Source organism: Episyrphus balteatus, chromosome 3 (genome assembly GCF_945859705.1).
Source record: "Episyrphus balteatus chromosome 3, idEpiBalt1.1, whole genome shotgun sequence".
In the NCBI taxonomy this organism is placed as follows: domain Eukaryota; kingdom Metazoa; phylum Arthropoda; class Insecta; order Diptera; family Syrphidae; genus Episyrphus; species Episyrphus balteatus.
In genome coordinates this window covers 107,696,551-107,802,931 of record NC_079136.1, presented here as the reverse complement: position 1 = coordinate 107,802,931, position 106,381 = coordinate 107,696,551, and the positions used below count along the sequence as shown (strand labels likewise).

Below are 106,381 nucleotides of genomic sequence, written 5' to 3'. Positions count from 1 at the left end.
TTTTTTTTTTTTTTGATTTAGCCACTATAATTTTATACAGATTTAACAAGAAAAACAAAAAAAAAGTTTAGTTTATAGCTCAAAGCTATTACGATATTTTAAGGCATGATCGTAGTATCTAAAAAGGACCCCCATCCATATTTACCATTCAAAATATCTTTAGATTCGGTGCGAGAGAAAAAACTCTTTGAGAAATATAATCTACGTAATTCTTGTCAAATAGGACACACAGCTAAAAAGTGGTAGATATCTTCATTTTCATTCCTATTACATAGGGTACAGGTAGATGAAAGAACTTGCCTGTGTGGCATGTAATTCAGGCCCAAAATTTCAACTCTCGCCTTGAATACTAAACCGATTTGATGAGGTGGAAACACATTGTTAAAGTAATTATTGGCACCCAAGGTGTGGTTCAGTTCTCTATATGTAAGTCTACTAGAAGACATCTGAGCACTATGAATACACTGCAGATGAAATGATTCATCAACTTTAGCAATACATTTATAAAATTCTTCGCGCCAGTTTACGATCGAATGAATCGATAGATCCAACACCCTGTGGATCGTCGCAATACCAAACCATTCCTTAAATGGCGTTAGACTATAAAGACGTGCATATTTCATTAGTTGCTGTTGTAAGTTGTCCGCTGATCTACCCATCACCCTTATAATATAATCAGCATTTGCTTTCAAATTTTTAAGATATATTTGTGAGATACCCGATTCTACATGCAAAGCATATGTGGGTGTTGATACTGGCAATCTAAAAATCCGTTTGAAAAAGAAACGTTGAACTACTTCGAAATTTTCGATAAACTGGTGGCAAGCTCTGGAAAAATCCACGAACTTGAAGACCCTAACCAAAATACAAAGAACAGCATGCATTAGCACTACGGGGGTGATGAGGTCCACTCCAACCGCAGGTTTGGAAGCAATCCTTAATCTCACTCTCTTAGATCTGTTTGTACAAGAATTAGCAGCAAACCAACATTTGGAAAACTAGTCAAAACGGCCATACTACGATCCTTTCTAACTACGTTGGCAAAAACGTAAGAACAGATTACATGACCCCTTACTTAGACTTCAACAAGTCTTTTAATGTCACTTTCCCTAACAGACAAGATTGGGAAAACAGTGAACCTTTCTCAAATGAGTCGACTATCGCCATTTTTACTGATGGCTCGAAAATGAACACTGGGGTTGGTGCAGGTTTCTACTCAGAAAACCTCAACCTTGCCAGTTCTTTCAGGCTCCCCGATCACAGCAGTGTCTTCCAAGCCGAGATATACTTATTTTTTATTTGTTTCAACAAAAATAATGTGCACCAAATCGATGGAAAATGTTGTAACGAACAATTAATAGCTTTATTTTTTGCCGTAGGACACTCTGAAGCCGAGTTATTCCCAAAAAACGATATTGGGTGTTTTCTCACCGGTTTTGAATGCATTCATTTATCAATTGCTCGGCCATCTTTAGTGATAAAGATGGCCTATTCATGTCCTGCTGTAAAATGCAGGACATGAATAGGGCTAAAAAATAGATTAGAAAAATGTCAATCATGACATTAGCTTTTTTCGAAATAATGACAAAAATGTGTTTTTTAACAACAAGAATTTGACTTTAAATGGCTGCCATTTGGTATTTACTCACTCAAATACAATGAAATTACATACAACAATAGAAAATATTATAAGGAAGAGAATGTATGTTTATTTTTTGGTCTACGATAGAGCTGTAGCAAATCGTATGTATTCGTTACTAAAATGCGGGTATTTGCTTCAGTAACGAGTAACGAAACTTTACTTTCTAAACAGTATCGTTACTGGGTACTGAAGTAACGAAACATACGAGATACTAAACATATGTAAGAGTAACGACCGCATTCCACTGCAAAATTTTCAACTAAAAATAAAGCAGAGAAAACGAGGTTTGAAAATCAGTCTCAATAGAAAAAAAAATGAAAAATTGTTCGACATGGTTGTGTTGAAGTGTTAATATTCCGAGATCTACGAGATGTACTTTTGAAATAAAGGTCTCTAAAGAATTATGATAAGATTACTGAACGAATATAAACAAAAAATTACCAAAGTTTTGTTGCAAAATTAGGAAAAAAAAATAAAATAAGTTTCCACGTTTGATTAAAAAAAATCGAAAAAAAAATCAGTATAGCTACCTTCAAACTCCTATAACATGAGAACGCCGCAACTTAAATTAATGTTTATGACCTTAAAATGTACATTAGATTACACAAATTGTTTTTGGTTTATTAAAAAAAAAATTTTTACACCCTCATACCAAAGATTATAGAATACTATAATCTTTGCTCATACCTACCAACGTACGAAAAATACTTAAAATACCTACCAAAGACACGAAACGTATCAAATACATAAAATATACGAAATGTACGAAACATACGAAGCATGCGAAACACACGAACCATACGAAATATACGAGATATACGAAAAATGCGAAACATACGAAAGGAACGAGTAACGATATTATTTATGCGGGTACTAGTATCAAAAGTAACGTATACAAGCGGGTACTCATTTTGTCGTTACTTTTACAGCCCTAGTCTACGACAATCTGGAGCAAAGATATTAGCTTAGAAGTAAAATATCCCAAAAAATGCATTTTTGCGAATAACTCCGCTAATGAGAATGATCAGGTGGTGAGAAATTGGGTTTAAGCAAAGATCATATAACTAGTAAAGATGTCGCACGTAGAACAAACTTCTGTGCTTGAAATTTTCTACCATCAGATTTTACCCATAGGTCCAAAACATGTATCCAAGAATTAAATTGTTGAGAAACATTTTAAAAGTTTTCGATGACTGCGTAGAAAAGAGAGGGTTGATTTTTATAGATGAATTTATTTAATGGGAGGAAGCGAGATAGTAGTTAAATGTTGATACGAATAAGTAGATGACTTCAGAGCCAGACATCGTGGGTTCGAACCCAACGGTCGGCTCAGAAGTTTTTTCTAAATCGCCAGCTTAACTGAAGCCACCTGTGCGATAACATGAGACAATTGTCAACGATGTCTCCCCCTCTGTGCCACGTAGTTATGTGTTATATGTGTTTCTGTTGTTCTTTCTTTCTTTGTCTTCCTCTCTGTTGTATTAATGTCTTGTGCTGTATCAGCAAAATGGACTAAGTTTCCGAAGCTGTAGTGTGTGTCTAGTCCGTAGATTTATCTTCGGATTAGATTAATATGTAATGTAATGTAATGATACGAATAAGGAAAAGAAAAAAAAATACATTTGTCTGCGAGAATGTACCTATGAAATAATTTTTTTTTGTTAAATTATTCAGGAAACTGATATTAACACATGATTCAAAATAATAATTTAAATAAGAATAATTTTAGATATATATATGACAAGAGTGTATGAGCAAAATTGTGTGAAAATGAATTTCAACCCTCAAATTGTCAATAGGTCCAAATCATTATAATGCAGAAATCCTTCGCAACATTAAAAAAAAGTTCTTATCATGAGTGGGAAAGAGAGAGCTATTTTTAATAGATTTCTTAAATGCGAAGGACCGAGATGTAAGTTGAATAGGAACAAATGAAAACAAAAAGGATCGTTTTGCCGTGCGGGTATATATTTTTTTTCACAACTGGATTGCTTCGCACAAGCATGGCGAAGACGAGATGGCTGGTTTTAAAGATTGATGAAAAAAAGAAGCAAAAACAACTTTTGCAAGTGACTGGTGTGCTTGAGGTGGGTAGGTATAGGTAGGTATACGTGTAAGCAGAAGAAGGTTGATAAGTTTTTTTCGATAGTAGTTAGATATTTAGATATTTTTTTAAGTGGAGGGTGGTTTTCTATTTCTATATTTTTGTTTCCTTTTTGAATAATCGCAAAGGCACAGGCGCATTGCTTTTAGGTGTAAGTACACCCGTAATATGTAGGTAGGATTTTTTTTCCTTTGCGACAGCAATCGTCCTTGAAAAATGTAGTTCATTGTATTTTGGTTGGAAAAAGAAATTCAAACAAGTGGTAGGTAGGAAGTGATAAAATGATCATTCTTGGTTTGTTGCTATTTTCTTTAGTGAGGTAGGTTATGTAGGTATCTATTGATATTGAAAGATTTATTTAGTGTGGATCAGGGCTGTAAAAATTCTATTTAAAAATGCATTTGAAATTAAAAAAAAATGATTGCAACCAAAAATATTTTGCATAAAAAAATGTTATTGCATTTGAAGAATACCTATTTGGATTGAAAATTAAATTTTTATTGCAACTGAAAATATTTTGCACACAAAAAAAATTAAAAATGTTGCATTAAATATTTGTTCATGATCTAAGGCGATTATCTTTGCATTTATGTTATTTTGCAATTATTAAAAATATACTATTGGAGATACAAAAATCTTCTATAACTTATTTGAAAGGTAATAATGTAAAGGTGAATAGTACCACAAAAGGATTCTTAAACATTCAATCATTAAATAGGGTAAATAGGGGTAAAACGAAATTGCAATAAAGTGACTATTTTCTAAAAGCAACGTTGTAGAAAACTGATTTTTTTTTTTAAATTGGTAGATACATTTATTGGAAGGCTAACGAAGGTATTGAAAGATTCTAGAAAATTTCAAAACTAAGTTATAAACGATTTTCTTAAACTAAAACATGAAGTAGACCTTTGACATAGTTGTAGGTAGGGGACATTTTTTTGACAATTTGAAAAATGCCATTTGAAAGATAATGAAAAAAAAAATTAAGGGTCTCTGCGTTTCAAAATATGAATTTTTGAAAAACTAAAAATTTAATTTTCAATCCAAATAGGTATTCTTCAAATGCAATAACATTTTTTTATGCAAAATATTTTTGGTTGCAATCATTTTTTTTTAATTTCAAATGCATTTTTAAATAGAATTTTTACAGCCCTGATCCACACTAAATAAATCTTTCAATATCAATAGATACCTACATAACCTACCTCACTAAAGAAAATAGCAACAAACCAAGAATGATCATTTTATCACTTCCTACCTACCACTTGTTTGAATTTCTTTTTCCAACCAAAATACAATGAACTACATTTTTCAAGGACGATTGCTGTCGCAAAGGAAAAAAAATCCTACCTACATATTACGGGTGTACTTACACCTAAAAGCAATGCGCCTGTGCCTTTGCGATTATTCAAAAAGGAAACAAAAATATAGAAATAGAAAACCACCCTCCACTTAAAAAAATATCTAAATATCTAACTACTATCGAAAAAAACTTATCAACCTTCTTCTGCTTACACGTATACCTACCTATACCTACCCACCTCAAGCACACCAGTCACTTGCAAAAGTTGTTTTTGCTTCTTTTTTTCATCAATCTCTAAAACCAGCCATCTCGTCTTCGCCATGCTTGTGCGAAGCAATCCAGTTGTGAAAAAAAATATATACCCGCACTGCAAAACGATCCTTTTTGTTTTCATTTGTTCCTATTCAACTTACATCTCGGTCCTTCGCATTTAAGAAATCTATTAAAAATAACTCTCTCTTTCCCACTCATGATAAGAACTTTTTTTTAATGTTGCGAAGGATTTCTGCATTATAATGATTTGGACCTATTGACAATTTGAGGGTTGAAATTCATTTTCACACAATTTTGCTCATACACTCTTGTCATATATATATCTAAAATTATTCTTATTTAAATTATTATTTTGAATCATGTGTTAATATCAGTTTTCTGAATAATTTAACAAAAAAAAATTATTTCATAGGTACATTCTCGCAGACAAATGTATTTTTTTTTTCTTTTCCTTATTCGTATCAACATTTAACTACTATCTCGCTTCCTCCCATTAAATAAATTCATCTATAAAAATCAACCCTCTCTTTTCTACGCAGTCATCGAAAAATTTTAAAATGTTTCTCAACAATTTAATTCTTGGATACATGTTTTGGACCTATGGGTAAAATCTGATGGTAGAAAATTTCAAGCACAGAAGTTTGTTCTACGTGCGACATCTTTACTAGTTATATGATCTTTGGTTTAAGCCTTTTAAATATACCCCTATCGATCCATGAAATAAAAACTGACAGTGCCTCTCTGCGCAAGGTCAAAGACGCTTTGACTGGAGTAATACAACCTAACCTAACCTAACCGCATGCCAAAGATTAGTAAAATATGTACATATGTATATTAGGGTGTGTAAAAATGCTTAAGTATCTATGGAATTTTCAAATGTAAAAGCTTTTAAAAGTTGCATTACTTATCAAAAATAAATTCTGCGTTTACAGTTTTCATTTTAATCAATATCTTTGGTTAGCTCAAAATATAGGAAGAAATTTGAATTTTTAGAGATTTTTTAAATATATGTTTTTTTTTTAATTGCGCCGTTTGAATATAAAAACAAATATATTAAATATATATATCTTTATAAGAACAAACCTTTAAGCTTATAGGTATTTGTTGGAATTGAACACTTAGTAAAGAAGCTGCGAAATAATATGCGAAGAAAAAAATCATTTCTTCATATAAAATCGTTATTTTTCCTAACAACTTCAACCGATTTGAGCGAGCCAAAGACGAAAGATATTATAATTTTTTTTACATATTATTAAACCTTAGACCCTGATAAAACTTTTGATCACTATTACATTGCAAAATTAGGGTACTTTTTTTCGTCCATACAAAAGTGACACACCCTAATGTACATATCACTGAAATCATGACCACCTTTAGATAATATGTCTTAATTGAACAAGGGTGTCAAAATATAAATTTTTGAACATGGAACATTGAAGGGTAAACTATCCCTCTTTGTGTCTTTGTAGTGTTATTGTTTTTGTTTTCGCTGTTCATTTTTTGTTGGGATTTTCTAGAGCTCATCATTCTTGAATTAAATAAGGGACATGAGTGTGCATTAAATGATGTTCGCTCTTCATCTAAACGCGGTGCAGCTGTATAAACAGAAACTCGAGAATTTATAGTAAAGTTGTTGATTGATAAACGATGTAGTTAGTACATAGACAATATAAATGAGATTTCTGATTGGAATTATTAGGTATAGCTTCAATAATATAAACCTACACTGAACCAAATCCTTATGTAAAATGTAAATGCAACGAAAAAATTCGTTGAGCCAACGAAAATTTAATTAATTTTCAGCCGATGAAAAATTTAATTGGCTTAACGTAATTGCTTTCATACGTTAATGAAGAACTTCATCAATCAACGAAAACTGTAGAATTTTAATGAAATTTTTCATAAAATTTTTTGATCGAGAACAACGGCACACAAAATAAAAAAAGTGTCATGTACCAGGAACCAGACGTATCTTTCTATATGTTTTTGGGCACGCTGAATCCCAATTTCAAGTCCGTTTGGCCCTGTCACCCTCCAGTATTTTTTGATTAATTTATGAAAGGAACTTTCGTTAGCTAATGAATTTTTTCGTAAATTGTATGAATATTTTAATTAAATTACGAAAAAGTATTCTTTAGCTTACGAAACTTTTCATTGTATTATTTTTTTTTGGTAAATTATACTTACATTCTTTTCGTAGAATTACGAATTTTTTCGTTAACCTACGAAATTTTTCATTCATTTCAAATAAAAAAAAACCTGTAATTCAGAAAATCCGCTGAAAATTTTTAACCATAAAAAAAAACATACCTTGAATTTTTTAATAAATTGGCGTTTCGTCCCGGTGGTGGAGCTCACTTGGACTCATCAGTTGACTTATCGTGAGACACCTTATCTATACGCAAATATTTTCTATATTCAGCTCAACTTACATAGATTTTTAAACAAAAACCTAATGTGAACTATATCCAGCAAGATTAAATTTTTAATCAAATTTTAATCATTAAAAAATTTTTTCATAAGCCGATGTAATATTTCATTAGTATATGAAGAATTTCCATAAGTTTATGAAGATTTTCGTTAGTTAATGTTGAATTTCATAAGTTAATGAATTTTTTCGTTACTTAATTAAAACTTTGATAAAGTAAGGAAAAAATTCTTATTTTTATTCTTTAAAATGAGTATGAAAAAGTGTATGAAACGTTTTCATTAATTGATGAAGGTTTTCATATTATGAAAAATTACATAAATTTTCGTTGGGCCAACGAAAATGTAGTGTATGAAACGATTTCGTAATTTTACGAAATTTATTATTTTCAGTGTATAGAAATGCCACTGTCTTCCCAAGTTCAACGTGCTGTCTTCCCAAGTTGCCTTAAAATTGCTGAGGCCCTTCCTCTTTACAAAAAGTCTAACCATTTGATTATTATTTTTTAGGAAGTTAGTTTTAGATTTAAATAAATTTAGGTTTGTTAAATTTTTCACTTCATTCGGGAGTCCGATAAAAAGTTCAAGCCCTTTGTATAGTAGCTGGTGTTGAGTTTGTGCTCGCCTGTACAGAGGTAAACGAAAATCTCCAGCATTTCTTAATGCATATCGCTGATTTGTGATGTATTATACATACATTATACAAAAAAAAGTTGTAATGGCGGCCGAAAGGTGAATTTCACGAGTGCGAAAAATCAGGGTAATGATATTCAGCCAATGCTCTATCGAATGAGCAAACAAAATTTGGGGGTGGTACAAACTGCTGGGTCGCCCATATATGAACATCATAAATGCACTGGACTATATCGCGTTTTAAAATAATTCTCATTCCTCTATTTTGTAGGACTTGCAGCTTTGTTTGGTTTTCATTGTACTTATATATATTATAGAAGAGCAGTGATTAAAATGAGGCAGTACGGTTGTATTGTAAATTGTTACCGCACAACTCATTGGAACACATTTTCTGATTTTTCTAAGAAAACCTAACTTTTTTGATTTGTTTGGACATAGTTTATTTAAATGGGAGTCAAACTTTATTTTATTGTCAATGTAGACACCAAGATATTTTATTTTCTCTCGCTACACATAACCAGTAAGTTGGTTGCAAACAATCACTGTGCAAGTTTTTTTCAAAAATATTTTTGAGACAAGTGCGCTGTTGACTGTTTCTCCTTATCTCGGACCTTAGAAATCGATTGGCATCATTAGTTTTTCGATTTATCGGTACGACTTCGAACAAAATTTTTTTCAGAAGTTTTTTCAATAATTTTAAGCATTTTGTCCGGTTTAAAGTCATTTTTCTTGTTTATATTGCTATTTATTCGACTCAAACGTAATTAACTACCATAATAAAACAAATAAACAATTTTATGCAATTTATTTAACAATTTAGCAAGTTTTTGTTGAAAAAATAAAAAAAAATTGGATTTTTTTTGCATTGTTATCGTTTTATTATGTTTTAGTGGAGTAACTTAAGCAAATTACAGATCCAATTTTTATGATTTCTGTTGTAAAACGCCGGTAATGAAAAATGCTTTAAAATATATGTGTTAAGAATTGCCGGTGTTTTTTTTTTTTTCAAAATTTTTTTTTTTAATTTCATAAATAAAATGATGTATAAGCATTATTTAGATTATTTTCAGAAAAAAATTATATGAGAGTGAAGGATAAGATTAAATCGTTTAGGCGGTAGAAGCAATTTTCTTACAAATCGGTTATCGGTTTCAAATGTAAAAAAATCATGTGTTCAATTCACACGCGGTTGAAGTGAAACCTTAAAAATCATTTTTCTTGCAATAAAAAAATCGAAAAAATATAATTTTTTTTTATTCCATCACTTTTTTATATGACAACCTATAATAAATTTTATATCATTATTATTTCACCTCTTATATGACGCTTCAATCATATTTCTACAATGCCTACAAAAAAAGTAAGATTTCTTTAAATCCAACCATGTCAATATTTCAAACTGAGATAACGGTACTTCCTACACTGTTGGCTGGTTATCGGCAACAGATCTCCACAGGTGTTTTGAGGTATTTTTCAATTTAAGATTGTGTAACTTGTGGAACATGTACCGTTATGTGTGATATATCAAATAAAAGATTATGTTATCTGCATGCGTATTAAAGTTAAATCAAATTTGTATGTGCTCTAGATCAAAAGTTGTAACGTGTATAGAAAAAGAACATATTTTTACCGTTATCTCAGAATTCTGAATATGATATTAATTGAAATTTTGTACAGTTATAGTTTATTTAATTACCTATCTACAGTACAAATTTCATTCATCTATCTACTAAAACAAAAAAGTTATAACAAGTTGAATGTTCGTGTCGCGTTTTCGTTTCATCTTGTTTCAAATCAGTACGATACTAAAGAAGTTTTCACTTCAAAAATGTATTAAAACACAACGGCAACAATTCGTCACTAAGACATACATTTTCACAAAGCCAGTAGTTTATGCTGGTAGCAAATAAAGTTTGAGCAGAAAAAAAGCAATATAAACAAGAAAAATGACTTTAAACCGAACAAAATGCTTAAAATTATTGAAAAAACTTCTGAAAAAAATTTTGTTCGAAGTCGTACCGATAAATCGAAAAACTAATGATGCCAATCGATTTCTAAGGTCCGAGATAAGGAGAAACAGTCAACAGCGCACTTGTGAAAGATTTCGACTTGCACAGTGTATTTTTTCATGTGTTGGCAGCATATTGATGGGTCTCCATTGTTCTGCGTTTTTGGCGTTTCTAACTTTCTCTACTGATATAACATCAGAAATTTTCCAGCTGTCAGGAAAAACACCTTCAGTTAAGGATAGGTTTATAATTTTAAGCAAAGGAGGTAAAATTATATCCTTACAGTCAAGTAATATTTTACAATTTAATTCGTAACAGTAATTTTTCTTATTAATTGATTTTATTGTTTCTTCTAACAATTCCATATCAATCAACTGAAAATTAAACTCTGTTTGATTTATTTGTATGTTGTCAGAATATGGAAGAATGGGATTGCTTCTATTTATAACCTGCACACTTTCAATGAAAAAATTGTTAAACTCATTCGCAATCTCTAAGTCAGATCTGACTTCAATGCCATTTATAATTTAAGCATTGCTAAAATCACTCTTTTCTACCTTCATAACTTGGTTTTTTAAAGTCTTCCAGAGACTTTTTAAAGTCACCAGCCTTTTCATTTATTTTGGCTTCAATAAAGCTATTTTTAGTTTTAGTGCATTCATTTTTGTATAAGTTCCTACTCGTTTTGTATTTGTCCCAGTCGCCTATAGTATTCGTAAAGGTAGCTCTGTTTTAATAAGTCTAAATTTTCATTATACCACTCTGCACATTTTTCATTTATAAAAATAGTTTTTTTTTAGGCCGGAAAGTGAATTTTGTAAAGCATTTTTATAACAGTTGGCATAGTAATGAGTGTTTTCATTCAAAGGTGATATTTGAATCATGTTTTCGTTAAAACCACTAACAAATCGGTTTTTATCGTACTTTACGTAATTTATTTTCTTAGGTTTATGAGAGGTAACTTGTTCTGTAAACAATTTTATAAATATTGTCTCATGATCTGAAATTTTCATGTCCCGTCTGAATTTCACTTCAGCACGTGAGGTGTTATCAGCAAGTACATAATCAATAATGCCGACTTTTCACGAGTCGATTTTAGCCGCACGATATATCGGTCGACTAGGATTTTTCTATGGGAATTGTCACTTTAGTCGCCTGTGACTTACGTTCACACGAGTCGAAAAGCTTCGCCGCACGGCAAAAATCGACTCGTGAAAAGTCCCCATAAGTGTATCTACTTAATTCTCTTGTTATCCGAGTTGGTTCTGTGACTAATTGTTTAAGACCAATATTGCAAAGAAATAAATTCACATGAGTAAGTTCATAATTATTTGAGTTCATAAAATCTATATTGAAATCACCTGCTATTATTACATTTTCTTCAATATTTTCAGAGACCCAATCATTCAAAAAATTCAATAACCCTTAAAACACTTGATCTGTACACAAAAATTATGTTCCATTTTTCCCATTTATGGGTAATTTGAACCGATGAAATCCAAATCTGTAGTCCACGCACAAAAAAACTTTTCAGAGAAGATTTAAAGCATTTTTTTAACGTATATTAAAATACCACCTGTATGTCTGGAGGTAGATAAACATTCATCATATTTTTTGTAACCGTATAAATTTGTTTCACAGTCTTTTATTTGATCAGTGTGATTGGTCTCTGTGAGCAACAAAAAATCTAAATTATTATTAGATACAATGTCTTCAATCAATGCAAAGTTGCATGTTATACCTTGAACATTTAAATATATACCTGGCAAGTAATTAAATGGTTTTTGATTGGACTGTTCTTTTACTTTTAGTTGCTAATAAGAGATGCGGCTCCTCTTAGCATCTAACTTTTTCAAATAAACAGGGCAGTTGTAATCCATTGTATTATGGTTGGTATCGAACATTAGCCGAAATTTTTGATTAGATATAATCAAGGGGCACGGTCGGTAGTGCCCAGCCAAGTTCTCTAGCAACTTTGGCACTACACCCTTATTTACAGGAAACAACTCAGGCCATTTTCGACCCCCCTCTAACTTCCACAACATAGATGCTAGAAATTTCAAACTCACTTTGTTGAGATGGTCAAAACCAAACACCTCACAAAATTTCAGCCTCCTACGAGGAGTAGGAGTATAGGGCTTCAAAAATCGCAAAAACCGTAACTGACTCACTGATTCACTGACAGATCATCAAAATTATGGAGAACTTCCCGATTTCGTAGAAACTTGAAATTTTACACGGCGATAGGACATGCGGTGTATACAAAGGAAAAAATCGAAAATTTGAGATTTTCAATTCAGGGGGCGTGGCATCCGCCCATTTCCGCTGAATTTTCATCAAATATTATAGAGCACTTCTGATTATCGTAGAATCTTGAAATTTGGTAGAATGGTAGAGCTGGTAGTTTATACAAAGGAAAAAATTTAATATTTGAGAATTTCAGCCAGGGGGCGTGGCAATCACCCATTTCTGCTGAATTTTCATCAAATATTATAGAGCACTTCTGATTATCGTAGAATCTTGAAATTTGGTAGAATGGTAGAGATGGTAGTTTATACAAAGGAAAAAATTCGTGTTTGAATCCCAAACATTTATAGCATCGCTTTACACGTACACTCCTTTTCATCAGAATAGGTATACACAACTTTTCAAATGTTCAGTATTCGTTTTCTCCTCACATAATTGTTTGATGTCAAGTCATTGTTTAAGATGTTAGCAGAATCAGCAAAAAATAAGAATTCCAAACCTGTGGTTATTTTTCTTGTTTTTCTATGGCAAAGCATTTCACATCTAAAAACTGAGTAATTTTTTTGTTTCACCAGAATCACATAGAGAATTATGTGAAGGTGGTCCATGAAATGAATTTAAACCAAGTTCTTCTTAAAAATGTATTTTACTTATTTTATTTTTTGTAGGTATAGTGGCGTTTTTATACATAAAAAAATAACAAAACTGTCCAGGAATTGCATTGTTAAATCTCTTAATGCAATCTATCTTAATCTCTTCCCTAAATTGTTAAATGGTGGGTTAGGAAATATTTTTGTCTTAAAATCGAATATCACAAATTTTATCAGTACGGGCTAGCCATTTCCAAACATTTTCAACAAGGTTCAGGGTTGTTTTCTATGGTAGATACTCAAGTACTTTCATAATTTGCACTTCCTCCCAATATTTTACAGACCATTTTTTGTGGTAGGAGGCGTGGTCCTGTTAAAAAATTCAGAATACTGGTTCACAAATACTAGAGAATTAAGGAAAAGTTTTTTTAACCCCAGAATGTTTGTATCTGAAGTCTGGATAGAGCATATTCACAATTCGTAATTTTTTTTAATCATATCAGTACCGGTGGATCCTTCATTGTTTGTTTTTTTTCCTTAAGGTGTTTTCGCCAAAATTTAGCGATTTTAATCCACCCATGTTTTTCAAAATGGTAGTATGATTATTAAATTACACTTAGGAAAGTCCAGTTATTTGTTTTAATGGTAAATTTGCTCGAAATCCACAAAAACAACAAATAGTCCAAAAGCTAGTGGCACATTTGACTAAGGTAGCTCTTGCAAGGCTAAAAATTCTTACAAATTTTTATAGAATTTAGTTTACCCATCGAGAAGATCAAAAACAAAAAATTACCAGACTTTTTTGAGGTGCACAAGTGCCTGCCAGACTAACTTAAAGGTGTGCAGTTTACATGCATTAAACGAAACTTTATTCTGTAAAGTCGAAATTTATATAGGTATGTGTTTGTCTAAGCGATTTTAAGAGGAACTGCGCATTTACAGTCGGTTCTGACCAGTATAAGTCCTAGTTTTAAAAAATATTTAAAAACAACTTTAACACTTACAGTTATAAGTGATACTTTTTTTAAAAGCTTAAATTGTACACTTAATTTTAAATTTTAAATCAAAATATTTAAATTAATCGTTTTAGAAATATCCAATTTTAAAATTAAAATTAGGAAAAAAAAATTAAAAAAAAAACACATTGAATAATAATATTGTCAAGACTGTGAATTAAGAGCGAAACTGAGTGATTGTATACTAGGCTTAAAACAAAATAGAATTGTAAAAAATGTTTCTTTATTTATTTTTTTCGTTTATTTTTTATAAATATTTGAAGCTTCGACGAATTTTATTTCATGTCTTTGGTATTATATGTAAATAATAAGCTATCGGTTTACATATACACTGCCGGTCAATAGAATAGGTTCACCCTATAAACGATAAAGAATTGAATATTGCACTTACAAAAACCAAAGGAAACCCCTTTTTTCAGCATGCGGCCACATGCCGATGATAATTTTCACAAATTTTTGACGCTTAAAATTAATTTTATTTTATTTTTTCTGTACAGTTACTACAACGCTATGATGAGTGTCACGTCCATTGTAAGTAAGAAAAATTAAAGAATAAACAGGCTTGGTAATTTTCCGGGGATGAATACCACAAATAATGCTCTTATGGGGATTCTTAGCGAAATGCTGCAGAAAACCTCATACTAACTGGTGGAAAAGCTTAGTGGTGAGTGAATCATTAAAAGCAACGAACAACAACTTATTCAGTTAAAAAAAGAGTTCCCGAAAGAATTAAGGCATTTTGCAACAAAACGAAAACATACGAAATATTGAAAAAATCGTCATCAATTTTTTGACTTTGCATCTTTAAAAAAAATTCGTAGTGGCATAATGTTTTATACAATCGTAATAATACTGTACTGTACAGGAAAAAAAAAACTAAATAAAATAAGTTTTTAGCGTTCTAGTTAAAGAATTAGTGCCAATTTAAAATTTTCATCGGTCATAATCATGTGGCCACCTACTGTAATGATTTATATTCAAGGATATCTCTTTTTCTGACTTAGTTAGTTATAAAAAAAAGCTGACTCAAAACTATTAGAACAATAATTTAATACAATTTATTGCAATGCTCCAAAAAAAGACCTTTTTTCATCGGTATGGAAAAGGTTCACCTGTCTTAATTGGAAAAATGAGATGAAAACGATTAAATTATTAATGTAAATTAGTTTCTATGGATAGGATTGATTTTATTTCACTGCGTTTTTATTGACAAAAAAAAAAAAATTATAATTAACAACTATCTCAAAAACTCGATTAGGTTTCGGATAGTAAAACTTTTTCATGTAATTTAAGTTTACTTTTCAGGCTTCTTTAGTTGGATATTTTGATCATACCTATTTATTCGAAAATTATTATTTACAGATTTACACTCATATAATTCACTAAAAGGACATTTCCGACCTTTTCCAACAATTTAAAGGCCTGAAGAGTAGAAAGACTCTTACAATAGGGCGAGCTTTTACTCGTTTTTCTACAGTAAAACTATTCTGAATTCTGACGGTGTGAAATGTAATTACCTCTCTTTCTACAGTTCAAAGACTAAGGGCGATTTTATTCAGTCGAAGTTGAATATAACTTTAGGATTTTTAGTTTCAACTTGAGAATTTGGTTTTATTCACTGAAAGTTGAAGTTATCAAATTTCAAATACTAAGGGCGGTTTTATTCACTATTGATCAACTTGAAGGAAACTATTAAGTTTGCTAACTCTAGAGTAGACTTCAAATAAGCGGTTGAAACGCAAGTTGAGATTTTGTTTTATTCACTTACTTGTTACCTAAGTCCTCAGTTTTAAATCTAGAGCTAGCCTACTTTCTGTTTGAAAAATATCCCAAGGATATTTGTGACAATAATCATCATATCATCATATAATAAAACGGCGAACATGGTTTTTGTGGTACAAAATACCGGGCCCACAAAAACCGAAGGGGCATAAATTATATACCGAATTAAAGCGAATGACTTCTAGAAGTGCACAATCAATTTTTTTTTTTTACTTTTTTTCAATCGAAATACTGAAATTTGTTTAATTTAAAATTCGATATAATAAAAAACAAAACATAGAAATGGGTAGTTCCGGAGCCAAATAGTTCCTGGAACTACTTCCTCACTCGGAACTAGTTCCACTCGTTCCACAAAATTAATTTAATCAGTTCCATCGTTCCGACACAGCCACACACAAAAGAAAGAAAGAAGAAGAGGAACAACAAACAAAACGAAAGCGAACATGTCTCTGTCTCTGTTTTAAATACACCCCTTCAAGCAAGAAAACGGAGTCCAGAAAAGACAGTCCGACCTCCGACCGAGAAAAGCGGGGTTGCACTCACACACTTCCAACTTTTTGTGTATGAACACAAAGTCTAAGAGAATCGTGGTGAAAACTGAGAAAAAGAAAAAAAAGTAGACAGACATAGCCAACAAGAGCAAAAGCGTCATTTTGTTATTTTTTGTTGAAGTGTTTAGTCGCGTCGTGTCTCGTGTCGTTGTTAATAAAATATAAGTATAATTATAAACAATTATATCAAACTATTAACAATATGGAAACAAAAAAAGGTATGTTGTATATATCGCTCAAAGTGTTTGGATTAAAGGGATATGTTTGTGTTGTAGATGTAATCTCTAATGATGAAGAAAAAGGCAGAAGGTGAAACACGCGATTGGGCATCTAAAGAAACACCAACAACAGCAGCAACAACAAATAAAATAAAATGAAAAAAATGTATTGTATTTTATATTGTATATATTGTGGAAATTTCGTTTGCCAAAATTAAATAAAAAAAAAACAGTTTCAGTGAAAAAAAAAAAAATCTTGTTCTTTTTTGGTCGCAAATGCGAAACGTCATCCCTTTTTTGTTCCTCTTTCTAGTAGGTTTTCGCTGCTCCGACTCGGGTTCGACTTCGGCTCCGTTTTCTCGGAATGGAGATTTTCACCACACCAATACATATGCAATCGACTTCGCGGTGATTATAATTTCCATACTAATTTGAGCCGCTTTCGGACCAGTTTCTGATCCGTATTCGGACTCAGCTCCGCCGCAGGCGAAGCGGATCCGGACCGAGGTCGGACTTGTTTGCTTGAAGGGACAATACACACACGCATGTCATAGAATTCTCATCCAAAGCCAACACACATAGATGCGAACGAGTTGAGCGCCAAAAATTCACAAACCAAAACCGCAACTACACTCTTATGAATCATGCTCATGGACATGGAACTACATTAATAGTTCCATTTTCATGTCTTCCATACAAAAAAATTCTTGATAGTTCCGCGGAACTAGTTCCAGGAACTAGAAGGAAAAAATATTCAATATCATACTATTTCTTTTTTTGGTGCATTTTCCTTAAAAAAAAAACTCAAATTTTAGAACCAAATATTCTATTTCGAACGAAGTACTAAATCATTTTAACTGTTCAAAACCAAAATTTTCAATTTTTTTTTTTTATTTTTCTCTCATAAAGCGGGAACATTTTTTCTGATAAAATGATTATTTATTTTTAAAAAGGCTATTTATTTAGCTTAAAGATTATTTTGGTTTTAAACTTCTACTATTTTTTTCAGACTGCAAAGTCAGCCATCAAACCAAAAACCATACTCTTGACTTTGACTATCAATGGTCCATATGCATTAAAAATAGTAAATACTAGCAATAGGAAATTAATAATAAGTATAAACTAGATTTATATCCACAAAATGTGGATAAAAAAGTTCATACTTTACAATTTTTCAAGTAAAAGCATTTGCTATTTTTTATGTATATCACCCAATGTCTTAACAACGGATCCTTTCACTACAGAAAATTTAAGGATATATTTAAAAACTTCATCTTATTCTCTATAACTCAGTTTACTTTGTTAAAAAAAAAAGTTTTCTTACATTTGAGATCAATTAAGAAAAGCTATTCCCAATCATTTCCCAATGTGGCCAATTGAATTGATATAAGCTGTTTATGCGATTATGTTTTAGAGACTTTACGTTAAATTTTTGTTTGTTTACTTGAATTGCAAAGCCCGATATGGTTTAAAAAAAAAGCATTTATCTTGAGTTCTACTAACCGCATCGCGGAGATTGAGGTGTCCAGATTTAGAAAAAATGATAGAGCATCAGCTTTTAATATATTTTTTATTTTGTTTTGAACACATAGGCAAATTATTAAAAAATAAATAGAGTTTTTTTTAATATTAAAGGATGTAATACAACTACGAAATATAAATATTACAGTTCAGCAAAACAAAATAAAAAATATAATCAAATCCACATCTTTTTCACCTCATGATCAATTTCATTGCAACTTAGTGATAATTTTTCTACATATACTGATTCATTGGTATGGTATCTTTCAAAAATAATCTAGCAAAATATCCACAACAAAAAGCACGTCTTGTATTTCTGCTTAAATGTCGTCGTTGGGATTTTACACCTAGTCAAATTATCTATTAAAAAATAAATGGCGTTTTTGTTTGAATATTAAAGCAATACAACTACAAAATATAAATATATCAGCTTCTATATTTATAATTTGAAACAGTATAAAAGAACACTAACTTCAAAACTTACGGTATTTAACCGCCCGAAAACCGTGTTTAGGTATACAAAATAAGAGTTGTCAGACCTTTGAATTCGATATTAAGACGCGTATTGCTGTAAAACTGCGTACTTATATTTTGGTTATACCTTTACTCCCGAAATTTTTTCGACCTAATAGCAAAAAATTTACATAGAAAATTTCGGAGTTAGATTACTTCTAAAATATGATGGTTACAACTTATAATAACGATTTTAGGTACTATAATTAAGTTTTGAAGAATTACCGAAACAAATCGTTGGCAGATATATGAAAAAATGTCATTTTGCCCCATCCTTGCGAGGCAAACCCGCACTTTGACCAACTATAAAATTTTATTTAATCAACTCACGGAATTGTTTTGTATATCATTTTCTTAGCTGATTTTATTGTTAATAAGTCTTACCTTTGTCATTTTTTGTTAAAATAAATAAGAATGGAGCTATTCAATAAAAACGATACCAATCTCTTTTCCAAGAAGGCGGCTGCTCCAGACCTCCAATCATCCCAACAAATTGACTTTTATGATAAGGACAACCACCAGAACACATTTAGTTCAGTCAATGGGGAAAAATCCGAAAAAAGTTGTGACGTCAGCTAAGCTTGGATGCAGTATTGAAGAGGGATTTATCCTGAGTATAAATCTCAGTTTGCGTATTGATTGGCCTTGTGGGGCGTCCGCCATTTTGAAAAACGCATTAGTCTCAATATCTCGAGAACGACTGGTTGGGCAGAAAATTTGCAAGGAAATATAATTATCTTTCATTCTTTAGTACATCATTTTTCTCTAAGAGTTATACTTTCAGAGTAAGAGAACCGCAAAGTATCTCATTTTCAGTTATTTCCCACTTAACTCTAAGGGTTGTTTAAAATTTTTAAAATATCAAAAAATGCACCTCTGAAAGTCTGTAATTCCTTATTTTCACTCTTTTTTTTATAATTCCCATCCCTCTTCCCCCCCCCCCCCGATACCGCACCCGCTGGAGTCCATTTTCACCGAGTACGAAGTCATTTGCGGATGATTATTTGGAGGTAAAAACAAATTCAAAAGAATTAAATAATAGCCCAGTCGGGATGTACAAAAAATTAAGCTGAAATGGAAATAATTAGATCGTGCAATTTTTTTTCATAGGATGATAGAGGGGATTACTGGGAGCTTAAAACCAGTTTTTCGGGAAAATCGACCTTGTGCTTAAGCCGCCATCTTGGATTAAAGGTAAAACACGTTTGAGTGAATAACTCGGCCATTTTTGACAAAAATTATACAAATAAATTATAAACTTGTAGAAAATTTTATTTTCTATAACTTTTGTCTTCATAAATTTTTCTATATGACCTATATTTTTCGAGTTAATTTGAAAAAAACTATACCCCTACTCAGCTCAAACTGTATACCCGCTTTGATTATAGATTTTAAGATCAACGCAATATGGGAGTGTTTTTATATGTTTTTGGGGATGATAAATCTAGCTGCAATGTTAGTTTTTGCAAATTCATGAAATTTTATAAACAAAAGGAACTATCTCAAAATCGGTAAGTGTTGTTTTAAACTAAAATAGTAAATATTATAATTGATGTTTAGCAAGACAAGCAAGTTTTTGAATTTTTCAAATCGGTTCATTAATGCCTGAGATATGACCAATTGTTTATAACTCACTCTCTCTTTTAAGCTTTTATTATAAACAATTGGTCTTATCTCAGGCATTAATGAACCGATTTGAAAAATTCAAAAACTTGCTTGTCTTGCTAAACATCAATTATAATATTTACTATTTTAGTTTAAAACGACACTTACCGATTTTGAGATAGTTCCTTTTGTTTATAAAATTTCATGAATTTGCAAAAACTAACATTGCAGCTAGATTTATCATCCCCAAAAACATATAAAAACACTCCCATATTGCGTTGATCTTAAAATCTATAATCAAAGCGGGTATAAAGTTTGAGCTGAGTAGGGGTATAGTTTTTTCAAATTTACTCGAAAAATATAGGTCATATAGAAAAATTTATTAAGACAAAAGTTATAGTATATACTTATACTACAAGTTTTACATATATAATTTTTGTCAAAAATCAAAAATGGCCGAGTTATTCACTAAAACGTGTTTTACCTTTAATCCAAGATGGCGGCTTAAGCACAAGGTCGATTTTCCCGAAAAACTGGTTTTAAGCTCCCAGTAATTCCCTCTATCATCCTATGAAAAAAAATTGCACGATCTAATTTTTTCCATTTGAAATGTTTAATTCTACTGGGCTATAAGTAAAGTGAATGGTAATACGAATATCAAAGGAAGGTCAAGATTGGGACTGCTTAGTGCTTAGTACAAGCATTTATTATATCTATGCAAAATAAAAAAAATTTAAAGTGAACAAAAAAAAAAAAATAAAATGTATGCCTGAATTTCAATATTGCGAGACGACGAGAGACCAGTGGCGTATCCAGAAAAAATATGGAGGGGGCTGGAAAATTTTTCAAACATTTTTTAGAGGGTAAATGTAGAGTCGTTTGTGGTAAGTGTGCGCACTTTTGACTTTGAATAAGTATTACAAGCATAATATGGGATGTACATAAAAAAAGTAAATTGATTACACGGTGTTACAAAAATGAGGTTTTTGAGTTTTTGTTTTTGAGAAAATTGAAAAATTATTTTATCAGATTTTTCTTTTTTCAAAATATTGTTTGTTTTTATTTGTTTTTATTTTTCAATTTTCTCATAAACTAGAAGACATAGAAACATATAGTTTTCACGGTTCGATAAGGAATCAATTGAGGCAGTTTTCTGTATGAGTAATTTTTTTGCTAAAATTCACAGTCTGGACAAAAATAGTATAAAATGAGTTTTAAACATTTTTTTTTCGCCTATTTTTAACTTTGAAATCGATTATTTCAAAAACTATTGGTTATATTTTATTGATTTAAAAATTAGAATCAAATGTACAATTTTGCCTTTCGGAAATGGTATCATTTATTACTGTAAGTGTTGCCGTTGTTTTTTAATAATTTTTTTTATTTTCATAATTTTTTTTTAGAAAAATGCCCCTCCCACCTAAACGGGGAGAGATAGACCCCCCTCCTAAAGAAAAAAATGTTTGTATTGAGCTCCTCTACAAAAACCCATTATCAAATCCTGGCGCCCAGGTTATCCTACCACGTGCCGATACAACATTTTTGTTCTATACTATTTCTATTTCTGTATCTGGGTTGAAATCGAAAATTTTTTCTTTCTTAGCCAATTTTGAAGTGATTTTCATAAAAAATACCTCGATTAATTGGGAAATAGATATAATTTTAGAATGTATTTTTTAAATAGCATGTTGTTTTGAAAACATATACTTTAAATTGATGCCGAAGTTGGGCAAATGAAAAAAAAAATTGAATTTTTGAACTTTGACAGCTTATAAATTCTAAGTGGTTTAACCGAGTTACATTTTTTATACATTGTTAAAAAGATATATTTATCTTCTATCAGAAACTGTAAAAAAATCGAAAATGGGTAAAAAATTGTCGAAGCTAAAATTTTTTCAATGGGTGAAGGTCCAAAAAACCGTTTTTTGCCCGTAACTCCAGATTTTGGGGGTGTTAGGGGATTTTCAAATACTAGCTCTACAAAACCTGATAGGTCTCCGCCCGCGTATATTTTGAGTGTAACACCGTGTTATTACAGATACATGTTTTGACTTCTTAAATTCAATTAAAATATAACTAATATTTATAAAAAAATTTCTAAGAAAACCAAAACAGGTCATATTGCGCACACTTAGCCCTTCGAAGGGGTAAGTGTGCGCAGGGTGTACGGTAAGTGTGCGCAGGTACTTTTGCTTAGTAATCTGAATGAATATCTATTGTTCTTTTTTTCAATTTTTAAAGATATATAAAAACCAAACGAGGGGTCTAAGACTCCCGCTCCAATACGATTTTCTTATTATTTTGATCCATTCTGTACACTGTGAAATTTTGATGCATTTTGAAGCATTTTATGCAAATATATATATTTTCAGTGGAATCCCATGCATTTGCATGCGCACACTTGCCCCCAAATTTTTGCGTACACTTACCCCAAATGCAGTTTTTTATTGTTTTTGATAAAATATTAATAATCCAGTCAAATAAGGGTTTAACCTCGGAATGAATGTTAGTAGAAATTTTTTTTGCTCAATATCTTCCTTTTGCCATTCTATAACATATCTCAAAAGTCTAGAAAAATCTCATGTCCGCTTGTCGCGGTTTCAAGGTCAAATCGCGAAATGGAGATTTTCAAAATTAGCAAAAATAGGCTATGGTATTATATACACATATGATACATGATTTCAAGGTATTTTTTAATGCTGATTCCAAAAAATCTAAAATCAAGACAATCTGACGTCTCTGGAAAAAGTTATACCTGTTTTTCATCTGTCAACTCATATTATTATAACAGTTGCAAACTTACTGCCGAAAAACCCTTAAAAGTTATGGTAGATGAACCAAATTTTGCATGAAGATTTTAGAATCCATCATTATTAAAAATCAAAACAATCCATTACAAAAAATATATATACCTACGAAATAATGGTATTTTTTGAAGGAGGGGCAAATTTTAGGATATGCACTAAAGAAGCTTCTTGTTCATCTTAGGGATAAGTGGTAATAGGCTAATTTTTTCTTTTTAATCTTTGTTTGGATATTCTTTAACTACCCTCAAAAATCTAAAAAAATCTCATGTCCGCAAGTCCTAATTTTGGAGGTTAAACTAAGTTAGGTGCAGACTTAAAAAAATTAGCAAGAAAAGTTTAAATTTGTATATGTATACCAACATAAGCGACATGATTTAAGGGTATTTTTTAACACTTATTCCAAAAAAACTCACAATAAGTCAACCTGAACATCCCTGAAAAGTAATGCACCTTATTCATGTTGATCTGACACAAATATCTGAAGTGTTGTTTTTCAATTTTTTAAAATCTGCACCTTATCTTCAAACCAGGAAAATTAGGACTTGCGGACATGAGATTTTTTTATATTTTTGAGGGTAGTTAAAGAATATCCAAACAAAGATTAAAATGAAAAAATTAGCCTATTACCACTTATCCCAAAGATGAACAAGAAGCTTCTTTAGTGCATATCCTAAAATTTGCCCCTCCTTCAAAAAATACCATTATTTCGTAGGTATATATATTTTTTGTAATGGATTGTTTTGATTTTTAATAATGATGGATTCTAAAATCTTCATGCAAAATTTGGTTCATCTACCATAACTTTTAAGGGGTTTTCGGCAGTAAGTTTGCAACTGTTATAATAATATGAGTTGACAGATGAAAAACAGGTATAACTTTTTCCAGAGACGTCAGATTGTCTTGATTTTAGATTTTTTGGAATCAGCATTAAAAAATACCTTGAAATCATGTATCATATGTGTATATAATACCATAGCCTATTTTTGCTAATTTTGAAAATCTCCATTTCGCGATTTGACCTTGAAATCGCGACAAGCGGACATGAGATTTTTCTAGACTTTTGAGATATGTTAAAGAATGGCAAAAGGAAGATATTGAGCAAAAAAAATTTCTACTCACATTCATTCCGAGATTTACCCCTTTTTTCTCCTTATTTGACTGTATTATAATAAATAAATATTAAAAACAATAACATTTTTATTGGAACATAAAGTTTAAATAGTAAGCTCAATAAAAAAAAATCAATTGACTTCACTTTAAGTCAAAGATAGGTCACTGTCAGAGTTTGAAAATTTTGAAAAATTTTAAGGAAAGTTAGCTTTTTTTTCTTTTGCTTTTTCTCGAAACATTAAAAACAACAGAAGCATAAATATAACGGACTTCGACGAAGATCAGATATCTAATTAATTGTGCATCAGCAGAAATTTAAATTTTTACACTAGTTTCGAGAAAATAGCAATGCGCACACTTACCGGCTGCGCACACTTACCACGAACGACTCTACGGAAAATTTTTCTCTCTAATTTATTCATCTTTGATCGAGAGTGAAGCACTGTCCTGCTTTATTTTGTTCGAACTTTGTCATGTGCTGAATTCAAAACTTTTTACAGATTTATTCTGTCACGTGTAGTTTTTTAGCTTTATTTTATATAAACGCCCATGTTCCGCAATTCAATCGAAATCACTTTTCAATTTCACGTGAGTGAAAAATGCAGAACACCTAATTTCACTTTCGCAAAAAATCCGCAAAAAATGAAATGCAGAAAGTGAAAGTCTAATTTTCAATTAAATTATTTTTAATGTTTAAAGCCTAGTACGTAGATCGCACTAAACTTTAGATCCCATATAAATTATCGAAAAATTTTAGCCGAGCTAAATTGTATCCCATACAAATTATTATCGATAACTTGTATGGGAATTTTATCTCGGCTAAAATTTAGCTCGATCTGCGTACCAGGCTTAATCCGAAATATATATTTTTTCGTAATATGTTTTCGAAATATATTACATACTTTTGAAAAAAAAAGTGTTTGATATTGCATAAGAAGTTTTGCAAAATTAAACGGTGATGTTATTCGACGTACGTATTATACTTAAAAAAATGATCTGAAGAATTCAGAATATAAAATAAAAATACCCCAACCCTCAACGTCATGGCTATGCTCAAACAAACACAAACAAACACAAAAAGCCGTTTCAGAATTTGGAGGGAGCTCGAGCATCTGAGCTGCCTCTACATATATAAGTTTTGCGAACAAGTTTCAGTCAATCATATACATTATGATGAAATTAGGGGGGCTTGATCCCGAGAGCGAGACGAGATTTTTTCTTGGTCATTCGTAAGCCATTCGGTAATTTACGATTTTTTTTTATTGTTTATTTTTGACAGGATACAGAAGAATGTGTGTGAAAAGAAGAAAATTATTTGGCCAAACATCGAACACTGGATATCAATTTTACTCTCGCAACGCTCTCATCTCGTCGTCTCGCAATATTGTGAATCTGGCATTAATATTTTATGTTTAATTTTCAGGAAGTGTCAAAATCTTAAAACAAAAATGTTTTAATAGTCAAGAGTGTTGAGAAAAAATAATTCAACAAACATAATAAAATTAGGTATAAAGACATTAAATGAGAAAAAATTCAGTAAACATTAAACATAAATATAAAAAAAATTTATGAGCGTAGCGTGGTACACTGGTTTTTAGTATTTTTTTCACACTAGTTTTATTAATATTAAAATCAAACAGATTAGTATTCAAGTTTACAAGCTTACACATGCGTGTTAAGGGCACATGCATACCATAGTTAGTACGGTGTTCGGGTAATTTTATTGAATCTAAGCTACGAAAGTTATAAGCACCTCTCCGGTAGTTAAAATTAATAGATTTAAGCAGATCAGGCCCTTCAATTACACCCGTTATAAGTTGGTGAATATCGAGATTGGAATTAAAGTTAACCCTAAGGTCTTTAAAGCTATGCACACGGAGTAAAGTGTGATGATGATGAGATATCTTATCATACAGACTAGGAGTTCTTTTCTTTGAAAAGGTCATTTTCTGACATTTAGTCGGGTTGAGATTCGCAGATTTTCCTTATGTCCCAAAAAAAAAATCATCCTTTCACCTGAAATATTTTTATAGACTACTTAGATTCTTAGTTTCTGTTATAAACGAAACATTTCTACCAATTTCCATTGGTGTAGCAATTTTGTCCCAGTTTTTGTGGTACCAATTCCGAAATTCATCATTTCTTAAAAAAATCACCCTTTCACTCAATATAATTTTTTTTACATCTTATACACTCCTGCTCAAAATTAACGCACACTTTTTTTTTCTTTAGTTATACCCCTGCATCTTGTTTGAAATGGCTTTAAAATTATTTGTTGTATTTTTTTGTGTTTGCTTATTGTTTAGCAAGTCAGAAAAAATGCTAAATTGCAACAGTATTATTAACCAAAAAAAAGATAAACCAAATTTAGCAATTCAAGGTCTGAAAACTGATATTAAAATAATTTTTGTTTTTTAAGAAAAAAAATTTAAAAAAATGGAAACGCGTGACAGTTCTTTCCAATAATTTTTTTCAATACTTGGCATTGTCTCCTCTAGAGCATATGGTAATTTGGAGTCGTCTATTCATTCCACGAATTAAGTTTTGAAGGTTTTGTTGTAACTTTTCTTTCACTGCAATTTTCTGTTAATCAAGCATGCTTGGAGGTGGATTTCGGCCGCAAATGCATTTTTTTCAACATTTCCTAGACATGTTCTATTGAATTTACATCCGGATATCTGTGTGGTTAATTCAAAGGTGGCACATTTTAATCATGAAGATATTCTCAAACCACTCTAGCATGCATTATCGTGCATCAGACTGCTTTGTGGACCAAATCTAGGGGTGATTGGAACCGCATGCTGTTCGAGAATATCAGCCAAGTATCTTTGGGTACTTAAATTAGGTCTAGGAGATCTCACTTACTCCGTAGGTGTTGTGAGGCAGAGTTTACTCCATGAAAATTTATGACTCATCTCTAAAAGGTTCGCGGGTTGACAGATAGACTTCAGCATACCTCTCCAAATCTTCCCCACAAACATTTTATTCCATACCTTCAATTTAAGCTAACTCCTGTCTTATTTGAGAAAATAACCACGATACTGTGAGATAAAGTAATAGTAGGACTTTTTTGTAAAATAAATATGATGTGCGTTAAATTTGAGCAGGAGTGTATGTAGGTTCTTAATTCTTATATCAACCAAAACTTTTTCACCAAGTTTTAAAAATTAATTAAATTTAAGTGAGCTGTTATGATACCTTTCTCACACATAACTCAACCCATCAAAAAAACACCCTTTTACCAAAAATATTTTTAAGAACTTTTTTAATCCTTTGTCCCTGCTTTATCTTAAACCTTCATCCCGAATTTCATCAGTGTATCATGTTTTTCACATGGGTTTCGGTTAAATTTTACCTGTTGAAGTCATAAAACAAGCACCCTCGGCAATAACTTTTCTTAGAGCAATCGCATTGACTTTATTTTTTTTACTAAATTTTTGAACTTAACCCCCTCTCTCTTGTCCACGAAAAAAACACCCTTCTACCCAACTTTTTCTTATAGACTTTTTTATCCTTGGTTCTTATCCAAAAAGCAAAGTTTCATGAGTGTAACAATTTTTTTTAATGCCTATTTTACCTGTAGGTACTATAAGGAAAACCTGATTGTTTTAATAAGGCTTCCTTCTTGGATGAAAACCATAGAGAAATCTTATTGTTTTTGTTCTATTTTAAGTGGTCTATTTTTCTCTGTGTAATATTATAATATTTGTCTGAGCTACTAGAGGTTTCCATAAAGTAGTTGTTCAAATTCAACGGTCAGTATATTATTATAAATGCTTTCAATTTCGAACTTCATGCACAAAAACTTAGTTAGCTATGATGATACTGAATTGAGAAATTTGAAAATTTAAGCTTTTTGCATAAACTAAGAATCCTCAAAAAAAGACATTGGCAGATTTTTCGTTTGGGCACAAAACATAAGGTTCTGATTCCATAAAAAAATTGGCTGGTCTGAAATAAATTCGTTAACTTACACTTCGTCAAATTTCTATCCGCAGCTTGGTTTAGCTTCTATTCTTATCGGCAGCTGCGTGTTGTTTGTAATGCATGTAAAAGCCAACTGCGGATAAGGATAGCAATGCCAAAAAAACACAGTTAATCTCTATAAAGTGTTAAATGCAAAAATTGATTTTTTCCACACAGATAACAAATTCATCCTGGCCGCCGAACGTACACGTTCCATACAAATTCGCCCATTGACCCTAAAAAAAATCAAAAATCTCATATCAAAAAAAAGTTTAATGCGTTTTCTTGGGCCATTTTCGCAAGCGGCTATTTTTGGCTTTAAGGATTTTCAAATTCTCCAAAATATTCTGGCAACACTGGCTCAAACCTTGAAGTAAAGATGATTTAAAGCATAAATATAGAATAGCTTTTAATCTTTTAAAATGGCTTCCATCATTAAAGCTTCCTCCATATACATATTTACTAAAATATATCCCCACAAGTGGAGCTTATTCTCATTGGCTATTTCTCTCTTTCAAGTCACGCCTTATAATATACAGCATATTTTTAATGCCAACTGAGGGTGAAAGCAGGAAATCGATATAGGTAACAACCCTCTAAAATAACAAGCTATTGAGAGCATACCAATATCCTTTTGGGTTGTTTTGTGTTCTTTGAAGTTTCATTCTACAACCCTCGGTAGGGTGATTTATTCAAAACAGTCATCATAACAGTATTGTTAAATATTTTTCCGGGTAGGATGTAATATTTAGTATAAACGGAACCACACAAACGCTCGGTCTTAATTGAGTGCACGTTAACCAAACTAGATTGCTCAGATAAAGTATTACGCGACGGTACATTATTTTGGTCAATAGGGAATGAAAAATGTCACTTTTAAAATGAAAATAATTTAGTACCTACGTATATTGTCCTAACACAATATTAACAAACTTAAACTATAAATAAACACCACCAGTGACACAGAATTCTAAAATTCGTGAATTTAAAATTCAGAGTGAAGTTGGTATTATGATATGGATGTTTTGGGTGTTAAAAAAGTAAGAATAAAATTGTTTAATTAAAATTGTGGTATGTTTTGCAAAAAATAAAAAATTGTTTTGAACAGAATATATAGCTCATTTTCTGCAAGAACGAACTCTGAGTAGCACAAACGGGTTTTTTTTTGAAGATATAACTCCATTAATACAAACAATCAAATTGTTTTCAATTTATTTCTGAAAAATATTCTGATCAGGGTTGTAAAAAATCATATTTTTAATACACTGCAACCGAAAAAAAAATGTTTGCAACTGAAAAATATTTGCATTAAAAAAATATTTATTGCAAATCAAAATATTTTGCATTAAAAAAAATGTTATTGCAACCGAAAACTATTCGCACTGAAAATAAATTTTTACTGCAATAAAAATGTTTTGTATTGAAAATGTATTAAAAAAAAAAAATTCCATGCAAAATGCGTTTTTTAAATTCGTCGAATTTCTTACAATTTTGACTATGTGACCATACATCGGCTGTGTCAACTATGTAAAACATTGAATCTAATGTATGTTCAAATAGTCAAAATGGTAAGAGATTCGACGAATATGTATTTTTAAAAAATTATATAATGCACATATTTTGATATAAAAATTGTATTTTCAATGCAAATATTTTTCAGTTGCAATAGCATTTTTTTAATGCAAAATATTTTTAGTTGGGCAATTCCATAGTAACTTAGGTACGTTATATTCAGAAAAATTCTCCAATACATAAGTAGATAGCTATATTTTGTCAAATTTAATATAAATTGATACGTAAATACTGTCCATGAATGTAGCATTCCTATTACTTTTAAAATAAAGCAAAACAATTTTTTTATTTTAACCATTTACTAAGAAAAAATAAGTCTGTTGGTAACTCACGTTACATAAACCGGACACGAGTTTTAAGAGTATGTATGAAATATGAAGTTTTTCTGTAAAATTTGGAACCTATTTTTAGTGAAGCTTCCATAAAATTTCAAGCTTTTAAAATTAGTGACAACACCAAACATTTGTTTTAACAATCACAAAAGGGTCATTGTCATCGTCACTTTTAGATTCATCTTGTTTTCTGTGTGCTTGTTTTTCCATCACGTTCATGTGGAATTCTTCCGTAGTTGCCAAGCTAATGCTTTAAAAATGATTTTAGCTTATTTATACTCACAATTAGCTTATTTATACTTCACAATTTTTACTTGCGATATAGGTACTATACAGGGTGATTAAGGAGTAGTGTGCCAAAAAGCTAGAGTGTAGGTTAGGTCGAGACAAGAAAAAAATCGCATGGGAGGGGGAGTCTATTCCCCTTCGTTTAGCGGGGAGAGGCAATTACTTACGATAAGGAGGTGTACTTTTTTGTAAAGCCAAAACATAAGTCTATTGCAAAATTTTTAAACAAAGCCATTTTATGGCAGAGTTTTTGAAAAATTAATTTTTAAAATCAAAATTTTGAAACAAAAATTGGAAAAAAAAATTTCAAACTATTTTTTTTCAAAATTTCATGTCATTAAGTACTTATTTAATTTTTAAAATTCGATGCTTTTTTATTTTTAAACAAAACCAGAAAACCAGATTCAAGAACCACTTTTCTAAAAAACCTCTTTATATTCTGTTTTTACGTAGCTGGACTTGTTGATAAATTAATTTATGAAACATTAACAATTCATCAATTATTTTTTAAACATTCAGACTTAAATAAGAATACAATAAAGTGATACCGTATTGGATTAACCCTGGAATTGATCAACTTTTTTCATTGATAACACCTGAAAACTTGCCTGAGAATTTTTCATACTATGTCTGGGTTGCTCGCTACCCATGGATTCTAGCTGTAAGGGTCTTAAGGCAGTATAATTGTTTTATTTTAATGAAAAACAATGAAATAATACTTGGAGAAGCAGTTCAAAATAAAAAAAAGGACTTTTTAAATCATATTCTTTGATTTTTAAAGGTTTCAAGAGAATCATTTTTCCCTAGATAACATTAACATTTTCCTTCGTATTTGCCATTTCTCTTGTCATCGATTAATCTTTTGGGTGCACATTATTATTTGTTATTCAATTTCCATTAAGAAATTGCGATTTTATTGCCTATAACCCCTTAAAGCTAGAATCCATGGGCGGCGACCACCCCAGACATAGAAAAATTGTCAGGTAAGTTTTCAGGTGTTATCAATGAAAAAAGTTTATCAATTCAGGGTTAATCCAATATTGTATCACTATATTGTATTCTTATTTAAGTCTGAATGTTTAAAAAATAATCGACAAATGTTTCATAAATAATTTATCAACAAGTCCAGCCACGTAAAACAGAAAATGAAGAGGTTTTTTAGAAAAAAAGTAGTTTTGGTTTTCTGTTAATTTCTCAATCACGACAAGGTATTATTGAATCTGGTTTTCTGTTTTTGTTTAAAAATAAATAAGAGCATCGAATTTTAAAAACTAAACTAGTACTTAATTACATAAAATTTAAAAAAAAAATTAGTTTGAATTTTTTTTTCCAATTTTTTTTTTTAAATTTTGATTTTGAAAATTAATTTTTCAAAAACTAAGCCTCTAAATGACTTTGTTTAAAAATTTTGTAAAAGTCTAATGTTGTAGCTTCACAAAAAGGTATAGCATGTTATTGTAAGTATAACAGTTGATTTTTAATCATTTTTTTCCAAATTAAGTCAATTTTTTTAAAATTGCCCCTCCTTGCTAAACGAAGGGGAATAGACCCCCCTCCCATACGATTTTTTTCTTGTCTTGACCTAACCTACACGCTCTAGCTTTTTGGCACATTACTCCTGAATCACCCTGTATTATCAAAAAAAAAGTTGAGATGACATTTTTCCATGACATTACGATGGTAGACAATGCCAAAAAAGTGGGTCCCGGAAGTCCGTCTGTCTGTCAGTCTGTCAGTCTGTCAGTCTGTCAGTCTGTCAGTCTGTCAGTCTGTCAGTCTGTCAGTCTGTCAGTCTGTCAGTCTGTCAGTCTGTCAGTCTGTCAGTCTGTCAGTCTGTCAGTCTGTCAGTCTGTCAGTCTGTCAGTCTGTCAGTCTGTCAGTCTGTCAGTCTGTCAGTCTGTCAGTCTGTCAGTCTGTCAGTCTGTCAGTCTGTCAGTCTGTCAGTCTGTCAGTCTGTCAGTCTGTCAGTTTGTCAGTCTGTCAGTCTGTCAGTCTGTCAGTCTGTCAGTCTGTCAGTCTGTCAGTCTGTCAGTCTGTCAGTCTGTCAGTCTGTCAGTCTGTCAGTCTGTCAGTCTGTCAGTCTGTCAGTCTGTCAGTCTGTCAGTCTGTCAGTCTGTCAGTCTGTCAGTCTGTCAGTCTGTCAGTCTGTCAGTCTATCAGTCTGTCAGTCTGTCAGTCTGTCAGTCTGTCAGTCTGTCAGTCTGTCAGTCTGTCAGTCTGTCAGTCTGTCAGTCTGTCAGTCTGTCAGTCTGTCAGTCTGTCAGTCTGTCAGTCTGTCAGTCTGTCAGTCTGTCAGTCTGTCAGTCTGTCTATCAGTCTGTATAAGGACCTACAGCCTAAACGGCGACTCTCCAGACGGGTTTTTGTAATTAATTTGTTTCGACCAAAAATAAGCGTACTTGTCATATACCGATTTTAGTAAAATTGAAATATCTCGAAAACGGCTCTAACGATTTTGTTTAAAAAATTCAAATGTTAGTTTTAAGCTAAGGTGTACTTCTTATGAAAATTTTTTTTTTGAAAATCATTATTAACGGTACCTGCCATAGAACCGTTTTTTTTTCAAATCCGAGTATCTCCGAAACTTCTTATTCGATTTCGGTGCCGTGAAATAACGCCGAGCGAAATAACGCCGAATTCCAAAATTCGGCGTTATTTCACTTTACAAAAGCGAAATAACGCCGAATTTCAACATTCGGTCTTATTTCACAATGATAAAGTGAAATTACGCCGATTCGGCGTTATTTCACATTTTCAGTGAGGAAAATCTTGCTAAGTGGAGCTTAGGAAAAATTTCTATGTAACCACCTGCAGTCAGTTTGGTATTGAAATGCCATATTTTTGGCACAGGGACATAAGGCCCATGGAATAACAGCCACTATTATTGTGGGGCTTACATCCCGCTTGAGTGAGACATAAGTTCCAAATTAAATGTGGGGCTTATGTCAAACTCAGGTTGGACAAAAGACCCACAAATAAAGGATGGGCGTTATGTCTCACTAACAAAGAATTTACAAATTATAAAATTATCTCCCAACTGAATAACTGTATTTGGGATAGTTACATAATTCGATTTTGCACTTATGTCCCACCTTATTGGCAAATAAGCCGATTCAATAGTGTATCCAATCAAGGGGATTGCAGCAGAGCAGCATGCTCTCAGCCTCCAAAAATATTTCACTGTTTATAAACCTAAGTATCTTGGGTTTTATTGTTTTATTTATGTGTACCTATACCAAACAACAAAGATATGTTTGTGTTATAACTTGGCAAACGCGAAGAGAAAAATAAATTCTTACATAAGAATCTATTTAATTTTTGGAACCCAAACGCGAAGCGGAAAAAAATTTTGCCCACGGGAGAATCAATTTTGAGGTGTGAAAATAAAAATTCGCGCGAATTTTTATTTTCACACCTCAAAATTGATTCTCCCGTGGGCAAAATTTTTTTCCGCTTCGCGTTTGGGTTCCAAAAATTAAATAGATTCTCATGTAAGAAATTTGTGTCCGCTTTGCTTTCCACCAATTAAAACAGGTGGGATCTATTTGTTTCTTATCATTATTTTATTCAAAGTTTCTTTTGCATTTAAAGACTCTGGAACAAAACGCGAATAAAATATACCAAAGTTATAATTGTTCATTATTGTTTTATATTTCAAAAAGCGTGGGGCTTATGTCCCACTTAAATGAAAAATATATGGAGCTTATGTCCCACTCAAGTGGGATATAATTCTTAAATTAAATGTCAACCCACTCAAGTGGAACATAACTCCCATAAATAAAAAGTGGGTGCTATATCCCTGGGCCTTTTGTCCCTGCGACATGTTTTTGTACCTTCTTGAGACTAATCTGTTAATGAATAAATAAGAGGCACATAAGACAAAAAACTTTTTTGGAACCTATACCTCGCTTGGATGGACATAAGTCCCAAATTGGTATTGGGGCCATTCTGCCTTAATAAATTAGGGCCTTATATGCCTTTGAAAATAAAAAAGGTTAGAATTTTAATATACTGGTTAACTTAGGTCCACTTCTATGCTCACATTTCTAGCATTCGGCCTTATTTCTCACTTGGGACTCGGCGTTATTTCACTTTGACAAAGCGCAATAAGGCCGAATGTTGAAATTCGGCGTTATTTCGCTTTTGTAAAGTGAAATAAGGCCGAATTTTGGAATTCGGCGTTATTTCGCTCGGCGTTATTTCACGGCACCTTCGATTTCAACGAAACTTTTTGTGAAGAAGCATTTCTATAATTTAAATATAAACTAAAAATAAAATTTTCGAAAACGAGACATTGAATTTTTTTGAAATTTTGTTTTAAGATGCTGATTAGTGATTTTTACAAAATGGCATACCAATTTTATTTTAAAAACTTTTTTTTCAAAAAAATATTTATAAAAAATTAGTTTTTTAAAAAACGGCTTTAACGATTTTGAATTTTTTTTTCTAAAAATGCAGCTTAAAATAGCAATCAAAACTGCACACTTGTTTTGGAGGGAAATTTGATTTCAGATTTTATTTTATTTTTTTTCAACGAATTTTATTTATTTTTTTTAAATTTCTATATAAAAAGTCTTAAAAATTTAAGAAACTTTAACTCTAAGAGCAAGTTCGTGCGACCAGTCGTGCATTTTATTTCACATGACCTCAAAATTTATGTGAAAAATTAAAAAAAACAAGTTTTTATTTTTCAGTGAAAATTTTGTTTCTATACGATATTTGGCGAAAACTTACCTTGTATTGTGAATATTGTGAATATTGTGCATAATTTAGCTTTTTAGTGCATAAAAAGCTGTAATGTTTTGTTTTGTTCAAAGAAAATTTTTTCAGTGTTATTTTCGTTTGTATAGGGTTGCTACATTTGTAGACGGACGTTCCTTATATTATTTTATTAATTTTTTTTTACTATATATAGACTCTCATTTGGCTTGGCTCAAAATGTAGTGAACAATTTTCTTATAAGATAAAGACTGGATGCATACTACATGCTAAATGTAATAAAAACCGTAGATAACCACCAAAACGAAGTTTTTTTCTCATTTTTTTTTTTCACCTAAGAATGTCTCACTGATCGCACCCCTTGCAAACAGTGAGACGTTTTGACTTTTTCTACATTTTAGTCCAATGTGATGCTCTCATTCATTCTTTAACTACAAGTTTTTTGTAACATTAAGATAAAATATGTTTTAAACTGACTTCAAAGTTTCGTTAAGCTATCTTGAAAACATTCTAAGATATACCAATTTAAAAAAAGGGTGTCTCACTGTCCGCACCTCTCCCCTACTTGAAAACGCATACCTTAAGTGCATTGTGTGGTAAGATGTATCCACCAAAAACATTCATAAACCAGACAATTTGGTAAAAGCTAAAAAAATCTATCATGCGGCAACAATTTTGTCTAGGCATCATCCTTACTTAAACAAACCATTGTTGGTGCACTTTATTTTTGAATTAGCTCACTTGCCTCAGCAAGAATTTCACACCTTATACATCCAAATCAAAGACCCACCCAAGATGGGAAATATTTTATGATATCAACAGATTCACATAATGGCTGTTTGTTCTTAGTCCAAGTGTCTTAGTGTACAGGTACTTCGCCCGACAACCACTATCACCTAACCAAATTTCTTGTTCTGTTTCGACACTCTTTAAATTTTTTGGAAATTTTAGAACCTTCTGGTCACTTTTTTTTAGACATTTATTAATAGTAGGTATATAATTTTCAGAGAACCATTTTTTCGAATATTAAAAAAAAGTCTTGATATAAGCCTAGTCTAGTACGCTGCTGATGCGAAATGAAAAATTTTCAAGTCTCCAAAATCGACAACAAAAATGCTTACGAAAAAATATCATATCTAGTATTCTGTCAATTCAAAATAAAAAAATTCAAAATTAATTTAAAATCAAGAGAAATTAACAGAAAATAATTTTTAAAACAAGAAATAAATGAATTAAAAGTGAAAAAACTTGGAGTCAAGAAAAATGGAAATATTAAGTCGCGTCCAGTTAGCATAAAGATAGGGACTTGAAACTTTGGGAATATTTTTTTGTATTTATTACGAAACTTTTGACCCCGTATGCGCATTTAAATTCAGCCATTTTCAATACAAGGGACACCCTAATATGTATGTAAGTTGTTATTAGTATTTTCATAAAATAATATTAGTTTAATTTATTTCTTTTTTTGGTGGAAGAGATTACTTTGCTAATACGCTGCACCACGTCCGCACTATTATCAGAAATTTTTATTGCGCCGCACCTGTACATGACTTAAACCCCTACGCACTATTACACAGGTCAATAAGAAATTTGTGCTTGGGTTGTGACTATGAAATTATTGATACCTATTCACTCTGATGATATTTTTAATATACAAAAATAACTATCCAAACCGTAGAAAAACTAGTTCATATTGAAATTCTTTATTAATTGAAACATTAAATTAGTTTGTTTGCATAGTATTTTTATTATTTTGTTGCATAAACTCAAGTTTTCTCAGAATTTGGTAACTTGTTCATCCCAAATCCTTACGGTTTTCGATTAAATATGCAGTCCTTGTGAAATTTCCCTACTTTGCAACAGTATTTTGCTTCCTCTGCCCATAATTGATGTTTGTTTTTTTACAATTCTTTCAATAAAATATTGCTTAACAATAAGAAACAATTAATTAATAAAAATATTTTTTATTTCATACGCCATTTTTCTGCAAATTAATTAACAATTCCAAGTAAAAACTCAATTTCTTACTTTTATTTCAGAGCAACAAGACGAAAAAATTTGTATTGTAGTTTTAAAAAAAGCATAAAAGTTTCCAAAGTTGAAGTTAGATAAAAAAAATATTACAGTTTGAACTCAAAAAAACAGAGTTTTTCAGAGCAAAAACCCTTGTACTCATCATAACTTTTTTCTTATAATTTAAGTCCAATAAAGTGCTTTAGCAAAAATGTAGATCTTTCAATTATCTACATTTTACACCTTCACAGTTATTTTGTACAATTCACGGTTCTTGTACTATAGCTCATAAAACTCGAGTTAGGCTCACAGGGTATGAAAATTGTATTTTTGCTCCCAACACTACAAAAGCAAATCTTAGGAGGGAAAGCGTGATTATCTATTATTTTGGTTTGCCATGAACCCAAGAAGTGCAAATTAAACCCAAGCACAAAAAATATTTTTATTTTTGTCGACCTGTGTTATCAGAAATTTCTATTGCACCGCACCTGTACATGACTTAAACCCCTATTAAACTACCAATTTTCTTAAATTAAGGAAATGAATTCAGTGCTGTTGTAATTGTGCCGTTTTGAAGTGATCGTGGTCAATCATTCGCTTGGTAGAACGCCTAGTCAGCTATTACATGAAGCCTCAACTTCTTTTTGCTTCTTGGTGCAATACAACAACAACAAATTTTAAATCAAAAGAGAAATGTCAAATTTGAGTTCTTGACTCAAGAGTAGAGATGCCGCGAACATTCGGCCACTATTCGGTATTCGGCCTATTTTTCTGGTATTCGGCCGAATAGTTTAACTATTCGGCCGAATACCGAATACCAAATGGAGAAGAAAAAAGACATAAATTTATACCAAAATGTGAGTTTTATTAAAAAATTATAATTTTAGTCCTTATAATCTACGAAAGGCAAGTTGTGGTGAATAAAAACTATTTGTTCCGCATTTTTTGTGTAGTAAACGCTTTCGTTTATCTTTGTAGACTATTCCTGCTTCGAAAAATTGTCTTTTACTGTAAACACTTGTACCAGGAGAGGAAAGGTAGACTTAAGCAAATGTTGTCAAAATTGGAAATTTTGTGGCATGTGCTGACCACCACTTGTATGGGTCCGCTGTTCGATCTTGGCGAACATACAGTGTCTACCTTTGCATTAGTAGGTAGTGTGTTCAGATATTTATCTTAAAAGTAGTTCAGTTATTCATCATTTCAATACGATGTTGTTGGGAATTCTTTAAGGCACATCTATTCTTGAGAAAAAGTATAAAATTTTTGAAACTACCAACGTTTTTTTCTGAGTGCCCTTGGCCGAATATTTGGCGGCCGAATATTCGGTATTCGGCCGAGGACAAAATAATTGGGCCAAGTTTTTATCTGGATTTAAATGCGGGAAAATGAAGAAAGATAACACAGCCACAAAAAAAAAAAAAATAAAAGTTCTGACCTGGGGTTGCGACTAAGTTTTTCATATAGTTTTTGGGTCACTGAATCCGAATCCAAAGTCCGTTTTGCCCCATCACGTCAGGTTTTTGAGATAACCTCAAAAAATGTCACGAAAACAAAAAACATTTTTCTCTGATCTGGATGTGCGAATATGTTAATCATATAGTTTTTGGATCGCTGAATCTAGATTTGAAGTCAATTTTGCCCTATCACTTCAGAGATATCCTCAAAAAAATGTCAAAACCAAAAAAACTAAATTTCTTATCTGGGGTTGCGTCTAGGTTTTTCATATAGTTTTTGGGTTGCTTAAACCGAATAACAAGTAAATTGAGTAATAAATGGGTGCACAAATCAAGAGCTCCCGGCGAATGTTGAAGTGGGTGATGTCGAGTGCTTTAATTAATTAATTTAATCTTTAAAGCACTTTTATGCCGACTTTTCACCATTCGATTTTAGCCGCGCGATATATCGCACGACTTGCAGCTTACGTTCACACGAGTTGAAAAGCTTCGCTGCACGGCAAAAATCGACTCGTGAAAAGTCCCCATTCAAGGACAATCGCAGGCGCTTGTGACCTGAAAATTAAAAAAAAAACTCATGATTGTTCAAAATTACTACTACTACAAGGCAATAAATGCCTTTTTATGCCTTTTTGGGAGTTTTGTTTTGCCTTTTTTTAAGTTTTTAGGTCCACAAGATCCTATCCCTGCTTATAATCATACCGACTAGGAGTTTTTTTTCTTTGAAAAGGTCATCGTCTGACACTTTGTCGGGTTGAAATTTAAACCGTTCTTTGTACACCAAATAGCAAATCTATCAAGATCATCTTGCAAGGATATGCGGTCATTCACAGAGCTTATGCTTTTGTAAATTTTCATATCATCTGCGAAAATAAGAATTTCACTCTTAAGTAAACATAACGGTACGTCATTAATAGCTAAAATAAAAAGAAGAGGTCCCAGGTGACTACCTTGCGGGACGCCCGATTTGGCAATGAAGGATTTTGAGAAGGTGCCTCTGAATTGCGCCTGATATGACCTATTTTTAACGTAAGAAGAAATCCAAGTGATAAAACTTATAGGAAAATCAGAGGTAAGAGAAGTAATAATAAAACTCAGTCTACCACATCCAACGGCGGATCCAGGGGGGAGCACGGGGGCACGTGCCCCCCCCCCCAGAACTTGGTTCATACTTAAAGCAAATCAAATTATGAGAGTTGTTAAAATATATGAATAATAACAGAAAGAACTTGAGTGAAACTCTTGTCTATTTCTGGCTGAAAATGGGAATTTTATTGTTTGTTCCATCCCTTTTCCATGAAAAGCTCCAACTCACAAATAAATAAACGACTATTTGTTGGGTAAACACGAATTTTTTTTCGATTTAAAAAAAGTGAATTTTTTAAGTGTTTTTTTTCAAAGTGATTTTGGTGAAAAATTTTGATATGGACATCGACAATCAGGGTATGAATGGTATTCTAAAAAAAAAATGTATTTGTATATGCAACTCTATTTTTCATTCGGAGGGGTTGAAGTACACACTTAAAAAATTTGCACTTTTTTCGTTTTTTTTTTAACATTGTGTTTTTAAAATAGCGCAACACACCACAACATTACATAACCTATATATTATTGAACTGCTGGATATGTAGAACAATCTTGCATTTCAAGAGTTTGACCAAGTTTGCACACTCGAAAATAAACCCCTTGAAAAAAACTCCTCAAAAGCGACCCTTACTTATAGATTTTTATAAATATTATGTTTTTGAGAAAATTTCTCCAGGGATACCTTTAAAAATATGGAATAAAATAGTAGGTGTGTTTTTTATTACCACCGGTCTTAACTGGACAAAAAAACGCAGTCTGGGCTAAGCAATTTACATATTGAATGCAACAACACTTAAGCCCCTTGGGCTTAGTTGTTTAGCCCGGAAAATTCTCTGGGTTTAACTTTTTCAACAGATTTAAATCTGTGCTACCAAATTAACTTGTTCGTAAATTGTTTAGAATTTGTTTAAAAACATCAAAACTGATGTTTGGAATGACAATTATTATTTTAAATATTTATTTAATAGTTAGTTAAAATTTTTTTTTCAAAAACACCTAGTGTTCCAAATTTCAAAAAAATCGGTGCAGTAGTTTTGAAATTATGAGGTGAACCGGCTTTGAAAACATTAGTTGTGGGGAGAACGATTTAAAGTTTTGAACTCTGGACTGAAATGTTCGTAATCGAAATATTAAAATACTCATAACTTGGTCAATTTGGTTCCAATAGACCTAAATTGTAGGTCCTAAATTAAACACAATATTTTTGAGATATAAAAAAAATTTAATGCAACTAAAAAAAACTGGGTTTCCCGGGAAAAAGTATGTTTCAGTTTTTTGTATACTTAGGAACTTTAATATTTATTAGAATGTAGTCTTTAGCATTTGAATAAAAACCACCAAGTCAGTAAGGGCCATTTGCTGAATCGAAACTTAAATAATAATTTATGTTGAACATAAACTCTTATTCCCTACTTTTTCCTCTGCGTAAACTGTCACATAGGGATTTATATAGAATTTAAATGCTTAAGTTTCGATTCAGCAAACGGGTCTAAATAATGGTATAAATATGCCCGCATAATATTGCAAAATTTTATACAAAATCAAGAAACGCTTATTTTTAAAACATTATAAGTCCATTTCATCATAAAAAGTTTCAGACGACATATTCTTTGTATTTATCAAGTTTGATCTTCACTTTAAATGCAAATATTGTCCTTATATATCAAAGTAACTTTTAAATAAGATTTTAATTCATAAGAACAAATAAAATCATCCTTTTTGTGGGTTTAAAAAAAAAATTTCAAAATGGACTTATCATGTTTTGAAAATAAATGATTCAATTAAAAAACGAAAACATTTTTTTTCTAAATTTCATCTTTAAAACTTAATTTCTCAAAAAACTATTTAATGAATCAACTTGAGTCCCCGGCTAATGGAGAGGTAAGTAGGTAAGCACTTAAGTTGCTTTTACTGTTCCAAGAAAATGAAAATTTTTCCTTCCGAATAACTTTTCTGTCATTTGGTACTTATTTGATGTGGAAAATGTGCGTCGTTAAAATTCGCTGCTTGTCAGTCAGTCGTATGATACATACTTCACTTTATTTCTAACTGTTATTGCTGATTTTTTTCCAATCCGTACCTTTTGCCCCCCCCCCCCCCCAGAAAAAAATCCTGGATCCGCCCTTGACCACATCATTAAATTATGGTTGTTTTTTATACGTACACCAGTCGGAAAAAGTATTTTGACAAAATGAACATTTTTCTAACTGATGAGAATAATCTGTAACGGTTAAACATAAAATAAGGAAGTTGACGGTTATTTATTAAGTATATTATGGTGAATCTCACGATGGTCAATGTCAGTCATTTAGCTGGTATTATGCTTCGAGGCTGCATTTTTTGTATAAAAAGTATTAATTTTTGAGGGAAAAAAGTATTTTGACAAACGTTCTTTTTCAACGTTGGTAAGGTAACGTAATGCAATTTACTTGTTTCAAGCACGTATACAACTGACAGACTTGTTAAGGCCCCTATTTGTAAAAAATTGGGCAAAACGGCGGAACTTAACATTGAAATTAGTGCATCTTATGTTGCAAGTCATAACTTCTGTGTGTCTGTTAAAAAATCTGTGGAGAACTGAATTTATTGCGGGAAATTAAAAATTACCAAATATACAAACACAAAAATATAATTATACTATTCAAAATTTACCACAAATAGACAAAAAATGAAAAAAATGCACTAAGAAAAATTGAAGCATTTTGAAGAATTCACTTTATCGCGGATTGACTCCAAAAAGTCTGAATTTGGAAATGCCATTCTTTCATCAAAAACTTTGTTAGCAAAAGTACCCTTTGCATTGAGCTCGAAGAAGACAATTTTACCATGTTTATGGGAAGATAATACAGTATTTATCTCATAAAACAAAAATTGAAAAAAACTGAATTCTCAAAGGAACATATTGGTATGCTTCTTTCATTCAAAAACAAACTTTTATGGACCACATTCTCACAAATTTCTATATCAATGATCCGGGAAACGAAAAGGAACTGTTGAAGCTCCGTGAAAATTTGGTCAAGTTTGTTCCAGAAGCGAAAAGCACAACAACATGTCCCTTTGAGAATTAAATTTTTTTTCAATTTTTGTTTTATGAGATAAATACTGTATTATCTTCCCATAAACATGGTAAAATTGTCTTCTTCGAGCTCAATGCATAGGGTACTTTAGCTTACAAGGTTTTTGATGAAAGAATGGCATTTCCAAATTCAGACTTTTTGGAGTCAATCCGCGATAAAGTGAATTCTTCAAAATGCTTCAATTTTTTTGAGTGCATTTTTTTCGTTTTTTGTCCATTTGTGGTAAATTTTTAATAGTATAATTATATTTTTGTGTTTGTATATTTGGTAATTTTTAGTTTCCCGCGATAAATTCAATTCTCTACCGATTTTTTAACAGACACACAGAAATTATGACTTGCAACAGAAGATGCACCAATTTCAATGTTAAGTTCCGCCGTTTTGTCCAATTTTTTACAAACCGGGGCCTTAACAAGTCTGTCAGTTGTATACGTGCTTGAAACACGTATAATGCATTACCTTACCTTACCAACCAACGTTGAAAAAGAACGTTTGTCAAAATACTTTTTTCCCTCAAAATTTAGTACTTTTTATACAAAAAACGAAGCATAATACCAACTATATGACTGACATTGACCATCATGAGATTCACGATAATATACTTAATAAATAACCGTCAACTTCCTTATTTTATGTTTAACCGTTACAGATTATTCTCATCAGTTAGAAAAATGTTCATTTTGTCAAAATACTTTTTCCGACCATTGTAAATTGTTTTGATTTAAATTATCTTGATGTCGTTTTTTTGTGCAAAATCTATGTAGAGAAACAAAAAAACACACCTAGTATTGTAATAATTTAATTTTTTTTATTCACATATGGCGCAATAATTATGTGGTAGACTGAGTTTTATTGTTAGTTCTCTTTAAAAGAGAATTTATTTTGATTGGTTTTGCTTTTATAACTATAGGATTAAAGAATAAACAAAGTGTTATGTATTTTTCAATACATTATAATATCCTTCTTCATTTTTCCATATTTAAATCAAGATAAAGACTTGGCCCAATAATTTTGTGAGTGAATGTGTTTTTATTTATTTGACAGCACATTTTATGTTTCAATCAGCTGTTTAAAGTCAAAGTGACAGAAGCGCGCTTTGAGGATTTCTCAACGTAACGCGACGACGCGTCTGGCAAAGTGTGATTGTGTTTCTGCTTTAATGTTTTTGTTGTGATTATGTTTACTTGATTCTCCTCTTCCAGATGATTTTTTTGATTGGTTTTTATTTGCCTTTTTGATTTTTTAGGACATAAAAATCCTTCCCTTGCACATACATCGTGAAACTACCCAATAAAGAAAAGTTATAAAATACATAATAATGTTTACTTAACTCCCCTTTTCCAGATGATTTGTGGCCACAATCCATACATGGTAAACAACTATTTAAAATATTATCATTATCATCTATGATCAACAAGTGGAACTGCGCTAACATATTAATTCTTATGTCCATAACACGTGCAATACACACTTCTTCGTATATGATGCTCTTTTCACTGATTAAACGATAACTGTTCAGTAAATCAAACAAGGGTGAGAGGTTGTGTATTATTTAATTTAAATAATCTCTTTACATGACACGATTTGTCAAATAATACGCCGCTCCTTTCTATAGAAGTTCTTCTGTTATACAAAAAATACGCTTCATTAAAAAATTATCGTTTTTATAAGTCGCTATAATATGTTCTCAATGGATAATTTCGATTTGGAATCGACAATGGCTCGACATTTCTTCGAAGGATCACATGCTATGAATGGCTCGACTTCTAGCTCCGATTTCTATTTTGGCGATGACAATAGTTCCGATGATAGCGATGTCTACAGTGGATTTAATAGCGACCAAGAAAATAATGAGGAAAAAAGGTTCATATGCACACAATAAATTTCAAAAATAAAAGAAATATAGGTACATTTTGCGATTGGATTTCTTTGATTTTTCAGTCGTCACATAAAATCCCGCCGCTTGAAGTGTGCATCCCAACAAGCCCAACAAAGACAAGCCGCTAACCTCAGAGAACGCCGCCGAATGCAAAGTATAAATGATGCCTTCGAGGGCTTGAGATCACATATTCCAACACTTCCTTATGAAAAAAGATTGAGTAAAGTGGACACCTTGAAGTTGGCAATAAGTTATATAACTTTCTTAGGCGAGATGGTTCGAAAGGATAAAAACGGAAATGAAACTGGATTAAGTGGACTTCAAAGAAATTATCAGAAAGAAGTGCCGAAGAAGATTATTTTGAGAGATCGAAGTGAGTATATTTGTTTATCTTGACGAAAATCAAAATGTTAAAGATTACATAAAACACATAACCTTACATAAATAAACATATTCAGCAATATCAGCAGTCTCACGTGAGAAATTTCCTTGGGAGTAGATTTTCTCTCCCGGAAATTATTCCTCTTATCGGGAATCTCCGTCGGAATTTCGTTTTCGGGAAAAAAATGCAACCAACTTAACAAAAACAACCTTCAAACATATTTCTTCGAACATTTTTAAAGCTCCAATTTTGGTGCACCGAGTACAAATTAAAACGATTAATATGTTTAACAGTGCAATATTTATAATTCATTTTGTTTGTGTTGTTTGGTTTTTATTCATGAAGTTTTTTTATTTCTTGCCCAACTTTATCACAAAGTTCCCAGTGGAGTTCAAGTTATCTTCAAAAAATTTCAGCAGTGCTTTTACTTGCTATTACCTCTTTAGATTAACATGAGATTAGGTTTGTTATATGACTGAAAGAGTCACTTATATTTACAATTAATTTGCCTGGAGTAATCGCACAGTGGGACTACCCATAGTAATAAATAAAAAATCGAATATTATTGGGGTACCTTTGAGTGATTCTTATATATTTAGGTTATAACTGCATCAAAATTATTTGCATTGAACAATCAGGGGTCGAATTACGGCATACGATTTCGATCATACGTTAGTGTATAGACGCTATACGTCTCTATCTACTGATTAAATAGAGAAAACGTTAACGTATGATCGTAATCGTATGCCGTAATTCGACCAAGGTTGTAATTTGTATTCCTCCAAAAATTTTGTGTGCGGTAAAAAATGAATTTAACAATGGATAATAACACTCACCAAGGTATTTAAATTAATAACAAAGAAAATTTTGTTGTTGTTGTATTTTTTTATTCTTGATTTTCCAGTGTGGATAGAAATAATTTTTTTTGACTTTAAGTAAGGATCTCTGGGGTTTTCATGGTTTTATACCTACTCAGTAGTGTCATCTAAATGAATCAATAAAAAAATCTTGCGGCGATTTTGAATCAAGTACCTATTACCTACTTACTTTTTAGGTTCAACCTCCTGTATCAAAAATTGCGAGAACAAGTGAATTTGATAACGTGTGTTTGAAAATTCAACAACTTTTTGGGTTAGAAGAGTCAACAGAAGAGTTAGAAGCTCAAATAAAGGAAGTTACTAAATTTTATTGCCCCAAGGTAAAGAAGAAGTGGGAGCAGTCTTCTAGAAGACTCAATCGGTTCATAAGCGCTAACGAATAGTGGCTGAATTCTAATCAGAACATAACTAAAACTATACTACTTGATTGCGTAAGGGATAACATCAGTTTAACACAAAAAAATGCTTCTTAAACTGATATTATTTATATTTATATTTATATTTTCAAAAACTGTGCCATAAAATGGTTTTTTAAACGTTTTGGAAAAGACTAGGGTTTTGGCTTTACAAAAAGGTATAGCACTTTATTGTAGGTGTAATCGTTGATTTTTAATATTTTGTTTTCCAAACTTAGTCAATTTTTTTTTAATTTCCCCTCCCCTCTAAACGAAGGGAAGAGACCCCTCCTCCCATACGATTTTTTTTTTGTCTCAACCCAACCAACACGCTCTAGCTTTTTGGCACATTGCTCCTGAATTACCCTGTATAAATGATTGTTTTAATAAATTATAATAAATAATTATTTGTATACCTTTTACCCATTGTAAAAATATTAAGTAAGGCTTCTTTACAAGAAATATTAAACTTTTTAATGTTGTGCAGAGGCATACGTTGAGTTACTGGGCCCCGGGGCAATACTAAATTGATATATAAAAAAAAAAAAAAAAAAAAAAAAAAAAAAAAAAAAAAGTACGTACCATACTTTTGTTTGGGCCCTTGAAGTATCATTTGTTGGTCTCTAAGATTATAATGTAATATTATTGGGGCCCTAATATAATATTTATGTAATTTTTTATTCAAAAAAGCAATTTATTTTTTTTGAGGCCCCTGAGATATTAAGTTTTTTTTTTAGATGAAATATTATGTGGCTGGCTACGAATTCATTATGAATTGTACTGAAGAAAACAATTTGTCTCTCTTCTGTCCAAAGGGATTCACGTAAAATATCTTATCTTTCTGCTTCGTTACTTTTATAATAAGTTGCCCTCTCTGCATTGTCTCCAGTCAGGGCCCTATCATCGGTCGGGGGCCCCGGGGCACCCCCCATTTGCTCCAATGGTGTGCACGGTCCTGGTGGTCTAATTTTTGTGTAAGCTTTAGATATAAAAAATTGATATAATGAGAAAAGGTATTTTTTTTAGATTTTCTTGTAAATTACGATTGGATTCAAAAAGTTATTCCGGTTTTTTTCACAAAACATACAGATATACATAGGTAAATATGTAAGGTCTTAATCTTTAGCTTAAGTACTTTACTTTATTATCTTTTAAACTATTATTATCTTATAAACTTTTTTACAAGAAAGTCGACAAATTAATAATTTTTAGATCATTTTTTTTTTAACAAAAGGACACAACCTGTTTTCTTATGACGTTATCACGTAAAGTTATCGCCCGTAACCCGACTTTACAGACAACCATTTTTTTTTAACATTCGATTTTTTTTTCTCGAAACAAAATCTTAAATTGCCAATAGATATTTCAGATAAAGATAGATAAAGATAGATACCTTCTTTGAACTACTAGAGCAAGTACGTGCGACTCAGCCGTGCATTTTATTTTGATTTCAAGTACAAATGTATTTGTGAGAGTACCTACTTTTGGGAATTATAAAAAGCTAACAAAAAAAACTTGCGATAAACTGGCCCACCCTAGACAAAATCTCTAGCTATGCCCTTGACCACACAGTTACAGCTGCAAAATTTGTTTTATACTAACTGGTAGGTATTTGTATATCCTAACCACATATCAAATAAAATGCACGACTAGGGTATAGGTCGTTTCAAATCAAAAGTCCTGACTCAGAGTTTATTTTCTCCCTTCCAATAAAATTGAGAACAAATAAACAAAAAACTCAATTTTATTAGCTCATTGCGGCAAATCAACTCAAAAATAACAACAAATCATGCTTGTTTGAATGAAAGAAATGCTAGAAAAAAAATAAACAAACGAAAAATCTGAATTTGTTTATTAATGATTTCTATGGTGACGACTCCAAAATAATTGAAAAATAAAAATTAATATTTACTGCCCAATTATACAAATGAAAAGATGTGAATAGAATTTTAAGTTATGAATTGCTATCATATAAACTGGACATTTCTGGTCCATTTTCACCTAGTCCTATAACAATATCTTCGGCAAAGTTATCCCAACTGCCTTCAAATGGTAAAATTGTATGTTTTTTTGTATTGTCCGCGGATATGGAGTGATGCAAGCCCGGGAGATTTGCCTCCGCTTTCTGAGGCTAACCCAGTGAATCTCACAGACGGATCAATTAATTAAAACAGGGATATCAAGAACTGTTCTTCATTATTTTATCGTAATTTTAGAAAAAGTTCAGCTGCCTCATAAATGCTTCCTTCCAGTAAGCGAATGAGTTTTTTTATTTTTGCTCAATTTTCCATGGGACTTTTGATTTGAAACGACCTACATATAGATTACAGGTCGTTTCAAATCAAAAGTCCTATGGATAATGAAGCAAAAATAAAAAAAACTCATTCGCTCACTGGAAGGAAGCATTTACGACGCAGCTGAACTTTTTTTTTAAATAACGATAAAATAATAAAAAAATAAATCTTGATATCGCTTTTTTAATTAATTAATCCGTCTATGAGATTCGCTGGGTTAACCTCAGAAAGGGGAAGGCAAGTCTTCCGGACTTGAATCATTCCATATTCGCGGACAATACAAACAAATACAATTATTTAAAAAAATACAATTAAAAAAAAGTTCAGCTGCGTCGTAAATGCTTCCTTCCAGTAAGCGAATGAGTTTTTTTTATTTTTGCTCAATTTTCCATGGGACTTTTGATTTGAAACGACCTATAGATAGCACGTATACCTACTTGTTATTGTAGTTCAAAAGTAAACCAATCAAAATGCCAAATTTTAATTATGTTAATAAAATAATTATAATACATATTTTCTTTATTATTTTACAAACTATATAAATATTTATAAATTTTAAACAAAATTGGTTGTTTTACGAAAAAGTGAATAAATAAATTAAAACTTTAGTTTTAAAATTGGTTGAACCATTATTTATGTACGAGAAGTGCCGACATTAGTGATAAAAACATTAAAAAAAATATTTCCACATATTTTTTGAGAAAACTTAAAACAGAGTTATGTTAGAATTACATACACTCCTGCTCAAATTTAACGCACATCATATTTATTTTACAAAAAAGTCCTACTATTACTTTATCTCACAGTATCGTGGTTATTTTCTGAAATAAGACAGGAGTTAGCTTAAATTGAAGGTATGGAATAAAATGTTTGTGGGGAAGATTTGGAGAGGTATGCTGAAGTCTATCTGTCAACCCGCGAACCTTTTAGAGATAAGTCATAAATTTTCATGGAGTAAACTCTGCCTCACAACACCTACGGAGTTAGTGAGATCTCCTAGACCTAATTTAAGTACCCAAAGATACTTGGCTGATATTCTCGAACAGCATGCGGTTCCAATCACCCCTAGATTTGGTCCACAAATCAGTCTGATGCACGATAATGCATGCTAGAGTGGTTTGAGAATATCTTCATGATTAAAATGTGCCACCTTTGATTTGACCACACAGATATCCGGATGTAAATTCAATAGAACATGTCTAGGAAATGTTGAAAAAATGCATTTGCGGCCGAAATCCACCTCCAAGCATTCTTGATTAACAGAAAACTGCAGTGAAAGAAAAGTTACAACAAAACCTTCAAAACTTAATTCGTGGAATGAATAGACAACTCCAAATTACCATATGCGCTAGAGGAGACAATGCCAAGTATTGAAAAAAATTATTGGATAGAACTGTCACGCGTTTCCATTTTTTTAAATTTTTTTTCTTAGGGCCAATTTTTCAATAGTCAGATAAACCTCAGATAGAGCTTATTCCTATGAATAAAAGTTTTTTTTATATTGACATTAATTCCTCTGATAGTCTAACTGACGATTGAAAAATCAGGGCTTAAAAAACAAAAATTATTTTAATATCAGTTTTCAGACCTTGAATTGCTAAATTTGGTTTATCTTTTTTTTGGTTAATAATACTGTTGCAATTTAGCATTTTTCTGACTTGCTAAACAATAAGCAAACACAAAAAAATACAACAAATAATTTTAAAGCCATTTCAAACAAAATGCAGGGGTATAACTAAAGAAAAAAAAAGTGTGCGTTAATTTTGAGCAGGAGTTTAGATACTTACAGCCTTATTTATTAGATTTTACTAAACAACTTCTAAACGGCTACAGAGTTATACAATGCATAAAGTTTTATGAAGCCTTTATGCAACGTTACATAAATTTCCATTTATAAAACATTTTCTTATCCATTATAGTTATGCTAGGTTTGTGCCCAAATAAGTACTAAAAATGGAAAATTAGTACTTTTATTCACGATAAACAACTCCATCTGTCTATAAAACAAATCCATCTGATTCGAAAATAAACAAAAAAAAAAAAAAAACTTGAGCGGAATTTCTCGATGTCATATACATATTTAGGTACATGTACATAAAATCAGGAAACTATACCGGGAAAAAATCTCCAAATTTCTTATTTTTGTTTTAGTTGATTTCAAATTGTTCACTTAATTGCAAATGTAATCCAAAAAATAAATTCTTCAATGAAGTAAAACAAGTATAGAAAAGGCGGAGCATCATTATATACACTTAGGAGCAAAAAAATGGAATCAAAAAATGAGTTCTGTAAAAACGATAATTGGTGAGGATGCAATTGACACACATGAATGTTAATTGCACCATTAAAAAGCTTAAAACAAAAGCTTTAAATCAATGCTAGGAATTAAAAAAACCGTTCACTTTATAAAGATCCAATCAACATAAATGAAGCATGTAAGGAAAAATAAACTGAAATTGAAACAGAGAGTATCTGAAAAATTTACCATTTTAAAAAAATGAAGTGCAATTTATTGACAGATAACGTCAATAGTAACGTAATGAAAAAAAAAACTGAAATTGAAGTAGAGAGTATCAAGAAAATTCAACATTTAGACAAAAATTAAGTGCAATTGATTGACAGATAGCGATGATTCTATCGTACGCATTTTTATGTTTTACCAACAATTCAAAAATAAAAAATTCAAGCTTTTAGATGAAACCATGAAACTTGAAGAAACATTATTTTATCCATTGCATTTTTGGTTTTTAATAAAAATAATTTATTTGATTCCGTTTTTTTGCTCCTAAGTGTATAAAAGAATGTATCAAACACTCAATTGGCTTTAAGCTTGAACTTGAATCTATGCAGCTTATAAGTGTGCAGGTTAAAACTAAACATAATGAATTGAATATCTCATCAATAAACTGCCCTCCGCGGTACAAAATCGATACAAATGAATGTTCAGACTTACTAAAATCCCTAAGACCAGCATTAATCATTGGTGGCGATTTTAACGCTAAACACACGATTTGGGGCTCTAGATGCATATCTCAAAAGGGCCGAGCGTTATACGAAGCCGGTATGCAGAATAATTATGACTTTCATTCTACTGGGAAACCCACTTATTGGCCGGCAGGTACTTCGAAAATACCTGACCTGGGCCCTATTTCATAAAACTATTAGGGCCAATTTATTGAGCCTCCATTAAATTTTGAAATTTATCGCTTTAGTTAACGGCCTCGTTAAACTATTGTCGCCTTTAAGTATACATCATTAAAAATTCATTTAATTCACACTTCTTTAGTTAAAGTCCTTACTTTTAATGGAAACTTTAAATTTAAAACTCTGTTAAAAATATCCTGGGGATTTTTTATTTTATTTGAAAAATAATCTGTCAAAAGCTACAATTTTGTCAAATCAAATAGTGTCAAATAACAACTTAAATTTAAGTGTTATCGGCATTCATCTCGTGTCATTGGTTTAGAAGTAAGCTTTATATCTCTTCTTCTCATGGCTTCAATTGCAATGTTATGTATGTTATGTATGTATTATGCAGCATTTCAAAAGTGATTAGTTTTGAAGTGGAGACTATAATCTAGTAGATCTAGTATTATCTGTGCCAAGTAGACAAGAAATGCATTGATTTCTTTGAATTTTGTTCTTTTTTATGGTACAAATGCATGTGTGTATACCTACAAAAAATTCTAGTCTGGACTTTTTTCATAATTGTGATGTTTTTTTAACCCTCTACTGCATACGAAGCCAAATATGGTTTTGTCTGTTTGTATGCACTTTTCTCTTCTCTGTCACAAAAAAATGGTAAAGATTCAATACAATCCTCTTCTTTGTGTTTCTGAGAACCCATAGAGATAGTTTTTTCTTGTGTCCGACACAAAATAAAGGTGTATTTTATAATCACAGGTGAGTCGATCAGTCGTGTGCATTGAAATCGAAATTGTAGAATATATTCATACTTTAAGTGTTAATTACTGCGTTTGTTTGGAAAGTAAAGTGGAATTAAAAATTTATTTTTGATCGATTGTCTAATTGTGTATGCTATGAACCAATTTTTATTGAAAAAAAATTATTGGCCTGGTCTTGGGAGGGCAAAAAGTACGGAAGCCATATTTGGCTTCGTATGCATTAAGGGGTTGTAAATCTACACAATTTGTTAAATTTTTTTGTTGGAAAATTTTGTTCCTTTGCGTTTGGAAGCTATTTTTTACTTCAGAAATGGAGCCCCTTCGCTTTTAGAGACATTTTTCTCATGTTAACCCCATTTCCAGCGGCGTAACCACAAAAATTTTAGGGGGAGGGGGGCTCACCTATAATATTTTTCAATCATGTTACTACTTTTTAGTTTTTGTAAGATCTAAGAGTGGGTGAAAATGTTGGAGCAAGACTTACTTCGACAGTGGAAAGAATGTGAACCAGAAAAAATATATATAACGGAAAAAACAAATTGCTTTTCTCGGTTCCATGGCTTAAAATGAGCCAAATTTGAATTAATTCTTAACCTTTTGTAATGCAATGCATTAATTTTACTTTATTTTGTTTTTAAATGATAAATATTTATCTTTTGATATTTTTAATTTTATTCTTTACATAATTTGAATAAATAAAATTAGTAAAATTTCTTACCCCTTACTGCATACGAAGCCAAATTTGGCTTATAAACAAATTTTTTAAACAAATTAATTTAAACAAATTTTTTTAATAAAAACCGTATTAAAACAACCCAAAGAACCCATGTAAAGCATTTTTTAATTTTTTCGTCCGCTAATATTAATTCATGCAGTAGAGGGTTAATAATTCTTTAGCTCATTTGACATTTTTCAAATAAAATAATAATTCAAATAAAAAAAATAAATGAAGTGACATTTGACACTAATGGAGAGTGAATAAATAGAAATTCTGTTTAAAACCTCCATTTGCTCTAAAAATCCCTCTTAAAAGGTCGAATTTGGTGTTTTAACTAAAACGACTTTTAAATTTAATGCTCAATTAGTTAATGATGCCAAACTTCAAAAAAATCCTTAAAAGAGACTGAATTAAACGAAATTGGTTTTTAATTTTAAAATTCCCTTTTTTAATGGCGATTTAAGTTTAATGGAGAGTCAATAAATTGGGCCTTAGTCTAATAATTATAAGCGAATTTACTAATAATTACACTGCCACACAAAAATAAAAAAAAGTTCTGACCTGGGGTTGCGGCTATGATTTTCATATTGTTTTTGGGTCGCTGAACCCGAATCCGAAGTCCGTTTTGCCCCATCACGTCAGGTTTTCCAAATAACCTTAAAAATGTCACGAAAAAAATGCCAAACGGACTTCGGATTCGGGTTCAGCGACCCAAAATCTAATATGAAAATCATAGTCGCAACCCCCAGGTCAGAATTTTTTTTATTTTTGTGTGGCTGTGTTATTAGTTTATTAGCAAAAAAGTGTTTCATAAAACTTTTTCCGCAGTAATTAATTTATTTCTCCAGGGTCTACTGATATTAGTGAGAAATTATTACTGGAGGAAAATTAAATTTCAAAACAACAATTTTATTAGTTGAGATTTCTGTCGCAATAATAACTAATAATATTTTTTCTATTAGTCAAGAAACGTAGGTAGGAGATAGGAGTGCTAATATTAGTAAGTTTTCAGCAGTCGAGGGATGGATTGTCTATTTATTTATTTATTTATTTAATAAAATATCCGAAACAAATTGATTATATTTAAGATAAAATTTGATACATAAATGTATTTTTATTTCTAAGCAATATACATATGTATTTGAAAGCAAATTTACTCAGGATAAAAAAAAAAGTGAACTTAGGTCTGACGAGTTCATTAAGTTGCTTGGAATATTTAAGCTTTTTAAAAATTCATGGAAAGAATTTATTTAAGAAATTTAAACTTGTTAAAAAAAATTAATAATAAAAAAAATACAAATGGTTTTGACCTTCAAATGAAAATAAGTATGTCACTTAGTTTCCCAAATAATTTTGAGACAAAAACTTTTGAAAATCGTAAGAGCCTTTTTTTATGTATGTATCTATTTTTTTATACAAAAACAAAAAAAAAAAGTTTCAATAAAATTCATTGGTATATATTTTCAAAAAATTGAATTATTGACAAAAAAATCCGAATTTCGAAAATAATATTTTTTGAGCAGACAATTATACGAAGCCCACTTTTTTCGCATTTTCTATCATCGTAATGTGATATCCCATCGAAATCGGTTTTTTACGAGCCCTAGCCTATAGTCTATCTCTATAGTAAGTAGTATATGACAATAAGATTCATTTTTATTTAAGTGTGTTATATTAAAAAAAGCAAAAAAATAAAAGAATTCAATCAACGACGGTATTCGTACCCTGGTCGTAAGGAGTAAGAGGCAATCACCTTACTAGCTAGACTAACAAGGCTTTTTTAATAGTGAAAACTTTTACCCAAATAAGTTGTTTGGGATATTCAATAATAATATTTTAATTTTTCACTAATAATTCCCCTGTGGAATCAAAGGATATATTAGTCCCGGAACTTATTTTTATGAAATTGAATTTTATTAGTCCATAATTTATTAGAACTAATAATTTGGAAATTATTAGTATTAGACTAATAGTTTTATGAAATCGAGCCCTGAGGGGGGAATACCGTCAAATCGAATTAAAGTAACGCAAGGCTTTGATCTTTTCTCTGACCACTCTCCCGTTATTCTCACAATGAGCGAAAGTCTTGTTAAAATTGAAATACCACCTAGGTTAACAAACGGTAAAACAAACTGGGAAGGCTTCAAGAAAGATATCGAGGATAATGTTGAATTAAGGGTTGAGGAAGCGGTAGATAATTTCGTGCACATCATTCAAAAAGCCGAATGGAACAATACCCCTTATCAAAGAGAAATATCAGGCTTTAAAGGTACTAAATATCCGCGAGAAATAAAAGAGGTACTTACAGAAAAGCGGAAAGCTCACAAGAAATGGCAGCAAACTCGTGCTCCTCAACACAAAGCTAATTTAAATCACCTCAGTAATTTGCTTAAAAAAATGATATCAGATTTTAAGAACCGCGAAGCTAGAAATTACCTTGAAAATTTGACAGCAGGTAAAGAATCTAACTACTCTCTATGGAAAGCTTTAAGGGCCACGAAAAAACCTAAGCTACCAGCACCTCCAATTATGAAAGACCAAAATGAATGGACAAGAAGCGACAAAGAAAAAGCAAACGTTTTCGCTGATTACCTAGAGGAAACATTCAAACTATTCAATGGGCAAGGGCAGCATTGAAAGTATAAATCATCATCATCATCATATAATAAAACGGCGAACATGGTTTTTGTGGTACAAAATACCGGGCCCACATAAATTATATACCGAACTAAAGCGAATGACTTCTAGAAGTGCACAATCAATTTTTTTTACTTTTTTTCAACCGAAATACTGAAATTTGTTTAATTAAAAATTCGATATAAAAAAAAAACAAAACAAAAACAATCTGTTGGAAAATTTTAAATCGACTGGAATGAAATGTCATTCATGACTGAATGAATGAATAAAAGCATTCAGCGAAAATCAAAAAAACATTACGGTGGTTTCACATTGGTGCGTTGTTTTAAGATCGCATGTTAACTATGGTTAACTTTCATTGTTTTATTTATCTAAGTTTAGAAGTAAGATGTTTGTTTTATTACCATGAATTTTTTTGTTAAAATCGAATTGTATTTAAATCGAGTCTATTACTAGGGTTCAATCTTTTGTAAACACTTTTGATACCAATGAAATCTATCTTCGTCCTTTTCTCTCTTGAAAGAACATAAGAATTTGACAGTTCCTTTACCATTTTACCAAGTTTTCACTTTTAGGCGTTTACATTTTTGCATAAAAGGCACTAATATGTTATCGCCGCATGACAAAGCGTTTTTCTTATAAGGCTCAGGGAAACCTAACAAAAACGTCTTTTTTGTTCCTTATCTACAATAACCTAAAAAGTGAAAAAAAAGGTAAATTTACAAAATTAAATTTTTTTTTATTTCTTTCTAGCGTACCTATTTGTTTTTGTTTATTAAAGCAAAAAATAAGCTTTCTGCATCATTATTTTTGATTTTAAGGTAAGAAAAACTGTCAAAAAATGAGTTTGAAAATGTTCACTTTTGTTTCTCGCTAGCGTAATTTTTTTGTAAAAAGAGTTTTTATCCCAAAAAATATGCTTTCCACATTTTTGTTTTAATTTTCCAGCCCGAAAAACCATACAAAAATGCGTTTGAAAATTTTCACTTTTGTACTTGTGTAGTTAAACTACAACGGCCACTTTTCGCATAAAGTCAAAAAGTGAAAGTTTTCAAACTCATTTTGTGATAGTTTCTTCGACCAAAAATTAAAAATAATGATGCAGAAAGCTTATTATTTGGTTTGAAAAACAATTATTGTAGTTTTTTCCAAAAACAAATGGAGCTTGAAAGAAATATATTTTGTTTACTTTTGTAAATTTCCCACTTTTTAGGTAGTTAAGCCTTAAGGGTTTAAAAGTATAACTACAACGGCAACTTTTTGCAAAAAGATAGATTTCAAACTCATTTTATGACAGTTTTTACAACGACAAAATAAGAAATATTGATGCAAAAAGCTTATTTGTTGGTTTCAAAATTTTTTTTTTCAGTTTCTTTCCAAAAACAAATATTGCTAGAAAAAAATTTAAAAAAAATTTATTTTTGTAAATTTCCCACTTTTTCACTTTTTAGGTCACTTTAAGCACAGACAATTATATACAGATATCGCATCCCATAGAAAAAAATTGTCATCAAAATTTTTTCCAGTCGACACGTTTCAGCCGACAAGAGTTTTTTAAATTGGAATCAAAAAGGAGAAGAGAATTTTTCAGCCGACAAAAAAGATTTTTTTTTAATTTAAAAAGAGAACAATAAAAAGGATCTCTTTCGACCATGACCTTACTCACTCTCCCGCGAAAATAAAAAAAAAAGGAGTGCAAGTGGGTAGATAGACGTGATTTCAATTCGTCTTTGACTTTCTAAGCAATCAGCTGCTGTGAAATATTTCAAATAGGTATCGTCGGCGTAAAGCAAAATTGTTGTAAGTACATAGGATTCCTTAAGGACTAAGAACGATTTTGCTTTACGCCGACGATATGTACATAAACTGTATGTAATTGAAAATATTTTATAAGAGAGTGTCGGCTGATTTTGAGATTTCATGGGCACCGATCAGATATTTCAATTGTGTGTAGACATATAGACATACATATGAGGTGCAGAGTGTTGGTGAAATATGAACATGAGCATAGTGTGCGTATCTTCTTATACATTAAGCCGATGTCGTTGGGCGACATGACGTCTGCGTGAATAAGGCGGCCGGCCCATAGACAAGATACTTGTGTGTTCGCTCCGGTGTGCACACAAGTGTGGTGTCTGGTGTGTATGCGTCGCTTAAATCTGTGAAAATTTTGGTAGATGGATAGGTAGGTAAGCAAGTTCTTAGATGAACTTTATTTTTTTGATGGAAGCAAGAAAAAAAAGCAGGGTTGTAAAAAATCTTTTTTAAAACAAATATTTACTGCAACTTGATATTGTTTCGCATTAAAAAAAACTATTGCACCATCTTTATTGACAAAAACAATATTTTGCCTTAAAAAAATTGTACCTATTGCAATTAAAAAAAAATTCTCCATAGAAAAAACAAATCAATGCAAAGTGTGGCAATAAATAGTTCATTTTTAATATTCGTCGAACTTCTTACAATTTTAGTTTCAATAATTATTTTTTTTAATGAAAATATTTTTCTGTTGTACCTCATACAATTTTTTGTATTGATGCAATTTTTTTCAGTTGCAATAAACGTTTTTTTTTTTCAATTAAAATTTTTTTTTTTCCAAAAAATATTCTTTTAAATTTAAATTCATTTTTTTACTTGCGGTTTACGATTTACGGAAAAGTTAAGAATTCGTAAAAAAAATCGAACTCGAGATAACAAAAAGCGAAGATTGGGTCTCGCAATAATTTTGACTGTCTGCCTCTATCTCGATCTGTAGCGATTTTCCTACTTGAAAATTGGTAACTAAGAGTGATTCCGTAGAGGGAAAATTTGCTTTAGGACTTTTTAAACCTTTTATAGAAAAGGTCGCGTTTCTCAAAAATTTTTGAATTTTTTTGAAACTTTTTTTTTATTCATATTCAATTATACAGGGTGATTCAGGAGTAATGTGCCAAAAAGCTAGAGCGTGTAGGTTAGGTCGAGACAAGAAAAAAATCGTATGGGAGGGAGGGGGGTGGTGTGTAACACAATAACGTGTTACACCTTTTTGAAAAGCCAAAACCCTAGTCTTTTACAAACATTTTTTAGAAAGCCATTTTATGGCACAGTTTTTGAAAAATTAATTTTTAAAATAAAAATTTCAAAGTAATTTTTTTCAAAATTTCATGTAATTAAGTACTAATTTAGTTTTTTAAATTCGATGCTCTTATTCATTTGTAAGCAAAAACAAAAAACCAAATTGAAAAATATTTTGTGATTTTCAAAAATTAACAAAAAACCAAAACTACTTTTTTCTAAAAAACCTCTTTATTTTTTGTTTTTACATGGCTGGACTTGTTGATAAATTAATTTATGAAACATTAACCATTCGTCAACTATTTTTTAAACATTTAGACTTAATTAAGGATACAATAAACTGATACCGTATTGGATTAATCCTGAATTGATCAGTTTTTTTCATTCATAACACCTGAAAACTTACCTGAGAATTTTTCTTACTATGTCTGTGGTGCTCGCTGCCCATGGATTCTAGCAAAACTAAAACAAACCACCAAACTATCCGGACGTGTTTCAAATTCGCTCCAGCAATTAATTCGATTTTATTAAACCTCACCTGTTTTCTGATTACGCTGCAATTTTTGCATTTAATTCTGTTTTCCGATTTCCTACCCACTCTTTCTTTTGACCCATTAACTTCACCGCGTACCACAAACTGATAGATAGATAGATAGAACAGTGAACCACTTGTAAACAAAAATAAAAAAAATAAAACAATGTCGTGCGCTAATCCAATCTGTGGTCAAATTGATGTCAATGCCGAATTGATCAAATGTAGCGGTTTGTGCGGTCATTCTTTTCACCCCTTGTGTGCCGGCCTTACAAAGAGCATGCATATACCTAAATGATTTCAAAAAGAAATTAGTTTTTTATTGTGATGAATGCAAATCAATCTCCCTATCAGACATAATGCTAGCAATCAAATGCTTAAGTGACTCCTTGCGAAGTGACAATTCTGATTGCCTTAAAAAAATATCTAATCAAGCAATGAAGTTTGACTTATTGATTAAATGCATCGAAGAATATCAATCGGAAACACAACAAACTATTTCTGCCCTATCGAACAAAATGACAAGTTTAAATAAACAGCTTGATGCACTCAAGAAACAAAATGCCACATTTAATGATACGATCAGTGAACTTGATACTTCTTTCCAATCCTCCCAAGATAAAACTCTTTCCGCGGTAAAGAAAATAACCATTGACAAACCAATACAATTGTTACGCGACGATCTGAATCGAACCGCGAATAGCATAGTTACCGCTAGATCCTGTCAAACCCATCCCCCTGCCAATCATCTCTCACTGATCGAAGATGCTGTTAAATACATCGCGGGTCTTGCCGTTGAACTTACAACGACAAGGGAAAGCGTAATTGAATAGCTGCTGTGAGAACTTCAATAAAATTAAATGTTCCTGCATCCGATTATTCAACGAAGCAATATCTCTGTCTTCATGATGTCCCATCTGACGATATACCCTCCACATCATCTAATTTATCACTCCACGATGAGTTTCTTCAACTCCAACATCAAGGTTCTTCTTCTCTTACAGCGCTTGCCCCCTCTCCCATCCTTATTCCACCTGCCAGCAATGCAACTTAAAATAAAGCTTTATCAGAAATAATCACTAACAACAATTCCTCACCTAAACACGCTGGATGTAGTCCTGAAGATCAAGCACCAATTGAAAGTCCGGCTATCTCTTCTGTTGTTCAGCGCTTTGGCGAAACTTGGACTCTAATTGATTGGAACAAACGGATTCAAAAAATTGAAAATTGCAACGAAAAACTCTCCACCTTATTCGTAACAACATCCTCCCGTACAATCAATATTAAATATATCCATAAAGTATTTAATAATTTGAAAATTCCAATAGCTAACTTCGTTATACTAAATAAATCGAGCCCAATCAAACTGAAGCGGACTATCCCATCCAAATATGATTGGCTAGTCACTAACTTCGACGGGACTCCATTACTCTTAGGAAAACTTACTATTAAGAAATGGGTTGTTAAAAATAAAATCATCCAAAACAACTGGAGCTTTAAAACTAATCTTTTCCCAAATTTCTCCCACCCTTCTATACCCAAATTTTCACCTTCTCAATCAATCCCAATAAAAAATAAGGATTTGCATACTCCACGAGAACCCCACACTGAAAAACCCTACAGCTCCAATCAAAAAAGAGTCTCCTTCCACATCCCAGATTCACAACACGCACCCACCCCTCAAACAGCTTTATCTAGACCACTGTATCCCAATTTCATACATTCACATACTCTTAATCCTGCTCCTCTCCTCAAATCATCATCTCCTCCGCCTTGTCTTCCTTCTACATCTAAAGCCTCTTCTTCAAAAAATTTGCCCCCTACAGCATCTCTATCTACCAACTTACAACCTTCTTTTTCAAAAAATCTACACCCTACAGCTTCTCCCGCTAGCAACTTACAACCCTCTGCCACTTCATCCGACTCAACATCTTTTCTAGATCCTCTCTTCCCCCCAGTTGCCAAACTTACAAAACATCTCATTGACCAAAATGATGATGGCCGTTATGTTCTCTCTCGCTTACGTGACCAACGAATATATTCAAATATTCGACTATATATTGCATACCTTCACAATAAAGAAGACAATGTAATCGTTAACGGCGTTACAAGGACAAACTTAATAGTTTCCATCAATCAAGAAGGTCTCCCTACAAATCCAGTTGATCTCAAAAAAATCTTTGTACGCTTTCATGAAACATTAAATCAAAGATCATCTAACTAGTAAAGATGTCGCACGTAGAACAAATTCCTGAGGTGCGTTCTTTTTCTAACAATAGTCAACGATCGTTGTTATGTCAAAAATTATTGTTGAAGTGTCATTGTTAGAAATCGTTGGATTTTTTACAAATCATTTAGGAACGATTTATTGTAAGAGATTGTTAGACTGTCAAACCTCCAGCTAAATTTCTTTTGAGAATACTTTTATTTCCATTATTATAACAAAAAATTTTGTTTTTTATTCAAAATAAATTATCTTTCATCAAAAAATTACAAAACCCTCTTTTTATTTTCATTTTTTCCGCTTATTTCCAAAAGAAAAAAAATCTTTGTGTTTGTTTTGTAAACAAAACATCCACTTTGACACATCAACAACCTCATGAATGTTCAACTCATATCATGGAGGTGAGTTGGAAATAGTTACGATTTGTAACTATTTGACACTTCAAAACGAGTTTAGGAACGATGTTCATCTGTCAAATAGTTACAAATCGTAACTATTTTGTAGTTTAGGAACGACAAAAGTTAACGATAGTTAACAATAGTTAACTATTGTTAGAAAAAGAACGCACTTCTGTGCTTGAAATTTTCTACCATCAGATTTTACCCATAGGTCTAAAACATGTATCCAAGAATTAAATTGTTGAGAAACATTTTAAAATTTTTCGATGACTGCGTAGAAAAGAGAGGGTTGATTTTTATAGATGAATTTATTTAATGGGAGGAAGCGAGATAGTAGTTAAATGTTGATACGAATAAGGAAAAGAATAAAAAAATACATTTGTCTGCGAGAATGTACTTATGAATTATTTTTTTTTCTTAAATTATTCAGGAAACTCATAACAACACATGATTCAAAATAATAATTTGAATAAGAACAATTTTAGATATATATGTATATGACAAGAGTATATGAGCAAAATTGTCTGAAAATGAATTTCAACCCTCAAATAGGTCCAAATCATAATAAAGCAGAAATCCTTCGCAACATTAAAAAAAAGTTCTTATAATGAGTGGGAAAGAGAGAGTTATTTTTAAGGCTATGTTGGCACCCCCAAATGCAAATTTTTTTTCAAACCTATATGGTTCGATTGCCCAAGGTTAGCCCAGGATAGCCCAAGATTTTTTTTCGTTAGCCCACCCTTAGTTTTAAAATTATAACGGAATTATTTTTTTTCACCTCAAAAATCACAAAAAAAAACTTTTTTTTATTCTGTGAAAAAATTGTTGGTTTTGCACTGTGGTTCGATTGCCCAACGTTAGCCCAGGATAGCCCAACTTTTTTTTTCTTGATTGCACTGTTTTTTCAAAAAACTTTTTTTCATATCAGAAACCGAAAAAATTTAAATTTTTTTCCTGTGAAAAAATCCTTAGTTTAAAACCGTGGTTTGTTTGCCCAAGGTTAGCCCAGGATAGCCCAACTTTTATTTTTGCTATCGTAAGCTTAGTTTAAAAATTATAGAAGAATTAGTTTTTATTCACCACACCAAAAAAAAAAGTACGTATACACCTCAGTGACCCTTTTTTTCAGTGTAAAATTTATCCTTTTTTCGTTTTTCCTCAATTAACCATTCTAATTCCAACTAATTACATCACTTTTTTTCGTTAGCCCACCCTCAGTTTAAAAGTTATAACAAAAAACTTTTTTCAAAGTACCAACTTCTTAAAAATCAAACATTTTTTTTTCAGTGTAAAATTTATCCTTTTTTCATTTTTCCTCAATTAACCATTCTAATTCCAACTTATTACATCACTTTTTTTCGTTAGCCCACCCTCAGTTTAAAAGTTATAACAAAAAACTTTTTTCAAAGTACCAACTTCTTAAAAATCAAACATTTTTTTTTTCAGTGTAAAATTTATCCTTTTTTCATTTTTCCTCAATTAACCATTCTAATTCCAACTAATTACATCACTTTTTTTCGTTAGCCCACCCTCAGTTTAAAAGTTATAACAAAAAACTTTTTTCAAAGTACCAACTTCTTAAAAATCAAACATTTTTTTTTCAGTGTAAAATGTATCCTTTTTTCATTTTTCCTCAATTAACCATTCTAATTCCAACTAATTACATCACTTTTTTTCGTTAGCCCACCCTCAGTTTAAAAGTTATAACAAAAAACTTTTTTCAAAGTACCAACTTCTTATAAATCAAACATTTTTTTTTTCAGTGTAAAATTTATCCTTTTTTCATTTTTCCTCAATTAACCATTCTAATTCCAAATAATTACATCACTTTTTTTCGTTAGCCCACCCTCAGTTTAAAAGTTATAACAAAAAACTTTTTTCAAAGTACCAACTTCTTAAAAATCAAACATTTTTTTTTTCAGTGTAAAATTTATCCTTTTTTCATTTTTACTCAATTAACCATTCTAATTCCAACTAATTACATCACTTTTTTTCGTTAGCCCACCCTCAGTTTAAAAGTTATAACAAAAAACTTTTTTCAAAGTACCAACTTCTTAAAAATCAAACATTTTTTTTTTTTCAGTGTAAAAATAAAGACATTACTTTAATATTCATTCACTCGTTTTCTAAAGATGGATTTATCGAAAAAAAAAAAAATCCAAAAGAAAGTTTTGTTGTTTGTTTAGAACAGTTTTTTGAATAAAAGTAGCTTTTCTATTTCCGGTAGCGTCAGTTTTGGTAGCTAAAAAAAACATTTTAATTTGTCTTCTAGGGAATCAATCAAAACAATTTACTACCAAGTTTGAAGGAAATCGCTTCAATAGTTTAGGCTTTAGACAGACAGAATTACCAAACCTACTTTTTTTGCATTCTCCATCATCGTCTGATTATGATTATCTCGAGTTAGATTTCCGAATCCTAAAAGTGCCCTATATCACCTGTATAGCAAGTAAAAACGAAGTCGAACCAGCTTTATTATAATAATTTTTATTTTTTTTCTTTGTTATCAGCTTTCTTATATATTTTTGAATATAACGAAAAAAAGTGATGTAATTAGTTGGAATTAGAATGGTTAATTGAGGAAAAATGAAAAAAAGGATAAATTTTACACTGAAAAAAAAATGTTTGATTTTTAAGAAGTTGGTACTTTGAAAAAAGTTTTTTGTTATAACTTTTAAACTGAGGGTGGGCTAACAAAAAAAAGTGATGTAATTAGTTGGAATTAGAATGGTTAATTGAGGAAAAACGAAAAAAGGATAAATTTTACACTGAAAAAAAAAATGTTTGATTTTTAAGAAGTTGGTACTTTGAAAAAAGTTTTTTGTTATAACTTTTAAACTGAGGGTGGGCTAACGAAAAAAAGTGATGTAATTAGTTGGAATTAGACTGGTTAATTGAGGAAAAATGAAAAAAGGATAAATTTTACACTGAAAAAAAAAATGTTTGATTTTTAAGAAGTTGGTACTTTGAAAAAAGTTTTTTGTTATAACTTTTAAACTGAGGGTGGGCTAACGAAAAAAAGTGATGTAATTAGTTGGAATTAGAATGGTTAATTGAGGAAAAATGAAAAAAGGATGTGAGTTTTAAGAAGTTGGTACTTTGAAAAAAGTTTTTTGTTATAACTTTTAAACTGGGGGTGGGCTAACGAAAAAAAGTGATGTAATTAGTTGGAATTAGAATGGTTAATTGAGGAAAAATGAAAAAAGGATAAATTTTACACTGAAAAAAAGAAAATGTTTGATTTTTAAGAAGTTGGTACTTTGAAAAAAGTTTTTTGTTATAACTTTTAAACTGAGGGTGGGCTAACGAAAAAAAGTGATGTAATTAGTTGGAATTAGAATGGTTAATTGAGGAAAAATGAAAAAAGGATAAATTTTACACTGAAAAAAAAAATGTTTGATTTTTAAGAAGTTGGTACTTTGAAAAAAGTTTTTTGTTATAACTTTTAAACTGAGGGTGGGCTAACGAAAAAAAGTGATGTAATTAGTTGGAATTAGAATGGTTAATTGAGGAAAAATGAAAAAAGGATAAATTTTACACTGAAAAAAAGAAAATGTTTGATTTTTAAGAAGTTGGTACTTTGAAAAAAGTTTTTTGTTATAACTTTTAAACTGAGGGTGGGCTAACGAAAAAAAGTGATGTAATTAGTTGGAATTAGAATGGTTAATTGAGGAAAAATGAAAAAAGGATAAATTTTACACTGAAAAAAAAAATGTTTGATTTTTAAGAAGTTGGTACTTTGAAAAAAGTTTTTTGTTATAACTTTTAAACTGAGGGTGGGCTAACGAAAAAAAGTGATGTAATTAGTTGGAATTAGAATGGTTAATTGAGGAAAAACGAAAAAAGGATAAATTTTACACTGAAAAAAAAAGGGTCACTGAGGTGTATACGTACTTTTTTTTTGTGTGGTGAATAAAAACTAATTCTTCTATAATTTTTAAACTAAGCTTACGATAGCAAAAATAAAAGTTGGGCTATCCTGGGCTAACCTTGGGCAAACAAACCACGGTTTTAAACTAAGGATTTTTTCACAGGAAAAGAAATTTTAAATTTTTTCGGTTTCTGATATGAAAAAAAGTTTTTTGTTGTATCTTCTGAAAAAACAGTGCAATCAAGAAAAAAAAAGTTGGGCTATCCTGGGCTAACGTTGGGCAATCGAACCACAGTGCAAAACCAACAATTTTTTCACAGAATAAAAAAAAGTTTTTTTTTGTGATTTTTGAGGTGAAAAAAAATAATTCCGTTATAATTTTAAAACTAAGGGTGGGCTAACGAAAAAAAATCTTGGGCTATCCTGGGCTAACCTTGGGCAATCGAACCATATAGGTTTGAAAAAAAAATTTGCATTTGGGGGTGCCAACTTCACATAGCCTCAAACAACTCAGGCAATCTTTTCATATCATTTAGGAATTTTTTTTTTTGAAAAAAAACCAACAAAACACAAATTAAAGTCTTAAGTAATTTAAATTTTAAGAGCAAAACGGAAGCAGTGCAATTTTTCAAGCAATTTTTCATGGAGATAAGAGTATTTTTACCGACGTTTGTAAGAAAAGATCATGAATATCGGATCTGTTTCCGCCCTTAACAACATTTTTTAGCTTCAGTTACTCAACTAAATAATTTTATTGTTAATTTAGTAATTTTCTTAACTCTACACAAACGAAACAACAACAAAATTAGAATGTGTAATAGACTGGGCCAAAAAAAAAAAATATTTTTTTTTTGAAATTAATATCGAAAATCTTGTTCAGGACGATGAAAAAAAAATTTGGTGAAAATTTGAGCCGTTAAAAAAAATTTTAAGAGGTCTATCATCGGTGTTTTTTATTTTTATACATGATATGACGTTTTACAACAGAACTGCTAGACGATCAAAGTAAAAAAAATTTCTGTTCATTTTTTCTTATATAAAATTAAATTTCCTACAAAAAAGATCAAATTGAAAATTTTCGTCAGACGAGCCGTATTCGAGTAATTAAGCTTTTTAAATCGAAGTGTTTTTTCAATTTGACTGTTTCACTTTGGAATTTTGTGATGAGCAAATAAGTGAATAAAAAAATAAAATCACGACAGATTCTTATAGGAAATTTAATTCTCTACAAAAAAGGTCTTGTAGTAATTTTCCCTAAATTGAGTTCTAAAGAAGTTATTCACGATTTAAATCGAGAAAAAAATTAAAAAATCAATTTTCAATTTAAAAATTTTCTAATTCACTGAAAATTCAATATTTTCAAATTAGCAAGATGTTTTCTTGTAGGGAATTAAACGTTCTATAAAAAGTTCCTTGGCAGCAAATTAATTGCTTTAACCGTTTAGAAGATAATCGTATTCAAATCGCAAATGCATACTTGTCATAAGAAAACTATTGAAATCAGTGGGCATTGGTTTTGATACGATTATCTTCTAAACGGTTAAAGCAATTAATTTGCTGCCAAGGAACTTTTTATAGAACGTTTAATTCCCTACAAGAAAACATCTTGCTAATTTGAAAATATTGAATTTTCAGTGAATTAGAAAATTTTTAAATTGAAAATTGATTTTTTAATTTTTTTCTCGATTTAAATCGTGAATAACTTCTTTAGAACTCAATTTAGGGAAAATTACTACAAGACCTTTTTTGTAGAGAATTAAATTTCCTATAAGAATCTGTCGTGATTTTATTTTTTTATTCACTTATTTGCTCATCACAAAATTCCAAAGTGAAACAGTCAAATTGAAAAAACACTTCGATTTAAAAAGCTTAATTACTCGAATACGGCTCGTCTGACGAAAATTTTCAATTTGATCTTTTTTGTAGGAAATTTAATTTTATATAAGAAAAAATGAACAGAAATTTTTTTTACTTTGATCGTCTAGCAGTTCTGTTGTAAAACATCATATCATGTATAAAAATAAAAAACAACGATGATAGACCTCTTAAAATTTTTTTTAACGGCTCAAATTTTCACCAAATTTTTTTTTCATCGTCCTGAACAAGATTTTCGATATTAATTTCAAAAAAAAAAATATTTTTTTTTTTTGGCCCAGTCTAATGTGTAATTCCTTTCGTTTATCTACAAGACATGAAAAATAAAAGAACTAAATAAAAGAGGAATTTATTTCCTTTTATTCCAATTTAGTAGGTAGTAAGGTATTTAATTTGGTTCTGCAATATGGATCAAAGACAAACCAGACATTTGAATGTTCTCCGTTTCCGCTGTTCTTGATTTATAGATAACACTGGTCAACAAGGTTTTTGTTACAGACACAAAGATATACTTTTCAATAGGTTTTTTGGGTGCTGAGCTCGAATCCGAAGTCAAAAAAATTTTATCACGTTTTTGAGATAATCCCGTTAGAATATCGAAAATGCCGCTTTTTATCAGTTTTCGAGGTTATTTCTTAGCATTTGTTTATTTGTTATAAATAAATTTGTAACGGTTTCTAAAAGAACTAAATCTTGTCTTTCTAAATCCGTTAAATCTCTTAAATATCTCTTTTCTTCTTCGAGAAATGTTTGTAGTATTGTAATTTTTTTGTATGCAGCGGTGCCCCTTTTTCATTTTGCCACCCGGGCCCTTTTGCCCCAGTCCGACCTTTTTCACCTACCTAATTAGATACTCATGATTTCATACCCCAGTTCAACAAGACAAAAAAAAACAAACCAAATCAATGCGCAAACAAATAAAACTGTGCATGCATTCTTTTTTCCTTGATTTCCAAAAAATATCCCAAAACCAGATCTCATTTGTATATTCCTAACCCTAACCTATCCTATGAAAAAATTTTAAAGAACAAAATTTCATTCATTGATCAGGTAGGTAGTACTAGGTACACAGAGAAAAATAGACCACATAAAATAGAACAAAAACAATAAGATTTCTCTATGGTTTTCATCCAAGAAGGAAACCTTATTAAAACAATCGGGTTTTCCTTATTGTTTTAAAATCTGCAAAAAAATAAAAAAAAAAAACGATGACCAGGCTGGGAATCGAACTGGAGACTTCAAATCATTAGTCGCCCACCTTACCACCTGAACCAACCTGCCATGAAATTATTGATCGCGATTTTTGTTCTAGTGCTAAGTTGCAAAAAAAATCAACTTTTCAGTCAATTTTTAATAAGATTTTCTCTTTAAAAATAATAAGAAATCTCCTTAAAAAAACCTTATTAATCGTTGATTTTAATAAGATTTCCTTGTGAAATGTATGGACGGTAAAACAATATGGCAATCTGTTAGTTTTTAGCGGGTCATATTTTTCTCTGTGTACCTACCTACTTTCTTAAAATGCATTCACAATCCTTTTGCATACCTACACACAATTACTCAATCGCGCCATCCAAGGAAACAAAAACAAAACTAAATTGCAAAAAAAAAAACAAACAAACAAAAAACCAACCCAAATATGTATGTACATATTAGTACATATTCCTTATTCTTTCTTTCTCTTCTAAACTAATAGATCTTTTGTGAGTAGGTACTGAACTACTGAGTACTGAGTAAGTTTTTTGTGTCGTTTTTTTAATGAATCGTTCTCTTTGAGGCAGACTGACCCATGGTATAAAAATACAAGGTATGATCATTAGAGCCGCCATCTTACAAAATGGGGTAATAGGGTTTTGACGTTTGCCATTTGGCAAAGTCAAAAGCAACAACAATTACCAAGACAAATTTGTTTACAACAACAATTTCAATGGGCTGGGCTGTCAAAACCTTAAGTAGCCATCTTTTTTTCTTTCATTTGACAGTTCTCGATACTGAGTTTTTTCTAATGATCATACCTTCTCTTTTTATACCATGGACTGACCAGCGTCAACCGTATATTCTTTTGATATTCTTTTGATAGAAAGAAACAAAAAACGTGCGCCAGGAAAACTCGATACTCGAGCTACAAGGTCTACTTCTATGGACAAAAAAAAAAAAACACATATGTATGTGCACAACGGTCTTGAGTTGTAATCGTATCTGAGTACTATTTTCTTTTGTGCTCTTATACTTCAAATACGACGATTTTCTGTTTTCCTTTCCATTTTTTTAATTGCCAAACAATATTGCAACACCACAGATCACCTCATATTTTTATTCTTCATCTCAACCTGAACCTAACTTATGAAAAAAATATTAGAGAAAAAAATGCATTTATTGCTCAGGTTTTTATTTTTAAATACGTCCACAATCCATCTGCACACACACAGCTCTATTTTTCTTCCAAAAATCCCGCCTTAAAAAAGAAACAGTTAAAGCGCGATTTTGCAATGCAAAAACACAACAAGAATACAAGAACAAAGGACCATGGGCACTTTTGTATGGACTTTGGGCCCACTTACAACATTGCTCAACAGTGATGAAACGTATATCAAATGAAAGGTCTTGAAGAGTACCTAAATTTATTATATGGGGGTAAAGTCGAAATCGAGCGCAAAAGTGGTGTTTTTGACCATTTTATAAAATAGTACTTAAAATGAAAAAAAAATATATTAAAAAAAAGTGGCAACACTAACTATAAAGTGTTTCACCTTTTTCAAAAGCTAGACATCCCACCTTTAATCTAGTATTAAAATAAAGTTTTTTCTATTATTAGTTTTCGAAAAAAATGATTTATTAATAAAAAAATGTAAAAAATAAGGTAAAATCAAAATATTTAGTACTACTTTTTTTTCACTTTTTGTGAAATAAAGCTCTAAAATGACTTTTTTAATTCACTGCAATATCAATTAATCAAACACTGAAAACCAAATAGTTTTATCTCTTCTAGTTTTTGAGAAAATCGAAAATTACTAAGACTTCATTTTTTTCCATACGATTTTTTATGCTGAGTATTTACGCTTACTTATCTTGAAGTTAACGAAAGAAGAATATATTAAGTTTGAATAAGTGACACCGAAGTCTTCTATTTTGTTCAATTATTCAATCTGTGAAAATAGACCCAATCCTAATACTTACGGTGATAAAATCAATGGCATATGGTTTGTTCTAGTGCCAGTATCAATAATATCGTTACTCGTTACTTTCGTATGTTTCGTATTTTTAGTATATTTGGAGCTTTTAGTTTTGGTATGCTACGATGTACGTTTGGTAGGTACTTAAAATATTTTATTTTATTTTATTTAGTTATTTTTGCATAGTTTGGACTAGAATTATAATGGAATGAAAACAGTAAAACACAGCCCAGATTTCTTAAATATCTTGAGGACAACGAATAGGTATATCGACGGTTAAACTGCAAAACCTCGTGAGTCGTTCTTGACTCTTTGTTTAAAAATCGAAAAACAATTAAAAACATGAAGAAAATAAAATAATTGTTTATTTAATTACTCAAATCAACTATTTTTTTAATTCTTTAATTTTTTAAAAATTGTTTAAGAGGTTTTTTTCGATTTCTAAACAAAGAGACAAAAACGATTTACGAGGTTTTGCAGTTTAACCGTCGATATACTTATTCGTTGTCCTCAAGATATTTAAGAAATCTGGGCTGTGTTTTACTGTTTTCATTCCATTATAATTCTAGTCCAAACTATGCAAAAATAACTAAATAAAATAAAATAAAATATTTTAAGTACCTACCAAACGTACATCGTAGCATACCAAAACTAAAAGCTCCAAATATACTAAAAATACGAAACATACGAAAGTAACGAGTAACGATATTATTGATACTGGCACTAGAACAAACCATATGCCATTGATTTTATCACCGTAAGTATTAGGATTGGGTCTATTTTCACAGATTGAATAATTGAACAAAATAGAAGACTTCGGTGTCACTTATTCAAACTTAATATATTCTTCTTTCGTTAACTTCAAGATAAGTAAGCGTAAATACTCAGCATAAAAAATCGTATGGAAAAAAATGAAGTCTTAGTAATTTTCGATTTTCTCAAAAACTAGAAGAGATAAAACTATTTGGTTTTCAGTGTTTGATTAATTGATATTGCAGTGAATTAAAAAAGTCATTTTAGAGCTTTATTTCACAAAAAGTGAAAAAAAAGTAGTACTAAATATTTTGATTTTACCTTATTTTTTACATTTTTTTATTAATAAATCATTTTTTTCGAAAACTAATAATAGAAAAACTTTATTTTAATACTAGATTAAAGGTGGGATATCTAGCTTTTGAAAAAGGTGAAACACTTCATAGTTAGTGTTGCCACTTTTTTTTAATATATTTTTTTTTTCATTTTAAGTGCTATTTTATAAAATGCTCAAAAACACCACTTTTGCGCTCGATTTCGACTTTACACCCATATAATAAATTAAAGTACTCTTCAAGACCTTTCATTTGATATGCGTTTCATCACTGTTGAGAAATGTTGTAAGTGGGCCCAAAATGCCCATGGTCCTTTCAGAGATACAGAAAAATAACGATTCCAACTCAAGAGTCAAGACCGTTATGATTTTTTTTTTCTTTTCTATCCATTCAAAAAGATCTTCTCGCTCTGTCTGAGGCAGAGTCGTGAAAACACATGATACTCACTCTCAACTCAAAGACCACGTAAAAGAGAATCAGAGAATAAATAATCAAAATTCCAAAGAGAAATAAAAGCATTTTAAAATTTCTCAAATTTTGTATTGAAAAGAGCTTTTTTAAAAGCTCTTCAAAGTGGTGATTTTCAGTTTCATATGTCACTTTTTTCTATGAAGATGAGATATCTGTATATAATTATTTGTGCTTTAAGGTATGTATAACTACAATGGCCAATGAAAATTTTCAAACTCATTTTGTATATAAACTTTACAAATAAAAATATAAACAATAGGTATGTTTTTTATTACCACCGGGTTAACTGGACAAAAAAAACGCCTCGGGGCTTAGCGAGAAAAATTGGCAGGACTGCATATTAAATGTTCCGAAATCAGCTGACACAAACAAAATATAAAGTTTTTGGGTGTTCTTGAGTGTTTTTGAAAAAAAAGTTTAACTAACTATTAAATAAATATTTAAAATAATAATTGTCATTCCAAACATTAGTTTTGATGTTTTTAAGCAAATTCTAAACAATTTACGAACAATTTGATTTGGTAGCACAAATTTAAATCTGTTGAAAAAGTTAAGCCCAGAGAATTCTCTGGGCTAATTAACTAAGCCCAAGGGGCTAAAGTGTTGTTGTATTTAACATGTAAGTTGCTTAGCCCCGACTGTGTTTTTTTTTTTGTACAGTTAAGACCGGAGCACAGTGCGGCGACTAGTGGAAAAAAATCAAAAAAAAGAATATGCCAAAAATGTGAAGCAAGTATGCCAAATTCAAGGTAATATGTCTGAATGAATAAATCGACAGTTAATTTATGATAAAGTTCAATTTTCTGTTGTCAGAGATCCTCAGAAGATCAATAAAAAAAAAAAACAAACAATTAGAGTAAGATTTGTAGTTACCGGTTAAAAGGCCATTTACTGAAGAAAAAAGGAACATATGATATTTTTTTTGCTAGGTTCACATTCAGGAGAGAAAATATAATTATTCTAACTGCATATTTTTTTTTCTACGTGTAAATTTAAATTTTTTTTGAGAGTCCAAATCAAAGCTTCTTTGTTCGTGGTAAGTACTAACTTTGAGAGGGGTCAGATGGGAAAAAAGTGTTTTTATTTAAAGAAAGAAAACAATTATATCTTTTAAAAAAAGTAAGTTTTGTCTGCAGAAACTTGCGCTTTCTCTTGCATCAAGTGTTTGTTTACGAGTATTTTTTACATAATGTGTTCAGCTAGGGAGCTTTTTGATGTTTGTTTTTCCAACCCAACAGCCCGATTGCGTGGTGTTTTGCAGTTAATGAAGTCAAAACTAAATATGCAATCAAATTTAGAGCCTGAAAATCAAGAAATAAATATTAGCAAAACACTTGTTTTTTTTATTTTTTTTACGAATTCCCATACATACAAGTTCCTGGATCGAATCATGTATACAAAAGTAGGCGTGGCAGGGGGCGAATAGGGTCGACACTATTTTGTACTTTTGAACTCGCCTAGATAATCAAATTTCTTCAATTTTATTCAAATTGTGCAAGCCGTTTTCTAGATATAAATATGCACACTCAGAAGTGGGCGTGGCAGGGGGCGTGGAAATTTCGCTAAAGTTTGTAAAACGTGTTGTTATTACATTTAAAAACAATTTTTTTCCAAACTCAATTTTTTTTTTTAAATTTGATTTTTTTAGCATCTCCATACAATCAACGCACTGTGCGGTGGTAATAAGAAACACACCTAATATTCCAATATGCATTAATAATCAAGCTGTACCTTACGCCAATACGGCCAAATACCTTGGAATGACTTTGCATGCAAAGCTAAAGTGGAAAGAGCACATCAAAAAGAAAAGAGAAGAACTAAACTTGAAATATAGAAAAATGTACTGGTTACTTGGTAACAACTCTGATTTATCAACCCAAAACAAAATAATGCTGTATAATCAAGTACTGAAGCCTGTTTGGACCTATGGTATCCAATTATGGGGCTGTAGGTACAAAGAAAACAAATACCGAAATCATTCCAAAAATTCCAAATTAAAGTCCTTCTTGGAATAGTTAATGCACCTTGGTACATAAGAAATAGCGATCTACATGGTGACTTACAAATAGAAACGGTTACAGAAGTTGTTAAAAAATACGCTGTATCGCATAATCAGAGACTGCAAAGTCATACCAATTCTGAAATGGTGTCCGCTTGAATATAAGAAACCATGTTCGGAGATTAAGAAGAACCAAGCCTCATGAGCTTATGGTCTAAAAAAACATGGGAAAGTATTAAAAGTTTAAACTTCCCCCAAAGTGATTTTACAAAGTTAAGAAAGAAAAATCTGATGTCGATCTCTTAAGATTGGTCCTGATAAAGAGGTGGTTTTAGTGGTTAAGAGTCCCACACTACTTGGTGTCGAATACTGCCAAGTGTCTTTTGAAGATTTCCTCCCGTCAAAAAAAAAAAATTGTGACAGTTTCTCCGACCACAAAATTAAAAATAATTATGCAGAAAGCCTATTTTTTGGTTTCAATTTTTGTAGTTTTTTCCAAAAATTTTTACAAAAACAAATAGCGCTAGAAAGAAATAAAAAAATATGTAATTTTGTAAATTCCCACTTTTTCGGTCATTGTAGTTATGGCTTTAACATAAAAAAAAACGTTGTCTTGTCACGCAGTTGGCGTGGTAAAGCCTCAAGAATTAATTTGTTTGATTGAAAAATTCCGATTTCACTTTCAAAGGGATGTTTTGCTTAAATTTTCACTGCCACACAGTACCACGGATTACCTTTTTACTACTGTATACTGTGAAGATCAACACCTGAACGCATCTTTAATAAATGTGAACCTATCTTTAATCTCTTATTAATATCTGAACGCATTCATTAAAATTTTTCTGGAAAACTAAATACCACAAATATCATTTCAACTGGAAGTGCGATAAATAACGCCCTCTCCCTTTCTGAAATTTAAACTCACTTCTACAAGCTAAGACAAGAACCTACAAAGACATTTTCGTGGATTGCTTGAATGATGACGGTGACGGATGAAAAACAAATGAAGTGTGAATGACAAATTTGAGTAAAGTTGGTGGAGGTTGAATGATGGAATTTGAACGAATGGAACATGAAACAGGTTGAATTGAATCGCAAAATACAAGGTGCAAACACACCATTCAAGCAAACAGGTCCGACCTCGGTCCGAATCCACTCCGCCTCAGGCGGAGCTGAGTCCGACTTCGAGGCAGAAACTGGTCCGAAGGCGGCTCAAATTAGTATGGGAATTAGAATCACCGCGGAGCCGATTTTATATGTATTGGTTTTTTCACCACGATTTCTCCTTCGACTTCGTGTTCATATACAAAAAGTTGCAAGTGTGTGAGTGCAACCCCGTCTTTCAAGGTCGGAGGTCGGAGTGTCTTTTCTGAACTCCGTTTTCTTGCTTGAAGAGCAATGCCCTAAAGGCGATTAGGTACTATTTGCATTTTCTTTGTCGTTACTTTTTTAAGGTAGTTGAGCTTAGTTAGAACGTTGTTCAACAATATCTAAATCAGGTTTAAAATATATCAAAAAGGAGGAATATTATATATATTCCTGCGTTTTTTGTCTTCTTAAAGTGTGGTTAATCGCAAGAAAACAACAACAAATACTATACAAAATACAGAAACTATTTGGGTATACCTAATTGTGTTCAAAATTGTTGCAAATAAAAAAAACTAAAGAAATTAGCACTCGAATTTCGAGGGCTGGATCGGCTAGTATGAATATAACGTCAAGTGAAAGCTTCATCACAAGAAATGTTACGCTCGCCGAATTAAACAAAGAAATCTAGAAGATAAAATCAAATAAAATGCACGACTGGTGCCGCACGTACTTGCTCTTGCAGTTCAAAGTACTTTTATAGTTAACTTGTAGATTATAAGAGCTGCCTCTATAAAATTTTATAAAAAATTTGGTTGATGTAAGGCAGGCATGTCAAACTTGCGGCCCGCGGGCCGCATGCGGCCCAGTCCACATTTTTAATATTTTCAGTTTAAGTAAAAAGCGAATATTCTAATTTAACCTACCAAACGGCTCTGAGTCTTGGGAATTTGTTTAAGGTTTTGATGATAAAAACCTTAACACCAGCATGCAATATTTCAAATTTAGGTTAGCTTGCATCGGTGGAAGGTCGTATCAAAAATAAACCACAAACATTTTTAACTTTAATCCTGAATATGAAAAAGGCTTGCAGATTTATGTCTTTGAAAGACAAGTTCTCTTGATTTTCTTCGTTCTTTTTCCTGTTAAATGTACCTGTGGATGCGAGCTGTTACTTAAGTCATTAAGAGGAATGAGTTACCTATAAAATCCAGCCTAACTAACCTTGGTCTTAGAAAAAACATGGTAAATGGAATACATTAATGTTATTATTCTTCCTGTTTTTTTTTATAAATTTGTTTTATAAAACTTTTAGTTTTACTTTTTTTTGCGGCCCATATACATTTTTATATCGCTGTTTTGGCCTTCGTAACCATTGAGTTTGACATGCCTGATGTAAGGGAAGAGCCAACTGTTTGTAAAAATAAAATTTTTTTTTATTTGACTTTTTTGAGGAAAACTAAAAATGCAGTTTTACTGAAATTACTTTGAATATTACGTATGCAAAGTTTTAACAAAATCATTAGAGCCATTTTTGAGCAAATAGCAATAACTCAATAATGATGTGCGGGAAGAGCCGACATCCGCGATTTAAAAAAAATGTAAAGACCATATTTCCACTATCCGTATTTTTTGAGAAAAACTAAAAACTTAATTTAATCAAAATCGTTAGACTTGTTTTCGAGAAAATTGCAATAACTCGAAAAATTTGTATGGGAGGTATACGTTCTAAAACAAACCTTGGAAATTACGAAAAAAACATCCATACCAAATTTCAAAAAAATCCGTCTACCCCTTTAGGCTCTAGCTACTTGTACAGATGGACGCACGGACTCACCGACGCACACACCGACGGACGTCATGACGAAACCCACTTTTTTGGACTTCTCCATAATCGTAATGTTAGATTTGATTAAAACCTCGAATTTTTTTTGACACGAAACCAATACTAGCCAAAAGCACCAGGATACGACTTAATTACTGCAGAAATTCTTAAAATGCTCCCACGGAAAGGTTTAATAAACCTGCTTTATACAGGGCGTCCCAAAAGTTAACGTCGAAACGAAAACGGTAGATAGGGTAGGTGGTGACAGTTATCAGAAAAATAATAAAAAAAATCGCAGCCATATATTTTGTGAGTTATGGGCATTTGAAAAAAAGTCGTAAAAATGGTCACCCTGTGACGGTTTTTCATGTGCCGTGACTACAAATCTTAATTTTTCTCATTCATCATCAGTTTTACAGCAAATATTACTTTTTTGCCCAACTAAGTACTAAAAATCTTTACATGACTCTAATTCAATGAGCCGTAGTGTAAAAGAAATGCACTACGATGTTTCGGCAAGTTACCTTAAAAGTTGGTGTGTTCAATTCTCTTTTCAAAATGCTATGACATTGTTGAGAATTTGCCATAAATAACCGAGATACATTTTTTTTTTTTCTTAAGAAATCCGACTCTTTTATTAGGTAATTTTTCCATATTATTTAAGTTTTGTACCCTTTCAGAACCTTTCAGAATACAAAAACTTAAATAATATGGAAAAAATTACCTAATAATGATTTTTCAAATGACACTTAAGCAAAATATATTCTTATTCAGGCTCTAAACAACCTAAAAACGCGTTTAGCTTATACAACCTCTATTAAACGTTGCATAATGTTATTAATAACAATTTTCTGTTTAAAGACATTAGAAACACTGAAGGAAAAAACAACTTAAAATCAACGAAAACCACGTTGATTCAACTATTTTTCGGTATGATTATGCGCTGAAGACGAAAGTTTTAAAATCAAAGTAGAACATCGTTAGTTTAAAGTGGTTTGCCGTAATAAAACATTTTTAAATCAAAGTTGTTAAAACTTTGAAAAAAGCATCAATTTATTAAAAAAAAAAGAAAAAATTGGCAGCCGCTGGGGATCGAACCTAGATCTCTTGAGTCACTAGGCGAATGCTTCACCACTGTGCTATCTCACTGTTGGAAATTAGGGTGATAAAATGCAACAAAAGCTGAAGTCCGACAAAAATAAAAAAAATTTTAAGTTGTTTCAATTTTAATTTAAAGATATTTCATGTTACATAGTTTTTTCAACAAATCAACGTTGAACATATTACATTTTACGTTGGGTTTTTCCCTCAGTGTATGCATTGTCTATGATGAATTTATAAATAGGGCTTTTAGAGCCGTTTTTGAAAAAATTGCACACTCGACGACGACGACGCGAAGGTCGGCATGACGAAAACTACTTTTTTAGACTTCTACATGAATAAGTAAAGTTTATTAAATCATTTAACTGTAATGTGTATTTTATACGTTAGTAATCAATCCACCTTCATCCCATTTCAACAAAAAAAAAGGAAATCAACAAGAAAAGGTTTTTTTTAAATTCAATTCGAAAACACGCAAAAGTTCATTGAAACATACCTACATGAAATATTTTTCTCATCTGGCTGTCTGGAACAAATTGAGATTTTCACATTTCCCTTCAATGTTAATGAATTTTCATTATCTAATTGATTGAATTTGAAGGGATCTCAACCACAAGAATGTAGATAGCCAATCTATTTATTAGATCTCTAGCTGTTCATAAAAAGCGTGTTAGTTTCGGTTTCAAGAGTTGATCATCCTTTAAATTGAACTCAAAAGAAATTCGAAACTAAGGGTTGATTTCATTGACCTTTGCATGTTGTTCTAATGAGTGATCGAATTTTGTACCGAGGGATGAGGGAGATGGTAGGAAAGGACTGTAGTTTGTAAATTCTGTTTTTGTACCTATTTTTTGAACTGGAAAAACATGAGTCAATATACAAAAGAGACGATTAAAAAAAACTCAATTAGATCGGGGAAACCACTGTAGCTAGTTTAAGAATGTGTTAATGGTAAGGAATCGCAATATATTAGACTGATTCAAAAAAAAATTTGTTTTGTTTAAAGCATTACCGAAAATATTGTTGGAAATGACGAAAAAAAATACTGTAAAAGTTTCAGCCCTTAATATTAACATTAAGTACCGTCGCATCGCAAATTTCTATTTCCCACATGATTTACATGGGAAAGATTGTGTTTATGAGTTTGGAGTTTTATGAACAATTAAAAAGTTATAAAATTCCAAACTCAAAAACACAATCTTTCCCATGTAAATCATATGGAAAATAGAAATTTGCGATGCGGCGGTACTTAATGTTTATATTAAGGGCTGAAACTTTTACAGTACTTTTTTGGACTTCTCCATAATCGTAATGTTAGATTTGATTAAAACCTCGAATTTTTTTTGACACGAAACCAATACTAGCCAAAAGCACCAGGATACGACTTAATTACTGCAGAAATTCTTAAAATGCTCCCACGGAAAGGTTTAATAAACCTGCTTTATACAGGGCGTCCCAAAAGTTAACGTCGAAACGAAAACGGTAGATAGGGTAGGTGGTGACAGTTATCAGAAAAATAATAAAAAAAATCGCAGCCATATATTTTGTGAGTTATGGGCATTTGAAAAAAAGTCGTAAAAATGGTCACCCTGTGACGGTTTTTCATGTGCCGTGACTACAAATCTTAATTTTTCTCATTTTTTTCTTTTGATACAGAACTTTGAATAACCCTGCTAACGCATTCAAAAATTTTAACTCAGCTGCATCAGTTTTACAGCAAATATTACTTTTTTGCCCAACTAAGTACTAAAAATCTTTACATGACTCTAATTCAATGAGCCGTAGTGTAAAAGAAATGCACTACGATGTTTCGGCAAGTTACCTTAAAAGTTGGTGTGTTCAATTCTCTTTTCAAAATGCTATGACATTGTTGAGAATTTGCCATAAATAACCGAGATACATTTTTTTTTTTTCTTAAGAAATCCGACTCTTTTATTAGGTAATTTTTCCATATTATTTAAGTTTTGTACCCTTTCAGAACCTTTCAGAATACAAAAACTTAAATAATATGGAAAAAATTACCTAATAATGATTTTTCAAATGACACTTAAGCAAAATATATTCTTATTCAGGCTCTAAACAACCTAAAAACGCGTTTAGCTTATACAACCTCTATTAAACGTTGCATAATGTTATTAATAACAATTTTCTGTTTAAAGACATTAGAAACACTGAAGGAAAAAACAACTTAAAATCAACGAAAACCACGTTGATTCAACTATTTTTCGGTATGATTATGCGCTGAAGACGAAAGTTTTAAAATCAAAGTAGAACATCGTTAGTTTAAAGTGGTTTGCCGTAATAAAACATTTTTAAATCAAAGTTGTTAAAACTTTGAAAAAAGCATCAATTTATTAAAAAAAAAGAAAAAATTGGCAGCCGCTGGGGATCGAACCTAGATCTCTTGAGTCACTAGGCGAATGCTTCACCACTGTGCTATCTCACTGTTGGAAATTAGGGTGATAAAATGCAACAAAAGCTGAAGTCCGACAAAAATAAAAAAAATTTTAAGTTGTTTCAATTTTAATTTAAAGATATTTCATGTTACATAGTTTTTTCAACAAATCAACGTTGAACATATTACATTTTACGTTGGGTTTTTCCCTCAGTGTATGCATTGTCTATGATGAATTTATAAATAGGGCTTTTAGAGCCGTTTTTGAAAAAATTGCACACTCGACGACGACGACGCGAAGGTCGGCATGACGAAAACTACTTTTTTAGACTTCTACATGAATAAGTAAAGTTTATTAAATCATTTAACTGTAATGTGTATTTTATACGTTAGTAATCAATCCACCTTCATCCCATTTCAACAAAAAAAAAGGAAATCAACAAGAAAAGGTTTTTTTTAAATTCAATTCGAAAACACGCAAAAGTTCATTGAAACATACCTACATGAAATATTTTTCTCATCTGGCTGTCTGGAACAAATTGAGATTTTCACATTTCCCTTCAATGTTAATGAATTTTCATTATCTAATTGATTGAATTTGAAGGGATCTCAACCACAAGAATGTAGATAGCCAATCTATTTATTAGATCTCTAGCTGTTCATAAAAAGCGTGTTAGTTTCGGTTTCAAGAGTTGATCATCCTTTAAATTGAACTCAAAAGAAATTCGAAACTAAGGGTTGATTTCATTGACCTTTGCATGTTGTTCTAATGAGTGATCGAATTTTGTACCGAGGGATGAGGGAGATGGTAGGAAAGGACTGTAGTTTGTAAATTCTGTTTTTGTACCTATTTTTTGAACTGGAAAAACATGAGTCAATATACAAAAGAGACGATTAAAAAAAACTCAATTAGATCGGGGAAACCACTGTAGCTAGTTTTAGAATGTGTTAATGGTAAGGAATCGCAATATATTAGACTGATTCAAAAAAAAAATTTGTTTTGTTTAAAGCATTACCGAAAATATTGTTGGAAATGACGAAAAAAAATACTGTAAAAGTTTCAGCCCTTAATATTAACATTAAGTACCGTCGCATCGCAAATTTCTATTTCCCACATGATTTACATGGGAAAGATTGTGTTTATGAGTTTGGAGTTTTATGAACAATTAAAAAGTTATAAAATTCCAAACTCAAAAACACAATCTTTCCCATGTAAATCATATGGAAAATAGAAATTTGCGATGCGGCGGTACTTAATGTTTATATTAAGGGCTGAAACTTTTACAGTATTTTTTTTTCGTCATTTCCAACAATATTTTCGGTAATGCTTTGAACAAAAAAATTTTTTTTCGAATCAGTCTAGCAATATATAAATAATTTTGTTTAAAACCAAAATGTGTCCAATACTCAAATTGCAAACTAATTTAGTATGGTAATTCATGTAACGGTGAAAACCCGGATGAACCTACTTTGAAAACATCTTAGTAGCAGAGAATTTGTGGAAATCGGTAAGAAAAAGCTTGTGAACTAAGAGATTTCGTTTGTCAAGCAAACATGAAAATTATCTGATATTTAGTAGGTACCTTGAATTTGAATTTAAATTATATTTCAGTAGGTAGATATAATTATTGTCTTTAAATAGAGATGCTCTTTGAGTAGGTATCTAATAGGAAACCAACTCTATTTTAAATTAATTTTAGTCAACCTAAAATAAACAAAAAATGATACCGATTATATAACATACCTACATATGTAGCTAACTAAGTAACGCAGAAATACTCGATGATATTCAGAATATATATATTTTATATTATTATTATTATATATTATTATTTATATAAAAAAATACAAATATATATATAATATGTATTTTTTTATATAAATCTTATCAACTTCGAGATACATGAATTTCTATGTAGATAGATTATAATCACCCCGTGGGAAATTTGTTCCACCCCAGCAGATGTACAATGCATGGGTGTTTGGTTGTTCAACGTTAAATTATGGCATTCATCATCCCTTCTGCAGAATTAATGACTTATTTCGGTCTCTCCTTTTGATTCATATACATAGCATTTCGTTGTGCCATGTTCATGTATATTTATATTTACGTCAGACCAGACCCAATCCTAAAGTAAAGCTCCAACGTATGGTGAATATTCACACCAACTTCAATTGAGTTTACTACATGAATATAATGTATTACATTAAATGTAGACACAATCAGACTTGAGCATAGCGATGACCCGCAAAAACAAATGGAAAAAAATAACAAAATAATAAAAAAATTATTAAAATTATTTTAATTTTAAGTGGAGTGATTGAATATAATTCAATATACACTTCGCGTCACTTGAATAGAAACAACAATTTTTCTTTAGAAAATAGCGATTGGCGCTTCGGTGAGGTAACTTAGTAGATTTTTGGTTTTGCATTTTCAAAGAGGAACTTTTAACAAACAATGTTGTAAAAACAAAAAACCCAAAACAGAAACCGTGTGGCTACTAGTTGCGTTTTTTCGCATTACTTCACAAAAAACAGTTTTATTTTTGCGTCACTTGAATAGAAACAAGCTCTTAAATTATATAAAAATGATGAAAAATCATGGACAACACTAATTTTAGTAAAGCAGTATTAAAATTTGACATTATTTGCACATTATAACCAATTATGGGCTACGAGCTACCACTAGGCATCACAGAAAATGCTTAAATAGCAGCTAGCATTGGAAATGCACTTGCACTATGCAAAATCGCGAAAGATATTGGAAAACTTGCCAAATTTGTATGAGAATACTTTTAAAATATCGTAAACTAGTGATTGAATAAAAAAAAAAAGACAGTTGAGACCCAAATCAAGAGCAGAGAAAAAAATAATTTAAAAACTAGCAGCAATTTCCTTCACTTTGCCGCTAAAATCGGTCAAAAACGTGGTGTTAGTGCGATGGTAATGTGTTGGTTTGTTCCATCATGGAAGTTATAAAAGGTGCACAACATTTAAAAAGCCTCAAAATGCAAAATAACAACATTTTAAGTTCTACTATGATTACAAAAAAGTTAACTATTTTATAGTTGCATTCGAACTGAAAAGAAGTGAGGTAAAGAGTGGTTTTTTAAAGGAAAACATACCAACTCAGATGGACCACGTTAATATTAGTCCTATTTCATTGGTTTATGAAAGAATAACGCCACCAAACTGCACTAAAATGTGTTATAGTAATACGCTTTGTTTTTATGATGTGCAATAGCAAAATTGAAGCTTCACGCTTCGAAAAAAGATGCAAACTTTTACAAAGAAATAATGGTAGAAGCTCTTGGGAAGTTTAGGAACGTGGAAAAACAACCGTCTAAGAGATTGCACAAGGATAGTTTCAGAAAAAACAACGCAAAAGAAATAAAACAGATGCATTCCGGACAAAAACGAAAGTTTATTTCACTTATTCAATCCTTAAATTGTAGAAAATGTCATTTTCTTAATTTCTAAGAAGTTACCAAACACTTTTATCACTTTCTCCAATTAGGTCCACGATTGTGTACAGAACAAGTGCATTTTCAATATTAAATTCTATTTATGCATTTTCTGTGGTGCCTAATGGTAGCTCGTAGCCCACAATTGGATATAATGTGCAAATAATGTCAAAGTTTAAAACTGCTTTACTAAAATTAGTGTTGTCCATGATTTTTCATCATTTTTATCTAACTTAAGAGCTTGTTTCTATTCAAGTGACGCAAAAATAAAACTGTTTTTTGTGAAGTAATGCGAAAAAACGCAACTAGTAGCCACACGGTTTCTGTTTTGGGTTTTTTGGTTTTACAACATTGTTTGTTAAAAGTTCCTCTTTGAAAATGCAAAACCAAAAATCTACTAAGTTACCTCACCGAAGCGCCAATCGCTATTTTCTAAAGAAAAATTGTTGTTTCTATTCAAGTGACGCGTAGTGTAAGTTCAAGTGACCTCAACTCCAAAAATTTATAAAGCTTTTCTTACCTGGGCGAAACGCTTTATAAATTTTTGGAGTTGAGGTCACTTGAACTTATATTGAGTTTTGCAAATTGCTTCGTGTTAAGAAGTGGGTGAGACGAGGATTCACACAATACACCCCTTACCGAATTGTCTACCTTTTTCATCCTTATCTGCTTTCTAATAGTTAAGGACATTGTTTAGTTTGTTTAAAATTGAATCGCACTTATTTGAATTTAATTATTTGTTTATTTGATGTGATCAATCGTTTCTCAATCACAGATTGTCGGTTTATTTGCATTTCTTTTATTTGATCGAAATGGAGTTTTTAGTGTTGTTGCATCCTTACTAATATGTCATTCATATTTATTTTAAATGTCTGATTGATAAGGTATGCTGGATTTACCATAATGCAAATGTGGCGGTTAATTTAATATACGTATCTACATTCTATACTCCGCTTCAACTGAACAAGCGCACAAATTTTCAAAGGTATTTTGTCCATTTTTTTTTTAAGATTGAGCTTTAATGTATCACTAGCCGACCCAGCCCTCGAAATTCGAGTGCCAATTTCCTTATTTTTTTTTATTTGCAACAATTTTGAACACAATTATACCAAAATAGTTTCTTTATTTTGTATAGTATTTGTACACTTTTTGAAGACAAAAAACACCAGGAATATATAATATAATTACTTTTTGATATATTTTAAACCTGATTTAGATATTGTTGAACTACGTTTTAACTACGCTCAACTACGTAAAAAAAAGTATCGAAAATGAAAATGCAAAGCATATACGCCTTAAGGGTAGGGTTCCCAGGTTTTCAAAATAAAAATCCCCTTTTTTTAACACCAAAACGTTTATTTTTCCCCATTTTCGTAAAAAAATCCCCTTTTTTCAAGAAAAAAAAATGCAAGTAGGTATTTATTTAAAAAAAATTTTTTTTTTTAATCTTTTTTTTTAAACATATTAATTTTGTATTTAATTTATTCTTAAAAATAAAAACATTATAATGGACATAAGTAAATGAAAAAAACTACAAAAATGAAGCTCAAAAGTCAAAATACATATTTCATTTTCAAACTAAACACAGTCAAAATAAAATTTATGAAGTACGGAACTACTTCATAAATTTTATTTTGAGGGTAAATCTAAAATACCAGTGCTAACTTAATAAAAAATGGATATTATTTTCTATATTTAATGAATTTTTGTAAATCATAGAGTATTAATGCCGATTAAGGCAGGCTTTTTTAACAACGATGTCTTAAAAATGTATAAGTATTTTTTTTTTACTTTAAGTTTTTTTACTGCTGTCAAATTAAAAAATCCTTTTAGCGTGGAATACGATAGTTTATTTCGAAATTAAGTTTTATTTAAATTGATTCCATTGTTCAAAGATTGTGTCTAAGGTTTTTGTAAGTTTATATTTTTCCCCTTTTAGATATTTTTGCCTCTTTTTAACCCCGTCCCCTATTTTATCCCTTTCGTCTAAGAAAATCGGCAAAAATGGTGATTTTCCCCTCAACCTCGGAACCCTGCTAAGGGCATTGTGTTTGCACCTTGCATTTTGAGATTCAATTTAACCTGTTTCGTGTTCCATTCGTTCAAATTCCATCATTCAACCTCCACCAACTTCACTCAAATTTGTCATTCACACTTTATTTTTTTTTAATTCTTGTAGAAGTTTAAATTTCCGGAAGGGTGAGGGCGTTATTTATCGCACTTCCAGTTGGAAAGATTTTTTGGTATTTAGTTTTTCAGGAAAATTTTATTGAATGCGTTTAGATTTTATTAGAGATTAAGGATAGGTTCACATTTATTAAAGGTGCGTTCAGGTGTTGATCTTCACAGTATACAGTAATAAAAAGGTAATCCGTGGTACTGTGTGGCAGTGAAAATTTAAGCAAAACATCCCTTTGAAAGTGAGAGTCGACATTTTTTAATCAAACAAATCAATTCTTAAGGCTTTACCACAGCAACTGCGTCGCACGACAATGTTTTTTTTTTATGTTAGGCTAGGCGCACACATGCGATTTTCAGTCGTTGCTACTAAAAAATCGCAGTCGAAACATAAAATTACCGTGCACACACTTGCGACTAAAAAATCGCGCGACTATTTTTTAATGCAAGAAAAAACATTATGTTTGTTCGAAAAAAAGTTAACCGTTTTTTGATAAAAAAAATGCATCATCTCAAGATCAAAAGAGCCAGGAGATACTCACTGCTAAAATCTAATGATCAAATGACCGCAAAGAAAACAATCACGAAATCCGTTCGTAATGGAAAATTTCATACAAATGGTATCTACGATCGGATTTTATGATAAGGTGAATTCATGAAACGGTGTAAGCTCTGGTAAAAGTGGTAAAGTGATAAATGTCTCAAAATTTGGTAAGGGTTTGACAGCTTATTTACCAGATTAGAAATATATTCTCTGCAATGTGTATGTTTGTATCTTATTTTAGGCCCCACGAGTACCATTATTTCACCAAAGCATTGTATACTCATTCTATAGCACTGAAGTTTTCTATCGTTTATAAAAAAAGAGCCACTATACAACACTTTCTAGTAATATCCATTATTGTACTTAAAATAATTGTTCCAAGTGTCGCACGTGCGGGCAGGTGCATTATATTCTGTATAATATATCCTTATGGCAGCAAAAAAAAAATCGCGAAAAATAGAACCGGATCCATTTTTTTTTAACTTTGCGATATTAAAATCGCAAGTCTATGCGCTCTCATTTAAAATAATGTGTTTCATTTCTTGCGTCTAAAAAATCGAGTGGTTGAAAATCGCATGTGTGCGCATGATTTGGCCTTTTTGCGACTGCTACTTTTTAGTCGTTTTCGGTTTAGTCGCAAGTGTGTGCATAACTATGCTGGTCCATTTGTTCCATTTTAATTTGCGACAGTCGCGTCGCCAAAAAAATGGGACAATTTTCAATTTTTTAATCGCGGCTATTTTTTAGAAGCATGTGTGTTTACCGGCATTGAAATGCATGTGATCCATTTTTGCGACTGAATAATCGTGCGACTAAAATCGCATGTGTGCGCCTAGCCTTAAAGCCATAACTACAATGACCTAAAAAGTGAAAAAGTGGGAAATATACAAAATTAATTTTTTTAATTTCTTTTAGCGCTATTTGTTTTTAGAAAAAAAACTACAAAAATTGTTTTTGCAACCAAAAATTAACCTTTCTGCATCATAATTTTTAATTTTATGGTCGCAAAAACTGTCACAAAATGAGTTTGAAAAATTTCACTTTTTGACTTTTTGCAAAAAGTGGTCGTTGTAGTTATACCTTCAAAGCAGGGGCGTACACTCCCTTGGGGCAAGCGGGGTGGCACCCCGGTGCCCTCGACCGACTCCAGGGCCCCCACTGGAGACAATGCAGAGAAGGCATAAATAATAGCATAAATTGAGTTACGAAGTAAACTAAAATATATTTGAATCACTTCGGATACGTTAAGGCTAGGCGCACACATGCGATTTTAGTCGCACGATTATTCAGTCGCAAAAATGGATCACATGCATTTCAATGCCGGTAAACACACATGCTTCTAAAAAATAGCCGCGATTAAAAAATTGAAAATTGTCCCATTTTTTTGGCGACGCGACTGTCGCAAATTAAAATGGAACAAATGGACCAGCATAGTTATGCACACACTTGCGACTAAACCGAAAACGACTAAAAAGTAGCAGTCGCAAAAAGGCCAAATCATGCGCACACATGCGATTTTCAACCACTCGATTTTTTAGACGCAAGAAATGAAACACATTATTTTAAATGAGAGCGCATAGACTTGCGATTTTAATATCGCAAAGTTAAAAAAAATGGATCCGGTTCTATTTTTCGCGATTTTTTTTTTGCTGCCATAAGGATATATTATACAGAATATAATGCACCTGCCCGCACGTGCGACACTTGGAACAATTATTTTAAGTACAATAATGGATATTACTAGAAAGTGTTGTATAGTGGCTCTTTTTTTATAAACGATAGAAAACTTCAGTGCTATAGAATGAGTATACAATGCTTTGGTGAAATAATGGTACTCGTGGGGCCTAAAATAAGATACAAACATACACATTGCAGAGAATATATTTCTAATCTGGTAAATAAGCTGTCAAACCCTTACCAAATTTTGAGACATTTATCACTTTACCACTTTTACCAGAGCTTACACCGTTTCATGAATTCACCTTATCATAAAATCCGATCGTAGATACCATTTGTATGAAATTTTCCATTACGAACGGATTTCGTGATTGTTTTCTTTGCGGTCATTTGATCATTAGATTTTAGCAGTGAGTATCTCCTGGCTCTTTTGATCTTGAGATGATGCATTTTTTTTTATCAAAAAACGGTTAACTTTTTTTCGAAAAACATAATGTTTTTTCTTGCATTAAAAAATAGTCGCGCGATTTTTTAGTCGCAAGTGTGTGCACGGTAATTTTATGTTTCGACTGCGATTTTTTAGTAGCAACGACTGAAAATCGCATGTGTGCGCCTAGCCTAATTCAGTGTAATGTATTATGAATTGGTAGCCACACAATATTATATTGATTTAAAAAAAAGGTTACCCCAGAGGCCCCAAAAAAATAAACTGTTTTTTTAAAAGAAAAATTATAATTTTATCTTAGGGCCCCAAAAAATATTACTTGAAAAATCTTTGCAGCCACAAATAATACATTAGGGGCCCCAAAAAAGCAAAAAAAGTTTTGTTAATGGCATACCAAATATTACTTCAAGTCAATACTTCGGATGGTAGGACAAATATTATTTAAGGATCCTCAAAAGCTATTACTTTAGTGGTTCAAAACAATCAAATGGAAAATTAAATATCAATTCAGGGGCCCCAACATAAATACATCAGGGCCCAAAATAAAAACTTTACGTTATTGGTGGCATTCCGAATATTACTTCAGAACAGAGGCCCCAATACCTATTAATTCTTGGCTCCAAAGGCATGCATGCCCTGACTAAACCCCTAGTCCTAGAAAAATGGTTTATACCTTTTTGAAAAGGGTGTTCAATATAGATAAGAACCTTTACACTAAGGCTATATCTATTGGCCTCATAAGTCAACATATACCTTTTTAAAATGAGTAAAAACTTTAACCTTCTTGAGTCGCCATCTAGCGTCAATATAAAAATCTGAAAAAATTAGGGGATTTTTTTTTATTATTTAAGCCTTGTACGCTGTTCGAGCTAAATTTTAGCCGAGATAAAATTCCCATACAAGTTATCGATAATTTGTATGGGACTCTTTTTATCTCGGCTAAAAATTTTCGATAATTTGTATGGGAGCTTAAGGGGTTATATCTAGTTGTTAGTGCAAAAAAAACCTTCTTTTTTGTGGATTTTTTGTGAAGCGGCTTATAATTATATAAACATAAAGAATACATATCCATATAGCAAATATAATGTATTAAAAGAATTCGCTCGGCATTTGAAAAAATATTGGGTTCCGTTATTTTTATAGTAGATCTCCTAGACAACCTCCAAAAAAAGGTGTCTGGCGGTGAGCAAAATATCTCCGAAACGGCTGGAGTAATCGGCTTGAAATTTTTACACAATTTTCTTAGATACTTTTGTCAAGTAATGAACAAAGGAAAATGATTTTTGACAATAATTCTATTTTTTAAGCCACTTTATAGTGTAAATTTTCGTGAAAAAAAACGATTTTTTTTTCTTTGGTAAGCCGCCATTTTGTCAAAAATCAAAATTTTGACTATTCCTTCGTTCATTACCTGCAATCGTTTATCCTGAAAATGAATCTTTTGGTTTTTTTAATTTTAAGTGACTTGGATCAGAGATATCTTGCTCACCGCCAGACACCTTTTTTTTGGAGGTCGTCTAGGAGATCTACTACAAAAATAACGGAACCCAATATTTTTTTAAATACACAGCGAACTCTTTTAATACATTAAATTTGCTATATGGATATGTATTCTTTATGTTTATATAATTAAATGCTTCTTCATAAAAAATTCACAAAAAAGAAGTTTTTTTTTTGCACTTACAACTAGATATAACCCCTTAAATTCAGCGCGAGCAGCGTACCAGGCTTTAGAAACAATTTTTCCACTTAGGATATTGATTAAAAAATAACGAATGCCCTAATGTACATATTACTTCAGAACAGAGGCCCCAAGAACTATCAATTCTAAACTTAAAAAAAATTTTATTTTAGGGGTCTCTAAATATTTAATTTTGGGGGCCCCTAGTACGAGTATTTACTACTTTTATGATAGACATTTAAAGAAGTATAGCAAAGTGCATTACGAACATATTAAAATATTAAAAGAAACCAAAAAATAAATAGGCCATACAAAAAAATTTTATGACGCATGCGAACTTTTTTGTATCTAAGGGGCCCTCAAATATCAAAATATTTCTTTCTAGATATATTTGTTTTTGGAAAAAACTACAAAAATTTTTTTTGAAACCAAAAAATAAGCTTTTTCCATCATTATTTTTTATTTTGTCCGTCGTAAAAACTGTCACAAAATCAGTTTGAAATCTATCACTTTTTAACTTTTTGCAAAAAGTGGCTCTTGTAGTTATTCCTATAAAGCCGTAACTACATTGGTTCAAAAAGTAAAAAAGTACAAAAGTGAAAAATTTCAAACTCATTTTTTGACAGTTTTTCTTACCTTAAAATCAAAAATTATGATGCAGAAAGCTTACTTTTTGCTTAAATAAACAAAAACAAATAGCGCTAGAAAGAAACAAAAAAAAAAATTTAATTTTGAAAATTTCCCACAAATTCTTATGTTCTTTCAAGAGAGAAAAGGACGAAGATAGATTTCATTGGTTTCATTATTCAGGTTTTGAGTGATTTTATATAAAAATTTATGGAATAACCTTTCGTATAGGATACCTTTTTTATAATCAAAAGTGTTTACAAAAGGTCTTAGTAATAGACTCGATTTTAATAGAATTACATTTTTACAAAAAACATTCATGGTAATAAAAGAAACATCTTACTTCTAAACTTTGATAACTAAAACTTAGATAACTAAAACAATGAAAGTAAACCATAGTTAAGATGCGATCATAAAACCACGCATCACTGTGAAACCACCTTACCACCTTTTGATTTGTTTGGATAATTCTTCAAGAATGAATTATAGTACTTATAATTATCTATAAAATGAGCCCACAATCGTTATTGTAACCATCGTATTGTAGAAGTAATCTAAATGATAGAGCATCAGCTTTTATATTTATAATTTCAAATAGTTTAAATTTAGCATTAAATTAATTGGAAAACTTACGTTATTTAACCCCCCGAAAACCGTACAAGGCACAAAATTAGAGTTGTCAGACCTTTGAAATCTATATTAAGACGCGTATGGCTGCAAAACTGCGTACTTATATTTTGGTTATACCTCTACTCCCAAAATTTGCTCGGCCTATTAGCAAAAAACTATCTTTTTTCTCACTTTTGACTAGTACATGGAGAGTTTCGGAGTTAGATTACTTCTACAATACGATGGTTACAATAACGATTGTGGGCTCATTTTATAGATAATTATAAGTACTATAATTCATTCTTGAAGAATTATCCAAACAAATCAAAAGTTTGTCAGATATATGAACAAATGTCATTTTGCCCCAACCTTCCGATACAAACCCGCACTTTGACCAACTATAAAATTTTATTTAGTCAACTCACAGAATTGTTTTGTATATCATTTTTTAGATAATTTTATTGTTAATAAGTCTTACCCTACCTTTGTCAATTTTTGTTTAAATGAATAACAATGGAGCTATTCAATAAAAACGATACCAATCTCTTTTCCAAGATGGCGGCTGTTCCCAACCCCCAATTATCCCAACAAATTGACTTTTATGATAAGGACAACCACTCGAACACATTCCATGAAAAAAATTTTGTCCCCCGAAAAGTGCGATTTAATTTACTAATTTCCCTGGGCTATAAACATTATTTCAAATATCTTCCGTGCTGATTTTTGGTGAATTTTTTCTCAAACATCGAATTTGTTGACGGTTTTGACTTTTAAACGTCCATATCTCGAGTAGCAGATTTTTTTACATTTTTGGTTTGTATGTGTGACTTATATAATTTAACGATATCTCTCGATTCCAGTATCAATCTTTTTTCTACCACTCTTTGTTAAGGATATAGCTTTTTGACTTTTTTTTAAATTTACCTCAGTTTCCCCTTCTAAAATGTCAAATTTCTAAAAATCCTGAATATTCAAATTTTTAAATTTAATTTTCTCTGACATAAATTTTTTTTACACCTCTAACACTTACCATATAAGCAGGGTGGCGTTGTCAAAAAAAACTCAAAATATGAACTTTAAAGCGTGGCCCTATGCCTTGACAGGATGCATTAAAACAACTCAAATTTATAATAACTCTCAAGCTTTTCCATATGACCTTCTCGCCTTCACTGAAACATGGTTGAACGCTACTATTTTAGATACAGAACTTTTCGACAAAGAGTTCTTAGTTTACAGGAAAGATTGTCATTTCGACGTTAAGAGCCCGGTTGGAGGTGGAGTTCTCATAGCTGTTCGAAATAATTTCTATTCATCCCTTGTAACATTTCCCTTTAAACTTAACATTGAACTAATTTGCATTAAAATACTAGTAAAATCAAGACATCTATTTGTTTTAAATATTTATATCCCACCTAAAACTCCCCCTTCTACTTTTGCAGAACTTTCAATAGCACTAGATTTTTTTTTTGGAATTGCTGATCTAGACAGTTCAATTCTTTTATTAGGTGATTTTAACCTCCCCAATATAGAGTGGGTCCCATCAGAAGACGAATCCTACTTTGAAGCTTCTTCGACTTCATCTCAACAGGAGCTTCATTTGTTGGACAATATTATCTCTACAGACTTACAGCAAGTTAGCTGTATCAAAAATTTTAGAAATCGAATACTCGATTTAGTTTTTTCATCTGACGCTGTTAATACGGTAGTGACAGAAGCTTCCACTTCCATATCTAACATAGACATTTACCACCCTCCCCTTGAAATTTTTTTGGATTTGGGCGATCATTTACTTGAAAATAGTAATCCTCAAGACACTTCGTTTGCCTTTGACTTTCGTAAGGCTAATTATCAGCAACTTTCCGACATTCTCAATACATCTGGTATTGAAAACTTACCCACTTCGGACGACATTGAGATAACTGTTTCTCACTTTTACCGTGTTTTAAACAATTGTATAAGCGAAATAGTCCCACAAAAAAGATCGAAATATTCTAACGTTTCTCATCCTTGGTATACAAAAGAGCTAAAAATTCTTCGAAATAAGAGAAACAAAGCTTGGAAAAATTATTTAAGAACTATGTGCCCAAGAAATAAAGAAATTTATATGTCACTTTTTGAAGAGTTTAAAACCCTCTCTAATAACTTATATGCAGATTATCTTAGTTATATGGAAAGTAGTCTCAAGCAAGATCCTAAATATTTTTGGAAAATTGTTAATATGAAAAAGAAATCAGTTATAAAAACAACATCTTAAAGAGTAGTTCAGATATTTGCGATGCTTTTGCGACTAACTTCTGTCAATCTTTTATTGACATACCCGCCAATGTAGATGTAGATTACTTCCGTTATTTAGAAAATTGCCCACAAGTTATATTTAATAATATTCAAATTGATACTTGTAAAGTATCCCATTTTCTTTCATTACTACATGAAGATTTTTCTGTCGGACCAGACGGTATTCCTCCAGCAGTTTTGAAAAATTGTAAGTCAATTTTATCTCTTCCACTTAAACTTATTTTTGAATTATCTCTCAAGTTAGGTAAATTTCCTAGCATTTGGAAACAAGCGTTTATTACTCCTGTTTTTAAAAAAGGAGATAAATCCAATATAATATACAGACCCATATCTAAGCTGTCTTGTATCCCAAAGCTTTTTGAGCAAGTTGTTTGCGATAGCTTGGCGTTCCACTGTAAAAGAATTATAAGCATTCAACAGCATGGCTTTATGCAAAAACGATCGACGGTTACAAACTTGCTTACTTTTTTACATAAGTGCTCAAATACGTTAGTAAGTGGGCAGGAACTTGACTGTATCTATACGGACTATTCTAAGGCTTTTGACCAACTCTCCCATGACATTATCAAATTAAAATTAAAAACTCTAGGTTTCCCTTTAGGCTTCGTTAATTGGATTTCTTCTTATCTTGAAAATAGATCTTATCAAGTGAAGTTCAGAGACGCTCTCTCAAAATCGTTCATCGCAAAATCAGGTGTTCCGCAAGGAAGTCATTTAGGACCTCTTCTTTTTATTCTAGCTATAAATGATGTCCCATTATGTATTCACCATAGCGAAATTCTCATTTTTGCAGATGACATGAAAATTTATAAAAGTATCAAATCGGTTAATGATCGGAGGCTTCTGCAAGAGGACATTAATCATTTTTCTATATGGTGTAGTAAGAATAGCTTAGTTTTGAATCCAATAAAATGTCAGACAATGACTTTTTCTAAAAAACGTGCTCCTAGTTTGTATGAATATAAAATATCCCAACACAAATTACAGCGTGTTCAGAGCTTTAAAGACATAGGGGTTAATTTTAGTTATAACCTTGATTTTTCCGACCATATCAACGTCATCGTAAATAAGGCCTTCTCTATGCTAGGTTTTGTGAAGCGTTGGTCAAAAGAATTTCAAGATCCTTATGTGACTCTTTCCCTCTACAATTGTTTAGTACGCCCCCACCTTGAGTACGCATCGCAAGTCTGGACTCCTTTTTACGAGACCCATAATGTAAGACTGGAATCAGTACAACGTAATTTCATTCGTTTCGCCTTAAAAGGACTGCCATGGTCTGATCCTTATAATCTTCCTCCTTATGAACATCGGATTAATCTCCTTCAGATTCAAACTTTGGCTCAAAGAAGGGTTAACAATGACATAATCTTCATTCACCAGTTAATCACAGGCGTAATTGATGCACCAAATTTACTTAATTCTGTTGGTTTTAACTATCGAGGGGGTGCTTATAGCCTCCGATGCTTGGATTTAATGAATATTCCACCACACCGAACAAATTATGGCTTGCATGAACCTTTAACACGCATGTGTAAACTTCTAAATTTAAATTCAAACCTTTTTGATTTAAACTTTAATAAAAATAGATTAAAAACTGTCTTAAAAACCAGTGTACCACGCTCATAAATGTTTGTGTTTATTTTTATGTCTTTTTTGTTGCTCAAGTAATTATTTTGTTTGTATTTCTTTAATGTTTGTTTTATCTAATATTGAATTCAATGTTTTTTTCTTAGTGTACGTTTTTTGTAGTTATTATTTGCTTACTAACTACTAACACTGCACTAAGTGATGAGCCGGATAACTCACTTGTGTGTTGGCAAATGGTCGCAAGACGGTGCTGGCTATAAGCGCTCTTCGGCTATAAAGTGATATAAATAAAATGCACGACTGGGGTCGCACGTACTTGCTCTTGCAGTTCAAAGAACTTTTATGTTAATTTAGTTGTAGATTCTAAGAGCTGGCTCTATACAGGGTGTCCCAAAAGTAATGGATCAAACGAAATATGCAGATAGGCCAACTTTAGGGCTCTCAGAATTTGGTAACTTGTTCATCCCAAATCCTTACGGTTTTCAATTTAATGCAGTTTTTGTGAATTATCGAAAAATCTCGACTTTGCAACAGTATTTTGCTTCCTACGGTCATAATTGATTTTTGTTTTTTACAACTCTTTCACTTAAACATTGCCTAATAATAAGAAATAATTATTTAATCAAAATATTTTTTATTTCATACGCCATTTTGCTGCAAACTATGTAACAGTTCCATGTTTTATAAAAACTCAATTTCTTACTTTTATTTGAGAGGAACATCCCGAAAAAAAATTGTATGGTGTGATACTGGTTTATTATTTTAAAAACTTGCCGTGTTATTGCACTTTTCAAAAATGTATAAAAATTTCCAAAGTTCAAATTAGAACGAAAGATATTACAATTTTAATGCAAAAAAACAAGGGTTTTCAGAGCAAAATAACAAACAAAAATCGAGGCTTTTATTCAAAAAGAAATAAACAAACAACAGTCGAGGAAATGTGTTTATTTTTCTTTGTTATTTTTCTCTGAAAAGGCCTGTTTTGTTGCATTAAAATTGTAATATCTTTTGTTCTAACATCAAGTTTGGAAACTTTTATACATTTTTGAAAAGTGCAATAACACGGCAAGTTTTTAAAATAATTAACCTGTGTCACACCATACAAATTTTTTGCAGTGTGTTGCTCTGAAAAAAAATTAAGTAATTGAGTTTTTATAAAACATGGAACTGTTCATTAATTTGCAGCAAAATGGCGTATGAAATAAAAAATATTTTGATTAAATAATTATTTATTATTATTAGGCAATGTTTTAGTGAAAGAATTGTAAAAAACAAAAATCAATTATGACTGGAGGAAGCAAAATACTGTTGCAAAGTCGAGATTTTTCGATAATTCACAAAAACTGCATTAAATTGAAAACCGTAAGGATTTGGGATGAACAAGTTACTAAATTCTGAGAGCCCTAAAGTTGGCCTATCAGCATATTTCGTTTGATCCATTACTTTTGGGACACCCTGTATAAATTAAAAAATTTTTTGTGGAAGAGCCGACATTTAAAGGCAAAATTTTGAAAAAAAAAATTGTATTTGACTTTTTTTGAAAAAACTAAAAATGCAGTTTTATTGAAATCGCGTTGAATATCACGTCTGCAAAGTTTAATCAAAATCGTTAGAGCCGTTTTTGAGATATTTGGTATAAATTGAAAAATTTGTATGGGGGGTACACTTTCTAAGAGAGATATAAAAAAACAAAAAAAAACCAACTTTCAGAATTCCATAAAAATCATCTGTACCAAATTTGAAGAAAAACCGTCCACCCGTTTAGGCTGTGGAAATGTGTACAGATGGACGCACAGACGCACAGACGTACAGACACACGGACGGAATTGCGAGACCCACTTTTTCGGAGTTCTCCATCATCGTAATGTTGGTTTTGATTAAAACCTCAAATTTTTTTTTCGACACGAAACCAATACTTGCCCTATAGAGCAAGTAAAAATATGGTGCCGTGAAATAACGCCGAGCGAAATAACGCCGAATTCCAAAATTCGGCGTTATTTCACTTTACAAAAGCAAAATAACGCCGAATTTCAACATTCGGCCTTATTGCACTTTGTCAAAGTGAAATAACGCCGAGTCCCAACTGAGAAATAAGGCCGAATGTTAGAAAAGTCAGCATAAGAGCAGACGCAAGTTAACCGGTATGTTACCCATTTTTCTTATTTTCAAAGGCATATAAGTCCCAAATTTATTTGGGCACAATGGCTCCCATACCAATTTGGGACTTATGTCCATCCCATCGAGGTATAGGTTCCAAAAAAGTTTTGGCTCTTATTTCTTATATCCCTCTTAATTATTCATTAACCTAGATAAATTTCAAGATGTGATAAAAATGTGGCGCAGGGACATAAGACCCAAGGACATAACGCCCACTCTTTATTTTTGGGAGTTATGTTCCACTTGAGTGGGACGACATTTAATTTAAGAATTATATCCCACTTGAGTGAGACATTAGCCCAACATATTTTTTATTTAACTGGGACATAAGCCCCACACTTTTCGAAATATAAAATAATAATGTAGAATAACTTTTGTTCTATTTTATTCGCGTTTTGTTTCAGATTCTTTAAATGAAAAAGAAACTTTGAATACAACCAACCTCGCATGATAAGCGCGGGTCATTTTGAAAATTATCTCGCAAATAGGGCGGTCATCACAATACAAAGATAAGAAACGAATAAATCCCACCTGTTTTAATTGGTGGAAGGCAAAGCGGAAAAAAATTTGCTTACATGAGAATATATTTATATATATTTTTTTCCGCTTCGCGTTTGGGTTCCGAAAATAAAATATATTCTCATGTAAGCAAATTTTTTTCCGCTTCGCGTTTGCTAAGTTATAACACAAACAGGACTTAGGCGTATAAATAGTGAAGTATGTTTGTAGGCTGGGGACATGCTGTCCTGCTTTGGATACACTATTGGATAGGCGTATGTGCCAATAGGGTGGGACATAAGTGCAAAATCGAATTTTGTAACTATCCCAAATCCAGTTGGGAAATAATTTTATAATTTGTGAATTCTTCGTTAGTGAGACATAACGTCCATCTTTTATTTGTGGGTCTTATGTCCAACCTGAGTTTGACAATTAATTTGGAACTTATGTCTCACTCAATTGGGACTTAAGTCCACAAATATTAAGTGCTGTTATGTCCATGGGCCTTATGTCCCTTTGCCAAGAATATGGCATTTCAATACCAAACTGACTACAGGTGGTTACATTGCAATTTTTCCTAAGCTCCACTTAGCAGGATTTGCCTCACCGAAAAAGTGAAATAATGCCGAATCGGCGTTATTTCACTTTGTCATTGTGAAATAAGCCCGAATGTTGAAATTCGGCCTTATTTCGCTTTTGAAAGTGAAATTTTTTTTTTTTTTTTTTTTTTGACGGGAGGAAATCTTCAAAAGACACTTGGCAGTATTCGACACCAAGTAGTGTGGGACTCTTAACCACTAAAACCACCTCTTTATCAGGACCAATCTTAAGAGATCGACATCAGATTTTTCTTTCTTAACTTTGTAAAATCACTTTGGGGGAAGTTTAAACTTTTAATACTTTCCCATGTCTTTTTAGACCATAAGCTCATGAGGCTTGGTTCTTCTTAATCTTCGAACATGGTTTCTTGTATTCAAGACGGACACCATTTCAGAATTGGTATGACTTTGCAGTCTCTGATTATGCGATACAGCGTATTTTTTAACAACTTCTGTAACCGTTTCTATTTGTAAGTCACGATGTAGATCGCTATTTCTTATGTACCAAGGTGCTACGTTATTCACGGCACCAAAAAATATACTGAAATACGAAAATAAGCACCTTTTCATAAAATCCCCCCGCAAAAACGGTAAGTTAAATTAAAAATTTGACAAATACGTGTCAAGTTATTTTATTTTTTCTAACTTATCAAATAAAAATTATTAAAAAAAATGTAATACTGATTTTTGGTGAATTATTTCTCAAATATCGAATTGGAGTATCATGACTTAAAAAAGACCATATCTCGAGTTGTAGATTTTTTACATTTTTTATTTGTATGTGTGGCTTTTATGTTTTTATAATATCTATCGAATCCAGTTTCAATTTTATTTCTATTACGTTTTGTTTAGAAAATAGATTTTTGCCCATTTTCTAAATTTACCTTTGTTTACCCTACTCAAACTTCAAATTTAAAAAAATCCTGAAAATTAAATTTTTCAAATTAAATTTTCTATGACTTCATATTTTTTTTATAACTCTTTGGGTTGCCATATAAGCAGGGTGGCGTATTCTAAAATAGGGAAAAATAAACTTTAAGGCCTGGCAACCCTATGCCTTGACAGGATATCGCTTGGCAACCCATGTGCAATTTATTTTCTTAGACACTATCTTTCAGAAAATATAACTCTCAACTGGTATAACGATGAGGGTAGGTCGTTCTATAACTTGATTTAAAAATTAATATAAAGTGTAATATTCTACCTTTTGAAAAATGTATCACTCATATCATAACTGTAGGCGTTGCCGTCGTTTTTAAATCATTTTTTTTTATTTTGAGTTACTTTTTTTAGAAAATTGCCCCGCCCTCCTAAACGGGGGAGATAGACCCCCCCTCCATTGAGGCTTAGTAATCGTAATATCCCCAAAAAATATAAATACAAAAATAACAATCTGAACCAAAAGTGGTTTTCTAGGGCGGAGAAAATTAGTAACGGATTCTTGTAGAGGAGTTAAATACAAGCATTTTTTTACTATGGGAGGGGGGTCTATCTCCCCCCGTTTAGGAGGGAGGGGCAATTTTCTAAAAAAGTAACTCAAAATAAAAAAAATGATTTAAAAACGACGGCAACGCCTACAGTTATGATATGAGTGATACATTTTTCAAAAGGCAGAATATTACACTTTATACTAATTTTTAAATCAAGTTATTTTAATCAATACTTTTTGAAATAATCGATTTTAAAGTCAAATTTTGAGCAAAAAAAGTTGAAAGTTACACTTTCAAGGTCATATATATATATGATGTGCACCGCTGAGGCCTGCCAGACCAAGATTTTATTACTTAGCATTCTAAAAACTACCACTGTACGAGTTTTCAGCCTTACAAGAGCTATCTTAGTCATATGTGCCACTAGCTCTCCTACTATCTGCTGACTAGGTTGTCCCAGGGGTGTTCATACCCGGATGTCCAGTTGTGGGGTTGGTTGAGTTGCGTTGGTTGAGTTGCGTTGGTTTAGTTGCCGTTAGCCACGGTAGTAAACCGACTGGGTGTCGGTGTAAGAGTTAGCTTCTTCGTTGTCCATTGAAATTATGTTCTCAGCCAGTATATCCAAAGCGCAAAGGTACCTAGGTTCCGGATGTCGTTGTTGGGCTGTCATTCTTATCATCAATTGATTGGGATGGTTGGCGATATTTCCTACCAGCATCTTCGCCGATTGCAATAGATACTTGTCCAGTGGTATGATTTTTGCTTCCTCGTAGAGTCGCTTGTTGCCAGGGTTGGACTGGCCATATAACTGACTTGGTGATTGCCACTCAGCTATCCCATAGTTACAAAATAAAAATACATAAGGTATTCTCATCTGTGCCTCCCATTTTTTTTTTTACATAATTTTCATCTGTCAAAATACTCACCTTTGAGCTATTTTTGTGTGTTGCAAAATTAGGCGCTGTTTATACTTTTCATGGTTTAATTAGGGTGCGCTTATACTTTTTTTTTAATTTTTATAGTTTTTAGCAATAAAGTTTATTAATATTGCTTGACTTTTATGCTAAAAGCAATAAAAAGTAATATTTAATATATTTTTTATTGATTAAATGTCAAAAAAAGATTTTTTTCTGAAAATTTAATTTTATTTTTCAATTTTTGAATTAACCGAATTTTTTTGTTCAACTCAATTGCGCACTGAGCGCATTGAGCGAAACTCCACAGTTGAATGTGCTAGTGCCATTTTAAATGCACGGGGAAACTACCACATATAGCCACTGTGGAGTTTTTTCCCTCATTGCAGCTTGTAGGGTCGAAGAGAACAACCTCCCGAAGTCGATTCTCTAGGTATTCCTTCCTCTATGGTATTGATTTTTAATAATTTTTTTTCCAAATTAAGTCAATTTTTTTTAGATTGCCCCTCCCCGCTAAACGAAAGGGAATAGACCCCCCCCCTCCCATACGATTTTTTCTTGTCTCGACCCAACCCACACGCTCTAGCTTTTTGGCACATTACTCCTGAATCACCTAACCTTGTGGAAGTAAAATTGTTAGTTGGGACATACCTTTATATTTATGTTTTCTGTGATCAAGTACGTTTTCATTTACGGAAAACAGATCTATTTTAAACTCTGAACTACAAATTTCTCTCCTGAAAGAGTCTTAAAAAGAACAGTGGTAGCTTTTTCGTTTGGAATCGGAACTAATGACCATTTGCATTCCGCGGAATTAATATAATTGACTGCATATACATATATATTTTTTACAAAGTAGGTATGCTGATTCTAAAGAAAAAAAAATTGGTCGGTCTGAGCTGACCCACCCCCCCCCCCCCCCCTCTCTGACGCTCCTGACTTTTTAGGTTGCCTTGGCTTTAACTACTCGGGAGGATCTCAACACCTACAAAAATTTGAACTCTTAGATAGACATTGACTTTCATAGAACAAACTATTCCCCCACAGACGTGATTATCAGTTAATGTTTTAACTAGATTTTTAAAATTTGTATTTATGTTAGTTCATAATAATTTTTAGCTAATATTGTGCGTATGAATAGTATTTAATTGTTTTTGCTTTACTAACTATCAACACATGCGCTTGCGCCATTATGTTTATTTTTTAATAATTCATTAATTTACATTTACGTTCTATTTCACAGGTGGTGGATCTTCACATTCACTATCGTGGTATAGAAAGGGTGACCGATACCCAGGGAGTAAATTGTATGCACGTGTTTGGACCCCGGAAGATCCTCGTACAAATCATTTAAGTGGAAGGACATCTGGTGGTGCTGGACACTATGCAGGCAGCATCAGCAGTAGAAATAGTGATGAATCCCCATCACCGACATCGGCAAGTTTCAGTCCAAATAGCCGTGGATCATTGTTCTCGCACTCAAATGGTGGATTGTAAGGTGAAAATAGAAAAATACGAATATACATACATATTTGGTTTAAAATTCAGTTAAGAACTTGTAGAAATGATTTGTATATTTATTTAATTTTCTGAAATTCTAGTCATGTTAACCTGTGTTATATGTATGCATCTCGCAATAGAATTATAAGACTGTAGCAACTTAACATTTTTTTTAAATTGAGGTGAGGAGGTTGTACAATGTACACAATAACATTATTTGTATTTATATAACTTACATATACATATTTTAAATAATTGCTGAATAGCTAGTTGATTTATTTTTATAAGGGAACTTGATAAAATAATTATTTTTTTTTATAATTTGGAACAGTTTGTAAATAAACAGTTTTTCGCTGATTCAGCAAGAATTTTTTTTTTTTTTTAGTTACAACAGTCTTGTAATACTAGTGCGATATGTATGTATGTACATAAATGTACAATTTATTTAGAGTCAATAATGAACGTATTGTTTTTATTTTAAGAGCTTTTTTTGTTGAAGATTATTCAAAATGAAATAAAAATATAAATGTACATAAGTAATCAAAATGTGTATCGAGAAACAATCCAGTCAAATAAGGGTTTAACCTCGGAATTAATGTTAATAGAAATTTTTTTTACTCAGTATCTTCGTTTTGTCATTCTATAACATACATCAAAAATCTAGAAAAATCTCAAGTCCGCAAGTCGCGATTTTCAAGGTCAAATCGCGAAATGGAGATTTTCAAAATTAGCAATAATAGACAATGGTATTATATCAGTGGTATTATATCAAATGGTATTATTATCAAAGTGCATGTCCAAAGCCAACTCGTCCGCCGGATTCTTGTTTCACCTCACACCAGATGGGCCACCTTCATAACGATTGTCCGAGGTTGCTTGTTTCTTCATTGTCTGCAGATCCAGGTGATGTTCCACATGACGATTTTGATAATTACACCAATGTTCAATTTGTTAAAAAGGTAAGGATGGCTTTTTTAACTGTACTTTATCAAAACAGATGCACTGATTTTGTTAATTTATTGTCTCTTATAGATTAATATAATCAAACGCTTAAATGTCTCAAGATTTATCGGATTGTCAAACATCTCAGCAGTGCCCGATTTAGCTTTTTTGCCCCTGCCCTGGGCAAAAGTATCATTTGCCGCCCTTTAAAATCACATCTTAAAAGGCATACAAATTTTATTGTGACCGTATGTATGTATTGTCGGTCCCAACTAACAATTTTACTTCCACAAGGTTAGGATCTTTAATTTCTTGCAGCTATTATCTCCACAGGGCTTGTATTTAGTTTGTGAATCGAAAATTCAAACTTCCGAGGCTTAACTTTCGTTAACCGCTTCCTAGAAACCTAGTGCAAGTGGAATTTAAAAATTTCTACAAGCATTAGTGAAAATATTTCGTTTAAATTTCAATATGGCCACATGAAATTCCATTGTAGAAGCACAAGAAATAAAAGCCAATAACTGACTTCTTTTAAATGGCTTTGCAAAAGAAATTGTATTAGAACTGCTTACAAAATCTTTATGAATGCTATGTATTTTTTTTATCCAATTCGAAAATTATTAGACTCAAAAATGACTTAGGTAGGTTTTTTAGTATGGTAGAAGTACCTACAACTTATACAATTGCCTTAAATGCATTTATTATTATAGTTCTATATTACCAAGATTATGTCAATAGTATATGAGTCGTGATATTCATTAAAAAAAAAAATTACGTTGAATTTCAGTTAAACGGTTTTGCCTTTTTAAACAAATATTCCACAAAATAAATGTGTTATAGTTACTCCATTCTAATATTTGAATTAAAAAATTGTTGAATCATTGTTTTTGATTGAAAATTATGTTTAATATCACTTTCAAATATAACGACTTACATAATTGTATGTTTTGCATGTCTGTGTGAGAAAAGAAGAAGTTCAATTTCCGGCGCATGCGCGAAAAGCTTTTAGTTTTATATGTTTGCCTTAGCGAAGTGAGGGGATATTTATTTATATTTGTAGAGGTCCTTTAAGTACAAGCAAAACATTGTAAAAAACATTTAATTTTATAAGTTTGCCTAAGCGAAGTTAGGCTCCCTAATTTTATTTCTAGAAGCCCTGTGAAAGTGAGTACAAGCTAAATTTTTTAAACTGTCAGGCAAACTCATGAGAATAAGAAATATTTGGATAAGTGCCATTATGGTGACCATTTTTGGTTTTTTTTTATTCATTGTTATAAAGAAATAAATGAAAAAGTGAATCTTTTCATATCGGTAATTGGTTTAAAATAGTGATATTAAAAATGGTTTACTGACCAATTCGGAGTTTTTTTTTATATTCCCACGCCCACGGAGTTCATATTCAAGTAAGTTGAGAAGAAAGGAAAACAAGATTTTAATCTTCTCCACTTATTTAAATATAAAATAGTGATGGACATTTTAGATTTTTTATCTAAGTTCAAACCAAAGTTAATTCTCTAATTTTTAAGAAAAAGCCAAAAGCCCAAAAAAATTAAAGATTTTTTTTTTCTGCTTCGGAAAAATGGGATTTGACGGCATCCGGGTGAATCTTCGAAAGTCTAAAAAAACCGAATTTTTCAGATATTCCAGAAAAAATTGTTCTTGAGTAACAAGTTATTCTCTTTCATCTTCTCAATAATGACATGGTTTGACAATCAGTATATAATATTATTTAGTCTTTATTAAGTAATTTTTTACAAGATAAAAAAAAAAACAGAAAATAACCAAAAATAATAACTTTGAAAAAAAAAACACAAATGGTCACCATATTCTTTAAGATAGTGCAACTCATCAGGAAGTTAAATCGAAGCCCTTAGGAAGCTCTGGTTTCAACTAGTCCAAATTTGAAACCCTTTTATTATATACATACCTGAGTAGCTCGATGGGTAAGGTACCGGACTATCAATCAGGATGTACGAGGTTCAAATCCAGCAAAATGCGTCAAGTAAGTAAGAAGTTTTTTTCTCAATATGTGTTTGGAAATTTAATTTCGGAAGCAAAACTTGTCTGGATCGAAAACAAAAACAAAGAAGAAAATGAAAAAATAAAATGTAATAGGTACACAAACAAAAAAAAAAAATAAAATGAAAAAAAATATATTTTTTTTCTTTATTCTATTTGGGATACACCTCG

General features: G+C 31.4%; 1 protein-coding gene across 1 annotated transcript; it reads left to right on the top strand.

Moving 5' to 3' along the window:
- Positions 1 to 29,002: 29,002 nt before the first annotated feature.
- Positions 29,003 to 103,789, top strand: LOC129914505 (pancreas transcription factor 1 subunit alpha). Its single transcript, XM_055993802.1, has 4 exons — positions 29,003 to 29,357; positions 44,206 to 44,724; positions 44,803 to 45,113; positions 102,993 to 103,789. Exons 2-4 carry the CDS (start codon positions 44,543 to 44,545, stop codon positions 103,244 to 103,246), a joined length of 747 nt encoding a protein of 248 aa, XP_055849777.1. The 5' UTR covers positions 29,003 to 29,357; positions 44,206 to 44,542; the 3' UTR covers positions 103,247 to 103,789.
- The last annotated feature ends 2,592 nt before the right edge of the window (positions 103,790 to 106,381 follow it).

Excerpts from the sequence above, each read along its gene's own strand:
- LOC129914505 (XM_055993802.1), top strand. The coding sequence starts at position 44,543 with ATGTTCTCAATGGATAATTTCGATTTGGAATCGACAATGGCTCGACAT. Across the intron at positions 44,725-44,802 it reads GAAAATAATGAGGAAAAAAG|TCGTCACATAAAATCCCGCC; the intron begins GTTCATATGCAC and ends TTGATTTTTCAG. Across the intron at positions 45,114-102,992 it reads GATTATTTTGAGAGATCGAA|GTGGTGGATCTTCACATTCA; the intron begins GTGAGTATATTT and ends TCTATTTCACAG.